Source organism: Phodopus roborovskii, unplaced genomic scaffold, assembly GCF_943737965.1.
Source record: "Phodopus roborovskii unplaced genomic scaffold, PHOROB, whole genome shotgun sequence".
NCBI classification, from domain to species: Eukaryota; Metazoa; Chordata; class Mammalia; order Rodentia; family Cricetidae; genus Phodopus; species Phodopus roborovskii.
The window spans coordinates 10,268,329-10,412,507 of NW_026126599.1; the positions used below are offsets into that span (position 1 = coordinate 10,268,329).

General features: G+C 45.4%; 1 protein-coding gene across 3 annotated transcripts; it reads right to left on the reverse strand.

Moving 5' to 3' along the window:
• Positions 1-4,896: 4,896 nt before the first annotated feature.
• Mtus2 (microtubule associated scaffold protein 2) lies at positions 4,897-109,116 on the reverse strand. 3 transcript variants are annotated; one of them, XM_051205169.1, is made up of 11 exons: positions 109,007-109,116; positions 89,892-89,990; positions 83,949-84,160; positions 37,682-37,748; positions 20,216-20,430; positions 18,243-18,348; positions 15,723-15,796; positions 12,708-12,806; positions 11,255-11,374; positions 7,672-7,769; positions 4,897-5,664 (listed from the first exon to the last, which is right to left on the reverse strand). In XM_051205169.1, exons 1-11 carry the CDS (start codon positions 109,014-109,016, stop codon positions 5,451-5,453), a joined length of 1,314 nt encoding a protein of 437 aa, XP_051061126.1. In that variant the 5' UTR covers positions 109,017-109,116; the 3' UTR covers positions 4,897-5,450. The 3 variants fall into 3 exon arrangements, with proteins under 3 accessions (XP_051061126.1, XP_051061127.1, XP_051061128.1); XM_051205170.1 differs by lacking the exons at positions 83,949-84,160; positions 89,892-89,990; positions 109,007-109,116 and adding an exon at positions 50,514-50,837; XM_051205171.1 differs by lacking the exons at positions 83,949-84,160; positions 89,892-89,990; positions 109,007-109,116 and adding an exon at positions 50,568-50,835.
• Between the last annotated feature and the right edge of the window lie 35,063 nt (positions 109,117-144,179).

The window sequence follows — 144,179 nt, forward strand, 5'->3', positions numbered from 1 at the left end:
ATCTCATGCTTCTGCAGATGCTAATAAATCCTGTCTGGTTTCCACATACACTGTGTGATGTCAGGTGTGCTAGCAGCTCTTGGCTGGTGGCTATATTACTATGACCTCTTTTGTTCTAGAAGCCATTTGGGAAAGGCTTTAGGCCTGTCCTTCTATATCCTTGCTGTCTCCCCACTTCAGACCTCCAAACTCACCTGGGTTCATGGCTGCAGAGTTCACCAGCCAACGATCTTAAACTAGAGAATTTCATCTCGTCAAACCCCTCAAGTCCACAGACGTAAGAGGTTTGCTTGCCCTGCCTGCCACATGCACCAGACTGGAGGAAACAGGTTTTATGCAGAACCCAGGCTGGGGATAGGATTGTAACTCATCTAAGGATGAGTGATATCTCACTCCCTGGCACTCTAGGGAAGGACACATTCATTCATAGCACAGGAGACAAGTTCAGCCAGTTGGGCTTTGAGGCTCTACATGGAGAACAGCAATTCATAGGCTGGAATGGAGCTGGAGGCTAAGCTTTAAGCTTTGTGTTTTCCCAGGTGATAGTGGTGGTGGCAGGCACCCAGGGGTGTAATTTTGGCACCAGGTGCCAGAAATAAGTGTCAGAAATCTCCAAGGGTTCAGGTCACACATCCAGTGTTCCTCCATTGAAAGGAAAAGTATTGGCCTGGGACCCCCAAAATCAAGTTCTCAGTACAGTACAGGTGAGATTTATTTATCCCAGAGGAAGGAAGGATCTGCCTGTGGATACAGGGCAGACAGCTGTGGCCCACAGGCAAATGGCAGTTTATAAAGGTAAAATGGGAAACCCTGTGTCAGGATGAGGTATGTAATTTTAATTGGATGTGTTAATAAGTAGGTGAGACAGAGGGGGCTTTTGATAATGGGTTTCAATACTGGACCTTGGTAGTCAGCCTCAGGAGGGATTGGTTGGCCAAATAAGGGGATGGACCTTGGGGGCTAGCTTTAGGGATGCAATCTAATGGTTTTTAGCAAGCCACAGGGGATTGGGAGAAAGGGCAAGATCTGAGAGAGCCATGCTGCGTCCCTTCATGTATCACCTGGGGGAAGCAGACGCCTGTGCTTGGAGAGTGTGAAAACAATGATGTGCAGTGTTGCGGATACAGGGCCCCTCTACTGTGGTGCAGTTACTGTTGGATACAGCTTATGGCAGGATGCAAGAATCAGTCCAGTCCTATCTCATAGAAGTCACCCAGGGAATACCCCATGTATGCCTTGGTAAGGAAGTTGCTAGCCAAGTGTGGAGATGCACACCTTTAATCCCAGCACTTGGGAGGCAGAGGCAGGTGGATCTTTATGAGTTCAAGGCCAGCCTGGTCTATAAAGAGAATTCCAGGACATCCGGGGCCACACAGAGAATCCCTGTCTCAAAGCCCCCCACCCCTGGAAAAAAGCTAGTTGGGCTAAATGCATATGGACCCTGGGTTCCTGCAGCTCCCCAGTACCATCTAGTGGGTGACATTGGGTGCTACACTCATAGCCTTTAAAACCATGCAAAAGCAATGCTCAGAAAATCCCTTCTATTGTGGGGTCCTGGTGGGACATCTCGTGAAGCAAACTTCCCCTCACCCTGTTTGGTTATGAAGCACTTCCAGTGAGTCCTATCTGTCCCCTTGTGGCTCATTATTCTAGAATTTGAAGAATCTATATAGCCCCATAGCCCAGGGAGCTGCCTTATCTTTCAATTGTGTCTGCCATCTGCCAACTACACAGATCTGGGCAGAATATAAGGCTGCATGTGTGTGTGTGTGTGTGTGTGTGTGTGTGTGTGTGTGTGTGTGTTTGTGTGTAACCTCTCAGCCCCTGATCAAAGGGAGTCCTTTCATGTCCCTGAGTTAAGCTTGTCTAGCAGGCTAGAAATATAGTCTACATGTGCACACATGCACAGTTAATGCAGACCCCAGAGTAGGCAGGCTCTGGACCTAATCACCATGTGTGAGGGCCCAGGGAGTCAGGAAACCAGAGTCATTTATTGGTACCATTCACTAATATAGCACTTGCTTTGAGAACGTCCTAAAAAGCTAACCATTGGAAGGGTGCCATCGGATGCCTGGGTTCCTACTTGACATGATATAGATCTCCCACACAGGTGAGCCAGGACTGACAAGGCTCCTTGGTTCAAAAAGGTGACAAGTAGTTGGATTCCCAGGTTTCCTATGTCTGCAGAGAATCAGGATGGAACACAGTTTCCTACAGCTGGTGTCAATCTTATTTCCTGAACCTGTCATGGGCTGAGTCGCCACTCTTTATAAATGTAGATGCTGGGATTGCCATACAGGTGGGGATGAGGACAATGGATAGTGGCTACTAGGATGTGGGGGACACTCTATGTCCCTGGAGAAACCAAGAGTGTAGAACACAGTGACACGTTGTACATTAATCAGTAGCTTTCTATTGATAGTTTAGGAAGTTTGGCTGACTGCAGGGGATCCTGGGAGCTTCGTTATGAGGCCAGGAAGTGCCATGAACACAGGGGTCACTAGTCAGCTACTGTTGAAAAGAGCAGACTAGTGGTCTCCCCGCCATTCCCATGCACTCCACCAAAATGAATAGAGAGAACTGGGAAATTCAGATCTCCCTTGTGATCCTCAAGCTAGGCCAGGTACCTGTGAGACTCTCTAGGGCCGGGCTAGGTTGAGCAAACTGACCGCAATCCACAAAATGGAAGGCTGGGGGTGGTGGTGGCTGATTTTGGATTGGAATAGGCAAATGTGTGTGTTAGCTACTTGTGGTTTGACTAAGACTAAGCACACATAACCATATACTTGAGTGCTTGGTTCCCAGTTGGTGGACTGTTGGGAAGGCACACAGATGAGTCCGGGAGCAGAGGGGTCTCTAGACTTTTCTTGGGGTATAAAAACACCTTGCTTCCTTGCTGGCATCCGAAGCCTGAATGCGGCATGTCTGTAGCTCCACACATCACATGAGTATCATGGAAAATCTCTCAGGTTTGTTTTAATAAGCTTTAGAGTGCAACACAAATATAAACACAGAAACCGGAGGGGCAGGAAAGAGAATGTTGTGCCCCTTCAACTAATCCCAGAGTACTCCGGACCCCAAGCCCCACCCCCATCCTGACATCACCATGACCTGTCCCCAGCCCGTGGCAAGAGAGTGGGAACAGGCCAACAGAACCTCCTGAGTCCGTAAAGACCCTAGATGTGTTTGACAGGTTCGTCTGTGGCAGGACGGGAGGATGCAGTGTCCCAGCGTAGGGATGAGGACAGACACTGATTCCCACGCTGAGAGGTCCGGATCATAGCAGCATGGAGACAGAAGGATCATGGAAGAGGCACAGCAGCTCTGGCCACCTGGATCTCAGGACTCAGTTCAAGTGGGGCACCATACATGAGAGGTGTCTGTGACAGAGAACAAAGCCAGGGCCATGGGGAAATTTGTTCAAGTGCCCAAGGTCGAGGCTGATTAGGGCAAAGCTCTAGTCCACCTAATGAGGGTACATAGTTCTAACATTGCTACCACTTGGACCACGACAGCCTAACATACTGTACCACATTCTATACTCACATCAAAGTCTGTATTGCTGAGAACCCGCCATCAGCAGGTACAGCTGTGGAGACGGGTCCTAATTCGGAGAGCTAAGCAGCCACCCAATTTATGTCTGCAGGTTTTGCCTGCTAAAATAAAGAACTGTGTACTGAACTGACGGGCATGAGCTACACTTATGGAATGCCCAACTCAGTATCCCAATATCATGCAGAGCCAAAGAAAGAAGACCTATTTCTTTGATGTGTATCTACTGTGTGCATCTCCAGAATGGACAAAAGACCCATGGAGGTTGGCTACAGTCCGATGCACCTAAGACCAGGAAGCCCAACTTGGAGCCACAGGAGGGATGTAGACCACATTTGCCTCAGTGTCCTTGGACACGCTGACACCATCCCCAAGCTGTTTTTTCCTGGTTCAATGGTTCTTCTCATCTAGGGCATGCTCAGACTGGCCCATGCTTAGGAAGTGAAGGGTCTTTGTCACATAAGGAAACAAAGGTATCATTATCACCACTGTATTGACTGATACAACTACTTCTCTTCTGTGGGTCATGCTTCTAATCTCCCATAGCACTACATGAATACCTTTCATGTTCTAATTCTACCGTCTTAGAGACAAAGACCAGTCCAGGAGCTCCTGGCTGCTGGCTGGCTGTTATACTGGTCTCCCTTATTTGGGAGGGCCTTCTGGGGCTAAGATGGCACACAGGTAGGTGTAGTGCTGGTGACCCTCCATCAGAAAGGACATGATCTAGCACCTTTAGAACTGGCTCCTCCCCCCTCCCCACCCCCAGACAGAAAGGTTGGTTTCTGGAAGCCCTGACTAGAACCCCTGAGCCATCTTGAAGTGTGGTGATGGGGCTGAGTCAAAGAACCAAATTGAAAATGGGGGGTGTTGCCTGAGAAAGGCAATGACTGGAAGACACGTCCTTATCCTGCACCTGGTCAAACATGGCTCCTATCAACGTGCTTCCTTCATGAGGATGGGCCATTCATGGTCTTGCCTTTCTCTAAGTTCATTCTCATCCTCACTACAAAGGTCACACTCCTCCGTGTCTTCCTGAGGGTGCAAAATAGCTTGATGATAAACTCCAAAATGCTGTTTAGGGGGTGGGAGGAAGCTAAACTGGTGTTTTCAAAACTATAATGAATCACTAAGGGGGAAAAAATCGGCCAAACCGCTAGACCCCTCAGTATTTCCCCTGCTACATTTCATCCTCTCAGGATGGGAAGGGTCATAATTAAATCCTGCAGTGGGGTAACAGAGACCCCATCTTATGTGGACTAAGAAGCTAATTGCTCCAGAGGCAAATACAAATCGCTGGTGTTTTTGCTAAGCAGGGTACCACTCGCGACAGATAGACGTGCTTCTCTCTCCTTCTCTCTCTCTCTTTTTTTTTTTTTCCATTTTTTTCTTCTCTATTTTGGGTAGAAATATTTCCAGGAAACTAGATAGAAATGCATTTTCATTTCCCAATAATTCTTAGGCACAACTTAGAAAACTGCTGACGTCACTAAAATATGTCAGCACATCATGTTATAAAAAAATGCAATTCAGAATTGCTACATGTGTATACCCACATGTCTGAATTATACCCACACAGTAGTACAAGGAGAGTTTTGTGTATTCAAAACGGAGCTGTTTACAACTGACCTACACTTCTGTGGAAGTTCATCCCTCAAGAACAATTGGAGTTGTTTCTCTTTTGCCTCTAACTACACTAAAACATTTTTGGACACCGGACTTCGCTGCCTACACCTTTCTAAGTGCCAGTACCAGGACGGTCTCACACAGGGGTCAGAGAGGATGCTGCTAAGATGTATATGCAGCTACTGAGCATGCGCACAGGGCAGCCACCAGCACCTGGCCAGCACTCCCTCCGATGGACAGAAGCCTGAGCTCCTGTGGGTGGCAAAGCGATGTCATCTAGGTGTGGTGCTGACTCTGGCTGGAGATGAGGGTCCAGAGGAAGAGCCTCTGTACACTGGGGATGTCGGGGACAATTTAATCGGGCTGGTTGGGTCCCCGGTTTGGAGCTTCCAAAGTAATTCTTCATTGGTTCTGCTCAGTCTCTTCTTTTCTTGGGTCTCTTTCTCCACGTATTCCTGGAGATTAGCATTTTCCTCTGACAGTTGTCTGCATGGGGGAGAATGATGGTCAGGCAGCAGGCCTACCAGTGACACTCAAAGCAGGCTGTTGGACAGAGCACAAGGGCCATACCTCACAGCTCACAGCTCTCTGCTGGGTCAGGGGAGGTAGTGCTTGTGCTCAGAGCAAAGGCTAGGTAGGGGCTGGAGTAGAAAGGAAGGAGATGGTAGGCAGTATGGGCATGCTGCTAGAAGCCCATAGGAGAGGCTGCCTTATAGAGATGGAGATTGCTCATGGCTATGGTCAGGGCACTGACAGACAGCTGCCAATCAACTGGGGATATCTTCCCGTTATCTCCTGCCCTGGATCCATGCTTCTGTGACCAAAGTCTTTAGTTCTTCTGTAGAGTGACCTGTCTGCTGGACCACAAGCCCTAGCGAGCAGGGTCAAGGCTGTTATGTTCTTGTCTGCCATTCAGCATGGAACCCATGCCTGCTCACTGTTTGCTGATAAAGGGGGAAGAAAAGCCAATCCTGTGCCCAAGTGTGTGTGTGTGTGTGTGTGTGTGTGTGTGTGTGTGTGTGTGTGTGTAGTTTCATGATGCTTAAGTTGCTGACTTTATTTCATGTTTTTAATACTTTTTAAAACTTTATATGTATAGGTGGTTTGCCTGCATGTTTGTCTGAGAGCCACTTATATACAGTGCCTTTGGGGGCCATAAGAGGTCATTGGATCCCCTGGAATGAGACTGATAGAGGGCTGTGAACAGCTATCTGGGTGCCAGGAATTAGACTTGGGCCCTTTTGAAGAGCAGCCAGTGCTATTAACCAATGAGTCACCTGCCTAGCTCATTTTGTATATTTAAAAATGACAGCCTCTTCAAGGAATTAGCAGGAAGTACAAATACATTTATAACTGGATAGGCTAAAGTCCAGAAACGGTACTCTGGATCAACACCTGCACTTGCTGTCTGAGGAAGGTGGCTGGGTATATGTGGGCATGTGAGTAATTGGTATGTAAGTAAATGTATATGAATGAGAGTCTGAGTATGAATATGAGTGAAGGTGTGTGCATGTGTACAAAGGAGCATGTGTGCATATGCTTGTGTGTGTATACACAGGAAGCTATGTAATGGCTGCATGGAGGAGACTGGTCCAGCTGAGGGGAAAAGGGTTCAGGCCTGAATCTCACTAGTGTTGTAGAATAATCTTTTAATACACTGTGAAAATGTGCTTTTGCCAAGGCACCTTCTGATTGGCTTAACAAAGAGCTGAATGGCCAATAGCTAGGCAGGAGAGGATAGGCAGGACTTCAGGGCAGAGAGAAGGAGGGAAGGAGGGAGGGAGGAAGGGAGGGAGAGAGGAAGGGAGGGAAGGAGCAAGTGAGAGAGAGAGAGAGGGAGGGAGAGAGGGAAAGAGGGAGAAAGAGAGAGGAGATCAATGTAGGTGCCAGAGAGATGCCAGAGGACACGAAGAGGGAAGAGAGGTAAAAAGGCACAAGGCAAGACGTAGAATAATATAAATGAGTTAATTAAGTTCTAAGAGCTTATGGGCCAGGCTTTCATAATTAATAAGCTGGCGGGACAGAAAGTGACTGGTTACACACTAGGGTGACTTAGCCTTGCTGAGCAAAGTAAGCTGCAGCTGGCCTCCAAGCTCTGTTTTCACTCCACTCTGAGCCGAGGTCAAGGGGGATTCCTGATCCTTCCTTGGAATCAGGGCTTCCGAGAGAAGACCCTGCAGGGATAAGCTGACCTGAGCTCCGGAAATCTACCTAGCTATGGTTTTAGCCCCGGGACACCCTGCTGATGCCCCTCTTCCAATCTCCAGGAAGCAATCGCAGCCCCTGCTGTGGGGCCCCTGCTGCCCTTGCTTGTGGTCTGTACTGTCTTGTCCAGGGGGACAGGGCAGATCTGATGCACAGTCAGGATGTGCACTGAGGGGACACAGCCATGTGCCCTTCTTCTGCTTGCTTGAGAGGTGCCAGCTTATTCAGGCTGGACATGGGGACATGCAGATGTTCAAGGACATGGAATCAGCAGCCAGGCCTACTCACCTGGTGACAACAGTGTTCTGGTCAATCCTGGCTTTGAGGTCTTCATTCTGCTGCTGGAGAACTTGGATCTTTTCTTCCAGGATGATATTCTTCTCCACCTAGGAGAGGGACACCACTGAAGGAATTCCCACAGGCCAGCAGGAAGCCAGCGGCCCTGCCTTCTGCACTTGGGAGGATTGCTAGGAACAGTAAGTACTTCACTAACTGCTCTCCACAATGGCCTCATGGGCTGGAAAGTCACATGAGATGGATAAGACTAGATAGCATTTCGCTTAAAAAAAAAAAATGAAGAGAAAATGCCAGACTGCACTGTAGGTAGTAAAAAGCACTGTGGTAAACATTTTAGGAGTGTGTGTGTGTGTGTGTGTGTGTGTGTGTGTGTGTGTGTGAGAGAGAGAGAGAGAGAGAGAGAGAGAGAGAGAGAATAAAAGAGGGAGCTGTTATAGGTTATAGGGAGAGCTAGTTCTGAGTTCCAGGCACACAACTTGTTTGTTTTTGTTGTTGCTTTTTAAATTGAATGTTCTAGGTCACTGTCATGGTCAGAGACAAGTGGTGGACACCACTAGGGCCTAGTCTGACAAGTAGGCGTGGTTATATATTATTTATGATTTAATAAAGGTTGCCTGAGGGTGTAGAAAGCAAAGCCAGCCACACTAGTTAGCTATAGAAGCCAGATGGAGGTGGTATATACATAGAATCCAACCACTTGGGAGGTAGAGTTAGATGGATCTCTGTTAGTTCAAGGCCACACTGAGCTACACAAAATTGACCCAGTCCTAAAGAGAAACAGCTCACACAAAGATGATCTCAGCACTTGGGATCACACGCCTTTCATCCCAGCACTGCAGAGGTATAAAGAGCAAAGGGTCTCATATGGAGATTGATTCTCAAATCACATTGAGGGCAGGCAACAGTCTAAGAGGCTTGGTAAGGGCTCAGGGAAACAGGACAGCCCTTTCAGCTGAGGCAGAGGTGAGAGCTAGTGACCAGCTGCTTTGCTTATCTTATCTTCAGCTTGAACCCCAATATCTGTCTCTGGGATTTTGTGATTCATGCTATAATTGGTCCTGTGTTCATCTGTAGAGTATCATTGTCCCTTGCCAGATGCTACACTCAGGGCTTCTGAATTAGCAGGGCTAGAGAGCCAAGTTCTGTGGGGACATTTTTTCCTTTCCAGCCAGAAACACAAAACAAATAAACCCAGAAGCCTAGGGACTCTTCTTATTTTGAAAGATACAGAAGCAATGGTCAATTTTAAAAACCTAGGGAGAAAGCCTTGGCACCGTGTTTGGAAATCCTGTTATGGCTGCTGTGTCCCCGGTTTATGCCATCCATCTGTCACTGTGGGATCTTGCTGATGTGTGCTTTCCTTCTAAGTTTAGATTTTTTTTTTTTTAAAGTAGGGTTCACTCTGTAGCCATGTTGGCTGGAACTTGCCATGTGACTTAGGCTTCCCTAGAACACATGACAATCTTCCTGCACTAGCTTCCCAGCTGCTGCAATGACTGGGGTGAGCCACTAGGCCTGGACTGTCTTGTGAAAGAGGGAATCACATTGATAGTTAGCTAATCTTTAAAGAAAACTGCCACTTGCCAACAAATAGGACTTGAGGATCCTTGCCAAGGACTGGAGCAAGGCACCCTATCTGGGCCTTCATTTATTCCCAGGAAGCAGAAAATAACAGATTTCTGGGACACGAAGTCCTGGAGGCCGCCTGAAAGCCAGATCGTGACTGAGCACAGCCAGATCAGCCCAGGGGCTTGTGGGTGGCCCTATGCAGACAGTCCAGTCACCAAGAGGAAGATGGATGGCTGCTTTGAGAATCACCCTAGACAGAATATGTGGCAAAATCAGGTCAGTGCATCCCCTGTGGTCCGTGGTAGATGCTGGGCTGCTGGAATGAGCCACATGACCCCCATTGGCCAGGACTGTGGTAACAGACACACCTGTCTTCCCATTGCCTAGTATGTACCTGTGTGACAAGAGATACGTGCAGCTGGAGGGCAACACATGCAAATGCAGCAGCTGCTGCCCAGTTAACGCCTGGCTTGGCTAAACCAGTTGCAAAGAATGTTCTAGAGACAAATGGGGATGAGATGTCCAGTAACTAACTCCTCTAAGTTATTTGTATGACACACACCTGTGATCTCAGAACTCAGGTAGTGGAGGCAGGAGGATTGTAAGTTTCAGACCAGCATAGACTACACAGCAAGACCCTAGCTAGTAAAAAAAACAAACAAACAAAAAAACCTGTTCATTGGAAGTGAGCTATAAAATATTGTACAAGACAAAATATGGTGGGGGGGCCCACATGTTTGCATGGGGGGTATCAAGATATACCTCTAAGAAGTGTTAATAGTAGAAGGAATGTGATTTTTTTTGTTGTTGTTGTTTTGTTTTCTTGAGACAGACTCTCTGCGTATCCCTGGCTGTCCTGGAACTCAACTCTGTAGACCAGGCTGGCCTTGAACTCACAAAGAACCTCTGCCTCTGCTTCTGGAATGATGGGATTAAATGTAGGGCTAGAATATGATATCTTAATTTTCATATTTTTGTTTATTTTATAATTTTCTACAATATACATGTTCTCTCTTCCTCTTTTATAGTAGCAAATAATTATTTTAAAATAATAAACAAAGGGGGCTGGAGAGATGGCTCAGCCACTAAAAACATGTATGGCTCTTGTGGACCCAGCACACATGTCAGGCAGGTCATGACTACCTGCAACTCCAGCTCCAGGGGATCTGATGCCCTCTTCTGGCCTCAGTAGGCACTACACTCACATGCACACATAGCACATAGCACATAGACATAATTTTTAAAAACTTTAAAATTAATAAAAAAAAAAGAAAAAAGTTAATAAACTATTTAGGGCTTTGGGCCCTGCAGAGGTCACTATCTCTGCACTGTGAATTCCTTTCAGGAACCCTAACCCTTACCTGGGTCTTGGGCCTCTAGGAGAAGGCAGAACAGGGCCCTGTCCTCCTAGGGGTTTCCCTTGGCTAGTTCCCAGGAACCAAGCTGAGGACTGAGGTACAAAGTCTTTGCTATGATAGGATGCTCCTATCCTTCCTCCGCAGCTATGAAGTAATAGTACCAGGATGTGGAGGTGACTGGCTCATGATGGTGGCCCCCCCATGACTGAGATCTCTGCTCCTTCTGCCTCATGAAGATTTGGGGACATTCTGCCCAGGCTGCCATGTGGGCTCACAGTCTGGATGTAACTGTCCCTTTCTGAGGCTTCTCCCTTGTGCTCATAGCAGCACAGGTGAGCTACTGGAAAGGAAGGACAGAGCTTTGCCCAGGCCTGATGCACGCACAGCAGTGATGGACGGTTCCTGTGCCGCCTCGGTGTTGGAAGGGACATGGCAAAGACCGGTGAAGTAACACAAGGAGGCACTGGGGCTCCTTGTCAGAAGTTCTGCTGTGTGACAAGGGCTTCCAGGCTCAGCTATGTGTCCTGTTCAGCTGCAAACAACAGAACAACAGGCAGGGGGCACATGCCTCCTGGGCACTGTCATCTGTCGTCCATGAGCACACTGAGTCACAGGGGTCAGGCTCTGCAGCAAGCAGACCAACTCACCAGCTTTTCCAGCTCTATGATCTTCTTCTCCTGCAGGTGGATTTGCTGGTTCTTCATCTCCAACACCTGCTTCAGGCTCTGCATATCTTCTTCCAGGTGCTGGTATGGAGCCAATGCAATCTACGAGGGCAGAGAGGGTGCGCTTTATGCCAGGTTCCTGGCACAGCCCACTGTGACCCACGGCTATGAATTGGCTTAGTGTGGTGTTGTCATGCTCCTCCAGTGTGTGGCCACAGCATGTGAGGGAGCAGATAGCAGCAACTCTGATGGGGAATCCCTGGGGTAACACAAGCTCTGAACATCCTTCCAGAGGACTTGAGCGTCTGGAGCCTCACCTGCTCCATCTGAGTCCCCATAAACTCATGCATAGGAAATAAGCCAAGTGGTTTAAAAAGCACTGTGGATGGGGCGTGGCGGGGGGAATCTCACAAGGCCACATCTCTGAATGAAGAGCTATGGGCAACCAATGGCTACTGAGAGAGGGAAAGTCAGTCTTCTCCAGGAATGAGCCCCCTGACAGGTTATCCAGTCTCAAGTGATTAGCACATGTATATATGAGCATCACTAGATGGGCTTAGCAGGTTCTATCTGTCTTTTTGTCATCATCATCATCATCATCATAATAATAATCAAAGTTGAAGAGGGCAGGGAGGAGTTGGAGGGGGACGAGTGTGAAGTAGAAATGACGTAAATGTAGTATTCACAGATGACATTCTAACAATAATAAATGTTAAAGAAAGTTAAACATGTTCATTGTATTTAAGATACTGGTCCCTATTTTTTTTTAAAGCCATTTATGAGAATGACATGTTAGGGTTGGTGGATTTAAGTAGGCAGTAAAAGGCGGGACATCAATTAGAACTGGAATTTCAGGTAGACAACACTGAAAAAATTCAAGCTAGCTGTGGCAGTTTAGGCTTGTCAGAGAGGCAGAGGCAGAAGGGTGGGATGTTCAAAACCAACCTAGGCAATTTCATGGGACTCTGTCTCAAAATGAGGAGGGGGGAGGGGGCTAGAGATTTGGCTCAGTGGTAGAGCACTTGCCCAGCACACATGAAGCCCTAGGTTCAATCCACAACACCACGGGGTAAAAACAGTATAATAGTTCAATAGGAGATGTTCATTCTTAACTTTCACCTCTCTCCAGTATGCACTGGATGGTAGGAGGTTTTCCAGTCTCAGTTGCCCTGTCCTGTGCCAGCCTAAAGTGCAGTTGGAGAGGAGTTCACATCATAAGCACCCAAGGACCTTGCCTGAGGAGTGCTGTGGGATTTGGCAGAAATGGCAGGTTGCTGGAGAGACCCGTGGTTATGTCTATCTCAGGAAGAGATACCCACAGGCACTATGTACACCTCCCAACGAAGTTGGGACCGGCTTTCTCTGCAATAGCAGGACTGCAGAGGAAGCCAGCTCATGTCGCCACCCAATGGGCAGCCAAACCAGTCATGACTACCTCCAGCTGCTCCTCCGTGGTCTTCCTTAGCGCTTCCTCAAAGCGCTGGGCTCTGTCCCGCAGAGACCGGCTCTGAAAAGTCAGCGTGTCCACCTGGTCCTGCAAGTGACAAAAAGAAGTGTTTCCCCAGGGACCAAATGGATGGACACTGTGGGCTGGTCAGCTCGGGGAGGGTGTGCCAGTTGGTTTTCATCAACTTGACATAAGCCGGGAAGGGAGAATTTCAATTGAATTGCCTCCATCGGAGGTAATTTTCTCCAGTAATAATTAATGTGGGTATTTTCTCCAGTAATGATTAATGTGGGCGGACCCAGCCCATTGTGGGCGGAGCCATCCCTTAGCAGATGGTCCTGGGCTATATAATAAAGGTCAGTACTGCTGTACTCCCTGGTCTCTTCATCAGTTCCCACCTCCATGTCTCTGCCTTGCATTCCTGTCTTGGCTCCCCTCAGTGATAAGCTGTAACCTATCAGCCAAATAAACCCTTTCCTTCCCAAGTCGCTTTGGGTCAGTGTTTTATCACAGCAACAGAGAGAGTCGCAAACTAGGACATGGGAGAGAGGACCAGCTGTCCTTCACCAGGATCCTCGAAATTACAGGTTCACTGATGACCCCCTAATGATCTTTCTGACCTCAAGCAGGGCTGGGCTGCTCTGTGAGTGGAGCCACCCATTCTGATCCAGTTTAATTCTCTCCCCAATAGCCCAGCAGCCCTGCCTTCTGGCAGTGGACTGTGTGTGCTGAAGGAATGATGGCATGCCTATGGTACATTCGGCTTTGGTTCGGATCAAATGTGACTAAGGACACCTTTTCACCCAATCTCAGCCATGGCGACAGTGATGTCATCACACCACAAGAAGGATGCTTGCCAGCGCCTCTGGACTCTCCATGACTCTGAAGATCACTCACTGAGGAGCCCACACGTCTCCCCACTGGCTCCATTTCTGCTGGATTAAAACACAGGTGCCAGGAGCTTTCATGAACTCTTCCAGCAAGAGCGTCCATCAGTGATCAGAAGGAGCTGGGGCTTGCAAATGAGGTGACTTTGCACACCAGCCCCATGCGTGTGCCAGCCCCCAGGGCTACTTTCTCAGTTTTCACGCTTCCCTGGGCAGGTTCATTTCCCTCTCCTCTTCTGCAAGTCACTTGCCTTTCATTTTTAAGAAACAGAAGTCCCCATGTTGCCATTAGATGCACATGGGGACAATATAGCTGCCAGTGGGAGTTTGTGCTCACATGCGCTGAGGAGCAGAAATGTCAGTTTTGAAGAACTTCCTCTGGGCCAGCACTGGGCTATGTCACCATTGCCTTCACCTTCCAGAATGGACTATAAAATTCCTCCCATATCATTGCCTTCACCTTCCAGAATGGACTATAAAATTCCTCCCATATCATTGCCTTCACCTTCCAGAATGGACTATAAAATGCCTCCCATATCATACTTCTCAGTTATTTGAGGACCTCTCTCTCTCTCTCTCTCTCTCTCTCTCTCCTCTCCTCTCCTCTCCTCTCCTCTCCTCTCCTTCTCCTCTCCTCTCCCCTCCCTCTGGTTTTTCAAGACAGGGTTTCTCTGTGTAGCCCTGGCTGTTCTGGACCTCACTTTGTAGATCAGTCTGGCCTTGAACTCACAGAGCTCCATGTGCCTCTGCCTCCAAGGGCTGGTCTGGGGGGGGGGTGCCCCAGCAGGAAGTATCTCTTGTAAGCCTCTTTCCCACCATTAAAAACAATCACTCCCCAGGATGGGTCTAAACCATCCAACCCGCATCTTTCTGCCTTGTTCAGTATTCTAAACAGACCTGCAGGGATGGAAGGACCCTGCAGCAGTCAAGACACAATGGAATGTTTTTCAGCCCACAGCCCATGTTGCTACTTTGTATCATTCTAGCGGTGTGACCCAGCACCAGCCTTTCAGAAGTCAACAAATAGCATGCAATTAATAAATAACCGTGGCACCTGTTGGGGCTGCTTATAGCAGCTGTTTCTCCTTGGCTCTCATTACAAACCAGCATCTTGCTTTCCTTCATCTGCTTGAGAATGCTACTGTTATCCCCATTTCACAGGTAAATAACTGAGGCTGGTAGAGGGTGCATCATTATCCCAGATCTAGAACCAGTAAGAATTGGCAGAGTGGAGATTTGAATCTCTAACTGCCAAACCTAGCAGTTTCTCTAGCTGTTTAGTGGTCTATCTTCCACACCCCAATATGTGGCTCAAAAAGTTTCTGCTGGGTGGAGTTACAGAATTGCATGGCCTTTGAGTGCCAGGGTAGAAAGGACATGCTAGACAAGCACCCCAGAACACGTTTTCTGCAGTGTTCTCTCTGTGACCCTGGAGTCTTTCCTTGTGGGATGGGTTTATTGTGACAGAGATGTCACCAAAAAAGCAAGATTCTTATACACATTACAGTCACGGGAACAGTCTTCCTGACTTCTACACGAGTGACCCTGACATTGAAAAAGCCGTCATCTCTAGTCAGGATCTCCCCAGCTGGGATCAAGGCTGGCCTGTCCCATCGCCATGCCTTCCCAGGCAACGTGCTCTAAGGCTGGGGCTGCTGCTGGCCTTTCAAAGGCAGCTGGCTGGCCTCTAGTTGGCAGGAGGGAGGTGAACTCTCCCTCTGAAGACCAGGAGGTCTCAGCTGCCATGAGATCAACACCCCCCCACCCCCCACCCCCGACAGTGAGAGGCAGCAAGGGTGCTTTTCATTTGTTGTCTCCAGATAACCCAAGTTCATCTTTGCAACATCATTCTTGTCTAGACTTTCTCTTCCCACCTCCACCCCACTTTTCAGGCACCTCTGACACAGTAAATGCCCATTAACTTCATTAGTGTTCTCTGGCTGCATTATTCCTGAGGCATAAGGGGCTTCTTGGTGCTTTTATAGTTTCCCCACAGTTCTGTGAGGAGAGAACCAACTTCTAAAGGATGGGGGATGTGTTTTCCTTGTCTCCATATTCCAGTACACAGCAGGTGTCAGATAAAAGTTTGCAAGTGAGCTGTTAAGGCGACACTAACCTGTAACGAGAGCCGCAGTTTTTCAAAGTTTTCTTCCAATTCCTTCTTCTCAAATTCATGGGTAGCTATCAGTTCTGGAAAGAAGAAAGAAAAAAAATCAAATCACTAAATGGGCCTTTCTTTTGGTAAGCATGGAACAAGGCTGTTTGGGTAGATGAGGATACGTGACTCGGGGGACACAAATGGTGGACAGCTACAGCAGATTCAAGGTTTCCTCTGCTCATTTGAAGTTGACTGTGGTGATCCGAATGTGACTTACAAGATAAGGGGAGAAGTGAGTGGGAGAAAAAGAGATGAGGGAGGAAAAGGCAGGAAAGAGGGAGAGAAAGCACACACGTGTGTGCGCCAGGGCATTCACACACACACAAAAACACACACACACACACACTTGTGTCTGATGCACCATGTTGGCCATGTGAGAGTCTTTGTCAACAGCACCAGCTGAATGCCCCACCTTTGCTAATGGTGAAACTGGTGATTTCTTCCGTTTCTGGGATTTGGCCTCCCAGCTTCAAAGCATCCATGTCGGGCTGAGGAAGGAGCTTTCCAAGCTGGGCGCAACCGGAAGAGACCTCTTGCCAACTATGCTTGATGCCAAGTTCATGTGAGGGATCAGTGCTTCGTCAACAAGGATATCTGGTGGCCTCTGGGCCACACTTTGTGGACTAGGGGTTCCCAGGATTTGCTTGAACAAAGACTGGTTATTAGACACACGGCCTGAAGGAAAGGTTGACTGCTCTGTCTCTCCTAGGGGCGTTGGGATAACCCTGTTCTGTGTAAAGCCAAATCCAAGCAGTAACTTACAGGTTATGCAGGTGAAGGTGATGTAGGTGATGAAGGTGATGTAGGTGTTTAGCAAATGTATTCTGTTTCCTCCAGATAGGAAGAGTCTTATCAGCTGGGTAAGGTTCGTCTCACCCTGGCTAGACCACCAATTTGTTTTCCTGGTATGATAGACTGTTGATGGTCTCCTTAATCTGCCTGGATCCTGTTCTTGGAACAAGAGAGTCTTGGATACTAACAATTACCATTTAGGCCACTGAGAGCTGTAATTAGGAAAATGTGTGTGGTTTCCATCAGCTCAGATCTTTAGCTATAGTTTCGAGGGCTGTTAAGAATTTAGTTTTCATAGCCAAAGTTTTCATCTCTGGAAAAGTAGAGTTTGTGTGGATTTCACTGACTTTATTTTTTATATTTATTGTATGTGTACCATGTGTATGCCTGGTGCCCAGGGAGGTTCAAAGGTCAGTTCCAGTGTTCACTCTGGAGTGAAGGTCTTGTATTACTACAGTTGGATTTTGTGTGTCCCCCCCCCCCAAGATCTACCTGTGAAAGAGGCCATGGTGGTGAAAACATTAAAGAGTGGCATCTCATAGGAGTTCTGCCCACTCTGCCCCTCTCCTTGATCTCTTTTGCCTGTTAAGTGGCTCAGCCTCAGGACCGGTTTTCTATGGTGTACTGCCTCACTGCTATCCATGGCAACAGGGCTAACCAATCACAGATCAGAATGTCAGAAGCAGTTTACAAGTGGTTTCAAGTGTATTCTTACAGTAAAGTAAGGTGGGCTAACGTGAAGTATGTGCCAGAGAGTGGTCACAGCACACACAAGAGGCCAAAGAGACTGGCGTCCCCATCCCTTTTGAGGCCACATCCCTAATGACCTAAAGATTTCTTGCTAGGTGTTCTATCTCTCTCTCTCTCTCTCTCTCTCTCTCTCTCTCTCTCTCTCTCTCTCTCTCTCTCTCTCTCATTCCATGGCTTCTCATTTTGTCACAATGGGGAACAAGCCTCTGGCACACAAGCCCATCGGGGGTCACAAGTCACAATGAAACCATTGTACAAAGATAATTAAGTTCCCAAATGAGTACAGTAAGAATCTATAGACTTAAATTTGCTTCATGCTGAGTGTAAACAAGGGGTAAGAACTCTAGAGATGCTACCATTGCTAAGAGCATCACACAGGCACTTAGTCTCATCAGGAGATATGCAGGACAAGGCCCAAGTTATCTGTGCCTACTAAAAGGATGGTCCCTTATGTTTACTCCACCTTGAGTTACCCTAGAAACTGTAAAAAAAAATCTCATACCTGCTGGGCAGTGGGGTCTCATGTCTTTAATCCCAGCACTCGGGAGGCAGTGGTAGACAGATCTATGTTAGTTAAAGGCCATCCTAGTCTACAGAGTTCCAGGATAGGCTCCAAAGCTATACAGAGAAGCTCTGCTCAAAAAAAAAAAAAAAAAAAGAATCCTTTGGAGGAGGGAAATAGCAAATAATAGTTGTCTGGATTCATAAAGTTTTAGACATGGGCCTGGAGATAGAACCCAGGGTCTACTGCATGCTTCCCCAGTCCCGAATGAAGCCTTGCTTTCTAATTTTTCTTCTCTCAGGAATGAACACACAGGCTGCAGCAGAAAGATAAAAGGACAGAAAAGGAGAGGAGGGATCCCTTGTTCTGTCCCCAGAGGAGTTCAGAGGGGTTCAGCTTGCCCATTGACCCGCTGCGCACAGGTTCATAGATACCTTGAACTTTGTGGTCGTGGTCATCCTGCAGGATGGTGATGGCAACTGTGTGGTTGTTTTCCATTTCCAGCAGAGCAGCCTCATGACTGGCAGTGATTTCTTCCACCTAAAGGAAAGGCATGGTTACTGGTTATCCAGGGAGCTGTGTTGGCTGTCAGGATTATCTTCACTGTTTGGAAAACATAGATGCAACTCAATAAAAAGAAAAAGTCAGTTGTCCTGCCAAAGACAGTTACTCCACTGGGATGACTGACACTCCCGGTCTACAACCAAAGTGAATTCAGGATTTGTGGTGAGGTGACATTTCCTCATTACAGAAATAGATGCTCAACTCCTCTGGGCAGTGGTGGTACACATCTCTAACCCCAGTACTTGGGAAGCAGAGTCAGGCAGCTCTCTATGAATTCAAGGCCAGCCTGGTGCACAGAGCTAGTTCTAGGACAGCCAGAGCTACACAAAGAAACCCTGTCTTGGAAAACCAAAGAAAACCAAACCAACCAAACAAAACAACAAAGTTCCACTCAGGAAGGACTGTCCTGGCCACCTCTGTAGAGTCCTGGACCAATCCATCACATGCTCTTCCTTCACCCTTCAAGGAAGTGCTGGGGTAGGAAAAGCAGTCTTCCACCCTCTTCTCAAGTTTTCCTAGTGTTAGGTGAGTGGGGACTATTCTTTCCAAAGTTCTCAGAGTCTACCTCACTCCACCCTTACGAGGTAGGTATTCTATACCCATTTTGCAGATGAGGAAACCAAGGCTTAGGTTTAACATGTTTCATCTAAGAACTAGTAAGTGGCAGAGATAAGCAGGTATCTCCAGCTCTGTCTGACTCAAGTGGTGCTCTTTTCTCAAACACACACAGTGACAGCTTCCTCTCTAGGTACCACCGGCAAGTGACATGCTAGGACCTCCTCCCCAGTTCCCAGGTGAGGCCAGTAGGCTCACACGCATCCTCTTCACCAAGGTCCTAAGCCTAAGCTTGCCTTCAGGTTGCCACTTGCTGGGCCTCTCTGCTGACCAGACAGACAACTCAGAGCTGCTCCCATGAAGGGTTTCCCACTCTCTGTTTGCAGGTATATTTCCAGGAGTTTAATCACAAGTGTGCCACCCATCCCATATGTTTTTGTTTTCACTTTTGTTTTTCAGTGCTGGTGACTTAACCCAGGGCACAGGGCCTTGCACATGCTAGGCAACCACTCTGTCAATGACTGACACAGCCAGCCTCATTTTCATACTTTCTGATTCCCTATCCAAAGACTGTACTGCCTACAGTGTTTACTCTTTTGTTTGTTTATTTGGTTTGCTTTTCACACCCTTATTGGGGGTCAACAAATTCTATCAGTGGGAATATTCATAGGTTCTTCAGCCATTCCAAGCTTGGGTCCTAAGAGTCCTGGGAGCACATCCAGCTTGTTCCCATTATTCTGCATAGGCCCTGAGCAGTTGTAGGGTATGATTAGGTTGATCATAGTGGCATACTTGGTTTAGGGACTAAACTGAAGAATAATTATATCTTATACTGGATTAGAAGACGAGTGACTTCTGCTCAAGCTTCAGGCAATGGAATTCTGGTGGCTTATTTATCCCTGGGACTGTCTTCTTACCTCTAAAATGGAGATAGGAAGGGTCATCCCGTAGGATGATGGAGTCAGTGTACATCAAGTGTTGAAAGTAGTGGCTGGCGCAGAACCAGTTCTAAGTACATGTTTGCATAGCACCTCTGCCCACAAAGAATACGCGAAGAACAGATGACCAATAAGAGACAAGTGTAAAACTGCAGTCTTAGATAAGTTCTCACTCAGAAGCTAACTTTAGACCTAGAAAGAGGAGAGGGAGCCATGGTGCTTGCAGGGCCAACATTCTCTGGGTTCAGAGAGAGCCAGAATGAGGCTGGAGAGTGAACTTGACCTGTTTCCTCAAGTGGTCCAGGCTCTTCTCCTCCCATGACTGGTGCTGAGCCGCCTAGCCAACTCACCTGCTCCTGGTGCTGGCAGCGCATGCGCAGCAGCTGGTCCTGGTGCTCTGCCTGCAGGTGCGCACTCTCCGCCTGGAACTGTTGCTGTAGTCGCTCCTGCAGCTCCTGCACCTCAGCCTGCTGCTGCCAGCCCAGCCTCCTCAGCTCCTCCTCGAACCGCCTCTCCAGTGCCTCCTTCTCCTTCTGCAGTTTCTCACACTTGGCGGTGTTGAAGGCTGTGGGGGAAGCACGGAGTTCTTTAGCACAGTGGGGAGCAGCTGAGGGGATGACCCACCACAAGCCCACCTGAGGCTTTCAGAAATAAAACTGAAACAGGAACCACAGTAGGGTGCTTGGCTCCGCACGTGCTCTGAGCACCAAAAACTGATTAAAGACGTAAACAAATAAAAAAAAATGTGCCATAGCCGGGGTTGGTGGCACACGCATTTAATCCTAGCGCCCTGGAGGCAGAGGCAGGGGATCTCTGTCAGTTCGAGGTCAGCCTGGCCATCCAGGGCTACACAGTGAGGCTCTGTCTCAAAAATAAGTAAATAGAGAAACAAATAAACCACAAACACCTCAAAACCTAGTTTAGCACAGTATATTATCACATAAGACTCCCTTCCCCTGAACCGTTTGAGAATAAGATGCCGATTGGCTGTCCCACTATGCCCCAATTCCCTAGCAAGTATGCCCTACTTACACACAAGGCCAGCACACTCAGGAGATTGAAATTTTCTCAATCAAGGCTCAAAGTTTTCCTATTGATACTGCTTGCTTCCCGGTATTGTTAGACAATTGTTTTCAAGACTTGCTGGTACAGATATTACAGAAAATATAACAAACGTGTTCTCCCATGTCACTTTTCATTAGGATGAGCTTTCAGGAGTGGAAGTTACAAGGCTTTAAAGACTATAGGTGTATTTAAAGACTAAGGTTGCCCTTTCCCTAAATTTCATAGTTATCCAGTAATAAACTTGTGACCACGAGGGGGCGGTATAGCACCTGAAAAACGTGCCCTGGGGGGGAACACATTACCCGGAACGACTTTCTTTCTTAATTCTTCTTTTTGGTGAAAATGCTAAGAGGATAAATAAAAGAAGTGGCTAGAAATGAACTCTGAGGTATTCACTAAGGGAGAATAAGTCAGAGAGTCACCAGCCCACCTGTTGTGTGTGTAGAGACATGTTACTCCCAGGGCATGGTGGCTGCATCAAAGCTAGCTCAGACTAAATAGGAGCTGCCATCTGTAGCTTTGTCTTACCTAGACAGGGACTCCTGCTCCCAACAGCCCTACTATATGTCTAGTAGGCAGCCTACATCCCATCTGCAAAGAGCAGAAAGTGGAACTAACTAGTTCAAGGTCAAGGCAAGGTGTACAGTAGAGCCAGGAGCATGGACAGTCTTCATGATGAACCAGCACAGCATTGTAATGTCTCCAGGATATTGACCTGTAGTTAAGTGGTAGAGTATGTGCAAGATGTTGGGGGTCCATTCCCAGCATCTAAAAGATAACTACTGATTGAATTTAAGGAGCCCCTGCTGAGTGCCAAGCACAGTTCTAGGCACAGTGGCAGGAAGGCAGGCTATCACAGAATGAGTAGTGGCTTGAATGAGAAAGGTCCCCTTAGTCTCAGACATTTGATCATTTGGTCCCCAGTGGGTGGCCGTTTGGGGAAGTTTAGGAGGCACAGGCAGCCTTTCTGTAGGAAGTATGTTGCTGTGGGCAGATGGACTTTAAGCTTAAAAGAAAGAGCAAGTACATTGTGAGATGGGAGTTCAGGTAGAGAGAGATGCAAGTTCGGTCCTCATGTGGGCATTAGTTAGTCTGAGTCCAGTGATAATGTGTGTAGTGCTTGGTCAACAATGGACTCCCTGCCTTCCATCTGAACATGCAAAGGCCCTGGGGCAGGCAAGGTTCTGGTCTAACTAAGGAACAGAAAGGCCACTGATGGACCAACATCCTCAGAGGAGGGAGGTCGAGTTACCTGGGGTTACACTATGGCTTTGTGGTTATGTTCCTGAGACAGCTTCATGTTCCCAGAGTCTCAAAGAGGGGGAGAAAATAATGATTTTCATCCAGATAGCTGTATGGAAAACAATTTGTGAGACAAGGAGAAGAGTTCAGGTGACTTGGATGACTCGGATGAGGGATGATGCATGCAGAGGGAAGGGTAGATGAGGGGTGCATGAGGAAGTGAGGGAGACCTGATTTACAGAGATGAGGGCTAGGCAAGAGTCTAGAAAGACCCAGTGGTTGGTCTGAGCAGTGAGACATGGTGGCACTCTTCAGGGAGATGGGAACACTGAAGGAATCCCACTAGGGACACTTAGGAGCCTTTGTGGAACTAATAGGCCTATTGTTAAACAGTTGGGGATATTCTGTGGCCCACTGGCCTCAGGAAATCCCCTCTGGCTTTCAGGGCATAGATATTGTCAATTGGTATAAAAAAAAAAAAAAAAAACAAAAAAAAAAAAAAAAAAAAAAAAACAAAAACTGAGGCCTGCTGGGTCTTGAGAAGTTCCATGACATCGTATTGAGTGTCTATATGTCAAGTTCACACCAAGTAGCCTTTTAATGGTGTCAGTTCTTCAGAGATTGAGGCCTTGGGGCAGACTAGAATTAGCGAGTCTCCTCCAGATAACACCCCACTCTGAGGGTCTGTAAATGGTTCGTGCAAAGACACAAAAGGTGTGTCCATCTTAGAGTGGAGAGCACTCCCTAGCTCCCATGAATCTTTGCAATACTGTGACTCTTCAAGAGCAAACTCTGGATAGCAGGAGATGAGGAAGAGTGGAGGCAGGAGTGGAAGGACAGGTGGACAGAGGCACTGAGAGCAGACAGGCAGAGGCCAGGCCACAGCAGAAAGTCTGTCCCAGCTGACCTAGGCATTAAATGGGATCAACACCAGATACTGGGTTTCTCAAAGTCATCTGGCCTCTCCGAGCTTCATATCAAAGCAGGACATTGGTTGCATTGCGCCCTCGCTATGGTTTGAATCTGAAACCTCTCCCATGGGCTCAGGTTTTGCATAGTATTCTGTCTAGTGATGTTGTTTTGGGAGGTGGTAGAGTCTTTAAGAGGAAACTGGTCACCAGGTGTCTTTGAAGGTTACATCTGACCTTCAAGTCTTGTCCCACTCTCTGCCTCCTGTTTTAGCATCACAGGCCTATCATAGTGAGCCAGGTCCCCAGAGGGTTCCATTGTGTTCTCTGCAAAGACAGATGTGTGTGTCATTTTGTTTCATTGATTCACTTCCACTGGAAACATTTATTCCGGTGTTTTGCCTGCGTGTATGTCTGTGTTCCTGGTGCCTGCAGAGGCCAGAAGAGGCACCAGATCTCCTAGAGATGGCGTTCCAGATGGTTGTGAGCTGCCGTGTGGGTGCTGGGAACTGAACCTAGGTCCTCTGCAAGAGTAGCTAGTGCTCTTAACTGCTGAACTGTCTTTCCTGCCCTGGGTGTATTATTTTGTGTTTGAATTTCCTACAAAACATACTCCCTAAAGAGAGGAGCTTCAATCCCAGAGAAAAATGTGCTTTTACACAGAATTACTTGTTTCTCAGCGATGCAAGAAATGAGAAGTACCAACAGAGGCTGGTGTCTGTGTGTGCTTTGTAGTTTATGCAGTGGTTTTGATGGGGGCGTCTCATCATTTGATGAGCCTCAGGCATTTGAGCACTTGATCCCCAGCTGGTGGTGCTGCTGTCTGAGGAAGTGTTGTGGGACCTTTAGAAGGTACAGTCCCTGGAGGAAATAGGCCACTGGAGGAATTTTGAGAGGGCACAGTTTTGCCCCACTTCAAGTTTGCTCTCTTTATAATTGTGGTTAGAGATGTGATCTCTCAACTCCCTGCTCCTGCTGCCATGCCTCCCCATCATAATGGACGCTTATCCTGGAATTCCACTTATGTGACCTGCATCTCAGGAATGCCCTATGGAGCAGTAAGACCCTGTTACAAAGTGATATGAGAAACAGCAGACATTAAAAATCCCAATTGATTCAAAGTCTCTCCATAGTCATTCATGTATTCTTTAAGATGAACAGTCAATGAACTGATGGTGATTGGTCCCATGTGGGACAGTAACTGCAATGTGTCTAAGTTCCATCTTGGAGGGAGGGGATGGTTATAGGCATGATTTACAGGCAAAGGGGGAAAGAGGAAATTGATGTGAGATGGTTTAAAGATTTTGACAAGAGAGATTATGCTGTCCAGATGAGAACTGGTAACACACCACTCATAGACAGGGAATGGCCTTCTGAAGACATCTCTGCCTGGAGCCTGTTCCTTTGTTTTGCCCATTTAATTTGGGTATCTAGACCTTTAAGGGCATCTCTACAGCATTGACTTCCACAGCTCACTATGTACATAAATAACTCACTAGCTTGGGTTTTCTGTGACCAGACCAGGGAAGGGTAGCTAATGGCTCTGAATGGCCAAAGTGTTTGCTTATTTACTATTCTATTTGTTTCCCTGTGTAAAGTGACATCAAAGAGTGAACCGTTTCATTTGACTCCAAAGGTCTGAGAAGTCTGTAAGTGACCCAGGTTATATCTATCTCCATAGTGAGCATGTCTTTTAGGAAGAGCTTTTGATACAGGACTGAAAACTTTAAACATTGGTGAATGTTCACTTCAGACTCCTTTCACCAAGGAGAATGGATCCCACAGAAAACAACCTCCCTGGACCCAATCATTTCCAAAGCCTTGAATTTTACAGAAGCCTTATTCCACAATACATCAACATTTAGTCTTCTACTCCATGGCTCAGGGGGGTCTCATTCCTGATTTATTCAAGATGGGCGAGGAGACCAAGTGGCTGCTAGAGAGTAAACTAGTGTGTGTGGAAGTTAACAGGCTCCCATTTTTATTCCTTTTTTCAGGCTGTTCAAATCAGTGTATGTCATGGGGCTTGGGAGACTGCTCTCTGATATAAGGTTTGCTCAAATATATGGTGTGTGTGTGTGTGTGTGTGTGTGATGCACACATGCATGCATGCATATTTACTGTCTTAATTTTGCATGGGATGAAGGATTAACATTTTACAATCTTCAAAACCTAATCTCACCCAAGAGGCATGAATTTCCCCTCTTCAAACACATCAAAGGACAAAGCAGGCCACATAGAACTGTTCCCACTGATCCACTGACCAACATTACACACACACACACCAAGCAAGGAAGGAATTCAGGCAATTGACAGTAGCCTGTGTGTGCATGTGTTCACACACATATGTTGTGTGTAGGTATATATAATTGATTCCTTGTGTGTATATATGATTGAATACGTATTATTGATTTTTAGAGATTACTTTTATTTCTAATCATGTATGTGTGTGTCTGTGTGTGAGCATGGGCATGTGAGTGTGTCAGATCCCCCTGGAGCTAGAGCTACAGCTGGTTGTAAGGCAGCACATGGGTGCTGGAGATCTGCAAGCATAGTGTGTGTTCTAACAGCTGAGCCATCTCTCCAGCTCTCTGTGTGTATTGTTTAAGAACCAGCAGCCTGCCCAGTGTTCCCATTAACCATCCGAACAGAAATGTCCATTCAGTGCCCTGTCCGGACACTGGCTGGGCCGCCAGTGTCCCTTCCCTTAGAACAACACAGCACAGACTTGAAATGAAGCCAGGATACTCCTTCCTACAGAGTGCTAGGCGAGCTGCCTGAAAAAACAGGTTTCTCCTCCAGGGTCATCTGAGGCAAAGGTGTGTGAAAGCTACCTCTCTCCCAGTATGCCTGGAGCACTCCTACCTTGAGGTGGTGATTGTCCAGGCCAATGGACACACCCACACTGCAAGGGCACAGCCCACTGACTAGGACAGCCCCCTCCTGCTTTCATCCTTCTGAGCTTTCTCTAGGAACCCACTTTCTGCCAACATGCAAATGGCTCAACTTCCATGACAGAGTGGACACTGAGAAGTAAGAAATAAGTTCAATTGTCAAATGAAGGTCACATTTCACAGAGATGAGGCCAGGGTTTGTGTGCTTTTTTTTGTTTTGTTTTTGTTTTTAGTTTTTTTCCTTCAAGTTGACACAAACTAGAGTCATCTGGGAAGAAAGAGCCTCAACTGAAGGACACCCCATCAAATTGGCAGGCAGGAAAGTCTTGGGGGCATTATCTTGCTTCATGATTGACATGGGAGAGACTCAGACCACTGTGGGTAGTGCCACCCCTGGGCAGCGGGACCTGGGCTGTATGAAGAAGCAAACTGAGCAAGCCGTGGATATCAAGGCAGTGAGGACCATCCAGACCCTTCCTCCAGGTTCCTGCTTCAGCTTCTGCCCTGACATCCCTAAATGATGGGTTGTGATCAGTTCATGTAAGCCAAATAAACCCTCTCCTTCCCAAATTGTTTTAGGTCAGTCTTTAATCACATCAACCAAAAAGTATCTGGGGCAAATGGATTCATGTCCCTGAAGCATCCAGCATGGAGTCTGGGTGGATCAAAGCCACCTCTCACTGGGTCACTGATGGTCAAGTGCAAGGTGGCACTAAAGAGCTGTAGAGTGTGAGGCTAGGAGAGGAATGGTGCCTTAGTCAGCTGTGAAGAGACACCGTGACCATGGCAACTCTTAGGAAGGAAAACATTTAACTGGGTCTGGTTTACAGTTTCAGAGATTTGGTTGATTATTATCATCATGGCAGGAAGCATGGCCATGAGAAGGAGCTGGGAGTTCTACATCCTGATTCACAGGCAGCATAAGGATGTGGTGATATATTATTTATGATTTATTAAAGCTTGCCAAGGGTACAGAAAGCAAAGCTAGTCACAAGCCATATAGCCAGGAAATGGTGATACGCTCCTTTAATCCCAACAGCCATACTAGGTAGCCATAAAGCCAGGCAGTGGTGGCACACACCTTTACTCCCAGGGCCAAGAGACAAGCAGATAGATCTCTGTTAGTTCAAGGCCACACTGAGCTACACAAAACTGACCCAGTCCTAAAGAGAAACAGCTCACACAAAGGTGACCTCAGCTTGGGATCACAGGCCTTTCATCCCAGGATTTGAGAGGTATAAAAGAAGAAGCAAAATGAGTCTTGAAGATTTAGTCTCCAGCCACATTGAGGAAATGCAGTCTGAGGATTTATGGAGCTAGCCAGATCGCCCTTTCAGTCTGAGGTAGAGGTAAGAGCTAGTGGCTGGCTGCTTTGCTTACCTAGCCTTCATCTTGAACCCCAATATCAATCTCTGTGTCTTTATTATTCTTATTGCAGAAGTAGACTGTGTCCCACAAAGGGCATGGCTGGAGTATAGGAGACCTCAAAGCCCACCCCCACAGTGACACACTTCCTCCAGCAAGGCCACACCTCCTAACAGTGCCACTCCTAATGGGCTAAGTGTTCAAACACAAGAGTCCATGGAGACCATTCCTATTCAAACCATCACAAATTTCAACTAAGGAGAAAAGCAAAACCATGGGGAACCCAGGTGACAAGTCACAATGAACCCTTTCATGCAACCCTGAGCAGGGCCAGAGTAATAGCACCCAAAAGTTGTGACTGCAGGCTTCTATGATGAGCAGGTGACACCTTCAGATACAGCACTGCTTTGTGGTGGCACTGAACAAGGCCACTAGCTCTGCAGCACACGGGCTGGCTAGCCTTAAGTCCTGCTGACTACTGTTGGAGGGTTTTCCTGTGTTGGGGATTAACCCCTCCAAGTCTCGTTCTCTCCTCTGAAAAATGGGATTTACACCAGACTACCCACCCTCCTAGGCTAGTGTGTGGCTTAAATGGCAAAACTCGGTCTGGACTTGACACCATGCTGGTCTCCATAGATGGCACAATGACTTGCAGCTGGGATAATCCCCGCTGATGAGATCGTGGCAAGTGAGTACCAAGTGCTTGCTGAATGCTGGGTACTTTACTGAATACTCTGGGGAATGTGTCACTGAGCCCACAGCTCCAGGAGAAAGCAAGACTGACTTCATGCTCCTGTTTTCTAGATGGACCTGGGAGGATGGTTACCATCCGAGTGGTAAGTGCCCCTCACCCCCAAGGCTCTAGATACTGAAGCCTTGGACGCCAGTGAATGAGTTTTAGGGAAGTGATTGGATCCCAAGGGTTCTGGTCTCACCCATGGATTACTCCTCTGATGGACTCACATCACAAAGGCATTCCTGGGAGATACTGTAAATGCAGGCTGTGGGGCCAGCTGGAAGCCCCTTCTCTGCTGTCTCTATCCTGGTTACCATGAGATGAGCAACAGTTCTCTGCCACATCCCTTCTGTCACTATGATCTTTTTGCTAGCCATGTGCCCCATAACTATGGAGCCAGCCAATCATGGACTGGAGTCTCTGAGATCATGACTCAGAGACTTGCCTCTGGTGCCATTTTCTTGGGTATCTTGAGTGTGATAAAGGCTGATCACACAGTCAGCACAGATCTGTGTTCATCTCAAACCTTTGCTTGCTATTGCCACACTGTTCCGTCTTAAGCCAGGGGTTTTCACAACTTGAGCACAAGTAGAACCACAATCAAGTGGGTGGTGTGTGTGTGTCTGTGGGGTTGGGGGGAAGATGGATGGGTGAGGGTGTGGTCTAAAACAAACTGGCTGCTCCCATAGTCAGCAGCTTTGTGGTTGGTTTCTGATTCAGTAGGTTTGAAGCAAGGCGTGAGAATCTGCATTTCTAGCTATTTCCATGTGCTTCAAGTTCCAGAACACTCTCACATTCACTGTGGAGTCTGTGGCAATCCCACCATGAACTCATCTAACCTCTTAAGCTAAGCAGGGCCAGGCCTGGTTAGTATTTGGGTGAGAGATTTATTGTTGTAAAGAAGACACTAGAACAACTTGCTCCACGGACCCTGTGAAGGGCAGACATTAGTTAATTAGGTTTGTGGACTAGGTGGGCTGCTCCCTGAGATTCTTCATCTCAGACAAGTCTTCGGGCAGGGCTGCTATTGCTTTGAGCAGTGGGTCATCATCCTTCCTCCTGTGGCATGCACCAGGAAGGCTGCTTAAACAGAGGAGAACTGGCTGGGTCCTGACTAGTTGGATCCCGTTATGGTTGGGAACTGGTCTGTGTTTCTCTCACTCTGGTGAGCTAGAAGTTTGTTCCTGAGTTTGACAACAGCAAGATGGTGAAGCCTTTCCAAATGAGATTATGTAATAGGGTCAGTGTGGGAATCACGCTCAGAAAGGGTTCATATTGGTGTCAAGAAGCAGATTTGCTTTCTCAGGAAAGTGTGTGTGTGTGTGTGTGTGTGTGTTAGAACACATGTGTGCATGTATGCATGCATGTTCATGTGTATGTGTGTGTGTGTGTGTGTGTGTGTGTGTACGTGCATGTGTGTGCTCACCTGTGCCAATGTGTACCTGGGGATCAGAGGACATAGTGTCTTTCTTCAGGTGCTGGCTATCTTTTTCTTTGGGACATTTTCTTGTAACTTGTCAAGCAGGCTAGGCTGGCTGCCACTGAGCCAGAGATCTGCCTGTTTCAGCCAGTGCTGGGATCACATTTACACCACTGTACCCAGCTTGCATTTTTTTAAAGCTTAGGTTTTGAGGCTTGAACTCCAGTTTCTTACTTGTAAGGCAAATATTATCACTGACCAAGCTGTTTCCCCATGCCCCAGAATGGGTTGTTATAAAGCAACTGGCTAAAATTTTCAATCACTTTGCCAGGCAAAGAAGTACCAAGTTAGAGGCTCTCTCTCAGCACTTAGTGTGGTGGCAGCGCCCCCTGCAGGCCTCTCTGCCCATGTGCTGTTAAGAAATGGAGCTCTCGGGCAGGCAGAGGCAGGTGGATCTCTGTGAGTTCAAGACCAGCCTGGTCTACAAGAGCTAGTTCCAGAACTAGCTAGGCTCCAAAACTACTGAGAAACCCCGTCTCAAAAAACCAAAAGAAAAGGAAAGGAAAGGAGCTCTCTGCTCAGCACATGGCTCCCCAGTACCTGCCCCACCCTTTCTAACCACTTCCATCTCTCAGAAGTCTGACTTCTGTTTCTTCAGCCCAGTGAGATGGCGGCCACTGTCCATTGTACCTATAAGTGACCACATCTGAAGATAGGCCCTTAGCAGAGAGCTGGGACTAAGGCAGGGCTCGCTGTGTACCTTTTCTGTCCAATTCTTGGAAGCAGATTTTGTCTATTTCATAACTGTGTACCACAGCCTTCTAGGTGGCAGTTGCTGTATCATGGCTGGAAATTTGGAAGGCACCGCATGGGCAGTGTGTGAGAGAGTCCGATGATTTTGACATGCTTACACCATCCCATCAAGGTTCCTGGCTAAGAACTGAGGGCCTAGAAAGAAAGGGTCATGCAGATGGTTGTCTGAGGACATCTCAGCATGGTGCCATTTGTGCTTAAAATGCATAAAGCATCTAGTCCCTGCCCAGCCTCTGAAGATTGGCTCAGCTCTCTAGGTAGACTTGCCTATAAAGAGATGTTTTGCTCATTACAAGTTAAACTATCCATTTGAATTGATGTCAGGCTACAACCAATGTGGTTAAGATGTTTCCCTGGAACACAGAGAGTTGGTACACTACAAAGCAGGCTTAAAAATCTTGAGCACAGTGAATTTGCTAAATCAGCTCCCACATTTCTCTCTCAGCCTGGTCTCTCTGGACGATGCTTTACTGGAGCCATTATTCTAATGGGTTATGCTCTAGCCACTGTCATCAACAGAAGTCATTAAAATGTATAATTGTTATTATATTTTAATTATGTGTATAGATGTGTCTGTGTGTAGGTATATGCCTGTGAGTGCAGTTGCTTAAGGAGGCCAGAAGAGGGCATCAATTCCTCTGGAGCTGGAGTTACCTGTGGTTGTGAGCCACCTAATGTGGGAGCTGGGAACTGAACTCAGGTCCTCTGCAAGAGCAGTGTGTGCTCTTAACCACTGGGCCACCTCTCCAGCCCCAGCAGGTGTGTTTCAAAGAGAGAATTACATGAAAGAAACTTGAGGATTTTCTCCTCTCTCTCTCTCTTTCCATACTCCCTCCCTCTCTGCCTGTTGCCTGAGGATCAGTACGCAAAGCTCTCAGCTACTGTCCCAGTGCCATGCCTGTTTGCTTCCTGCCACAGTGCACATGTAACTGAACTGAAGCTGTAAGAAAGTCCCCAACTAATTAACTTTATTTTCTAAGAGTTGCCTTGGTCATGGTGTCTCCTCACAGCAATAGAGCAGTGACTAAAATGCCAGGTCCTCCTACATGTGCTACATCTTATCCTTAACACTGCATGTAGCACAAGTTCTAATAGGTCTTAATAAAATAATAAAATAAATAAATAAAACCCAGAGTCAGATATCAGGCTAAATGCTGAAAGGTCAGAGAAGTAAAGGAGCCAGACACAAGAGTGACCTTTTTCCTCTGTTGAATCCTTGGACCAAAGGGACCATCCTGTCCCTATGAATGCCCAGGGTGAAATGCCCTGAGCTCCTGGCTCCTCCTGCCCATATTCCTCTCTCTGCCCAGCCATATCACTTCTGTCTCTACCTCCCTAGTGCTAGGATCAAAAACATGAGCTCTGTTTCTCTTTTAGACTGGATCAGTCTCTTGATCCCAGGGTGGCCTTGAACTCGCTCTGTAGACAGGCTGCCCTCGAACTCACAAAGATCTGCTTGCCTCTGTCTTCTGAGTGCTGGAATTAAAGGTGTGTGCCACCATTGCCTAGCCTCTATGGCTAACTAGTGGCTAGCTCTGCACTCTAATCTTCAGGCAAGCTTTATTTGTTAAAGCACAAACAAAATATGAGACTTCATTATCATGAATGGGAAAGCAAAAATAGCTTTAAAAGACTCAATATTTCATAAGATTGTAACACAAAAATCACCACAGAAAATAACTAGAATATGCTAAGCATATAGAGCAATAGAATTTTAAAAGTATCAAAAATGTATGTAGCTGCCACATGGAATAAATCAGTATCTAAAAAAAATGTCTAGCTTTGTGTGTGTGTGTGTGTGTGTGTGTGTGTGTGTGTGTGTGTGTGTGTGTGTGTAATTGTAGCTGTAATGTATTTTCCATGGCAACCAACCCAATTTCTGGGAATTGGCAGGTTTAATATTCCTGTGCATGGGTAAGCACCTGTTTGGGAGAGAAACCAAAATGGCTTTGTAAAATGACATTTACTAGACTCAAATTTAATCAGAGTGGCTGAGATCATTGCTTTGAATTTTTCCCATCTCATTTTCCTGCAAGAGGGGCAGGATTCCCAGACCTTGTCATGCTGGGCCATGTAGCCTGCAAGGAGATTAGTTTTCCTGAAACTCTATCAACAAGTTTGAATTGCTGACAGGAGACAAGACCTTTGGGAGCAAAAATTTCTGTTTTCAAAAAGCAACCCCACCTCACTATCTGATCACCTATGGAGTAGTTAGTATATTTTGGGTGTCTTCCTAAATTCTGTGGAGCAAATTGAATGGGAAGATTCATCTCTGCTGGCCAGAGAATTTTTTGATGTGTTCTATTTTTTTTATTTTCATATATATTCAAAATTAATTTTCCATTCCCTTGTTGACCAATGTGTTCTCTAGAAGTATTTTAAATGACTGATAAGGTGGCTTGCAAAGGCCATGAATTCAGCTTCTAGCATCTGTGTTGGGTGGCTCACAATTACCTGTAACTCCACCTCCAGAGGGAACTAGATCAATGCCTTTGGCATCTATGGGCATCTTCACACACATGCACATACCCTCACCCAGGCACACATCTTGAGATTCTTCATGTGAGTGGAGGCCCCTAAGTGAGGGAGCTCCTCAGGCTACAGTCAGGGGGGACCCAACTACATCTCCCTACTGCCCCTAACTTCCCCTACCTGGTTTGGATGCCAATCAAAACCCACTTCTTCAGAGAGCTCATCGACTGTCAAAGTTCACTGTCTGTAATAAACATCTGGAAGATTAAAAATCGACCCAAGACTCACTCTTCAGTGTTTTGTTTCTGCTGCCCACAGTGGCACTCCACAGAACAGAGAAGCACCCAGAAGCACCCATTTCAGACTGGGTGATAGACACCACCATTGTATTTATTCCAGCCAAGAGTGAGGATAATGGATGGAAGCTTATTGACAGTTATTGGCAGAATTTGGCGTAGCAATTTTATGAGTTGTGAAAAAGGTTAAGCAGTCACCATTAGACTGGAGATGGCCAATTCTACCCTAAAATCTGCAACACCTGAGTTATTCCTACTTTTGTCAACTTCTCTACCCTGTCTGAATTCACAGTTATTTCAGAAATTCTATCTCCCCAGCCCCCCCCTTTCCTTCTGATCCCCACCTCCCATGACTTCTGTGGGAATCAACTGCTACAGGGAGTGTAAAGAACGACAGGGCAGCTACTGAGGGGGCGTCTTTCCCTGTGGACCCTTCAGAAGTCAGTGCTGAAGGCTTTGCTCTGGAATTTATGGGCTGACAATGGATCCCCATATGCCCCCTGTGTCTTCGTTCTGTGCCAATGCAATCTCCAGAGTGGAGTGAGAATTGGTTCTCAGAGCAGAGCGCCCCCTGGGATGAATGGACTAGCCATGGTGCTGCCAGGGACTTCTGTTTTGTCTCTGCTGTTCCTCCCCCTCAGATGGGGGCAGATGAGCTGTTTCTATTCTTAGTGCTAATGCAGAAATCAAAAGACTTAAACTCAAACTCAGTACAGATCCAGCTGCATTTAAAAGTTTCCAGACATTGCTAAAGGCAGTGTCACTGAGCTTGGCATGCCCAACTCGAGCACCATCCTCTGATCCAAAGCTTTCTCGTGGGAGGGCAGACATCTCTCCAGGGAGAAATTCAGCCTGGAGAGAACCCTGTTTCCTATCTTTGTATGCTAGCTGCTGCACCTCAGCCTAGCACTCCACCAGTAGCTTCTTCCGGAATTGCTTTTCAGTGTATGAAGAGGAACCCGAGGGTCTAAGAGGTCAAGCCAATTCACTCTATGAGACTCTGGAGCCCTAAAGCCTGGAACCAGCTACAAGCATCCTGATACTGGGGGAAACACATTCAGAGGCCAGCTTCTACATCTCAGAGCACTGGCTTGATATCTTTGGCATGAAAACTTCATAGAGACTAAGTCCCTCTGTGCTTCCCTGACACCCATTAAGGACAGCATGTCTGTTCATAGTGTGTCCTAAGAGCTTGCTAACTAGGCAGGTTGGTCTCATACATTTGATATCATCTGGGAAGAGGGAACCTTGACTGAGAAAACACATCAGACTGGCCGGTGGGCAAGCCTGTGGGGCAGGCATTCTCTTGATTCGTGATTGACATAGGAAGTCCCAGCCCACTGTGGGTGGTACCACCCCCAAGCAGGTTGGGCCTAAGCTGTATGAGAAGGCCTAGCATGAACCTGGAAGGAAGCACTAAGCAATATTCCTCCTTGGTCTCTGCTTAAGGAAGCCAAGAGGCATGATGCACACTGGTCAGGTTCACTCTGAATGAAGAAGGGTTTATGAGTAACTTCAGTTCCTGGGCCCCCAAAGAGCCACTCATCTTCACACCCCACCCTCTTAGCCAGTGCCAGTAGTGTTTGTAAGTCCAACAGTGTGTTACTGCAGACAACACACAGGGCCCTGCAGGGTGTCTGAAACCCCAAGGTCACCACACTGTTGGAACTCCTTGTTCCTTGATGTTTGCCCCACACCAGTCACACTTCGTTCCTTTCTGTGATACAGTATCTTAGGATGCTGTGATAAAAAGCACAGAGTGACAATCCCTGTGAAACGGGACCCAAGGAGGGACAACATCCAACCTGATTCTAAGGTTTGAGCAGTACCAGCCAACAGCTCAAACATCTCTCTAGCATGTAACCGTGATGTTTACATGAGACGAAGAGCACCCCACCTCCAATTTCAGCTATTTTTTCCCTTTCCAAATGGCCACTGGGTTGATAGGATACACAGTTTAAGTCCTATCTACTTCCCAAGTGTCACTGTGAAGTATCTATTTGACCATGAGGCAGCTGTCACTATGAATCAGGACTTTGGGGGAATTTCTCTTTACCTGAAATCCCCTGAATTGCCTCCACAGTACTATCAGGGGTCATCTGGGGAGACTGGGTTGTGACTGAAGCAGGGACAAGACCTGAGGTTCATAGCTGTGCTCAGTCCCTGTCACCTGGGAATTAACCTGTAGGACAATGTCTGCCACAATCAGTTTTGTAGCTTTTTTTGGAAAGAGATGTCTCACAACTTTAACCCTCAGAGGGCAGGGACTGAGTTGGAGGAGGGGGATCTTTGCAATTAGAGTTGGAGAAGAAGAAATGTCTTTCTGATAATGCAGGCTCAGTGGAAGAATATTCTCTTAGTGACTCCCATGGGGAGTCACCTGCAGGCAGGTCTCTCGGATGTATCAGTGTAACAGCACATCATCGGGGGACCCCAGGGATCCTTCAGTGAATGGATGGCAAGATCCCCTCAAAGGGGAATAAAAACAGCTCTTGACCCCAGCAAGGGTGCCCTCAGCCAATCACACCGGGCCTGCAGACGGTCTGTATGGTAAGACCCCAAAGTAGCAAATTAGGAGACATGGTGAAGACTTCAAGAAAAGAGACTCAATCTCCATGGAAACAGTGACAACAAAATGAGAGGGTGACACTTTCCCAGGAGGGAGCCTGAAGGGAACAGGGAGATGTCACTTCTCCCTCTCGGGTGGCTGCTTTTCCAAAAGCTCCAGCACCCATCTCATGAGCCTCGGATTCCTGGGAGTGTCCCGACAAGCTCCACCATGGCTTGCCTAGCTGGCCTTTCTCAGCTAAACCTATGTCTGGGTTAGTCCTCCAACTCCTTCTTGGGTCAGGGAGTCCGTGGGGACGGGGACCCTGTTGCTATGAATCCCATGCAGGTGGGGCAGGCATAGATTATTACTATTTGTTGTGTTCCCACAGGTCCTGGCTATCCTGGGAGAGGAGAGATAACCTCTTCTGAGTCATTGCTATGAGAAAGAAATCACAAAGCTCACAGAGGAGAAATAGTAAGACACAAAGGAGAATGGGAGAAGCCACAGGTGAAGCCTACTACCTTGTCTGTCCACTGCTCAGCTGAGAACCCATGGCCACTAGAGGAAGCTGGACTGCTGGTAATTTCATAGCCAGACACCTGCCAAGGGTGGCCTGGATGGGACAAGTTCCTTTACTTAATGGAGGAGATCACACCTGCAAAGGTAGGCTGCTCCCAAGGTCACATTAGGTAGAGGGGAGATGTGTACTTGTGACTAGAACAGCAGGCCAATGGGAAGAGGCCATAGTTCCTGGCGACACAGGGTAGTGATTAGACAAGAGAGAAAATGACATCAAGAAGGGAGGACCTCATGACACAGGCCTGTAAATCTAGCTACTCAAGAGACAGGGGTAAAAGAGTCACACATTTTACCTGTCTAGGCAGCAGAGTGAGTTCAAGGTCAGCTGTGTAACTTAATGAGATCCTGTTTCAAATAAAACATTTTTACAATGTGGGTAGCTCAGTGGTCTAGTGGCTGCTCAATATAAACAAAGCACTGAGTTTAATCTCTAGTCCTAGAGAAAAAGGAAGAAAGAGGAACGGGGTGGGGTGGGGGTATGGGACAGGGCAAACCCCTTCACCAGTCCCTCACCTGGAGAGGAAGCCTGCCTTCTGTTACATTATCATCACTCACTTTGACAAAGTCTCTGAATATACTAGACCATTCCTAAAGAGTACACACTCCAATATGCCCCCTCATGATTTTGTTCCAGCCAGACAGGCGTTTTTTTAACCCCTTTTGAGGTGACAGTGCTTTCATGACAAGGTGCTTACAGCTGCAGGAAGCCAGGAGACACTCATTTCACACAATCCAGAATGCCTAGAGGGAGGGACGCTTGTCAAAGCCTGTGACAGAGACTGATGTGTGTGCTGTCATCTGTGAAGAACAGTTAAGGCCTGACTAGTCCTGTCGCCAGCTGTGAGAAACTGTCTCTGTCATGACAGACCTGTGAGATTTATGGTTCCCTGTGAGACTCCAGCAGACCGCCACTATGCTGGCAAAGACGCTTCACTGGTCCAGGCATGTCTGATTTGGCTTATGACAGAGAGATACCATGGCCTTTGTAACACATTTCAGGCATCAGTTAAAGATATTCTTCTTGGTCTTTGCTAGAACACAATCCAAGAATGGCATCCCACTAGGGGAATCTGTGTGCCTGTGAGCAAACTCCAGGAAAACAAGACTAGAGTCTTGTGACCACAGTTTCTTCAAAGACAAGAATTATTCTTGGAATATGTTTTTGTGTTCCTGCCAGGCATAGCAGATAGGAGTGAGTTCACTTTAGATTATTTATTACAACTGGCTGTTGGTTTTTGTTTGCCTCTATGGAAAAATATTTTTTTTTCATGTACAGCTATCCTCGTAATTGTGTACAGCTTGAACTCATGAGAACTTCACTCATGTGACCTTTCTTAACCCTCAGAGTATAAATTGTCTGATGCTCTGAATAAAGTCAGCTATTGCATGAGACCACCTCATTTTTAGGCCCCATTCTCCCACGTCCCACCACCTGTAGAGTGGTAAACAGTCCTCATGCCAGATGACCAACTTACCAACTTCATCCCTGATGTTTGCAAGTTCAATTGACAGCTCTTTTTCCTTTGCAAGGGCACTTTCACTCTGAAAAAAAAAAAAAAAAAACCAAAACAGATACTGAGAGTTCCCTCATGTGATGTAAGCATAGTCACATGTCCAACACATAAATCATATTAAACAAGTAGGACTAGCCCTGAAGGTGAGAAACAGTCTCCCTATATAAAAACCAATAGAACCAAATCATACTCATTTGTTTGCAGTATTAATACACAAATACATCCACAGCCATCCCCTCTCTGTTATATCATGGTTACACAGTTACATCACCCTGGAATAATTCTACAAATATCTCTGTTCTACACATGAATATAGTAGCATATATTATTATATTCTACAAATTCTCATTTGATTTTTTTGTAATAAGTGATTCTTGACCGTGAAAAAGCTCATAGCTCATAGTAACACACACACACACACACATATATATTTGCTTTTTAAAGAAAACCAATTATTCCCTTAAGCTTATTCCTTTGCCCATAGCTAGTTAGTTATCTGATGAATAATGACAATCATAGCAGACACCTAGCATGCACCATTTCTCTCATAAGACCTGACAGCAAGGCTTCCTTGAGTTTTGACTCAGTCTGGACATTACTATAAGGCATAGGAAGCACTGCACATTTGAAGTATTATTTGGGGGAAAAGGCCATTTATAACTCACTGGTCTCGTCTTCACATCAATTACACTCTGTGACATAAAATACTTAAGCACCCGAAGACACACTCCATATTCAGTCTGCATTTATGAGTCACCACAGATGGATTCTTAAGATTTTACTGCTAATAATAAGGAAATACTACTCATTAGTCAGAGAACCAGCTCTTCAGCCAATTCCCTGTCAGTCAACCGAATGTGCTCTTAATGAAAACTGACATCCAGAGGGATTTCCTTGGACCAAACACATAGCATGAGTTATCTTCAAGGCCTTGTGATCATTGTCTATGGTCTGCATGTTCAATGCCCCCAATGGTCTGTGTTAGAGGCTGGATCCCCAGGGGCATGACCAGGAGGTACTGTGACTCTTTAAGGGGTGGGGTCTAACGGGAGATCTTTAAGTCATTGGGAATGTGCTCTTTAGGAAGATTGTGAGACACTGGCCTCTTTTTCTTCCTAGCCACAAGTAGCAGCTTGTTCTGCCTCAGTCCCCCAAATGGTTCCATCCAGTATTCCTCCTGAGGCTCAAAGTAACGGTTCATCTAATCAAAGATGAGGACTTCTGAAACAGCACTAACTACCCCTTTCTGTTTATAAGTTAATTGTGTCAGGTATTTTATTTTAGGGTTGGAAGAGTAACTACTACAATGCCCCTTAATTACTGACTGACTACCTTTTCCCTTCTTGACTGTGCTGGCTAATTTTATTTATTTATTTATTTATTTATTTATTTATTTATTTATTGTCAACTTGACACAGACTAGAGTCTCCTGGCAAGAGGGAACCTCAAAACCTCAACAGAGGAATTGACTCCATCAGGTTGGTCTGTGGGTGTGTCTGCAGAGCATTTTCCTGATTAACAATTGATGGGGAAGGGCCTAGTCCACTGTGGGTGGTGCCATTCCTGGGCATAATGTCCTGAATTGTACAAGAAAGCAAACTGAGCAAGTCATGGGGAGCAAGCCAGTTAGCAGTATTCTTCCATGGTTCTGGCCTTAACTTTGCTCAATAATGGGTCAGGTGTTGGTGGTGGATGCCTTTAATCCCATCGCTCAGGAGGCAGAGGTAGGCTGATCTCTGTGAGTTTGAGGCTAGCCTGGTCCAAAGAGTGAGTTCCAGGACAGGCTCCAAAACAATACAGAGAAACCCTGTCCCAACCCCCCCCAAAACAACAACAACAAAAACTTTGCTCAATAATGGACTATGATTGGGACTTGTAAGCCAAATAAATCTTGTCTTCCCCAAGTTACTTCTGGTCATGGTTTTTATCACAACAGCAGAAAGCCAACTAGGACAGTGACTACTTGAAAAGTTAGCAGAAATAGAGAAAACAGCATTTTACTCCATTTAAGGTACCATGAAGTGTAATAATGCACACAGATCATGTTGGCCCACTCTCTAAATGAGGAAGGGCTTATAAGCAATTTCAGTCCATGGGCCCCCAAGGATTTACTCATCTTCATGCTCAAAGATGGGCCATGATGAGAACATGTAAGCCAAATAAAACCTTTTCCTCTCCAAGCTATTTTTGGTCAGTGTTTTAGCACAGCAACAAAAAACCAAACCAGGACAGTGCCTCTCATATGGGACTAGCGACAGTTCTCAAGATTGTGTTTGTGAGTCAGCTCCATTTAGACCAGTGGGTTGAGACCCTTTGGGGGGTCGAATGACACTTTTACAGGGGTCAATTGAGACCATCAGAAAACACAGATATTTATATAATGATTCATAATAGTAGCAAAATTACAGTTATGAAGTAACAATGAAAATGATTTTATGATTGGGGTTACCACAGCATAAGGAGCTATATTAAAGAGTCACAGCCATTAGGAAGGTTGAGAACCACACTGAAGGTAGTTTAATGTGGGTGGGCTCCTGGGAGAAGCTCAGGTCATCACATTCATAAAGCCAGGATAAAACTTTGTTGCCACAGTAAATAGCTCGAGAAGCAACTTAGATACTTAGCATGCACAAACTCATGGCATGGGTTGGCTAACTAGTTTTTAAGAGTGTCCACCTAAAGATCTAATTGTTAAGAGCAGCAGATCCTGCGAAGTCGCAGGTCTAGGTCTCCATCACATCCATATGTTTAAACTCTTGACTCTGAAGCTAATGCCATTAGATGAGGGCTGTGGGAGGTGATCAGGTCACGAGAGTGGAACTTTCATGAGTGGGATTAGCATCTTTGTGATGGAAGCACCAGGTATGGCTCACCTCTTCCACAATGCAAACAAGAGAATCAAGAAGGAGCCATCTTGGAGTGCATTGGGCCCTCATTAGAAACTGACTCTGCCTTGGCATAGGATTGCCCAGCCTCACAGCTCTGAGCCATAAACTTCTGTGGTTCATGCAGCAAAGTTGGAAACATTTTGCTACAGGAGCACTAGTCAGCTAAGACTCACTCCCTTGCCATTCATGAAGCTCTGCTGTCCCTTCAGCCCACAGCAGTTCTGATTTCCCTGAAGTCAGGCAGTAATTATACCACGGAGTGCTGTCTTCCCAAGTCTCATAAGACGCCACTTCAAATGTCATGGTTGCTGCATGGGGTCATTATGGGGTTAAATGAATGAGTAGATGTAAATACAAACACAGTAGTGCCTGCATATGTGGTAGGTGGTAGAGATGCATGGTTTCCTTTGACTTTATTTGTAGCTAGATAACATCCATAGTAATAGGAACTCTTCTGTATTAATTACCATGTTCAGATAGCATCTGGTTCTATCTATCATCTCTCTCTCTCTCTCTCTCTCTCTCTCTCTCTCTCTCTCATCTATCTACCATCTATCTGTCTATCTATCATCTATAAACTATCTATCTTCTCTCATGGGATATTTTGATCACACCCTGACACTCCCTAGACTGCCAATAAAGTTAAACCTTGAATGAGAGGGTGGAGTCAAATTCAGTTGGCCAGAATTAACCATAGAGTTTTTGGTGGACCCAGATTAGGATAGAGAGACACAGGAAAGAATAGGGAGGTGCCTAAAAGATTATCTGGTTTTCTTGATCTGGGAAGGTGTAGAGGTAAGGTCAGCTTATTGTTTCCCCATTATTCTTTAATCTATCAGGTTTTTACCTCAATATCTGACTACTGGGTTTTATTTAATAATAGAATAATATAAGTAATCACTCCATCTGGTACTTTCTATCATCTATCTATCTGTCATCTATCTATCTATCCATACATCTGATTTACCTATTTATTTATTTTTGCAGTGCAGAGACAAAATCCCAAACGGTACATATGCCAGGAAGAGATTCTGACATCAAGTGGTATCCCTAACCCTGTGCTTTGATTTCTTTAATATTTCTCTTGGTTCTGCACTGACTATAGTGTCTGTGTACATGCGTATGAGTGTGTGTGTGTGTGTGTGTGTATGTGCTGGGATTAAACCTAGGGCTTCACACATGCCAGGCCTGTGTTCTGTGACTGAGTCATATCCCCAGCCCTCTTAATTTTGACACAGTTCAAAGGATGTGGAGACTAGAATAGGGAAGTGTTCTTATCAAATTGACCCCAGGACTTTTACACTGGTTCTAATGGTAGCCTCCAATGGATACCTGACAACTATCTTGTACTAATTAAGTGCTTTGGAGAAGGGTCATTTTACTATTTATATTTCAATAAACCAGTAAGAAAACTTACTTCTACATTGAGGACAATTTGAAAAAGTCATGTCCTATGCTTCACAAACACCAGCAGAGAACTAAAATCTTGAGTGTATTACTCAACAAATAGCATAAAAATGGCTCCTGCCAGCATTATAAAGACTTAGATAGCATCTGGTAATTAATCATCAAAACCTAACAAAAACAGCAGATTCACTCCAACTTCAACCCCCAAACCAATGGTCCTTTCAGCTTCCCACTGCAGCCAGCATCTGATGGGTACAGCACCATCCCACTGCAGCCAGCATCTGATGGGTACAGCACCATCCCACTGCAGCCAGCATCTGATGGGTACAGCACCATCCCACTGCAGCCAGCATCTGATGGGTACGGCACCATCCCACTGCAGCCAGCATCTGATGGGTACGGCACCATCCCACTGCAGCCAGCATCTGATGGGTACGGCACCATCCCACTGCAGCCAGCATCTGATGGGTACAGCACCATCCCACTGCAGCCAGCATCTGATGGTATAGCACTGTCCCTCAGTGGGATCCCCGCACCATTGCAAACAACCCTGAACCTTCCAGGTGAGTGGCAGGAAGGAAATGGACTCCAGAGGGAAAGTGACTAAGCTCTAGAACATTCTAGGTAGAGATTATTTACTATTTAACAAAGGTTATAATGCTAAGTTCTACCAAATGCTTTCTTTAGCCATACAAAGAGTAACTGTCTCCTTTCCCCACTTTTTCAAACACAACCACTGCTTGGTATCCATGGGGCTGACCTCAGGACTCCTCCTAACCAGGATACCCACGTCCACACAGACTCAAGCCCTATACATAAAATTATGCCATGTGTACAGAGAACTCATTCCTATTCTCCTAGGGCAGTGGTTCTCAACCTTCCTAATGCTGCGACCCTTTAATACAGTTCCTCATGTTGTGGTGACCCCAACCATGAGCTTTTCCTTGCCACTTTTTAACTGTAATTTTGATACTGCTATAAATTGTAATGTAAACATCTGTGTTTTCTGGTGGCCTTAGGCGACCCCTGTGAAAGGGTCATTTCATCCCTCCAAGGGGGTTTTGATACATGTATTGAGAATCTGCTGTCCTAGAGAGTTAAAACCACCTCCCTATTGCTGACAATACTGAAGATGGTGCAAATAACTTATGAACAGTCATTTCTCTTAGGGAACGATTGTGACCAAAAAACCCAAAAATGCCTGTGTGTTCTCAGTACCAATACGTTTTCCCTCAGTATTTTGGGTCCATGGTCAATTTACTGAAGCTATGGTTACAGAAATGACAGATTCAGAGGACCACTAGTACTGTTAGGGAGCGCTGGGCTTTCTTTCCATTCATCGAGAGGTAATAGGGACTACGTCATGAAGGAACCTGTTGGCTTAGAAATGGAAAATGCAGGCATTTCAACCCAGGCCCAAGTACCACCAAACACCGAGGACACCCAGATCCTCCCTCCCCCTCTCACGTGCATAGGTGTAGCCTCAAGAGCCAAAGTGGAAAGGGATCGGATCTAGCATCCTGGTCACGCAGCTTTCACACCTGACTGGAGGAGAGGCAATCAGCTGTCACCTCATCTGATTGTGGAAAGTTCTCTAGCTGTAAGCCCTTCTGGTCCCCCAACCTTCCCCTCTACATCTCACACTACCCAGGTTTGTCCTTGAAATTGATTTGTGGCTTGTATGTGGGGATATTTCAAGTGTGTGATGCCTCTTCAGCACAGCCTTCTGGGGTTGTCACTCCAGATAGGGCAGCTGTTTGGTTACCCCATCAGTTCTAGATGAATCCTTCTGATGTCCCTGGATGAATTCCTGTGGAAGGGGCTGGCTCAGCTCCACCTTAGCTTGCCAAGGCCCGCTGCCTGTTCTGCCTGTTCCGGTGAGAACCTTTCTTCCTTAAGTGCTTCTTGTCTTTGAAATGATCTCAGACTTCTAATTTACGCATCAAGTCAGTTGTTTTGTGTTTCCTGAAAGCCAAACCAGAATGACGTCAGGACACCTGCAATGGAGTCAACAGCTATGACTGCAGGACCTGCATTTTCTAGATGAACACCAAGGACACCTTCCTTTTGTTTTGTCCTTGCTGCACATGTCCCGTGCCCATCGTGGAACCACAGAATCCAGCAGAAGTCTTGGTCTTGATGTGCTCGTAGGCTCTGGAGACTCTTAAGATGCCCCCTACAAGGATCTCAAGTCACTTTTCCCACTGTCCCTTGCACGATGACAAGATGGGGGCATTAGGGTAGGAATAAGGCATCCTCTGATGCAGGGGTCAGATCAGCATTTCCCTAAATGGGGAATGTGTGGAAAATTCCTAACTGGTGCCAAGCACATGAGCTCCTGTGTTCACTCAAGAGGGCTAAATATAGACACCCCAGCATCAACTATCCAAACTGTTCTGGTGACAAAGTCCAGACACTGCAGAGACCAAGAAAGCCATTCCTCTCTGGGGACTGTTTAGTCTAAGACAGGCTTAACTTCAAATGGGTACTGAGGGATCACTCATGCCCTCTCCAAGTCAGCAGCTGCAGCTTCTTGCACCCCCATTTCCATTTGCTCATGCACCCCTCCTTCACAGCACTGGCATAGGAATCTGAAATGTGAAAGCCATGACAGGCAGGTACCAGGAAACATGCCACTCATCCTTTCTCTCCAGTCCCTAATGTAGGTGCCAGAGAAGGTCTGCTCCTTAGAGTCTGCCTGTCTTTGATGACCTGGCTGTCCATGCCACAGTCTTCCACAGACTCCAGAGAATTCTGTTGTCCCTCTTTCCTAGCTAGACACACTTGGAAGAGCACAGAACCCACTCATTCCTGTGACACCAAGCAACCAGATGTGTGGCCAAGCCCCAAGTCAATCTGCCACACTCTGTTACCTTTACCTGCTTAGTCACCAGGAGTTATTTGTCTAGATGGCTGACACTGTCTCATGGGCCTGGTGGGAACAGGAAGCGAAACTGTCTCTCTTGGTTAACATCACCTGGGTGACCACACTTGGGCATCAGGCATCCATGCCCCTCCTTGAATGAGCAATCAATCAATAAAACTGGGATTGCACCCCAGTGTCTCTGGATAGCTGCTCCCCTAGGGGCTCCAAAAATGGAAAGCTTATATGCTACCACACACTGACTGAGTGCCTACTATGTGCCAGGAAAATGGCATTTTAGCCTCCAAGAAGCCAGTGTCTCAAAGTGAGGTGATGTACTAGCAATTACAGAATAGTGAGACAGCCCAGGAGGCTAGGACCAGAGGAGGGACAGTGTCTGTGAAGGGTTTCCCAGGCAAAGTCCAGGAGAACCAGTGCTACAAAACAGTACCAGGGCGCTTCTGGGAACCCTTGGCACCCCACTAGATGGGCCCATACATTTTTTATTTCTTTGTAACTTCTGACACTGGTGTACAATATTCACTGGAAAGTCTGTTGTTTGTCTGCAAGAAGTACCAAGGACAATTTATGAAATTCATTGTAGTCTCAGCATGCTTCTAAGATGTGTTTCCCTTGCCTGAAGAGAGAGTCCAAAAACTCTTAAATAGTCTTTGCTATCTTTTTTAAAATGTCATATTTATGTTGTATTTATTATGTGCATGTGACTGCAAGTGCCTATGGAAGCCACATGAGTCAGATCCCCTGGAGCTGGAGTCACAGGCAGTTGTGAGTCACCTGAAGTGGGTGCTGGGAAGTAAGACTAGGTCTTCTGCAAGAGCAGCCTTTTAAAGTGCTTTCAACTGCAGAGCTAGCTCCTCAGGCCCCTTCCAATGGTTTTAGCCAGTTCTGTGTAAGACCTAATCATAGGCATCAAGCCTGCTGTGGGCCATGCTGTTCCCGAGATAAACAAAAGACCACACAATAAGAAGTGGGAAGGCTTGGGATGTGGTGGTGCATAATCGCAGTCCCAGAACTTGGGAGGGAGAGGCAGATGGTTGCAGCTTCCAGGACAGTGTGTACAGTAGGACCCTCCCTCAGAGAACAAAGGAGGGTGGGATCTTTCTGGTGCTTGAGGAAATAGTTGGGTCCCTTCAACTGTGAACTGAAATTCACACATGGCACACTTAAACACGATGGTGCAAAGAAGTTAGGAGCTTCTCATTCTTCTCTGAACCAGCGCTGCCTCTTACCCATGAATGTGGGTAATGAATTAATTTGTTAGTTAATTTGACTTGGCAAAATGTGTCATAGTGGGGAAATACTGTCTTTAGTACCTTCAGGTGAACCAGTCTCAGAATACACACACATCTCCACAGTAATTTCCATGGCTTTCTGTGCATAGACCATTCATTTTTCAGCATGAAAATTAAAAAAAAAATGTGGTCGGACTTATAACAAAGCTTTTGGGGGTAAATCCCTTGAGATGTGGGGTGACCTTTTAGTTTTTGTTCTGTTCCGGCTTTAAAATAGTGCTGACACTATGTTTGAGTTAATCAATAACTATTATTTCTCTCCCAAATAATTAACTGTGAATATATAATGATCCACTTTTCAATTCTGAAATGAAATTTAATATAAACCCACTCAACACAAAGGGCCACTCATACTTAATATTCTTCCATATATTTCAATGTCTAATTGTGTGAACAGTATACTCAAACCATGTAGTAAAAGGAACCAGAGTGACTGAACTTAAAAGGTTCCTTCAGTCTTTGCCCCTGTGTATGCTGGGAGAATCACTAGTTAAAAGAAAACATCCTGTTTACCCTGGGGACAGTGGCTAATGAGGAAGCATCATCCTGGCAGGGAGATAACGAGGGTATCCACATCTGGATGGCTAACGAGCAATTGGAAAGGACAGAGACCAACGGGGCCAAGGAGATGGAACACTAAACATGCAAGGTAGGAACTTTCTAGAGTGAAAGCAGGAGAAAAGGGAATGAGCCAGCATGGAGAGTTTTAACTTCTTGGCTTTTTGTGGGTTCTCCCTTCCTTTAGTCACCTTCCCAAAACCATGACCATCAAGCACCCCCACAGCCAGACTGCATCTCTGCTAAAAGAAAAAACAACGAAACAAAACCCCCAGGCAGAGCTGCACTTTTTCATTACTACAAGTTCGGAAATGCAAGTCTGGCTTCCAGGCTGGGAAATTCTACTCTGCATTCCCTATGCATTGTATTTTCTGCTGAGTTTATTGTGAGAACCATCCTCTTGTGTTTCATCACATTGAGCAAAAGCACTCGTTGCTTGTAGTTACACCCTCATTCCTTGTCAGTTTAATAAAACTCCACCCCATTCCTACAAGTGTAATTCAAAAATTCCACCCCATCTTCAAGAACCTTGTCTATGATTCTCCAACCAACTTGTGTTGGAGTTGGGGAGTGGCCAGAACCTTCATTTAATTATCCTCTAGTCTGTAACTAGTGTTTAATTGCTCTGTATGTGTACAATCTGCAATTTCCCTGGAAAATGTGAAAGCACAAGGGAATTAGTAACTGATAAAAGGCTGCCCATGTCTATAAATAGCTCTTTGATATTCTGCAGCAATGAGGCTTGGAGGAAAGCAGTGATAAATATGGTAAGTTGGATAGCTTTGGGTAAGCCAGAAGATACCAGGCATGGGCAGCTTTTAAAGACTTATTTATTTTTATCTTATGTGTATAGGTAGTTTGTCTGCAGGTATGTATGTGCAGCACCTGAACTCAGTACCCAAGCTGGCCAGAAGAGGGCACTGTATCCCTTGGAACTGGAGTTACAGATGGTTGGGAGTCACCACATGGGTGCTAGGAATTGAATCCAAGTCTTCTGCAAGAGCAGCCAGTGCACTGAACCTCAGAACCACCTTTCCTAGCCTCTGCACAGATAGGTTTTAAAAAACCACTTTCTCGCTTAGCAGGTTTGTTTTCATTATGTTTTTTTTTTTTTTTTTTTTTTTTTTTTTTTTTAAGAAAGACTGTACAGTTTCTCCTGGTGCATCACAGGAGAGAACCATTCCCAGGCACTGCTTTCTCAGTCTCATTTCTGAAATGACTTAAAACATTACTTTCACAGCTCACTGTTTTTATAAACAGTGTAATCAAACTTCAAAAAAAATGTTATTGTTTAAGATCAAATATCCTCTCTCATAGTTATGTGATGTAGTAGGAAAAGTTTATTTATTTTTAAAGATTTATTTCTTTATTGTGTATACATTGTTCCTCCTGCATATATTACTGCAGGTCAGACGAGGGCACCAGATCTCATTACAGATGGTTGTGAGTCACCATGAGGGTGTTAGGAACTGAATTCAGGACCTCTGGATGTGCAGCCAGTGTTCTTAACCTCTGAGCTATCTCTTCAGCCCCAGAAAGGTTTATTTTTGGAGGGATGATAAGCTGGGCTACAGCAATCAGGAAAACTTTCTGATGATCTTTACTACACATTAACGTTTTTCTAACTGTGTTGATGCTCAGCTGTGAGGGCTAACAGAGAGTAGGGCTTACCGGGATCTACAGCCTAATAGGCCCAAAGGCAGAGGAAATCCTATCATAGTACCTGGGCAACAGGTAGCTATGGAGCAAAGGAAGGATTCAGGCATACTTCCTGTAAAGTTATCCTGAAAAGCAAGCAATAACAAAATGCCTGTTTTTATTTTAAAAGAGGAAGTCCCCGACTCCTTCAAAGAGCACCTGCAAATATTTTTCCATTAAGCCTGGTGCAGGAATACTATTCTGAAGCAGGGCAAAGAAAAAAAAATGAGTGTGAGCATATTGAAAATGTTTATTAATGCAATTCAATGTTATATGTTTTTAATGCAGAGAATTTAAGTACTAAATTTGGGGTTTCAAAGCTAAAACAAATGACAGCTACTTAAACGGCAAACTTCTCAAGAGATGATGCTCATCATTGAATTACTTTCCAAAATCCTTAAATGCAAGAATGATATAAGGAAGATTATTTTTAGCAATTTGATTTAAGAGAAAACAGTGGTGCAAGCTCACTTTAGCATATATTTTCTCAAACAGAAAAGCTGACCCCCCCCAATCACACAGAGAGAAAGAGATGAATACATAAACATTAAACCAAGAGTCTCACTGTGTAGTCCAGGCTGACCTGGAGCTGGTTCTGTAGACCAGGATGACCTCAAAACCAGAGATCCTCCTGCCTCTGCCTCTCAAGTGCTGGGATTAAAGGTGTGCACCACCCCTGGACAATCTATTCTAAGAGATAAGAAAAAAAATTTGTTGTTGTTGTTGTTGTTTTTGGATATGGAGTCTTATTATGCTGCCCTTAGCAGCTCAGACTTCTCAGCCCAGGAGCTGAGATGACAGACTGAATCTCTGTGTCTGCCTTTATTTCTGGAACTTTTTGGCCTGAGTTCAGGAGTACAAACTTGATGCTATTGCTGGGCATGTGGCTTATCTTTCCCTTCAGCAAACTCATGTTATAAAGCACCCCTTTCTGCAGCTACACCTCTTGAACAAGTTGCTACAGTGGTGGCTTTTACAGACCCTGCCTGTGTATCTGTTTCTTAACACATACACATACACATACACATACACATACACATACACATACACATACACATACACAGCTTAAGTTCTGACTCTGGCAGACAGAAGCCAAATTCACTGGAATGTCTGTACCCAAACAGAAGTCCTGGGTGAGTTTTAGGGGACAGTTTAGTGTTCTGAGATGGTGTGTGAGCGGCAGGTCAGGGTTCATGAGAAATGACAGAAGATGATCCCCAGTGACGGCACTGTAATGAGTTTTAAATTAAGCCATACATTTCCCATCTCCTGGCCACATACTATACCCCAAGATATCTACTGCTTGATGCCACGTGGGTAGAAAAGAGGCAATTTCAGGTGCCTTGTCCCCCATGAGATTCCATTTCATGCATCTTGGATGAAATATATTGCCCAAGAAGAGTTAGTAGTTATCTCAAGATGGAATTAAAATCACCCACACCCCTCTGTAAGCACCCAGTCCAGACAAGCATCCAAAGCAAAGCCTGGCTTTGTGCTGAATTGCCGGACAGTGTTTGCTCTGATTTGATTTCGGTTCTCTGGCTGTGGGTTTTCTTTCTGAAGAACCCCCCCAGACTCCCTGACTCACCAAGGGTTGGCTCCCACTCCCATGCTACCACTTTGTGACAGGAGATCCTTGTACCTTCCTCTCTGACAGGGACAATGAATCCCAAGAGGAGATACTCTTTAAATTCTGAGTGATAAACTTCCAAAGTTCCAGTCTGGCTTAGTGAAAACATTGTGCCTAGCTGACCCACATCCCTCCCGCACTAGAGCATCTTAGGTTTCCCAGGTACCTAAAATGCACTAGGAACCTTCCCAGGATTCCCCTGGCAGTTTGGATTTCAAAACCTTCCCACTATGTCTTCAAAACGCAACAGTTTTATCTGAGCCTGAAGGAACACAACATTATGTAAGGCCCTGCAGAGCCCGGGAGAGCAAATGCTTTTCTATGAGCACCACTCACGATCCAGCACCCTGGAAGGAGAAGCCGGAGCTTCCTGCTCACCAACAAAGCACACAGACATGCGAGGGAGGCGGGGGAGGCCAGAGGTGGATGCTTGCACCTTCTCTGCCCAGACCAAGGAGGAGGGGAAGAGAGGACAGGGAAGGCCAGGTACCGTCTTGTCCAGGCACTGAAGGCAGTTATAAAGCTTGCAGCAGTTGTGGCCCATCCCGGCGGGCTGGCTCCGCAGCACCTGCATTCAACGTGTCAGCGGCGTTCCCTAAACCGAGGTGCTGGCCCCCAAAGGGACGCTCCGTGGAGCTGTCACAACTTCCATGTGGGCCCCCGGCTACCTTATTTCTCCCAATAACTTCAGCAATTGCGGAGAGGAGGATCTGGGAGGAGAGGGCGGGGCGGCTGGCAAATCCTCCTGCGAGGGAGGGGCGAGAGCCGCGCTGGCGCTGGCAGCTCAGCAGCTCAGCGGCAGCAGTAGTAGCAGCCCCAGCAGCAGCAGCGAGGGCCACCTCCTCTCTGGGAATCCTCAGAGCTGGGCGGATGAACTGTGTCGCCTGACAACGCAGCCTTTGACAGAGGCATCTCCCTGAGTAGACAGCCCGGCTGTTCTGGGTGCGGCACCGTCTCTGTACCGCGCAGACACGCCTAGAGAGAACGCAGGGCACACACAAAAGGAGACCCGCGGGGACCCAGGGTGGGGGGTGGGTGTGGACCGAGGGGAGGCATGCTGGCTTCTGATCCAGCCCTGGATGCCTGTCTGGCTAAGGAGTAAACATATTTATAAACACAACCCATGACAAGGTCTCTCGGCCCAGGACTCCACTGCCAACAGGAGGGCTCGTGGGTACATCTTTATGCCCCGAACAATTGCTTGGCCTCATTTGATGACATCTTTACACGTAAAATATAATCGCTAGAACTGTAAGATCGCTGCCCTACGCAAACCATTTAAGAACCCAAAGTACTGAAGATAAAATTGGGATGGGAGGCAGCTATTTCCCCCAAAGCAAATGGCCTAGAAGTCTTCTGCGGGATCTGAACTTTCTAGTCAGCTTGTAATTTCTCAAAATGAAGAAGAGAAGGGGCAAGAGCCAAGTTTTCTTTAAAGGAAAAACAAAAGAAGAGGCCTTGTGTTTTAAAATGTATTTATGCAACCCTGGAAGTAAAAATACGCAAATATTTACAAAATTAATTTTTTAGTAGAAAACTCCTAAAACTTATCAACAAAAATGTAAGATTACAGATTTGGAGAGATGGCTCAGTCATAAGAGCACTTGAAGGTCTTCCAGAGGACCTGGGTTCTGTTCCCAGCACCCTCATGGGTCAGCTCACAACCACCTGTAACTCCAGGTCCAAGGGGTCACATGTCCTCTTCCGACATTTGACATAAACATTCTCCTCCTGGGTCTTCCTCTCTGAAACTGCTGAAGTTATCAGGAGAAATCAGGAGACCACACAGAAGCTTTGACAGCTCCCAGGGGTGTCCCCTTGGGAGTGGGCACCTCGGTTTAGGGACACCAATAACACACTGAATGCAGGTGCTGTGGAGCCAGCCTGCTGGGATGGGCCACCACTGCTTCAAGCTTTATAACTGTCTGGACAAGACTGTACCGGGCCTGGTCTCTCTCTCTCTCTCTCTCTCTCTCTCTCTCTCTCTCTCTCTCTCTCTCTCACGCACACACACACACACACACACACACACTCACACACATGCTCACACACAAACACACACATGCTCACAAACACACACATGCTCACAAACACACTCACAGGCTCACACACTAAAATAAATCTAAAAGGATACACAACCACTTTTTAAAGAAATTTACCTAAGGCTATAAGCAGACAATGCATGCTGAAGTCAAATAAACTCATTAACCTAACAGATTTTCCCACTGATTTTAATTAAGTAGTAGAAGCCATGTGGATGTAGTTTAGAGAGGACTATTTAGTGATCAAAAGAACAAATTGGAATGTTTACCTCAACGGTGAAATAATAAACACAAGCATTTCTTGACAGATAAATCAGGAGACTGTTAGGATAGCAAATTATTAAATATCTATGCTCCTTGGGCTGACACTTCCTCTTCTATCCCACAGGGCTCAAACCAACAAGCAAGGACACATATGTGCATGGGGTATTAAATTCAGCATCATTTGCAAGCATGGAAATAGCACTCCTGCTCCTTATTTCCAAGGCATCCTACTACACAGAAAGGGGATATGCTGTTGAATGAGCAAGTAAACATTTACCCCAAACACAAAGCAAATGTTTACAGGATATGGAGGCATACACATATAAACTCAGCATTCTAGAGGTGGAGACAGAGGGATTGCTAGCCTGGGTTACACAGTAAGACTCTTTCTCAAAAGCAAAACTCCAACCCCTCCCCCCCCCAACACACAATCTCTCACACAAATGCCACACATGCGCACATACTTGGATAGTTTTGGAACCATGCTTTAGAGATACAATCTGTCTCAGCAAACAGCCCCCATGGAGTGGGAGGCAGGAGGATGAGGTAATTTCCATGCTTAAGTCTCTTCCTCTATGCTTTATTATTAGGAACATGTTTTGGTTTGCTTTCAAATGAAATGCATTGGGGGAAAGCAGGGAACATCTACCATTAAGGCTCTGTGGAGTGGGGAGCTAGGTGTGGTGGTTTCAACAAGAATGGCCCCCATGGCCTTATATATTTGAATGCTTGCTCTCCAGGTGGTGGAGCTTTTTGGGAAGGATTAACAGGCATGGCCCTGTTGGAAAAGGTGTGTCATCAGGAGTGGGCTTTGTGGTTTCAAAAGCCTACACCAGGCCTAGTATCATGCTCTTTCTGTCTCCTGCTTGTGGATCAGATGGGAGCTCTCAGCTACTGCTCCAGCACCATGACAGTCCTGGACTCATCCCCTGAAACTGTGAGCAAACACTCAATTAAATGCTTTCTTTTATAAGTTGCCTTGGTATTGGTGATTCTTCATAGCAATAGAAAACTGTGAAGGTAAGATCAGACCAGCCCCTCAGAAGGAAGAATGCTCACTCAGACCAGCCCCTCAGAGGAAAGAATGCTCACTCAGACCAGTCCCTCAGAGGGAAGAATGCTCATTCAGACCAGCCTCTCAGAGGGAAGGATGCTCACTCAGACCAGCCCCTCAGAGGGAAGGATGCTCATGCACCTGGACCTCAAACCTGGGCTGACACTTCTGGAACTTTGAAACCACAGGAGAAAAGTCATTGTGTACAAAACGGTGGTTTTACAACTATATTCAGAGCAGCATGAACAGTAGTCAAAAGGCAAACCAGCCTGAGTGTCCACGGGTGGACAAAGGTTAAAAGAAAATATAGAATATATGTGCAACGGAATATTACTCAGCTTAATAAAAAGAAGGAAAAAATTGTTGACAAACCCACTGCTGTTGCCATTTGACCACTGGATCACACACTGCCAACATCAGAAGGGAGACTGAACACACACTACTACATTATGGCTGAACTTTGAGTACAGTGTACCATGAATAAAACATACTTTAAAAGAAGCCATAACCAAGTGAGAGATTATCTAATGTTAATTGGCTGATTAAAGCATCGTGAGTATGTTGAATCAGAATGTTGTATATCCAAAGTCAAATTGTTGAGCTATTTTTAGCCATCCACTGTCAATCTCTGTGGCCGACCTCACAACCTTTTGACTGTCATGTGGAACTTTCTGGAAAGTGCTAACCAACACAAAAGTTAAGGATGTCACCAGGTCACATCTGAGACCTAGAGCAGGGATCTCCCTACTTAGCTATGAACTCTTGATGCTTCCAATTTGAAAAGCACCTTGAATTATGGCTTTCTTTTGTTCTGTAACACTTAAGACTTTCTTGGAACCATTTCCATATCAGAACAAATTATTTGGGGCAAGCTAAATCTGTGTTCGCGGGCTGGGGAGAAGCAGGGGGACATGGTGGAGAGTGAGGCCCAGGAGAACCCATAATTAGCATATGGAAGAAACAAGCTGACCTAGAGGAAGGCTGGAAATGTCCCCTCAAGGCTGAGACACGTGCACAGCAGAAGGCACTGGTGTGTTCACGGCTATTACAAAACTAAAGCCCACACCCTGGGGTAAAGATTTAAGACATTAATGGGACATGGAGTTGTATGAAGAACTACATATATGGAGAACTACATGTAAGAGCATGAGCAAAGAAAGCCCACACCATGCAAATAAGTCCCCAAAGGCTCAGAGAGTAACAGAACCATCCCCAGGTCTGTGAGAGGGATTGTTTGAGCTGTTGGAAGTACCCTGAGCTAGCAAATTCAGAGACAGAATGGTCTGGGAGAGGGAGGGGAAGGGGAAGGTCTGTTCAGCAGGCATAGGGCTTCAATGTTTCACAAGATCACAAGACACTGCAGACGCTGGACAGACAGCTGCCTAAAATGCTTGCTGTGAAAGCATGAGTTGGGATCTTCAGTGCCTACATTAAAAAAAGAAAAAAGAAAAGAAAAAGAAAAAAAAAGAAAAATAGAAAAAAAAAAAAAAAAAGAAAAGAGAGGGGAGGGAGCGAGGGGTGAGGGAGAAGGGAGGCAGAGAGAAAGAAAAGCAGGAGGGGCCAAGCAGGAGGATCCCTGAGGCTTCGACACACCAGGTTCAGAGACAGACCCTATCTCAAAAAAGAAGGTGGAGAATGAATGAACTCAGGCCTCTTCAGGCGTAAGTGCACACACACACACACACACACACACACACACACACACACACAGAGAGAGAGAGAGAGAGAGAGAGAGAGAGAGAGATACATGTACTTGACAATACTGAACTATGTATTTAAAAATAGTTAATGCACTTAAAGCCAAGAATGGTGGCACACACCTGTAACCCTAGCTCTCAGAAAGATGAGGCAGGAGGATTGCCACGAGTTTCCTGCTAATTCAAGCTACACAGTGAGTTTTAGGTCAACCTGGGCTACATTGTGAGACTGTCTCAAAAGAACCAGCACTTTCCTCCCCAAAATAGTTAACGATAGTAAAATATATATTTTTTAAAAGTACAATAAAAATGTCAGCTTGTATTCTCTCGGCGGCAATAGTCCCTGCGCCACAAACTTGGATGCACTCAAGCTTGAGGGGGCTGAAGGGTCACAGGAGGCTCCAAGGGCCAATATGCCCCATCCTGAAGGAAATGGCTTCTTTCTGAGCCAGGTGCTACCTGCTCCAAGAAGACACTGCACAGGGCACAGCCCTCAGGGATGCCCCGTCCATCCGTCCGGGAAGTGCAGACGGAGAATCTGCATAAGGAAGGGGAAAGGGCTTAGGTTCTTCCACACCCCATTCTGAAATCTCACCTGTGATATGAGTCCAGCATAAACTGCTCAGTCTCCAGAAATGTACTGCTCTAGAATAGCTTCCTTCTCATCAGTCAAAATTAGAAACACACTCAAAAATAGCCATAAAAACAGCCATCAGAGACTCACTTCCGGTCTCAACGGTTTACAAAACTTTGGCACATTTGTTTCATCCATCCACCCATCCATCCATCCATCCATCCATCCATCCATCCCTTTCTTTCTTTCTTTCTTCCTTTTCTTTTTTTTTTTTTTTTTTTTTTTTTTTTGGTTTTTGACACATGGTTTCTCGTGTAGCCCAGGCTGTCCTGAAACTAAACTAGGGCAGGCTGGCCTGGAACTCACAGAGATCCTCCTGCCTCTGCCTCCACAACTGCATGGCTTCATTCAGATTTTGTATTCATCAGAACTTTGGCTGGGCTTGGTAGCAAGGGACTGTGACAGCAGGTGCATGGGAGGCTGAGGTAGGAGGAGTACAAGCTCCATGTGGCCTGGCTAATAGAGCAGACTGAAGTACAGCCTGGCGGATTCAATAAGAACCCTTTTTAGAATGAAGAGTGAAAAAGGCTCCTGGGCTAGGGTTAGGAGTAGGGTTAGGAGTAGAGATAGGGGCAGAGGTAGGGTAAGGGTAGGTAGGGGCAGCTCTGCTTCCATTTTCAGAAACTAAAATGTCAACTTATTTTCCTTCTCTCTTTAAAACTTTCTTTTTATCCTTTCCATAAGTGTTCTACAGTGACGACTTGCTTCCTTCATCATATATTGATAAAAATTATGGATGCTTTCTTACCTAATTACAATGCTACCAAACATTTAATAAAATGGACACTGTATCTTTTGCCTCTAATACCCAACTCCTGACAAAACTTTGCTGACCTCCATTTTTTCCTTCTTTACTCATGGGTTCCATCAACATCAAGTCTCCTGTCCCCTCTGATAGCAATCCCCACTCTTCCTCTCTCCCTCAAGTCACCCACCGACTTGTTCAGACCTTTAGAGCTGCCTCACTGAATTGAATGCCCCACAGGTGGGCCTGACTCTTGCTTTCTCTCTAAACTTGATTTGTTTGTTCTCAGTTCTGGGGTTAACAATCTCAACTATGAAGGGCGTAGGCTTGCAAACGATGGCTGGGTACTCCTTCTACAGTTATTAGCTGGGTTCTGTATATAAATTATTTGCCCAGTTGGACATTCAGTACAGTAGTGCACTTGCCCAGCATGCCTGAAAGCCTGGGTTTGATCCTCAGCTAGACAATATTAACTTGTTCATTATTTCAATTCCCTGCAATTGACTTTGCCCAGGAAAGACAACCTGGAGGCTGATTCCTTTGCTTTGGAGTGCTGCTTTTGAATAAAATCATGGTACTGCAGTAAAAGCCAGGGATGCGGCTGCAGATGTCGATGTTTGCTTTCTCAGATTTCTTTCCACACTTTATTATTATAATTATGAACTTGTGTTTGTCTTAACATGCACAAGTGTTCTGGTTAGTTCCATTTAGCCTTTGCAGATACTTAGCATACTGAAGCTTCACCTATGGGGCAATCTTTCGGTGGCCCCTCCATCCTCTGACACAGCTCATCTGTCTTTCTTGCTTGCTATCTGGCTGAAGACAGCAGCATTCGGGTATGTTCCCTGCCACAGACTTGAATTCATTCCACTGTGCTAGATAGGAGCAAGACTTCCTTCTGGGTGGAGATGGCAATTAGATTCCACCTGCCTGAGTGCCTTCATCATCACCCGAGGACCACTGGGTGGAAGGAGGTGCCCTTTACAGGAAGTGATCCTTCCCGCTGAAAGATATCCTTTGAGGAAGAAATCTGGATGTGGCAGGGGTAAGGGGTGGAAGGAGTGGGGGACGGGGGTTAGAGAAGATAAGAGAAGGCAAGAGGCAGCTCTGGCCTGTGGGCATTTGGTGAGGCATGCAATGGAGCAGCTCGAAGATCTGAACAAGCCAGTGACTTGAGGGAGAGAGGAAGAGTGAGGATGGCTGTCCAGAGGGGACTGGAGACTTAAACTTGATGGAATCCATGAGCAAAGAAGGAAAAAAAAAAAAAAAAAAAAAAAAAACTCCAGATGTGGTGGGGTGAGGGTGGAGGGGAGTGGGGGGTGAGGGTTAGGGGGTGGACTGGGTGGGGTGGGGGTGAGGGGGTTGAGTGGAGTAGATGGGATAGGAGTGAGGGGTGGGGTGGAGTAGGGTAGGGTGGGGGTGAGGGGGTGGGGAGGAGGATGGGGCACATGGGTTCTGGTGAGGAGGATACAGCTTCTCCTTTGGGGACCTTTGAAGCTGGAGCTGAACTCTGGATGGAGGAACAATGGCAGTGAAATTTACCCAGGGAAGAGAAAGTGTTCCAACAGTGGCCAAGGGGAGAGGGGCATGAAAGGTTCTACATTCTGAACAAGAGTTCTCCAGGGATAGAAATCTAGCTCAGCACTAGAGTATGCACTTAGCTTATGTGAGGTCCAAATTCAATCCTCCCATACCACAAACAAAATAAACAAATCTCCAGAGACCCCCCCTCCCCATGTATTCCCATACCCGAAGAGGCTTAATCTCTCAAAGCCAAACAGAAAGGGCTTAGCCTGCTGGCATTTGGCACAATTGTAGCTGTGGTTTCAGAGGCTCCTGGAAGCAGCATCATGGCGGCTTTTAGTTCTTTAAAAAGCATAAGATGTTTGAGCTGGAGAGATAGTTCAGTGGTTAAGACACTGGCTGCTCTCTTGTTAGGGACCGGAGAGACAGGTATCACTGTGTATCCCTGGCTAGTCTGGAACTAGAGACCAAGCTGGCTTTGTAACTCAGACTGGAGTTAAGATAATTGTAAGATGCCACACAAGAGCTGGGAATCCAACCTGGATTTTCTGGAAGAACAGCAAGTGTTCTTAATCCTTGAACCGTCTCTCTGGCTCCAGGATAAACTATCCCTCTAGAAATGGAAGCTAAAATGAATGCTTTCAAGTCTCCCTGGTTCTGGAATCTTAACACAGCAACAGAAAAGTAATTAATACAACATCTGAATGATGTCCCTCACGGCAGCTGGGGGGCACCCACACAAATTCACGAGGGTTTTAGTCTGCAAACAACTCCAATTTGTTTCTTGATGCATGTAAAGCAAGATCCTGAATCATGTCAGTATAGAAGCAAAAACTGGACTATTTATTTCATTTAAAATCTGACAGAATGAGATGTCAACAGAGATATTTTCACTCTCTTTCCTGATGTATTAGTGATAAATTTTGCAAGGTACCAATTTTTCCCAAGACCAGAAAGTCATGGTTCTTTGCAAACATGACATGACAACATTCCCCCAACATAATGAATATATCTATATATTCTGTCAAAAAGAGTTATGTTCCTGTCTTCTTAAAACAGCCATTTAAGCAAAACAGGGTAGGGGGGGGGCATTCCCAAAGGGGCTGTTGAGTTGCTGCACAGAGTAGCTGGTTGCCTCATTAAAAACACAGATTTCAGGTAACCTGCTTAATAAGCCCAGCCCTCCTGTATGTTTGTTTAATATGGCAAAGCTTGTCTGTGGCTCACATTGTACGCTCTGTGGAGGATGGGCCCAGTTTCTCCATCAGTAACTGTCTTGGTTTTCTTCATTCTACATCATAGTGCCTCAGTTCACTCACCATGAACCAACAACTATGGAAGTACCCCTGCCTTGTATTTTTCCTTTAACTATCTCTGCCAAGTATTGCCTAACAACTCTTCCCTGATTTGCAATGCCTCTGCTTACAATATTTGACTTTATAAATGATATGAAAGCAATACACACTCAGCAGAAACTACACTACAAAATTTGAATTTGGATATTTCTTGGGTAGGCAATACGCAGCTCAGTCCTCTAGTACAATGTTATCTACTGGCAATGATTCCAGCTCCCAGTTAGCCCTGAGACCACATGTACAGTAAGCTACGGTGGCCTGTATGTTAGACACTTTGAATGCACTGTTGATTTATAATATTATTTAACATCATGTTTACAGGGTGGATTTGAACCCAGAGCCCCAGGCATAACAAACACCTCCAGCCTGATATTCTCACCTTACACTGTGTTTGTCAGGCATAACCCCACTGTAAGTATCTGTCAATCTGTCATAGTTAGCTTCAGCGTATCAATCTGAAATGAACCTAGAGTCATCTGAGAAGAGGGAACCTCAGCTGAAGAACTGGCATGAAGACTTGTCCAGAGCAAATATCTTTTTGTCTTTGGAGCATTTTCTTAATTGCTAATTGGTGGAGGAGGACTCAGCCCACTGTGGGCGGTGCCATACCTAGGCAGGTAGGCTCAGAATATATAAGAAAAAAGCTACACAAGCCAGAGAAAGCAGGCCAGCATACAGCACTCCTCCATGGTTGGTCTCTGTTTCAGTTCCTGCCTTGGCTTTCCTCAATGATGGACTGTAACTCATCAGGCAAATACACCCTTCCCTCTCCCAGTAACCTTCTGTCAGTGTGTTATTACAGCAACAACAACACTATCCGGCACTCCTTTCAGAGTTACCTTGTCTAGGTCTTGTCAACATCCAAACTGACCTCTCATTCCCTTGGACCTCTCCCTCTCTTTGCCTAGTTGCCAGGGAGATCTTCTAAACATGGACTGGGTGCTGTACTAGCATCATTAAATGGCATTTATGGTAGCTAAGATGGCATCCCATGAATGGTGATCGAGCACAATTCTTGAATTTTCCTTCCTTTTCTTCCCCTTATTTATTGCCTTAATTTTCCCCTTCCCATTCCCTTGCCATCTCCCCAGCTAGACTTCTCCTTTCCCCCAGTTTCCCCTCAGCTTGCATATCATAGATGCAAGTGTATGGTATGGGCATGCATAGAAACACACAAAAACTTTCGTGTCTCTATAGAAAATCTAGGGTCTGCAAATCGTGAAAACACACTTGGTTTGTCCTTCTGAGTTTAACTTATTGTGCTCAATACAATGATCTCCAGTTTTATCTATTCTTCCATGAAATGATATTTTATTCTTTTTTGGGGGGTGGGAGGGTTTGAGACAGGGTCTCACTATGTAGCCTGGGATGTTCTGGAACTCCCTATGTAGACTGTAGATCAGGCTGGCCTCCAGCTCACAGACATCTGCCTGCTTTTTCCTCCTGGGTGCTGGGATTAAAGGTGTTCACAGCTAAACCTGGTTAATTTTATCCTTCCCAATGGCTGAATAAAGCTTCATTGTGAGACCAGCAAGATGTGCATGCTGGAGTGAGGCACATTTGATGTGTGGTGGTGGATGATTTTGATGTGAGTTGAATTCAGTTTGCAAGTATGTTATTGATAATTGTTGCATCTTTGTATATCAGGAAGATTGGCCTATAATTTTATTTTCCTTCCTTTCCTTCTCCCCTCTTTATTTATTGTGTTATTATCTTCTTTTAAAAACTTTTTATTGATTCTATGTGGACGTCACATCATGCATCCAGATCCAATTCATCTCCCTTTCCTTTTGCCTCCACCCTCTGCCCCTGCAACTTCCCCCCCAAAACAAAATACAATAAAATTTAAAAGAAAAGAAAAAACAACAACAACAACAAAAAACCTCATCATGGAAGCTGCAGTGTGACACAGTAATTCACACAGTGTACCCCTCAGCCCATACATCTTTACTTGCAAGTGTTCACTGCAATGAGTCCTTGCCTTTGGCTTCTGCTGGGCCCTCTTGAATATCCTGTTCTTGCCCTGTGTCATGGAGATCCTGCAGACTTGGAGCTGCAGGACTGGCCCCTTCACGTGCTCCAGCAGATAACAGATAGGGGTGGATGTTGGGGTGGATCAACTCATAGCCATGATTCTGAGCCTGGGTGGTAGCTGGGTTGGTCATCCCACCAGCTCTCCCTCATCCCTGCCACCAGGGGAGCTCTCAGCCCCACCCCAGACAGCTCACCCTATGCAGCAAGCAGCAGGGGGTAAAGCTAGTTCTCCTGCTCTCACACACTGGTGGCTGGCTCACCCTCCTCTCCACCAACAGAGTTAGCCCTACTGTGCTGCCCAGTTGAGGTGCAGCTCTCCCACTCTCACAACCTCAGGGCCAGCTCTCCCATCTGCCATGGGCAGTGAGAGGTGGTGGGGGGGAAGAGCATCTCTCCTTTGCCCATGCTACCATGTGGCAGATGAGGGTCAGAGCCAGGTCTCCAACACTTGCTTACATCCTTGGGGCCAGCTCATCAGCACCCCTGTCAACAGGGTCAGCTCTATCGTGCTGTTTAGGTGAGGTGCAGATCCTGGATTGCTTCAGTTGGTAAAGGGCAGGGTTAGCTCTGGCACCTGCCACAGGTGGTGAGGGGTGAATGGGAGAGGCGTTAATCTGGTTTTAACATCAGGAAAATGCTGGCCTCATAGAATTAATTTAGAAGTGTGCCTTTGTTTTTATTCTTTTTTATTGTATGAATCAGTTCAAGGAACACTGATATCAGCTGTTTAAACATCTGGTAGAATTTAGCTGTGAATTCATCTGGACCATAAACCACAGCTCTTTTTTTTTTTTTTTTTTTTTTTTGAAGACTTTCAATTATTGCTACAGTCTCACTGCATGTTACCAATCTGTTTAAATTGCTTATAACTCTTTATTTTCAATGTAGAAATTTATCCATTTCTTTTATCAGATTTCTGGAATAGATTTCCAAAAGCATACTTTAATGATCTTGAGTGTGCGTGGTGTCTGTTGTAATGCCTCCTTTTCCATCAGAACCTTAGTTATTTTAATCTTTCCTTTTCTTTTTTCTTCCTTCCTTCCTTCCTTTCTTTCCTTCGTTCTTTCTTCCTTCCTTTCTAGCTACTTTGACTAAGGTTATATCAACCTCATTTATCTTACCAAAAAGCCTATTCTTTGTATAGCTCTTTTTACTTCTATTTCATTAATCTCTGCTTTCATCCATTGTTATTATTCATTTTCATTTACTGATTGTGGGTTTGGCTTGTTCTTAATTCTGAGGGGCTTGAGAAGCATGAAGTTTTCATTGGAGATTTCTGAATTTTGAAAAATATTTACTCATTTCTTTATTTTTATGGCTTTAAGTGCCTTGCTTGTATGTCTGTGTATCACATGTGTGTAGGGTGTTAGGAATCCAGAGAGGGCATTAGGACCCATGAAACTGTGGTTGTGAGCCACCCACATAGGTGCTGGGAACTGAACCTGGGTCCTCTGCAGGAGCAGTCAGTGGTCCTAGTTAATAAGCTGTCTTTCCAGCCATTATTTTCTTGTATTTATGTAAGACTTGGCTTGTGTTTTCAAATGTGCACTACTTCAGGGAAAGTGTTGTGGGCTGCTGGGAAGAATGTGTGTTCTTCAGTGGCTGTGTCAAATACTCTGTAGATGTCTGCCAAGCCCATCTGAACTACAATGCCACTTAACTCTGGCTGTTTGCTGCTGAGTTTTGGGGGGGTTTAGTTGATCTTTCTAGTCACTGCATTATTAATGTGTAGAGATCAATCTATAACATAATGAATGGAAGTCCTTGTCTAGTCTTGTTTGATATTAAAAATGTATCTTGCACAGCTATCTTCTTTCCTAGATTTAGAGACTTTTCTGCTATGATTTTATTGAATAATTTTCAATGATTTATGCCCAAGAATCATATATTTGGTTTTTAAGTGAAGTTCCACTGATCTTATAGGTCATATTTGTTTTATTTTTGTCATTGTCTGAACAGCCTCCAGGGCCTTGACCTGACTGGGGGCAGCAGGGAATGAAGAAAAGACAGACATACAGACACACACACACACAGTTGAGGGGATGCAGAGAGTAGAGAGAGGGCAGGGAGGTGAAAGGAGAGAGAGGGACGGAGGATCGAGAGAAGAGAAAGGGGGGAGAGGGAGAGGGACCCAGAGAGACAGAGACCAGGTGGGGGTGGTCTGGGTGCTCTTCTGGAGAAACTGCATCATCTGTTAGTTCATCAAGTGTATTTTAGAGTTGAACATTATTAGGCTGTGACAATTGTAACTTGGAATCAAACTGAACTTTAACTGGGCTTCTATGAGCTGGAGCCCTCTTTTTTGTCTGGGCCTGGTCAATGAATGGGTCTTGTCTTGGGCTGACAGCTATAGCGAGGGCCCCTCATAACTTTTCACACTGTCCTGTCTTCTCTTGAAGTCCCAGAAGTCTGTATAGGAACCCCACTACCATGGTTCTCTCTTCCTAGTGACTTACTACCCCTAACTCTGCTCATTTCCTATTAATCCTGCTGTCTGCTGTCATGGAGGAAGCTAATTCCTATTGTAAAGGACCTGATGCTGACCATAGTGGTCCTGAATGGCCTACCCTATCATGTCAGTGTCAGGATGATTTTCCTTCAACAGAGGGACAGATTGTACCTGGCAGAAGCCCAACACCTCCGCATGTTCTTTTCTGCTTTGTTCATTTTTCTCACATGACTCAAACTGAATTTTAAATTTGCTCAATCAATTCATATATTCAAAGCCTCCTCCATGTGCAATCCCTTCTTCCCTCTTGCATTTACCAAGGACCTCTGTGCTATGCTAGATGCCATGGCGTTTCTTCTTCACTGAGATGGGTTCCCTGTTTAAGGCAGAGAGGGATGGCATTTACCTGGCTTGATGGGTCAGGGTGCTAGGAAGGGTTTGATAAAAAAGTTCAGATGATGGTCACGTCTTTATCCAGAGGGCTACAGACCTTTCTAAACTTCAGGGTGGCTTTGTGATCCCGATGCTTCTGTGTGCATTCACTTAGCATGAAGTAATCGTTCTCTAAAACACAAGTGTTCCTAAGCCTGGGAGGAGGACAAACAGCCATCAACAGCAGGGGCAGGGACGCCTAGCACAGGGGCAGGGGCGCCTAGCAACAGTGCCTGCGCTATGACTTCAGTGATGGAGAATACAGGGACCACTGCTATGTGGGAATGGGGTGGGACTGGAGAGAGGCTAAAAGAATTCTCAAGAGCTGCCTTCTAAGGAAAAAGAAATGAGAAAATGCCAAAGAAGAAAGCAGTAAGGACTCTCTTAATTATTTCTGCCATGTCTGTTTTCTGACCACTTCCTCTGTCTAGGCAATTAGGCCCCAGAACCAGTGCCTGCTATGAGCGCTATCATTCACAAAGCCACAGAAGCAGTGAGATCAGATGTGGTCTTCTGTGTGCCCCCCACCCCGAGAACATGCGTTGAATGAGAGAACTCACCTGGTATGTCTCTCACTGGCTCGCACATCTGCAACCTGTCCTAGGATGCACCTGAGATTGCCTCATAGTGACAAGTAGTGACCTTGAAGTCCATGTTGATCTTGTTTCCTGTTGGACCCTGGAACCCAGAGAAGTGTCCCTGCCACCAGGGATCCCTGAAGAAAACTAAGAATTGGATGACTGCAACTGGGAGAGGGATCTCAACACCAGCATTACAGCCCGACAGCACAGCCCCCAACTGTATTGTTAAGCTGGATATTTTAAGGTTACCAACATTAACAGAGCTAGAAGGAACTGTTGTAGGTAAAGGGATAAAATGAAGCCAGCACAAATGTCTGGGGCTGTAGACTGGGAGCTGCCATTGTTGATCTCCCAGCTGCTGGAAGCTCTGGCTGTCTGCAAGATGCCCCCGGCAAGATGGCAGCTCCTTCACAGGGTTCTCATGTCAAGTGTCAGGACTGAAGATAAGAGGGACAAACCACAGAACACAATGCTTGGGAGGAGTGAGGTGTGGGGAAGGGGTTTATTTAACTAGGCTTCCATGGGACCCAGACAGTTTGTAAGGGACTTGAGATATCACACGTGACCCCTTCTTACCAGCCTTGATTTGTGGTATGTTCTAAAATAGCATGCGGAGCGTGAAAACACACATCAGGTTCTCTACTCAAAGCAGGTCAGATTCTGGGTCACAGAAAGCAGTGTGTTTTAACTGACTGGGAGGCATGCATGATGATTTATGAGAAGTTCAGACGGTGTGGGCCGCGCCAAGGGAGTGGATTCCCCTTCGAGCTTGAGCAAGAAAATGTAACTCAGCGTTGCTCCACTTTGTTATGAGAACTTTTTTCCCCACTGGAAGAAAAGACCTCCCTTCTCCCAGAACACCCTCTCACAGAATTTACCCACACAAGGGAGATGTTTTGTTCATACACCTGCCAATTTCCCCCCTTTACTCTGGCGATTTCCTGTGATGTAATGACAAATAAATAAATAAAAACAAAACAAAACCCCCGAACAATAACAACAACAACAAAACACCAAAAAATATTCATTATCATAAAAGCATTTTTAAAACTCTATCCCCTTTCCAGGCTTAATTATATTCAATATAGGTCATAAAGATGAACCTCCAATGGCCACCCCTGAACCACTGGTGTGGTTTCCATCAGTAATATGCCCCAAAGCAAGGACATTAAAGATGAATGTTTCCTCTGAGTGTGCTAATGGTTCTAAGGACAGTGACTGAATGCTGCTGGGCCTCCGGAGGGGGGCGGGGGCTGCAGCTTTTCCTTCTCGAATACTGAGAAGTTGGAGCCCCTTCATCAGCATAACCCTTGCAGGGTGTGGCAGGGGAGGGCACTCGTGTACCACTCTGTCCTGGTGCAAGCACCTTCGGCTCGACTTACAACACCTTGCATGTCTCTGTCACCTAAAAGAGAAGGAAGTAAGATGGTGGAGCTAATGTTGCAGGGACACAAAGTGAAAGACTAGGATGGAAATTCCCATCCCGAGAGTTACAGTGTGAAGACATGGACCTCAAAGGCCCTTTATCCATGTGTCGATTGCCTCACCTCTAGCTCATGGTGTTTGTCCTGATTTGGCTTCTGTTGTCAGTAAACTGACCCAAAAGCAGCTTGAGGGGTAGGCTTATTTCAGCATTAAGCTTCCAGCCCATTATGGAGGAAGTCAAGACAGGAACTCCAGGCAGGAACCTGAAGGCAGGAACTGATGCAGAGGCCATGAGGGAACACTGCTTACTGGCTTGCTCTCCCTGGCTTGCTCAGCCTGCTTTCTTAGACAACACAGGGCCACCTGTCCAGGAGTGGCATCACCCACAGTGAGCTGGACCCTCCCACATCAGTCATCAAATGTCACAGCCATGCCCATGGGTCCATTTGAGGGAGGAAAGTCCTCAAGTGAGGTTCCCTCTTCTTAAACTCTACTTGGTGTCAAGTTGACATAAATGAACCAGCAGAGTGCTATTGCGGAGGTAGTAGAAAATTTAAGAGGTTGAGCCAGCCTTGGTGAGAAGCCATCCAGATACTGGGGTCCAGCCCCTTGTCTCTGTTTTGCTTTCTGGCCTTCCTGAGCTGAGTCACTGGCTTCATAGGGCCCTCTCTACCAAGATGCATTCCCTTGCCACAGGCCCTAAAGCAATACTCAATGGCTTGAGACATCTACAGCTGTCAATCAAAATAAACCTTTCCTATTTTCAGTTGATTAGTTCAAGTGTTTTGTTACAGGCATGGAAAGCCATCCCAGAGATGTGGTTACAGAAGCCCATAGGCTTCTTCTTTGTTTCCCCTTTGCAGCATCCCTACCCACATCTTGTCTAAGTGAAGCCATCCATTCTCTCTTGCAGCAGGACATCTGGATGTGCTTACAGGGTATCTCCTGGCTACTCTGGCACCTCAAATTATGAAAAAGCCTACTCTGGTTTGAATGTGATCCCCCAAATTCAAATATTGCAAACTTAATCTACAACTCAGCAATATTGGGAAGTGGGGCCTAGTGGGTTGTGTTTAGGCTACAGTGGGTTAATGTTTCAATAAAAGGGTTTCTCTGGGCCTCCCCATGTTCTGCAATAAAAATGCCTGTGTGAGACATCAGTACCATCACCCTGACTTCCCAGCCTTCAAAACTGTAAGAAGATTTATCTTCATTGTATATTATCCAGACTCAAGTATTCTGTAGCAGTATCACCAACAGATTGAATCAAATTAGACATTGTGTTTTCTCCTTTTCCTTTAGGTCCCCTCATCTATTTAACAATATTGCTTTGACTGGAAAGCCTTCCATGGGGTGAGACATAGATAAATGTACACAACATTCATGTCACTTGCACATAGGATTGTCATCTGCCAATAAACAGGCAGCCAACAAGTCAAAGACATATAGTCTTTTTATTTTTAGACTTACTTTCTTTGATGTGCATGAGTGTTTTGCCTGCACATATGCATCATGCCTGGTGCCCATGGAGGTCAGAAGAGGTATTAGATTTGCCAGAACTGGAGTATATGTGAGCCACCATGTGGGTGCTGAGAACTGAATCCAGGTCTTCTGTAAGAGCAGCACGTGCTCTTAACCACAGTCATCTCTTCAGGCCAAGAACAAATGTCTGTATTCATGGCTGGACTCAGAGAGCAAACATTATCCACAGACACACTACAGCAAGCAGTCTATCATTCCACTGCCTCCTAGCACAGCAGAGTGCTCCAAAGGTTCTCTTGCTCGGGATATTGGGTAGAGGCCTTCCCTTCCAGGCTTTGGGGCTGGCTTTTTCTAGGAGGCTCCACCATTCATTTAGAGCACAGTCTCATTTGGAGAAATGATGGGGGATGTTCTTCTGTATATATATTTCTCTTATTGGTTGATGAATAAAACACTGATTGGCCAGTAGTCAGGCAGGTGGGGCTACTAAATCAGAAGAATTCTAGGGAGAGGAGAGGTTACAAGGGAGAAGCCCGTTAGCTGCTGAAGGAGTAACATGCCGGATTACAGGTAAGCCACAGCCTGTAGGCAATACATATTTTAATAGAAATTTGTTACTAATTATGAGAGAGCTAGTCAGTAAGGAGCCTGAGCCATCCGTCTCTGTGTGTTTATTTGGGGCTGAATGGCTGTGGGACCAGGCAGGAAAGAAACTCTGTCTATAGGGAAATTTACTTACTGCTGGTGTGCCATGTCTTCAACTGATCTCAAGAAGGAGGTCAATTCCATAAGGGAAAGAATTGTGTTTAATGACCCAAGTTGTATGGGGCCACAGCAAGTCCTCAGTCCTTATATTCCATGTCAGGTGGAACGTGCTGGCTGGGTGGCTTTAAGGGCGTTGTTCACACTTCATGTCTCCACCTGCATCTCAGAGTACACTGGGAGCCCAAATCACCATGCTCCAGAATTCCCATCTCCCACTGAGGGGCATGACTCTGATGGAGGTCCCCAAGCAGAGATTAACCTTCCTCCTTTTCCTCCCTCCCCCCCAGCATACTCCCACTCCTACCAAGCTTACTTCCCAAACATCTCTCCATCCACCCACCAACGTTCGCCATGTCCATGTCCTACTTAGGTCCAGGGCCTGTTGCCTGCTGCCATGCAGTCTGCTGCTGTGGATCTCTTCTGGGCTCTGTACCTATCTGCTGTACAGATGCATGCGGGCTCGGGTCACCCTCCACTCAGAGGCTTCTCTTTTGCTCTTAGTGACCACAGTCCCCATCACAGCTCAGGCCCCACAGAGCCTGCTCTTCCCCCACCCAGGGCTCCACCTAGTCTCCTTAGGCTCTCTCCCACTCCACGGAGCTGCCATGACCCCTCCCACCTGTGTGCTTTTCACATGTAGACCTTCGCCTCGCCTTCTGCAACGTTTCTCCAGGAACACTTTCTTCTGCATTTGCATACATGCAGAGCCACACTCCCCAACATTGCTTTTCCTATTGGCACCTGTCACTTGATCACTCCCCTCACCAGACGGCACAAAGTGTGGCCTGCTGGCCCTGTGCTATGTCCCCAACCCTGAATAGTTTCAGCCCAGAGCAGGAAACTAGATGGTTCTTGGGTCATCTACATGGAGCGATGGTATTTCAAATCATTTCCTTGTGTGTGGTCTCGAGTTTCCCTCCTAAGGGACTCAGTTGACAGATGAGGGCATTGGAACAGAAGAAGTTGTGTGCTAGTGGCCAGGGCTGAGCCTGGCTTCTGCTCTTCAATCCTGCGCTTTCTCTACTGTGTGTCCTTTTACTTTCCCCGATTAAGTTTCAGTCCCAGCACGGTTCACTAGGTGGCTGCAGAATGTCACCGAGAACACAGGCTACACTGTTAGTGCTCCTGCCTCACATCCTAGCCCTGGTTTGCTTTAGCCAAAGGAACCCATTTGTCTAAGCCAATAGCAGCACTCAGTGCAGGGTTAACCCAAAGCGGGATGTAGTTAGCACCTACCCAAAGGCTGGGGTGGACATCACAAACAAGCATGAGTAAATGCTAATGTTTTCTGCTCTTTACTCCACTGAGTCGTGGTATGTGCTGTAAGCACTGAAGCTGGTGTACACGATGACAAGTCCTTCCCCTTCACTGAGTTACGATTAGCTCTCTGCTTCCTTGTCACAACCACAAACTTCACTCTCCTTGTGCCCAGGCTCCTTTGTCTGCCCCATTTATTCCTGCTGCCCCTTGGCACTGCCCCCCCCAAATCTGGACAAAATCCCAGATGTCTGTCCTTTTAGGACTTAAGCTGCATTTCACCGGCTGCAGAAAGGATTCTATCCAGCTGCAGAAGATAGTCCAGGTTGTTTTACTCCCTTCTTCTCTAATTCTCTTGAAATCAATGTCAGTTTCTTGGAAGAGCCTGCAGACATGGAGAGTCACAGTTCTTCCCCACTGTGGGAAGCTCTCTGTTGACATGTTTCTGTACTTATTTCTCCCATGCTTGTGAAGGAGGAGTGCCCTTGAACTAATCTCCCCAAATGTATTCTTTCTAGAATAAGTATCCTGTTCAAAAGAGAAGTTAATGGGGAAGTCAACAAAGCACAACTCACTGGATTTGTCAGAGCACCCCCTAGAGGAATGAATGGGGGTGCAAGAGTCCCTTTCCTTTTGGGGAGTCTACACTTTGAAACTGCTTTCTACAAACATGAAGCAAGTGTAACACACGCCACATCAGGTAATGAGATAAATTCAAGACAGCACGAGTGCGTTCATACCTCCAAAACCATCCTCTATTGCCAACTGAGAGTCATGAATGTCCTATGTCAGGGAATGTTTGTCATTCTGATGCTAACATGCCAGAAGCCAGAGACTGCCCCTCCAAATGGGTGCCATGAGAGAGGCTCATATACTGCTGCTACTCTTTCCTTATGTGGATGGGGCTGGGAAGATGGCTCAGAGGTTAAGAGCACCGGTCACTTTTGCAGAGGACCCAGGTTCAGTTTCCAGCACCCACGTGGCTCTTTGCAATTGTCTTTAGTTTTAGTTGCAGGGATTCTGATGCCCTCTTCTGGCCTCCTCAAGCATTACATGTACACAGTACACATAAATACATGCAGGCAAACACTTCTAAACATAAGGTAAACAGTGGAGCAGGGGGAACAAGCAGAGGGGAGTTGGATGCCTTCTGGCCTTGGAGCTGTCACTTCCAACTGTGTATCCACAGTTATGACAGCCTCTTTGAGCACTGGCTTTTTCTCGGGCCATCTGGAAGACCCTCTCATGTACTTAGTTGCTGTCACAGCTCTGAAGCCTCATGTACTCTGTATCCAGTTCTGCAAGTTCAACACAACAGACACTATGTCAAATGCAGAGATGTGGCCTATTAAAAATATTTCTAACACACAGAGTCAAAAATGTCCTACAGGCATTTGGGGTCAACCACTGTTTTTAGCAAAGTTAGATCAGTGGTTCTCAACATTCCTAAAACTGTGACCCTTTAATACCTCATGTGGTGACCCCAAAACCATAAAATTATTTTCATTTCTACTTCATAACTGTAATCATAATATAAATGCCTGATGCACAGGATATCTGATATGTGACCCTTGTGAAAGGGTCATTTGACCCTCAAAGATGGTCGCAACCCACACATTGAGAGATACTGGCTTAGATCATGATTCCACTCATTTGAACCACACACCATACCACTCTAAGAAATAAGCCATGGCAAATTCCCTAGCCAAACTAGGTGGGCTGAAGTAGACACTGTCTCCTGTCCCTTTTACAAGCTTTTCTCCATCAGAAGGCAAATCTTTGGGCTTCCTACCAAGCATGGGACTGCCTCTCCTTTCTTTTCCAAGTGATTCTTCTCCTGCACATTCTTCACCATAGACATGGGCTTCCTTACCATTCTGGTGTCTGTGAGCCAGGAAATATCCCAGGACTTCACATGGAGTGACTGTGTCTGGCCATAGAGGGCAAGCGGCATCAACACTCCTTACTCCTTGGAACACTGGCCTGTTTTGTGAGCCAGTCACCCATGTCCACACCAAGACGACAAATCTCATTTTCCAAAACACCTGTTGAGTCTTCTCATCTGCTCCCAGTATCCTGTGTCCCCAGGTACTTTGTTCTTTACTTTAGAGAAACTTCAATGTTCTCCCTCTCTAACCTGTTTGTTGTTATTTTTGTTTTGAGGACTTGATTCTTCACTAATTCCCATTTTCACTTTCAAATCCACGTTCACGTTCTGCACAGCTGTGTGTGTGTATGCGTGTGTGTGTGTGTGTGTGTGTGTGTGTGTGTGTGTGTGTGTGTGTGTTGCTAGGGATCTTATGGGCTTGCATACATCCACAAAGTCTCTCCCACTGATCTCTACCCAGTCTCTCTTACTATAGTTTTCCTAAAATTTTAGTTTCTCCACGAGCAGGATCAATACAGCAAACTGCACCATGACCATCACCTTTCTAAAATCTTAAGATTTCATGATTTTTTCCCTAGAAGAATTCATTAAATCTCAATGATTTTGTAGACTCTAAAGTAGAACAGCTTCCTGTTCCTGCTCAGATTTCATTCCTCCTTACCCTTGGGTATCTCAATTCCTTTTCTTCAGGGATGGAGGTTCTCTTTGGTACCTCTCTCTTTTCTTTAAAAGTTAAAACATATTTTAAATGCTCTCTCTCTCTCTCTCTCTCTCTCTCTCTGTGTGTGTGTGTGTGTGTGTGTGTGTGTGTACTCGCGTGTGCACATTTGAGTGCAATGCCCATGGAGGCCAGAAGAAGGTGTCAAGTTTCCCTTGAACTGGAGGAGCTGTGAGCTGGAAAATGAGCTCAGGTTCTGTACAAGAGCAGTATGTGCTTTTAACTGCTGAGCCATCTTCCCAGTCCCTAGCATCTCTCTTGCTTAGCACAGAAAATGCAGTCTCTTCAAGTCCTCCTATCTTCCTTCATTCTGGTTTCCACTCTGAGAGCCAGAACTCTTATCACAAGTCACAGTGCTAGTGTGTGTTTGCACAGGGAGTTTGTCAGTCATCCTGCAAATCCAGGAGTCACACTGCTGGTGCTGGTGTGTGTGGTGTGTGTGGAGGGAGTCTGTCACCCTGAAAATCCAGGAGTCACACTGCTGGTGTGTGCACTGGGAGTCAATGGCCCTGAAAATCCACTAGTACTTTCTGTTATCTTCAAGAGATTCACTATTCTTACCAAAGCACAGTCATTCACCTCAATCGCAGGGCCCAATGTTCTGCAAGCATGCTAGTAGCTTCCACATACTGGGCTCACAAACCTTCATTCACATCTAGAACTGTGCCAGGGTAGGGAAGCTACACGGACAGTGTCCTGACCTTCTCAAAGGAGACTCAAAATCCCTGCAGTACAACTTGCCAGCGTAGACACATGAAATACGTGCATCCAACAATTACAGTCACCAATGCATGAGGCTGGGATCCACATCTTCCCTCAGCATATGGCTTATGAAATGGAATTCTTGGCACATAGTTACCCATGCAGAAGTAGATTCCTTGTATTTGATCACTGTTTGACAAACGCGATAAAGACTGATCAACTTTTTCTAAGTATTTAAAACCATACCTCTACTTTCTCTAATTCTTTAGACAGAGTCTCACAATGTAGCTTAGGCTGGCCTAGAATTTACAACATAGCCCAGGCTGGCCTGAATGTGAGCCTCTTGATGCAGGCTCCTGAGAGCTGAGATAAAAAAGGCTTAAGACATCACGCCTGCCCTTCATCTTTTGCTAACTCTCCTGGGAATGGCAAGCATTATCTTGCATCAACAAAGATAATTTGCATATTCATAAGCTTTGTTGATGCCTCAAACACATTGGCCACCTGATTTGGAACAATATTAGTGTCTATTATGGTAGTTCTGCTAAGTCAGTTTGACTGTTATGAAAAGATGTTTAAGACAATGATTTTTATGTGTGCATATAATCATGGGAGAATCTTGTTGAGTGATAACACTGGGCCTAAAAGGTCCAGAGAAAATGATTACATTACAATGTGTTTAGTGACATCAGCAATTCCTCCTCCAAATGTGAGTGGAGAGATGGTGCAGGGATTAAGGGTGCTGGCTGGTTCTCAGCCCTCACCCACAGCATCTGTACTTCCAGTTCCAAGGGATCCAGTGCCCTCTCCTGGCCTCTGGATGCACTGTCTCACAAATGTATGTGCAGGTAAAACATGCATATACATTGAATAACTAACCTTTTCAGATCATGCCCTCTGCAGAGCTCATGGCTGCTGCTCAGTGGCCATCTGGACTATGCTACCATAGCTGATGGAGAGTCAGCATGGTGGGTAGAATTGCTACCTCAGTTTACACATAAGATCTCTCCTTCAGTTTACATGTGGGATAGCTACTTCAGCTTACACATGGGATTGTTACCTCAGCTTACACATCCCTGCTTTCTTCTGTGTTAAACTTTTTTTTTTTAAAAGGAGTATTCCATTTTTATTTATCCCTTATTTTTTTTTCTGTTATACCTCACATTTTCAGGTTTTGGCCTAAGACTTATAACATGAGAATTTAATCTTTCCCCATGTCATTAGAATCAGTGTCTGGCCACTGTGAGTGAGGCATGGAAAGTATACAGCCATTCTCCCCTGTATTGCTTTTTTTGACAGATTTTTGTATTTTATCTTCTATTTTTATAGTTTGCTTGGCCATCTCTTGGCACAGATCTCTATAAGCTCTCTGAGGCTTATAGAACTTGAATCTGTAGGTTTTCTTTAAAAAAAAAAGATTTATTTTATTTATGTGAACATTTCTATGTGTGTATACCACATGAGTGCAGGTTCACTCAGATGCCAGAGACAGTGGTTGTAAGCCTCTGACTGGGACCCAAACTCCAGTTCTCTGGAAGAATAGCAAGCACTCTTGATCTCTTCCAAGGCATCTCTGTAACTCCATCCGAGAAGTTTTCAATCATTCTTTCTTTTCTGTTTGTTTGGAGACAGGGTCTAACTATGTAGCTGTGACTGTCCTAGAACTCACTATGTAAACAAGGCTGACTTTGAACTCACAGAGATCCACCTACCTTTGCCTCCCACTTGCTGGGATTAAAGATGTGAGCCCCCATGTTCAGATCACTCATATTAAAAAATATTTTTAGAGACCTATTGTCTCTAAAAGGTCAGAAGTGGAGATATGTAATCAATAACTCACATATTACAGTGACAGCAGAATGCCCCTGTTTACTATTTTGACCACTGGCAAGTTTCACGTGACCCATCAGTCAATAAAATACCAGTTAGAATAGCAGAGGGTACAGACCATATTTGGAGGCAGGTGCTTTGCATGATATCTTTCTCCCAGCTTTACTATTAGTGACAAATAAAAACTGTATACTAACCTGCAATCTAACATCCTGGAATGTGCACACGTGGTGAAATCACTAGCACCCAGCTAACTAAGATGACCACCACTTCACATGGCTCCCTTTTTGGTGTGTGCTCAGTGTGTACTTATCATCTATCTTGGCAAGTGTAAACTATGCAATTCAGAGCTATGAACTACACCCACCATCATAGCAGGTCTCCAGAACTTATCCTCGTGGTTTGGAGTTTACTGTTTACTGACCTCTCTCCCTCTCTTGGGCTGTCACATGGCAGCACCTGTGGCTTCCTGCCTACCTCCTGGCAATGCTAGGAGGGTCAGATGAGGAACTTTGCTGAGTGCTGCGTGGGGTTGTGCTCTTCTAAGAGACCCCGGACTATCTCCATTTTATTATTCTGTGATCTAGCAGGCATTTGATAAATACATGATGACAAAAATAATACACAAGGCATGATTTGATTAAAGGGTACCCACGTTATCTGTGAAATGGGTTGAAATACCTTCATGAAGATTAAATGAAATAGTGTTCATAAACATACAAAGGGCAGAGTCATGCCCATTACACACTGAAGCTTATTATTACCTCCCCCTAAATTGTATACTTTTTAAAGCAGTTTCTCATTTGAAGCAATAGGACTCTTGGGTCATGCCCATGTCACTGGACTTCAGTAACCTACATGCCCACAGCCAAATTCACACCTTCTCTGGATTTTCATGAACAGATACTTCCTCCCTGCAATACTGTATTTCCTCCTGATAGTCTTCCTGGTTTCAAGGCAGCTGATCTAGTTAGGTTTCTGTTGCTGTAATAATCATCCACCCAAACCAGCATGGAGATGGGAAGGGTTTATTTGGCTTACGCTTCCGCATCACAGTGCATGGTGAAAGCTAAGACAGGAATTGAAGCAGAAACCACCGAGGAACACTGCTCACTAGCTTGCTTTTTCTCGCTCGATCAGCTACCTTCCTTATAGAGCTCCAGCCTGCCTGCCTAGGGTTTGTATAGCCCTCAGTGGGCTGGGCCCTCTTGCATCAATTAGCAATTATGAAAATGCTCCACAGACATGCCCACAGGCCAGTCTGATGGAGGCAATTCCTCAGTTGTGATTCTCTCCTCCCAGGTTTGTCTAGGCTTGTATCAAGTTGACAAAAAAAAAAAAAAAAAAAAAAAAAAAACTATGACATCAGCTTAGTGTTAAATTAGTATAGCCATCTTATATGATCAAATGACAATGTATGAAATTTGCAAAGAATTAATAAAATATTAAATTATATATCCATTCTGCCTCTCTGCTTTTATATTTATATTTTTATATTTAACATTTTTAAATTTTATTTTTATATTTAAATTGAGAGTCTTGTAGACAGAATATAGTTAGATTCATTAAGTAACTTCAGACTGCCTCTGCCTTTTAGTGTGTTTAATCAAGTCACTCACATTCAAAGCAGTTATTGATAGGGTTGAACTAACCTCTTTCAACCGTTTTCCATGGCTGGCCTTTATTCTCTTCAGGGACCAGACCATGGGTGTGGGTCACTGTTCAGGGGGTTGCGTGATACACAATTGCATTCATGACATGACTCCTAGGCCAACTGCCCACAATGTCACACCACATAGCTTCTCCCTGTCGTCATGATTTGATGGTCGGGAATGAAATGCAAGACGAAGGAAGCTGTGTATTTTCAGCTTCAAATGATCTGCAATTAAGTTTGAGGGATGAGGTGCTCTGTGTCCCACACGGGGAAAAAAGAGGAGGAGACACTCTTGGCTCCCCCTCCAGCCACCCCCAAAGGTGGAGCACTGTGACTTTTCTGAGCGCAGATTTTCATTTCTAGTCAGTGCCCTCTAGGTGGCACCACTGCCACTTCTCTCAGGCAGGCTCTGCCACCTAATCACAAGCAGCCAGGGACACTTAGTAACGCTTTTACTAAGTAGCTCTTTGTTCACACTCCTCTCAAACACTAAACTCTAGCTACATGTTACTTCTGTATCCTTTTACCCAGGGCCTGGAACCTGGCCTGGAACCACTCTCTCATTTGACTCTCCAGGGGTGCTTCCTCAGCCTTTCCCACATCACCTGTCTCCTGGGGGCCTTCCTCACACCCTGGCTCCTGCATGAGGAGCAGGGATGCTCTTAACACACTGTCCTGTCTTCTCCTGAGTCTTCCATGAACACTCTGCTGCCCATCACCCACTTCTTATGTCGTTTCTAGGTAAGCAGGCCCATAGGACTTCTTGGCTGGGTTCCTAAAGCATCCAACAAAAACCACTATTCTACCTACACAGTGTCTACCTGTGATAAAAGGATACCATTTCATTGGAAGGATAAACAGATGCACAAAATAGAAAAAGGTAAACAAATGCACAAAGCAAGGGAGATGAACTGATAAGGCAAAGGGTTTTCACCTTGTACTGCACCTGATTATGAAGTTTACACTATCATCAATAAAGTTGAGGTACATCAGGCATTGGGACTGAGGGTCTTCATAAACAGGGAGATGACTCAACTCTCTTGACTTATTTTCTAGTTGTTCTGTGAACATCCCAGAGCAGGGGTCTTTTGGGGGGATTTTTACCTCTTGATTTGAGGAACATTTTAGTATCTGAAGATTGTGCTGTGAAATCCCTCTGGCTAGAGTCCTACAAGGAAAAGCAGGGACCTCACTGCAGGGGTTGTTTCCATGACACACAGCTTTCCTGTACTGTCACTTCAGGGAGTGATCAATTTGCTTCACACATACCACTCCACTAGCATCTCCCACCACACTCCCTGCCGACTGACTGTCCTCACGGCTTCTTTAAGGCTTTCTTTAGCAATTTCACACAGAAGATACAGGCTGGAAGGCACACAGTGCTATGGTGACTAAGGGGGCTCCAAGGATCAGACTGCTTCTGCTTCTGGTTAAGTGTCCCTACTGATCAAGAACGTACTTAGGGGTGAGGGGAGTAGGAGGAAGGGGTGCCTGGAAGTGAAAAGTCCTTCAGCTGGTGGAATATGGCTTCTCTCTTGCTTACAAGGCAGGTATCTACCCAAAATTTAAAACTGGACTTGATGGTGACAGCAAACTGAAGATGGGAGTTTCTGTCCCACCTGGTCCCACATTCACTTTGCCCCAAAATAAACACACGGACGCTATATTAATTATAAAACTGTTGGCTGATGGCTAGGGCTTCTTACCTGCTATCTCTGCCTTAATTATTAGCCCACAACTATTAATCTATGCATTTTCATGTGGTCTTGGCTTACCAGAGAATGCCCGGACCTGTTACTCCTTTGGTGGCTACATGGCATCTCTTTGAGGTCCTTTCTCTCCTTCCTCTTGTAGCCCTGTTTATGCTTCCTGCCTGGCCAATCAGTGTTTTATTCATCAACCAATAAGAGAAACATATATACAGAAGGACATTTGCTCTAAGAAAAATTCTCCTTCCATCTTCTCTCTTCTGCTTCATCAGGTACCCTACCTGACTGAATGGGAGAAGAGAGCAGGTACTATGGGGCATTAATGAAGACACTGGAGATGCTCCACCATGAGGAGCGGCATCTTCACAGAGGAATGCTGTACTCTCAAACAGAGCCAGGGCTTAAAACTGTATTCAGATGTTAGCAACGGTGCACTAAGAACTAAGAGAGAGGGAGAGAACTCCTCCACCAGGGAGGCAGACACATATGCTCTGCTTTTCTCTCTGCTCACCTCAGATCTGCCGGCTCTCCCTACCCTTACACACACACACACACACACACACACACACACACACACACACATATTCCCAATGACTGGTCCTCCTCAGAATTCCTCTTTTCACTTGGTGTGTTGTAAGGGCAACAGGCCAAAGATGGCCTCAAGGCATTTGCTAGGAGCAGTATGCATAGCTATCCAGTTTTTACCATGTTCCAGCATTTGTAATTATGCTTCCCCCTCCCCCACATCTCACACAGAGCAGCAGTGTGGAGGCTGGGAGGGATTGGAGGAGGATTAATATATGGTACAAAGATACAGCTGTTGGCCCCATCGTGTTCTATATTGCCATCCAAGACCTGCAGATCTCCCTCCATGTCCCCAAATGTCAAAGATGACAGCTGTACCAGCTGGAAGAATTCAGTGAGAGCTAGAATGTCTCCAGGACCCCAGGCATGATAGTCAGCTGGATCAGAGCTAGGCTGTTATTTGGGAACCACACTCACTTTCAAGCTTTTCAAGCATTAGGGTTAGGGTTAGGGTTAGGGCTTCCTCAGGTCCTTTCACATGGCAGAAGCAGTCAAGCAAGAAAGAGCTTCTGCTATTGCAGGTGAAATATATTTAAAAAATTATATAGCTCTAAGTATTAACAACACACACACACACACACACACAAAGCTAGAAGAGTAGAATGCTGATACATTTTAAGTACAATGATGAAAATTTGGGTTTGTATTCCTTCCATACTTTTGTATTAAGAGCTTGTTTAATGCAAAACATTGCTTGTGATAAGGATCACTGTCTGGGCTGTTAAATGGAGTGACCATTAGAGGGTGCTACAGGGTAGCATTTGGAGGAACAACAAAAATGAAAGATTCCAGCTTGTCAGCGGGACCCTGGGAAGTGAGCCCGGGAGGGTCATATTCATTAGCACATCCCTGGAGGTTTGCAAGCATGTTTTCGGCAGGTCTGCTTGGCCTGCTGAGGAATATGACCGGCTGCAGGGGCAGAGCTGTTAAGAGTAGGCAGGTGCGAGGTTATGTTGGCACCTAAGTGTGACATCTTAGAATCCCTGGGCACCAGGTGAAGCTGTCAGAGCTGACAGCTTCCATAGCCATTCTGCCAGAACTGGGAGTCCATCTGAGCTTCCATGCTGTTCCCAGTGCTGAGAAGAATTTTCAATACGTCCTTTGAGACATATTCAGCACTTTCAGGAAAATTTTACTATAGCAACTGATTGGGATAGACCAGGCAAAACACTGTCTCTTATTCAAAATGCTTGGGGATGGACATGCTTCTGATTTTTTTCTTTACAATTCGGGATGTTTTTACAGAGTACATAATGAGTTGTCTCAGGGATCCAAGTCTGAACACAGAGTTCATTTAAGTTTTGTATGCACTCTTGAAGCATAGGGTAGAGGTAATTTTATGCAGTATTTTAAAAGTGCAACCCATCTTAGGAGCTCCAGTGTGGAATGTCACACTTGTGCCCTGTCAGTCCTCAAACGGTTTCAGGTGTTGGAACAGTTCAGATTTCAAACCAGAGATATGCGACCTGTATAATGACATCAAAGTACTCATCTCATGCACTCTAATCCTCTCCTGAGAGCAGAGCCCCTACGGCGGGCTTTGTAGATTTCCTTGCACTCACAGAAGATGGCTCTCAAGAATTTCCACAAGGTGCTTCTCGACATTAACTCTCTACATTTTCACAACGACCTTACAAAGAAGTAGCATTTGTCATTCCGAAGTGGAGAGAGCCAAGACTCAGGACAAAGAACCAAAGCATGTAGGCAGGGGACAGCACACACAACGAGGTTGCTGTTGCCATCACAGACAACGGCAGACATATGGAAAGAGAGGGCAGGGACCTGGTTAGGTTCCCAGAGGTACAGGTGGTATTTCTGCTGGCCAGCAATCTTCATTCCACCATACTTTGCCATGCAATACACTATGGCAGGGGTTCTCAACCTGTGGGTCGAACCCGCCCCAACAGGGGTCACACATCAGATATCTTGAATATCAGATATTTATTTACATTATGATTCATAACAATAGCAAAATCACAGTTACGAAGTAGCAGTGAAATGATGCTATGGTTGGGGGTCACCACAACATGAAGGCCTGTATTAAAGTGTCACAACATTAGGAAGGTTGAGAACTGCACTAGGGACTGCAAGAGTTGTGTGCTCTTATTATAATTGAATGCACAAAAATAGACTCTGTTTGTGGCTGGCTGCAGTTAGCATGCTTTCTTGTGGCTGCCCTCCTCCCACATAGGGACATTTTCCCCGTGGGAACAGTATGTCTAATTTCCCACAGGAGTGACATGGGTGCCACTGCTCCTTAGTCCCTGAATCTTGAGATAGCCCCGCCATTGGAGGCTATCAGGCATTTGCCTCTGCCTTTCCAGTGACCACCCCATCCATGTCTGACCAATAGGTTCCATATGCTAACGGCAAACCACACACAACACCGATGAGCTGTGGAAGCCAACAATGACATCAGAAGATTCTGCTTGTGTACTTCCCAACCATGCCACCCCACCACACCTTTTCTCCTGGAGCTTATTTAGAGGAAGATGGGTGATCAGAAATGGCCACACATGTGGCATGGATGGTGAAATCCCACGGATTGTTTTAGAGGCCTGTCTGGAGTTGATAGTTATGATTTATGGAAAAATCAATGAAAATCATGTTCACTGTCTGTCTTGTTGACTGACATGTCAGGCCTGGGCAGCCCCAGCGGTGGCGGTGGGGTCTGATGGAGACGCCTACACATCACATGCTACCCCTGCCGAGCTTGTAACTGAAGAGCCCTGTGCATGCTATGGAGGAATACAACTGGCAGTCAGCAAGGAGGTTTTCTGGGGCAGGGAGCTATAAAACTATGTAAGTGGACCCTTACTTGCTATGGTACTGTAAGGTTCAACTTGTAAAACACAAGACAAAATTTCAAAGGATCTCTTGGGACCCTGGGATGTGTTTACCCATAGGAAATGAACATTAAGACTTTAGTGTGACTCTGAGGAGGCCATGTGGAAAGATGACTCATAAGCTGGCAGTGTCACAGTGTAACTGTGGTCACCCAGCTCAGCAAACACCCTACTTCCTTTTTTTTTCTAACGAAGACTTGACAGTCCACGAAAAATCTGCATCCTACCAAAGGCAAACCACTCCTGTGAAACAAATGCCCCATGCTCACCATGGTGAGGCATGCCTCCCAGACACATCAAAAATGCATTTGTAACTTTTCTAGTTCGTGCAGGGATGGACTGTAGATACATGTCACTCTTCATTGACACCAATATGACCAGTCCAGAAAGATGGGAAATCTAAATTGGTCATTCATTGCTAGGGTGAAAGTTTTTAGCTGGAGAGGAGGCTGGGGTTATTTTGTAAAAAATGAATGTTTTTCAGTTATCTATGCATCATGTTGTTGCTTAAAACAATGGGTCACTAAGTGACTCTGTGCGAAAGCTTAAGCAAAAAAGAAAAAAGATGAGTGGGTTGATCCACTAGAGGTCAGGGAGGGGATAGAAGGGCAAAGAATTGCCCTACAATGCAGCTCAGGTGATTAAGGAAGAAGTCCATGGGCCTTGAGCAATTTAACGTCCTGCTGTTTTGTCTTCTAAACTAGCTAGAGTTTTAGGCACTATACTCTCCTATTTGGGAGGCGTTGATACCATGTTACCACTTGCTATATACACATGCCAGAGGACCCTGGTGTGGAGTGCAGAACGCTCACCCCTCCTTAGGACCTGGGTGTGGCTGATCCTCCTAAACCTCCTACTGACAAAGTGGGGCCTTGAGGAAGAATCTGTCTGTCTTACGGGAATGGATTAGCTCCTGAGAGAGCAGGTGGGCATTAGACATTTCAGTTGTTTGCCCTGCCCCTCCCTTCCTCTTGCTTGCTTGACCTGTGTGGTAGTTTGAATGTCCTTGGCTCCTGTAAGCTCACAGGGATGGCACTATTAGAAGATGTGGCTTTGTTGGAGTGGATTTGGCCTTGTTGGAGGACATGTGTCATTTTGGGAGCAGGGTTTGAGGTTTCCTATGCTCAGGATACTGTTCAGTGTCCAGTGGACTTCCTGTGCCTGCAAGGCAAGATGTAGCCAACACACTGGCCTGCATACCGCCATGTTCCCTGCCATGATGAAAATGGCTAAACCTCTGAAACTGTAAGTGAGCCACCACAATGGAATGTTTTCTTTGTAAGAGTTGCTGTGGCCATGGCGTCTTTTCATAGCAGTAGAAACCCAAGACACTCTGCTCCCTCTCTTCCTCTCCTCTGCATGTATGCTTGCCCTGCTGCTGTACACCATGAGGTGAAGCAGTCTGAGGCCCGCACCAGAAGCCCAGCAGGTGCTAGAGCCATGCTCTCAGGCATTCAGCCTCTAGAACTGTGAGGTAAAATAAACTTATTTTTTCTAAATAAACTACCCATTCTTAGACATTTTATTACAGCAGCAGCAGCAAAAAAAAAAAAAAAAAAAAAAAAAACAAAAACAAAAAACAAAAAAACAAAACAACAACAACAACAACAACAACAAAAAAAAAACAATGGGCATCATATTCAAATCTCTAAAATAAATGCTCATTTTCACCCTTAAGCACATCTTGGCATCCGGATGACCCCAGACATCTGGTGACAAGAAATGGGCATTCTGCATTTCTAGAGAAACAGTGTTCAGCGGAGATCCTTCTCTAGCCCATGCTGTTGGGCTTAGAGGAGCGTGACCCTCAGGCCTGCCCAGTGCATTTATCACCAGCAGCCAAGGGAGATGACCCCGAGGTCCTGTCTCCTTGTGGCCTCAGTCAAAACACCAGAATGTGCCCATGTCCTTTTGGAAATGCAAAGAAGCAGCATACACTTTCTTTTTCAAACATTTCCTCTTTGGGCCCTTTGTATGTATCCTTTTCTTTCTTTGTTGCCCACTTTTCTCTTTTGTAACTAAGGTTGTTTAGTTTCTTTGACCAGTTTTGGGCTCCTAGAATATTCTAGAATGCTGCAGGAGATTTCATATGACAACTCTATCCCCACACCCTAACAATTCACACACTTCCAATGATCATTGTTTTAGCTCCAGCACCCAAGTAGGTAAGAACTTTAGCATTCACAGCCATGGTCTCACCTTTGCAAAGAAATGCTGAGTGGACACAGCCAGGACGTCGAAGCCACGGATGGCCCTCTTCAGCTCCCCTCGAGCCAGGCCCAGCTGCCTGGCCTGCCACTCACACCTGTCCCTTAGTCGCTGGGCCAGCTGCCGCTCTGCCTCTCGGGCCTGTAGGTCAGGCTTGGGTGTGATCCCATTTCGAGAAGCAGTGGTCCTCTGTTTTGGGTACCCTACGAAGACAGAAAACAGTCACTTGTGCTATTCCATTCAACTGCAGCCTCTCACAGGAGCTCCCCAGACCCACGAGGAGAGGAAGGAACTCCCCTTGGGTTGTCATTTCAAGTATTAAACAGACAAAACAGGCTGGGACTCATATCATTTAGTCTGTTTACTGGTTTTAAATGTCAAGTTCATGCTTAGAAAACAGTAACTAACACACCACCAAATTTCTTTTGGCTTTCATTTCTTTAGGCCTACTTGGAGAGAATGAAGCAGGAAATCTATCTATGTATCTATGTATCTATCTATCTATGTAGCTATCTATCTATGTATCTATCATCTATCTATCTTTTTTCTTCTTCCTTCCTTTCTTGTTTCTTAGAGTGGATTTTTAATAACTTTATAAACTTTATTAGAAAAGCCTTGCAAATAAATAAAAGCATCAAACAGCAAAACCAGCCAGATCCACAGTCTATAACACATAATGAACTTAGAATTGGCATTCTGAGACAGGAGCTATGGGGCTTCACATTACATTTTACATTGTCTGTATTGAATCTATTTTATGTACCTACTGCCCTTAGACAAATGTCTACTGGGAAATGAATCCAGCATCAATTCGGGTAGAAGGCAGGATTCTGAGAATGTAGCGGCTCCTTCATTAGGACCAGAGAGTAAAGCTGCAAGTCCCTTTCTTCCCTGTACATGGCCCCTCTAGTGACCCTATTCTTCAATGTCAAGGTCGGGTGATAACATCTATTCAGGGGTGGAGTGGGAGCTTAGTTCCTACTGTGCTAATGTTTTAGGAGTCCCCCCAGTAACGCGGTTAAATAAGGATCAGGATAAACAAATAGTCCGAATAGATGTTTATTCAGGGAGAAATAACTTACAACCTAGACAGATGAACACCAGGAAATTCAACCCGATCCTCTCCTGTCCGAGTCACGCCAAAAAGAGAGCGCCTTTCCTAGCCCCCTCCGACCTCCTTCCACAGGTCACTCCGCCCATGGCTCCACCCCCAATGGGCGTGGTCAGTGCCACAGACGGACCATCTCACTACACCCCAGGGTTTCTCTGTGTAACAACTTTGGTTGTCCTGGAACTCCAGGCTGGCCTTGAACTCACAGAGATCCACCTGTCCCTGCACAACTGGCACCCACATAAATCTTTTAAAAACCTATATCATGTGTATGGCTGTTTTGCTCGCATGTATATATGTGCACCCCATGTTTGCAGTGCTCATACAGGCTAGAGAGGACATCTAACCCTCTGGAACTGAAATTACAGATGGCTGTGAGCCACCATGTGGGTGCTGGAAGTCCAATCCAGGTCTTCTGCAAGGGCAACAAGTGCTCTTAAGTTCTGAGCCATTTCTCCAACCCCAGCACCTACCATATTTAAAAGTATTATTATTATTATTATTATTATTATTATTATTATTATTGTCTTAGTTGGGGTTACTATTGCTGTGATGAAACATCATAGCTAAAAAGCAAGTTGGGGAGGAAAGGGTTTATTTGACTTATACTTCTCTAACACAGTTCATCATTAGAGGAAGTCAGGATAGGAACTCAAGGCAGGAACCTGGGGGCAAATGCTAATGCAGAGGCCATGGAGGGATGCTACCTACTGGCTTGCTCCTCATGGCTTGCTCAAGCCACCTTTTTATAGAACACAGGACCACCAAGCCAGGGATGGCACCAACCATCATGGACTGGGCCTTCCCCCATCAATCATTAATTAAGAAAATGTTTTACAGCTGGATCTTATGGAGACATTCTCTCAAGTGAGGCTCCCTCCTCTCCAGTGACTATAGCTTGTGTCAAGTTGACATAAAACTAGCCAGCGCTGCTATCATTACGTTAAAAAAGTTAATGCTACCATTGAAAGTTACTTTTAAACTGTTACTATTACTACATTGCTTTAATTCCTGTACTCACATTCCTTGTATTCAATTGAATGCATGCAGTCAGCTCATATTTCTCCTCTAGGGGTCACCCAGCGACTGACATCTTTGGCCAAGTCAGAGCTCTCCTGAGAACTTTACCTTTTGGAACCAACACAGTAAGCTTAACTGCTTTGTGACACTAAGTGACCCAGTGAAACAGCCCTTGTTTAGAACTCCTTGTTGGCTGTACCATAATTCTCAATCACTGTCAAGGCCTGACTGAAGCCCAGTCCCCAGAGTTTCCCCATCAGAAGGGAAACACTGAGAATTGAGGCTGGCTACAGCATTCTCTGTGTTTTCCTTTGGAAAGGGTTTGTGATCAAGAATCTCAATGGTGACCATGTCCAGAGAAATTTACAATTTCATCAATATTGAGCAAGGGTCCTTACCTCTAAATACAAACACTGACTTGCCGTGTTCTACACATATATGATTTTATATGCTAGGATTTTTAAGGTCCCAAAGACTTAATTCTTGTTATTGAATGTTTTCTCTGTGTATCCTGCAAGGTCCAATGGGTGATCAAGGAATCAGGCTCACCCTTGGCCTTCAGCCAACCACTTGTCCCAGAGGGACCAATCCAGGGAAGCATCCCAGGTCTTCTGGCTCCTCTCTGCCCAGGGTGCTTCCCATTTCCTCATACATGGAGCTAGTCTGTGTCTCCAGCACATCTCACAGGGTTAGCAGCTTGCCCTAAATCTAGACTACATTCCCATCATCCAAATCCCACCCCAGCCACAGTTTCTTTCAAGCTATCCTACCAGCTGCATAAATCAGGTTAGGGCAGAAGGAATCTGTGCTGACCACAATGACATGTGACAGCTTGGCCCCAGGGGAAGCCAGTAACTGGACATCAACATAAAGGTGAATGTCAACAGCTGCTTGCGTGCAAAGGCTGGGCTTCCAACAGTTTGCGTGCAAAGGCTAAGCACTGGGGAGGACACGGCGTTTGAAAATGGAAAACAAATATTAAAAATTCATTTGCAGCATCCAGTCACTACCCGGAGGAGAGACATAGTCCAAACAGGGTGATTTAATTGAATCTGGAAAGCTTATCAGACATAGCAACAGAGCTGTGCTGGCATCTGCACATTGATAATATGACAGAGGGCCAGGACCTTCACACTCGTAAACAAGGTGGAAGCAAGGACTGGACACAGCTTTGATAGCTTCTCAGCTGAAGGGAAAGTCCTCCGTGAACTTGGTCATTGTTCTAGCAGAGCTATATCCCAAGGACATGTGAGGAGTTCTTTGTGGACTTAAGAAGAGCTTTATTTTCATGAACTTTAACACAGTTCAGAAGGCTTTTCAAGATAGAACACTATTTTCCTACTTAGCATTGTTAGTTGTTTACCAGGAGTTGTCTAGTGTGCTGGGTTTTGGTCATCTTGACCCAAACTAGAGTAACCTGGGAGCAAGGGAAGCTTGTTTGAGGAATTGCCTTCATCTGATTGACCTGTGGTGATCACGCCTGTGGGTTATTTTACTGTCATTTTGCCTGAATTTAATTATAATCACCCTTGACTTCTGAGGAAGAGCGAGGGGCTGGGGTTGAGAGAATAATCAATTATACCTATATGTTGAAGTTTCTAGGCATCCCTAAACTGCGGGGCCTAGAGAGTTTCTTGCCTGGTCAGACAAAATTATAGAGCATTCTCTAAAGCCACGGGGACAGATGTTGTCACAGGGGGAACTTTCTGGCTTCGGTTCTAAGGACACTTCACCAGGATGCTCATCTGTGTCCTGTGTCTGATCCTTTGTAACTCACTGGTAAGTGGAAGGAGGAGCTTCCCTGAGAGCCATGAGTAGGCCCAGTGAGCATTGGCGAGGAGGTGGGGCTAAAACCCTGACACATTGCCTCTGGAAATGCAAATGGAAAATTCCTTTAGCAAACAACTCAGCACAGTTTAAAGAAGTGTAGTCAGATTTTTTCTTTGGACTGACAGCTCACAAAAAAACATGAAAGCCTGGCCTAGCTTAGGTTTGTTCTTACCTAGCTCTCATAACTTAAATTAACCCATATCTTTTAATCTCAATTTTTTAAATGTGGCTCAGTTACATTTACTCTGTGCTACAATCCTGCTTCCTCTCTATCTAGTGACCCCACCTTCTGCCCAGTGGTCTCTCCTTGCCTGGAAGTCCCGCCTATCTCTCCTGCTAGCTATTGGACATTCAGTTTTTTATTACGCAGTCGCAGCAATACATCTTCGCAGGGTACAGATATCTCACAACAGTTAAGCATATCATTACTACATGAACCATACACCCAGTGTCTTAGAGTTTCTACTGCTGTGAAGAGACACCAAGACCACGGCAACTCTTAGAAAGGCAAACATTTAATTGGATGTCATATAGTTTCAGAGGTTCAGTCCATTATCATCATGGTGGGATATGACTGCACAAAGGCAGACAAGGTGCCAGAGAAGGGGCAGACAGGTCTACAACTTGATCCACAGGCTGCAGAAAGTGAAGACTGTCACACTGGGCATGGCTTGAACATATGAGACCTCAAAGCCTGCTCCCACAGTGGCACACTTCCTCCAACAAGGCCACACCTCCTATAGTTCTATTCTCTATGGTCTACTGCTGCTGCTGCTGTTGGGCAGGTTTAGGAGGTGTGGCCTTGCTGGATGATGTCTTCACTGGGGGTTGGCTTGAGGTTTTAAAACCTCCCACCCTTCCCAGTGAGTCTTCTCTAAGCTTCCTGCTTACAGTAGAGCTTGTGAGCTCCTGGCTTTGTGCTGAAGCCACCATGCTGGCTGCTTGCTGTCCTTAAGCCCTGATAAATTCCTTCTACTAGAAATTGGCTTGGTTACCACCAAGTCCTTGCACAACCTCCAAGGATTTGGACCTGATTTGGGTGGCAAGGAAATGAAGAACAGACAGAAAGATGAATACACAGACAAAGAGTTGGGATTGGGTGGTCTAGGCTCATGGCTGGAGAAAACCGAAGTATCCCACAAGTACATTGTGTTTATTATATAGAGAGGTGGGGGTTATTACATCATCTGAACAAGGAGGTAGAGTTATTACATCATCTGAAGGCAGGGTTAGCTAATCCCAGCAAGAGCAATCTCAGTAGCGGAGCAGTCTTCAGGCTGTGAACGTCTAGAGGGAGAAAACTACGGTGGCAATTTCTTTACACAATCTCCCTCTGAGACTGAGGCACTGGGCCTTTGATACTCTGTGCCCATGTCAAAAGAACACACTTACACAGGACTTCACACCCTCAGGGCTTCCTCTGCTGCCTACAGGTCATGCTGTTTTATCACAGCATTGGAAAAGTAACTAAAACATTAGGGAAGCGGTTATTAAAGAAGACAGTAAAATGGTAATGTATTACATGATTCCACATATATGAAACTTTAGAAAACACAAAACTACTGTGACTGAATAGACCAGAGATAGAGTGTGGTAGGCTGGGCACATGCACCTGACAAGATCACCAAGCCATTTTGGGAGATATCATCCAAAGCTAGATATCATTACTTTCAACTTCTGTTTTACTTCCTTTTATGAAACACAACTTGAAGTCTAACTTCAAAATGTAGTCGTTTTTCCCAACTGAATCAATTTTACATGTTCTCATAAGAACACATATTCCTTTGCAAAGAAATCCTCCCATATATACGTGGCATAACATTTTGTTTTTATAAACAAAATTTGTGTCTGGTCTCAAATGAGGAAAACCGAGCCTGTATGTCAGGCTGACATGCGCACATTGATGGCCATTTGAACGAACTCAGGAGCAAACTCAGACCTCTCAAAACACCCCCGACCATGTGTGTAAGTACCTGGTGAGTGAAGCTTGGTGGAGGAAGCTGCTGTTCTCTTGGGAGATGACACAGAAGGTTTGTTAGCATCTGGGTCTTTCTGTGATTCTTTCTTCGTCCCTACACAGTTTGTAAAGAGGAACAGAAAGAGAGAGGAGTGGTTATGTGAGGCGCCATAACACAAGCTGCTGTGGAAAAGGCAGCGCAATAAAAGGCAAACGGAACAACAAGCAAGTCGTTGGATAATTTGTTACAGCCAATGCCCCTGCCCCTTAGTCTGGGAGAATGACACACTTATTTATAACAAAGGGAATTTAGTTCTAAGTGTCACCTGAAATGCGTCCAGTTGTCCCTGGTTTGATAAGAACACCTTTTACTCTGGTGGGCCCAGTACCCAATGACCTCACAAGACATCTAGAAAATGAAATTTTATTGTACTTAGGCACCAAGTTGGTATCCTGGAGACAGGGAAGGACAGAGTAGACAAAAATACCTACTGAGCCACGGGGGACCTCATCTGGCTCTAATTCATTTCCAGAGGTGACCTAGAGATCACTGACCCCCTCGATTGTAGCTGAGCCTTCCTGGAACTATCCAGCTCTTCTGGCAGGATGGATGGCCTGGGCATGGGTGTGATCTAGCGGCATGTGTAGACACCCCAGGAGATGACTGGGGGTCAGAGTGCCTTCTCTCCGCAAGCTGAAGTCTGCTCATGCTCAGTGTTGCTGGGTAGACAGCCATTGTCCACTACATGTCCACTCATTCCTGCTCCCTTGGGACAGTATATGTGTCACTTTCTCCAGGCCCATGCCCTGCTGGTGCAGGTGTGCAATTACTGACAGACACCTAAGGTCTTTGCACAGCAATCATTGTGTGTCTTTGTTTAACAGTGATCTAATTGCAAGCATGTGCATGGACAGGTACTGTGCCCATTTTTCTCCCCAGTGCGTACTCTTCATTTACTTTGCAGAGCAGCCCTTCCCCTGATATTTAAATTATGTTTTGCTGATTCTCCCTCTTCAAACACTTTAATGCCATCTTTCATTGCCTGTAGATATAGGTTTTAACATGTCTAAATATATCTACTCCCCCACCCCTTTTCAGCTCTGAAGTCTTGAGAACCTTATGAAAGGTTTATATAATGTGTGCCTACACTATGAAGATCTACTATGGCTGCAGGGGGCTGTGTCTCAGAGTCCTTAAAAGCCCACCCACTATCCGTTCTCCTGAACTCACAGGCAACAAACACAGGGTTAACCTCACCCTTCCATCCCTACCCTCTGCTTTTATTCTAGATCAACAAACAGGGAAAGAGACCAAGACTCCTGGGAATTAAGCAGGGAAACAGTAGTTGCCTCCAAAGTCACCTAACATGTTTCCTGCTTTATAGTCACAGTATTCATGAATATTTAGTTAGCCTGAACAGCGATTTCCATTGGACTCTCATGGAGCACAGTCTACAGGGCCAACTGGAAATTTAAGGACTGATAATGTTGACTCTTGAAATTCCACTCCTACAAACCTCACTGTGGATGGTGGTACTCCAGGCGTGCCAAATATGTGCTCAAAGACAGTACATAATTTACAACAAAAAGATATGTGCATATAAGCAAAATTCTCATTGACGAATACCTAAACAAAGATATATATGTTCAAGCCATGGAGTACCATGCTGTTATTAAAAAGAATGAACTGGCTCCATATGGTACTGACATATGTAAATTAAGTTACTGACACAGTAAATTAAAATGTTAGTTGTTGAATAGGATTCAATGTATTGTCTCATGTAATCACAAAAAGTAGCATGTGTATTAGGCAATTAGACGCTGAGTTATAAGCGGTAGGATTGAATGGCTTGACTATTTTTTGATGAATTTGTACTGTTTCCATTTCAAGGCAATAGTAAAATTAGAGAGATCAACCTCAAGTCTGTGTGGTGCGTGGAACGACAGGAGGGCCTGGCGACCTGGCCCCAGACTGTGCTAGACTGAGGCTCCACCTGTCCCAGGTCTGCCTGACTGTCCTGTAGTCAGTTCTTTTCTCCTTTCCTAGGCCTCTGTTTCCATTGCCTCTATAACAAACAACCTCCCCCAGGCCTCTCTCAGCAGAGTGACGTGGGTGAGGGCCCACATTCCCTCTATGCTGTAGTTTGGGTATGAAGTGGCCCCCGGAGGCTCCTGGTGCCTGAACACTAGATCTTCAGCTGGTGTCATTGTTTTGGAAGGCTCTGTCACTTTTAGGAGGCAGGGCCAGGCTGAAGGAGGCTGGCTGCTAAGGGTGGACCTCACAGGTTCCAGCCTGGCCCTCTGCTGGTCCCAACTTTTGTATGCAAGGCTCGTGTGTGTGTTCTAGGTTTCCGTGGCTTCTTGTTTCGTGGCCAGTTTCTTTAATGGCTTCGTTTTGTGGCCAGCTTCTCTACTTCGGCAGAAGACTAAATTTTTTTTTTCTGTTTTAATTCGCATTGCTCAAAATTTCTTCCAGTCAAACATTTGCTTTAATTCAAAATTTTAATGTGGTAATCATTTGACTCTGAAATGCAAAGGGATTTCTCTTTTGGATTCCTGAGCTGCTAACAACAGCATGATGCTATGATAAATCTCAGGCTTTTGTGGGCAATCCATTTTAGTCTCTAGCAAAACTCTTAGTACCTCTTATTCTCACTCTAGTGAGTCTGGTTTCCTTTTTAAAAAAATTATATTTGGTATCTGGTAGACAACTTTAATCCACATCTCATGGTTCTGAGGCATTTTCTTGATATGGATATGTTGGTTTCTTTCCCTCTGATTTCTCATTTTATAGATGTCCTACTATTTGGGCTCTGACACGTAGATAATGTCTTACTTCGGATAGCGTCCATGTGCCCAGGCACACCCAATATTGCCCCGTTAAACTCAGTGTCACTTAAACCTTCTCCCTTTCCCCCTCCCTGCTCAGTGGGTGTTCCCTTTGCCTTCACCAGAGACACGGAACCCAGCTCTCTCTTCTCCTTTCTCATTTCTTCACACTCAGTAGAACACTATCCCTAAGATACACACATTTCCTGTCTCTCTACAGCTAGTCCACTCACTGTCATTTCCAAACTCAGACTACAGCAGCCTCCCCTCTCTGCTTGCCTCTGGCTGAATCCTGCCTCAAACCCCAGCATGGGGGACTCACGGTACTCCCACCAACCTCTGGTCCTCTTCCACATTGTATGACAGTTGAGGGTGTTGCTTACCCACCCATAGGTCCCATTAGACAACACGTTCCCTATGAATCACCTACTCACTAAGTATTTATAAGTAAAATGAGTTGGTTATCTTTGCTAAATAACCATGTTTCTTCTCTCTGTAGAAAATAAAACCAACCTTGAGATGGGGTGATCCCTGGCTTTTGGAGACCTTCTTGAGTTAGTTAGCATTTTGTCAACTTGACACACACTAGGGTCATTAGGAAGTGGGAACCCATTGGAGAAATTGCCTCCATCAGATTTGCCCCACCCCAGGCAGGTGGTCCTGGAAGCTGTGGGAAAGCAGGCTGCGCGAGACATGGGGCACAAGCTTACAACATTCATCTATGGTCCCTGCTTCAGTTCCTGCCTCCAGGTTCCTGCCTTGACTTCCTGCCCTGACTTCCCCCAGTGATGGTGCGTGGCCTGCAGGCTGCATTCAACCTTTGCTCTCCAAGCTGCTTTTGGTCATGGAGCTTTATCACGGCAGCAGAAGCCCAAGACACCATTCTTATTCTCTCCTTTTCATTCCCTGTCCATCCTCTCTCTCCGATTCATAATGAACAGGACTTTTCTGAGTGGGTACTGAGAAATCATTGTACACTCTCAAACCAAATGGAGAGCATGGCTTTGTGGGAAGAAAATACACCAGCTCCCCTGGGGATTCAAGACACTGCCTGGTCTATTAAGTCCAAGAAAATGTGTTTAAACGAGCAGGGGTGGGGAAATTACGTGCATTTTTTACACCAACACAAATAGTTATTGGTGCTTAGCTTCTTGGGGCTGGTTTTAGTGAGGCAAGCCCAGGATTTATCTGGCCATTTGCCTCATTTTACTTGGCAATTTACCTTTGGCATGAGTTCAAGAGCATAAGAAAATAAATGTTTTTTGGAGACACAGGTTTCTCCTCTCCAGGGGAAGAGCCCCTTCGTGGCCAACTTAAAGTGAATTAAGGATGCCCATGGTGATTCACTGAGGTGTCACTGTAATGGCTGTCTAGTAGAATTCTGCACTTCTGAAAGATCCCCTCCCACAATGGCTTCACTCATTGTCCGTCACATGATTCATCAGGCATCTCTGAACATCTCCCAAGTTAAGAGACAAAGTGAGACATCAATGAGACAGACACATCAGCAATGGCAAACTAACACAACAAGCATCAGCCGGAGATGATGTGAAGGAAGATTTCTCTCTGGGAAAGAGATGAAACAAAGGGAGCTTCACTGGGGAAGGTACTGACTGCTTGAGCTGGGCGGTAAGGAGGATGGGAGACTGGCGAAGAAGAGAGCCTGAGCCAGAGAGTGAATGGGTGAGTGTATGTATGCCATGGTCTGCAGTCAAAGAAAATGTGCGGTGAGGGGACCAGAGAGCCTGTCTGTGCATCCAGCCCTCATCTCCTCAGATGATGCTCAGGGTAAGTGGATCAATGGAAATGCCCTTCCTCTGTTTCCTTTAACAAAGCTGAACCTCCTCCCTGAAAATCCAGCCTGAGGCAAAATAGGGCTGTTTTATAAAACAGTAATTGTGATACCATACCTTTTAGTAAATGGAAAACTATGACTGACACTGCTAATGGATGAGATAATGATAAATGAAAACTAGAGAGCCAACAGGAAGCTAAATTGTTCTTTGTCCCCTGGTTTTTTTTTTTTTTTTTTTTTTTATTTAAACTGAGTTTACCAGGGAAGATTACAGATCAAGCCTCAGCTGCCCAAAGTGCACACACATTTAAATAAATCCTACATCTTCCCCAAACCATCGCAGACCACAGGAGAACAGGAAAAATACACCTTTTCTTCATTTTCATTACAACCTCTCCAGGCATAACCACATCAGGCCCACCACCAGATGGTACTGTGGGAGACTTTTCATATGGACTTATATCGATTTTCTTAATAAAACACAGTTATTTAAAACACTATGATAGTGACTTGTGAATAAACTCACAGAATGGCTGCCCAGGTGGAGGAGTGGCCCCCTGAATGCTCCCGGCAGCCAGGAGCAATATAGCTGTCTCTTTCTTCTCCAGTCAGGGCAAGATGGGTTTGCCATGTGTTCCTTTGTCTTCAGTTTTTGTTGCTCTCATACACAATATCACTGAGTTTATAAAGTTAGACCAGTGAAATCACACTGCATAGTCTGGCATGTTTTACAAAACACTGCAAGTGGTTTTCATCTCTATTGTGTTCCATGGTCCTGGTTCACTACCAAATAACTGCCCATTGCCGACTTACAATGTATGCATTTAGTCTATCGTCAATGGAAGTTCAAGTTGTTTCTACTAATGGTTCTTAGCTATTCCGAGCAGCATGGCTTCAGATAGATGCATACATATCTCTGGTACACATGTCTGAATTTCCCACACTGCCCTAGTTTGCTCTCTGGTGATGTGATAAACACTATGGCTAAAACCAGCTTGGGAACAAAAGGGTTTATTTGGCTGACAGATCACAATCCATTATTGAGGACCCAACATCAAGTCAAGAACTCAACTAAGTACTGTGGGCATTGCCACGAATTACATGTGTGAAATAAAAAGATACTTGTTACTAATATTATATTAGTTACTGACAATATTTTTGTTTGTACATGTGTGTACACATCCATGTGTGTGCAGGTGCACATGTGTGGGGGTACACGTGCTTGTATGCATACAGAGGCCAGAGGACAAGCTCAGATGTCATTCTGCAGGAGCCATCCACTTTGCCTTTTGAGACAGTGTGCCTCACTGGGACTTGGGACTGGCTGATTAGGCTAGGGTGGGCAGCTAGTGACATTCAGGGATCTGTCTGTAGCTAGTGACATTCAGGGATCTGCTTGTCTCTGCCTTCTCAGTGCTGGGATTACACACATGCACCACCATGCCTGGATTTCTCATGTTTTGAAGATAAAACTAAGGTCCTCACAAGGCAAACACTTAACTCTCAGAGTCATATCCTCAGCAGGTTTTCAGAACCTGCATCTCATCAATCTGTATATTGAAATCCAATCTCCAATATGATGGCTTCAGGAAGGGCAGGGTTTGAGGAATCATATTGCCTTCTGTTGACAAAGCACTCACCTTGCATTTTACAATAGCAGGCTGAATGGGACTAACACAGAACTGAAGGTGGGGTTTAATCGAGTTCACCAGACCCAAGATAAATGATGAGTAGGTGTTTATTAGGGTACAGATAGGAGTAAATAACTGCTGCGGTTTTCCTGCTCCAGAAGATGCGGTCTCTGCCCTTCAGATGCTCTCCACAACCCAAGAGAGCTCGAGCCAGCCCCTCCTCTACTTTATAATGGGTCGTGTCTGCACCTGAAACCAGGTCCTAAGAGTGGCCACCACTACAAGTCCACTGGCAAGACAAGATGGCACTACACAGAACTGTGGCTTGTAGGCACTGAGCTAGCCTGACATATTCAATCACAACTTAGTGAGGCTGGTACTCGTCTCTTCTTTCTAATGCAAGGCTATGAGTGTTAAGTCACTCAGTCAAGGTCACAGAGCTATTCTTGGTGACCACAATGGGAATCTGCTTCTAATTTTAAGCTCATCCCCAATCCCCAACCCCCACCATGCGAATTCTACATGGCTGAAATTACCAACTCGTCAAGGCTCATTAATAATTTTGTTCCCACTTTTTATCACAGTCACGTGGAGACAGATATGGCTTTTCAAAAGCCAAAAGGTGTGTGCAATTACAAAGAAATAAGGTCTTGGAATGAGCACAGACCAGCTGCTTGCTGGCCTGTGCTCTTTTGGGTAACTTCTCATGTGTGACACAGGCCATTGATGCCAGATTCACCTTATGACAGCTCCAAGGACAGGGCTCTGGGTACAAGTGTGAGCTTTGCACTCAAATGCATGGGTTTAATCCAAGCTTACAGTCTTCTGGTTTTGTTACTTTGGGAAACTTACCAGATCTCCCTAACATATTTATCAAGGGGCTACAGGTCAGTCTGGCCTGTTGGTGTTGATGTTGCCCTGGTACTTAACGGTGCATATATGGGCTAACTGGACAGTTCATTCTCATTCCCTTTCTGTGTCCTCCCTCATATGTTGACAGCTCAAAAGTCAGAATCACTGCTAGGCTGGGTCCTGTGTTCTGTACCCCTATGCTGACTTCTGGTTCTCAGTACAGTTCCTCAGCAATCAAGATAGAGCTGGACAATGTGTCTTTATGGGACACATTCATATTTGCCTTGAATGGAATCTGCCCTAGCCATTTTACAAAATTCAGGAAGTTTTAATTATCTCATGAAAATACATATCAATGTCCTAGTTGGGAACGTAAGTCAGAATCATTGTCCTGTATAGCCAGCCTTTTAATAGATTAATAAAAGTGCTACATTAGAAAGAGGAGCAACTTTAGCAAGGACAGACCTCACCCCAAGTCTTAGTCAGCTGCCCAGCTACTGTGACTCTGGGAAAGCCAGATTCCCCATCTATAAGCACAGGAAAAACAGAGTCCTGCTATACTACTCGGTGTTTAGGAAGATAGGCAAGAGCCTTTAGGTGAAGTCTGGCATGGATCATGTTTATGTTGTTGGAGGTCATCAAGATGGCCACGTGCCTACGCCATCATCATTACATGGCCAGCATATGTGGGCATGTGGAAAAAGTATCAGGTGGGTAGCAAGGGGCTGGGAGTCAAACCCCAAAAGAAAGGGATAAGAGATGGAATGAACACTGGGAAAGAAATTATAGGGACACAATATGGCTTGGCTTAGCGGTGTAGCTGCAGGTGCAAGAAGGCAGCATGGCAGGGGAGAGGAGAGAGGCGGGGGAGGAGGTGGGGTGGGAAGAGGCGGGGGGGGAGGTGGGAGGTGGGGAGGAGGTGGGAGGTGGGGGAGGAGGTGGGAGGTGGGGGAGGAGATGAGAAGCAGGGGGAGGAGGTGGGAGGTAGGGGAGGGAGGGGGGGGAGGAGGGGGGAGGTGGGGGGAGGAGGCAGGGGGGAGGAGGTGGGAGGCAGGGGAGGAGGGGGGAGGTGGGGGGGAGGAGGCAGGGGGGAGGAGGTGGGAGGCAGGGGAGGAGGGGGGAGGTGGGGGGGAGGAGGCAGGGGGAGGAGGTGGGAGGCAGGGGAGGAGGTGGGAGGTGGGGGAGAAGGGGGGAGGAGGGGGGAGGCGGGGGGAGGAGGTGGGAGGTGGGGGAGGAGATGAGAGGCAGGGGAGGAGATGGGAGGTAGGGGAGGAGGGGGGGGAGGAGGGGGGAGGAGGGGGGAGGCGGGGGAGGAGGCAGGGGGGGAGGAGGTGGGAGGCAGGGGAGGAGGTGGGAGGTAGGGGAGGAGGGGGGAGGGAGGGGGGAGGCGGGGGGGAGGGAGGCAGGGGGGAGGGAGGTGGGAGGCAGGGGAGGAGGTGGGAGGTGGGGGAGGGAGGGGGGAGGGAGGGGGAGGCGGGGGAGGAGGCAGGGGGGAGGAGGTGGGAGGCAGGGGAGGAGGTGGGAGGTGGGGGAGGAGGGGGGAGGAGGGGGGAGGCGGGGGAGGAGGCAGGGGGGGAGGAGGTGGGAGGCAGGGGAGGAGGTGGGAGGTAGGGGGAGGAGGGGGGGGAGGGAGGGGGGAGGCGGGGGGGGAGGAGGCAGGGGGAGGAGGTGGGAGGCAGGGGAGGAGGTGGGAGGTGGGGGGAGGAGGGGGGGGAGGAGGGGGAGGAGGGGGGAGGCGGGGGGAGGAGGCAGGGGGAGGAGGTGGGAGGCAGGGGGAGGAGGTGGGAGGTAGGGGAGGAGGGGGGAGGCAGGGGAGGAGGTGGGAGGTAGGGGAGGAGGGGGGGGAGGAGGGGGAGGCGGGGGGGAGGAGGCAGGGGGGAGGAGGTGGGAGGCAGGGGAGGAGGTGGGAGGTGGGGGAGGAGGGGGGAGGTGGGGGGAGGAGGCAGGGGGGAGGAGGTGGGAGGCAGGGGAGGAGGTGGGAGGTGGGGGAGGAGGGGGGAGGAGGGGGGAGGAGGGGGGAGGCGGGGGGAGGAGGCAGGGGGGGAGGAGGTGGGAGGCAGGGGAGGAGGTGGGAGGTAGGGGAGGAGGGGGGGAGGAGGGGGGAGGCGGGGGGAGGAGGCAGGGGGGAGGAGGTGGGAGGCAGGGGAGGAGGGGGAGGTGGGGGAGGAGGGGGAGGCGGGGGAGGAGGTGGGAGGTGGGGGAGGAGGTGGGAGGTGGGGGAGGAGGTGGGAGAAGAGGCGAGGGGAGTGGCCGGCATTCTCACTAAGGGGTTTGGATTCACAGGCAGCTGGGACTGTTAAAGGGTCCTAAGCAAGGGAGCAGCAGGACCAGATGTGGAGAGAGGTAAAGGCCTCCTGCAGGGGTGCATGGGCTTGAACTGCAGGTGCTCAGCACTTGTGTTCCTTAGGCTGGGGACAGGCTCATTATTGATCAGTCAAGACTATATGCATGAATTACTGCAGGATTCCCACACTTTCTTAGGGCTGACAGGCCAAGCAGGCAAGTGACAGGGTGTGTAAGCTTTAGCCACAATCCTCCCCCCACCACACGCACAAGCTCTCAAGTAAGAATCAGGATGTTGGTGCCCTGCTTTGGAAGAACTACTTGACCAGCCTGCAGGTCAAGGTGGGTCAGTGTTGCGTACAGCCAGGCACTGTGGGATTGCTCAAATTCTCAAAAACTATTCTTGCAGAGCCTTCAAGGAAGGCATTGGAGAGAAAGCAGAGGAAAAAGACTGTCCCTTCCCATTTCTCATGTCTCCCTGTGACCACACAAACCTCTAGCCCAGCAAACTGGCAGGAGAGGGTTGTTGGTCTTTTGGCCATTTTTCAGCTTCCATATTCCTGTCAGGATATAGGAAGAAGGGGAGTGTGTGTGTGAACATATATACATATTCAACTTTGCAAGGCAACCCCAGACTGTGATTTTAAGAGGATATGATTTTATTTCCCCATATTGGCCAACTTCTCTCAAACTTCAGGCTTCTACCTTGTGTCTTGGCTCAGCTTCAGCCCTCAGCCCTCCATACCACATGCCTTCCCATTTGTTCATTTCCCCTTCACAGCACTTAGCATAACTGTAATAAAGCAATTAAATGTGTAATTGCGTGACACATGGGTTGTCTTTTCTTATCCATCAAGACCTCCCCAAGTAACCAGTCCAATGCTTAGAGAAGGCTCTTGGTCCATGCCTGTTTATAGATGGAGTGGATGTCCTCGAACATCCCAACAGGCCCTGCTTCTGGGATGTCTTAAAGAATGTCATACTTCTGGCTACAGTGTCTTTTGACCTTTCTTCTGGCTGGCTGGGCAGCACAGCACACAGGTCATTTTGGAATAGCTCTCACATGGCTCTCTTGATGACGTGGGCAGCTCCCCTTAGCAGACACAGTATACATCATCCAAATCCCATGTTCTGGGCTCATAGACCCCACACCACACAAAGGGCTCTCACATATATTGCCTTCATTTTTCTTCTCCAAACATTCTGAATTATTCTGGTCTCCTCCAACCTGCTCTATTCCCCACACTACTGCCGGCCCTGCCCTTGGCTTTACAATGACAAATCAGTTGAGTCTGTGATAGCAACTCAAACTTGGCCTCAGGGAGGCCACTCAACACCAAGCAATAACAAGAGCATCTAGACTGAACTGCTGATATACCGCTTCTATGCCAAACTGTGGTCTCATTTCTTCCCCATCTTCCTCCTGGGATGTTGGTGAACACCCCTGAGTCAACACCCTTGACCCCATCATCAGCACTATGATAATTTCCTCACCATCCCAGGTGACCTTGCTCTTGGAGTTAAGCACAAGAAGTTATGGGAATCAGGGGGAGCTGTAAAGAACAGCCCCCCCCATTATCTTCAACGAACATTCTAGCAGTAGCCTTTCTTCCAGCACTTTCCCAATTTCTTTCTTTAACATGTGGGCTTCAGGAAGGGTGGGCAGGCAGTGTGTGAGCAGCATGGAAGAAGCAGGGAGAGCCAGTGGCAGCATCTTCCTGGGACAGGAGCATCAACCTTCCCGCTGAAGACAGGCAGATGGCTTTGATCAGCGACTTGAATTTTGAAAATTACTGTATGCCCAGAAATCTCACCATGTGTGAAGTTTAATTCAACATGCCTCTAAAGAGGTAACAGTCATTTTTATGCCACGCGGGGTTTATAGTCTGTAGATTGGCAGCTTTGTGAGTCTTAGGGAATATTTCTATTAGGTAGGAAGAAACCTGAATGCTAAGGCATTTTCTATATAAACACAGGAAATCTTTCTACAGCTTAGCATGGAAAGAGTTGGGTTTTACATGCTCTGTCATATGCGCTTGACAGAATCAGAGGCATGTTGACCACAAAGTAATCTATATTCAGAGCAATAGTTCCAACTGAAAACACTTCTGGATTTATCAGACTAGTGCAACCCGTTACCAAGTCAATGGGTGAAGCCCAGCTATTTCCATAACATTATATGGTTCAATGCACCACAGAAAGATTTTGTATTTGACATGTGAATGACACAAAAGCTTTTTCGTGAGGATAAAGACCTATCAAAAGACTGGGGCCAAGGTCCTGAAATACTTGGGGATCCTCCACTGACAACTTGAGCAACAGAACATATGTGGCAGGGTCAGAAGACGACTTAAAGGCTTGGGTTATGGCTTCTGGGGATGAAGCCTAGGTTGCCAGGCATGGCAACAAGCACCTTTACTCAGGGAGCCATCTCCCTGGCCACATGGAATATCATGAGAAGAAGCTTCAGAGTGTGGTAAGGCCTTGCCAGTCCTTGCTGTAGTTGCCAATTCTCAATCTTCCGATCTTCAGCATTTGTGATAGGGAGAAAGATGAGTGACTCTTTTTGGTTTGCTTTGGGGCCAGGAAGTACCTAGCCTAGTGTTTTTATTTTTCTGTTTTTGCTCCTTTGATGTTTAGTCTTGTGCCTGTGTCACACTGTCCTTGCCAATGCTTGTGTCACACTGCCCTTGCCTGAAAACCCTGGACCATTTCAGCACTAAAGAAGCAGGCAAATGATAAATACTTGGCAACTGAACAAGCAACATACAAAAATGATTAAAGAAACTATCAATAAAGGGCAAGCCATTTTGTCTTACCTCTGCCTCATTATGACTTTCTGGCTGGCTAGAATTAACTAGATTCCAGATATAAGATTATGAACCTCTTGCTTTCACCCTAATTATTAAGTTATAAATCAATTTTCCTTGCTGTGAGTTCCTAAGGGAAAGGGTGTTCTAATTATTCTTGCACCTAAATCATGGGTACAGCAAGCGATTAGACTCTTGTTGAGGAATGAGCCAGGAAAAAAATATTCGGAGGTCTTTTCTGTTGCTGGTAGATGAGAATCATTAAGCAGGTGGTACTGGGGCATGAAGGCTCAACCACCATTGGTTCGGCACCATCAAGTTCAGAAATGCTAGAGCTGGTACATGGCTCAATGGGAAAAGACTCAGAGTTTGATGGTCTGTGTTGTGTAAAGCAAAGATAAAAAAAAAGACAAGGAGGAAAGGGGAGGAAGAGGAGGAGGTGAAGAGAAGAAAAAGGGGAAAAGAAAGAAGATGAGGAGAGGAAGAAGGGGAGGATGGGGAAAAGGAGAAGAGGAGAAGGAGGAAAAGAAAGAGGAGAAAGCATTCTCTGGAGAAGACTTAAAACAATAAGGATGCATGCTATCTATGAACTCATGCCCAACCCAAGAGCCCAAGCCATGCAATTGCCCGGCACGTGACCACTCTGCCAGCCAGCCTTGCATGGCTCAATTAATGTGACAACAAACAGCAGCAGAAAGCTTGATTTTAATTCACTTAGAAATGCATAGCCATGCAGTGAGTGCTGTGAGAAATTCTGTATTACAATTCATCTTTTATCTACAGTCACTGTGAAATCTGCAAAGGTCTATTGGGCAGGAAATGAGAGTTATGAACATATTTAAGCCACACTTTGGCTTTTTGGCTAACCCACATCTTATTTTGATGGCCAAGTTGCATTTCTCACCCCCTCTATTTTTGCAATGTGTATGACCTTCTCCTAATGGGTGTCTACATAAACAAAGCCACTGCTCATGCCCCTTAGCCTCTTGGTAGTGGAGACAGGATGGCAGCAGTTTGCCCTGAGCCTGGGTAAAGCAGCTATCTTGCCCAGTCAGTGAAACTGGCAGGCTAGAAGCCGATGGCTAGGGTCAACTGTGTGTTAGTTTTGTGACTAGAAATGAGGGCAGCAGGCAACAGGAAGGTTCCCAAAGACCACCATCAGGGGTCTACATGGTGAGTGGTGTGGTGTCTTTGGCTTAGTTCATAGTAGTAGGGTTTGAGTAATGTTTAAAGTACCTAGCCCCTCTCTTGTGTCAATGATGGGAGAATGTCTAAACAGTGTTTTCTATTTTCTTTTGGCTTGTACTTCAAGACAGGGTCCCCCTATGTAGCTCAGACTGTACTACAATCTAAAAACCTTCTGCCTGGCCTCTTGAGTGCAGGCATGCCCTGCTATACTTGAGTCTAAAAAATGTTATATCCCAGGGCTGGAGAGATGGCTCAGCAGTTAAGAGCACTTGTTGCTCTTACAGAGGATCTGGGTTCAGTTCCAAGCAACTACACAGCAGCTCACAACCATCTATAACTCCAGTTCCAGAGGATTCAACACCTGTTTTGGGCCTCTGGGAGTCTTGCATGTTCACATGCATAGGGTACACAGATATGCATGCTGGCAAAGCACCCTACATAAACCAAACCATCTTTAACAAAAAAAAAAAAAAACAAACAAAAAAAAAAAACATGTCTCTTGAAAATCAAATGCAGTGCTTACTAGCTCCATTGAGGATATTTCTGAGTAGATGTGGTTAGTACTTGCAAATTATGCTAGCAGTTTGCTAAGTGTTTTATGGCTGGGGCTGCCAGTTGCTGGCCCTGGAGGAGGACACAGGACTCACAGAGCAAGACTGAAATAGTTGCCAGCTGCAGAGAAAGGGAACACTGTAGAGGGAACACTGGAGGCTCCTGTCTGCTGTGTCTGCCACAGGGGCCTCTGGTTATATTTGATGTGGGATGTCCTTCTGTATATATGTTTCTCTTTTTGGTTGATGGATAAAATACTGTTTGGGCAACGAGGCAGGAGGATAGGCGGGACCAGGAGATGAGGAGAATTCTGGGAAAGGCAGCAGAGGGAGCCTGTCAGAAGGACATCATGTAGGCTGCCAAAGGAGTAACAGGTCCTGACCTTCTCTGGTAAGATAAGACCATGTGGAAATTCTTAATAGAAATGAGTTTAATAATTAAGACTGAACTGGCCATTAAGAAGCCCTAGCCATCAGTTTAATAATATAAGTCTCTGTGTGTTCATTTGGGGCTAATGCGGCAGGACCTGGCAGAACTAGAGAAAATCCAGCAACATTTATTGGTTCAGAAGAAATATACTTCAGCTTCCTCATGGTGCTTCTATACTAGTGCTTATAACACTAAAGAGTTGGAACATCGGCTCCCACTGACCAGGAAAGGGCAAGTGATACCTCTTGCTTCCTCTAGGGAGCTGGTATGCCTTGTTGAGCACTCACAGAAAGTCTCAGGTAATTTCAACTTCTCATTGTCTCCGTGTCCCAGAGTCATCAGTGGAGAGAATGAGCAGGAAGTATTTTCAACGAGTATTTGCTAGTAGCCTGGGGTACTCTGGGTTCCCTGTTGGTGGCAAAGGATTTAGGATAAAAAAAAAGAGGGGTGTCTGGACATAGGTGTGGCTGCCTTTAATTCTAGTACTTGAGAGGTCAGATCTGTGAGTTCAAGTCCAGCCTGGTCCACATAGCAAGTTCTAGGTCAGCTAGTGAAAAAATAGTCAGAGATTATGGCAGTCACAGGATCCATAGATAAGAGCTTGGGTGAGAAGAGCTATTAATGGAAAAGTCCTGAAGAGGCCACACTATGTTAAGACCTGAGGGAAGTCATGTTGGCTCAGACAGGGGAGAGACTTATGTAAAGAGGAAAAGAAATGGCACTAAAGATATCCTATGTAGCAGAAATACTCAGAAAACAAAATGAACGTTTTGTAAACCTACTTTCCCTTTATTGGCAACACTTAAAATGTCCCACTTTCATTTAACTATGCCTCCACTAAAGCCATCAGCCTGTCTATATGTTTAACCCAGAACGTATCCTATTCCATTGTTCTGGGATCTAAAATTTGCTGTCTTAAACCTGGAACCATTTATTTATTCAGAGTCTCTGTTTCTCTCTCTCTCTCTCTCTCTCTCTCTCTCTCTCTCTCTCTCTCTCTCTGTTTGTCTCTGTCTCTCTCTGTATGCATATGGAGACTAGAGGCCAACTCCAGGTATCTTTCTAAATGTCACCTACCTTCTCTTTTAAGACAGTCTGGCCTTGGCCTGGAACTCACACATCAGGCTGGCTGGCCACCACAGCCCCTGAGATCTGTCCATCTACTCCTTGGTGCTGGGATTACAAGCAGGTACCACCATGCCCAGCTGTTTTACTTGGTTTCCAGGGATAAAACTCAGGTTCTCATGCATATATGGCAAAAAATACAAACCGAGTTTCCTTGCTAGCTCACTCCTGCCTATTTTGAATGGTAGATTTTGATAGAGTCTGGGCTCACTACTGTTGCTTTTGTTATTTAAAACTTTCCAGTGGACCCAGCTGAGATCTCTTCTTATAGACCCATGGTGGATGAGTTCATGTGTTACCCACAATGCTCTTATACTGTCTTGTCCTGTGGCACACAGACTTGGATTATTGGGACATGTGGAGTCATGATACAGCAGCACCACCAACAGGATAGATTGCCAACAACAAGTTTAAGCATCCCTGTTGGAATCTTTCCGAATCTAGGGACTATCCAAGCAGGGAAGCATGCCAGAATCACCAGGCTGAGGTAAGTCACCTGGACACCTGGAATTGTTCATTTCCATGGTTCTGCCACAACAGGCTCCACAATTTATTTATTTGCTTATGTCTTTATGGATTCATTGGTTAATTGAGACAGGGTCTCATTTTGCCCTGGCTGGCCTGGAACTTGCTAAGTAGGCCATGCTGGTTTCAAATTCAGAGATCCATTTACCTCTGCAGCATGAGCACTGGGATAAAAGTTGTACATCCCGCCCAGCTTCTGCAGGACTGTTCAGATTTGCTCTTTCCAAACTTGGCATCCCTAAACAACTGTGCTCAATATTCAGATGATTTTTAGGTCACACACAAAAAACAAGTGTCCAAATACCAAACACTGCCTTCAATCTATTCTTCCTCCTAAACCTCCCTTTTCCCTTTTCCCCTTTGGATAATCTTTTAAAAAAGTTATAGCCTATTTTTCTATTTCTTCTCTTAGTAACAGCACATAAATAGTATACCACGTCCCTGTGTAGACAGAACCCTGCATCTTAGGACATCCATACTGCAGTGCATCCTGGGAATACAGCTATCCTATGAATAGGCAGGTGAGGTGTTTACAGTGTTCCTCAATGCTAAACACTAATGCAGTGAATCCCCTCAAGTGTACTGGATTTTTGTTATTCTTCTTTTGGGGAAGATTCCTAGAACCAACACTCAAACATGAAACAATACATGCATTTATAGTTCTGTAGACTGCTGACTAAGTCCTCTTGAGAGCAGTGGAATATTTTATATTCTTGCCAGGAATGCCTGAGGAAGGCTGTCATTGGTAGATGGCATGTGCCACACTTGTGGATTTTTGTGTCAAATGGGTGTGGTATTTTAGTCCCCTCTAGGTTTACTGTATGTTTTCTTCTTGTAACTTGAGTGGATCACCCTTTCTTATGACCAAAAGCTATTTTTAGTTGTTTTCCTAAGGAATGCCCTGTCCATATTCCTGCCTATCTTTCTATTATGAGTGGTTCAAAGGTTCAGCTCCAGAAAAATGCAAATTCTCATACCCCAAGCCAAGCCCAGTGAAGCAGGAATTCTGGGGCCAGGGCTTAGTGATCACAGTTTTCTAAGCACTACTGATGGCTGTGGTACACTCAAGATTAAGAAGTCTTTGTCTATAGGGTTGATGCAATAGCCATAGTCAAGATGTTAAGACCACTGGCTGCTCTTCCAGGAGACACAGGTTCAATTCCCAACACAAGGTGGCTCAAGGCCATCTTGTAACTACAACAACAAGGAAACATCAACCATATTATTGTCTAATTGCCTTCTAGTTTGAGTAAGGCCAAGCTTCGAATACTGCATATTCTTTCACTGATCAACCATTAACTAAAGGATGTTAGGTGCCTACAATGACCCAGGCATGGAGCCAGGCAATAGAGACACTGTATTTAACACATACCTTACTCTCACCCAAAGAACAAGACTAAAGGATGCAACTTAAATCCCATCAAAGGGAACCATGAGGTGCTGTTACAGCACAGAGATTCATCTAGGAGAGGTCAGGGAGATAAAATTGAAATGATCTTGACAAAACACTCTTTCCCCTTCCTTGGGAACCAAAGGTTTAGAATACAACACTGTATTCCCACCCAAGTGGACCAAAGGTTTAGAATGGTCTGGACTTTGGGAGAGCTGAATAGACATAATGGGGTACATTGGAGATGACACCCAAGTCTAAACACCAAGTTCACACATGTGTGACACAGACTGAATGCACATAGTCTTGAGGTAATTTTACACAATAGTTGTTAGTATGCCCATATGTGGAATATCACCTACAAGATGAGGGCAACTGTGTAATTCTTCTACTTTTGCAATGGTATTCATAGTCAAATACCTTCAGATTTTGCAATAGTTTTAACTTTCAGTATCTAGATAAGGGCTATTCAGTGTCTTTGTTTGCTTTCTATGACTAAAAGCAACTTGGAGAGGAAAGGGTTTACTTCATCTTGCAGACTGTAGCTCTTCATTGAAGAGAAGTCAAGGCAGGAACTGAAGCAGAGGCCACAGAAGAATGCTGCCTACTGGCTTGCTTCCCATGCTTGTTAAGCCTGCTTTCTTATGTAATCTGCGACCACAGGCCCAGAGCTGGGCACTGTCCATGTGGGCCAGACCCTCTCACATCAACCGTTAACCAAGAAAACGCCCCAAGGCCTGTCTATAAGCAATCTGGTGAGGACATTTTCTCAATCAGCATTCTTCTTCCCAGGTGACTCTAGCTTGTGTCAAGGTGGCAAAAGAATAACACCAACAAAAGCCTAACCAGGTCTCTCAGCTTGTGATGCCATCCCGCTTTTAAGAACTCATAACCCCGTATGTGTTTATGTGTGTACAATGGTAGATATATGGCTATAATCACAGAAGAAAAACAGGGAGGAAAAAAGCACTGATCCGAATGGGCCCTCTGCAGTGGATCCGGGCTCAGCATCCATTCTGTCCTCCACAGTGCCAACAACGGAAAACTAAGAACCACATACACAGATATTGCCGGAGGGGAACTGGTTCCTTGTGTGAGACATGGAGGAGGAAAGCAAGATGGAGCCAAACACGGGCCACCTGGGCAGTGTCTGGCCACATATGGCGTCTCTAGAATCCCTGCACACACGTGGGGACATGGCCAGACAGGTTGTCTGCACTGCCCTAATGGAGCCAGTCACAGACACAACTCAGGCTCCGGAGCCACCACTGTGGCTTTAAACTGCCAATCTGCTGGGGCCCGCCCACTTCTGTGGGTTTAAGTGGACAGCCAACAGAGGGCAGCAGTGCCCCATTGAGTTCCGAGGCCCAGCCTGAGCTAGCCCCAAAGCCCTTCAAATGGGTTCCAGAGCAAAGATTTCCTTCCCCTTAGCCAAGTGTCAGTCTTCTTAAAAATAGCTTGGCTGTTGCTTTCTGAAACCAAGATGGCGTCATTCAGAGGCTTACCAGACAGGGCGAGGAGTGAGAGGTTTTTGTGAGAGTTTAAACACGTGACTATGTTGAAGGGCTTTGAAAACAGATGTATTATCATTAACTTGGAATGACCTTAACACCCATCCGTCATCTCTTCTAAGCGGCTGGTGTACATGGGGCTTTCAAAGACTTCGTATTTATGCACAAAGGGCACTCTACTGTGATGCCCATGGGAAGCAGAAGGTCTTACCAGCAGGCATAGAAGTGGATTTTGGTGCCGGAAGTAAACTCCTACGTGGTGTTGCTACATTGGAGGAAGGTGCAGGGGCAGCCCGGCCTGCTCCCTTGGGTGTGTCCTTAGAAGGCAGAGCTGGCTTCAGAGGTGGCTGCTCTTCATTCCCAAAGGCTGAACCTGTGGGAGGCAGATAGCGTGTTAATTATAACTTCATGAAAAATGGATGGACCCACTTGCCATCCAGGCTCGCCAGCCAATCCTTAGGCTGCCATCTGCGTTAGACAAGACTTTCAACGGGTGACCTTGAAAAGCAACCACCTGGAAATGGATGTGGAAAAGCTATCCCTTTAGTCGGGACTTACATATCTGTCATTCAGAGCCTCCCCCCCCCCCACTGGCAACGAAGGGAGCTACACCAACTGTACGCCCATGTGCACAATACATGCTTTGCTTACATGTATGTATAACAGTATGCCACTATAAGCATCAACGGGGGAGCTTGTGGGGGGGCAGTGCTCTTCTGAAATAGAGTGTGATGGAGGAGAACAGAGAAAAAACCCCACACACACACAGAGGCATCCGTGGTTCCCAGACCCCTTGTGGACATCAACACCTGGTGAGAGACGGTCAAGTTCTTTGAGTAAAATGACATAGTGTTTGCATACATCCTATAGAAGCTCCTGTGTTCTTTAAATCATGCCCAGAACTTTGGTAATACCTACATATTAATAATACGACATAAATGCTATTCAGAGGGTCGTCACAGCCAAGGTCTGGAGAGTAATGACAAGGGCTGTTTGGGGGGATTTGACACAGATACAGTTTTTAGCCGATGTAGTTTTGCTCTGCATTTGGTTAATCCACGGATGTAGAACCTATGGAGATACCCAGTGATGGGTGTTACAGACATGTCTCCCTGACCAAGGAAACCTTTCCAGGACCTGGGGGAGAGGAGGCCTGGGGTGGATGTGGGGAGAAGAGAGGAGGCCTGGGATGGGGAGAGGAGGAGGGAGGAGCAGAAACAGAAATCTTTGGGATGTGTAGGGGCATTTGGTCTAAAGATTAAGAGCTCCTTGAATTGCTGCTTCCTTTATTTATTTTTATTGAAAACATTTAAATTTTATGGGTGTTTTGTTGCTTGTACATTTGCATACCACATGTATGCGGTACACATAGGGAAAGGGCATCAGAACCCTCTGAGATTGGAATTACAGATGGATTTGTGAGCCACCAGTGAGTGCTGGGAATTAAACTTCCGTCCTCTAGAAGAGCAGCCAGGGCTCTTAACCACTGAGCCATCTGTCCAGCCCTGGCTTTACTTGTTTAGAAGGCAGAAGAGATGGGTGGGGAGCTGCAGTTTACTGCTCTGAACAGGAACAGTCTCTCTGCTCCTAGGACAGTTGACCACAATAGATTGCTCTGATGCTCTGAGGATGCAGGAAACTGGATTGTCAGCTTTCATCAGAGTTCAATAGAAAGAGTGTGGCCTGAACGTTCCTCTTGCATCTTCTGAAACTTTGGGAGGTTTATGTATGTGACCTCTAAAGACAACAATGGAGTTTCCTTACTAGAGAAGTCTCCCAGATACCCCTCTGGAAGGAGGTCTGGGGTGTCATCTGCTAACTGCCAGAGGCTGATCAGCACGCCAGGGGACACACCCACCCCTTTGTAGGATCAGAACTGTGGACTGTGAGACTCAAGCGATGACAGCTGGAAGAAGCACAAGGCACTGGAGAGAGAGGCTAAATTTGTTTCCCCCACTTCGATAGGAGGGTCACAATATCTCATTTCTATTGGCCTGCAGAAAAATGACGGCATTGTTAAAATGGCCTCAACATTCACGCTATTTTTCATTCAACTACGTGGAGTATGAGATTGTTGCTTTTCTCCCCAGGGAGACACGAGGGTCTCCTCAAAGTTGGTGAGACTTGTGTTGTTCTCCCGGGGGAAAAAAAGCTGCTTTAAGAACAACAAATAAAAGAACTCGCTATTGCTCGAAGCAGCTGGTATCACACAATTCTCTTTGGTCACTGTACATGGCTGTAAATAGTACTAAACGCAGCTTGTGGGACCCCACAAGCCCAGAAGAAGCACCCAAACGCCACAGAACAGGGTCTGTGGAGCTGGTATCAGACAAAGAAGCAGGCAGAGCATGACGTCCAGGTGGGGTTTGGGGGAGCAGCATGGAGAGTCAGCAGGAGGAAAAGACAGAGTGGGCCCAGAATTAAAGAGCAACCGGCCCATCAGTCAGCGCCTGAATTCAGAGACATTCTAAGCATTTGTGGGGCTGTTTCCAAGGTAAGAGGAGGCTCAGCCGCCAGAAATGCTTCACAGGGAATCAGCTGACGTGTAGCCTGCTGCAACGATCATCTTCTATTCAATGAAACGTGCGGCTGAAACTGAATTGAGTGCACTTGTCATCACACAGTCTTTTATTTAACAATTTATCAAACGTTTCTTAAGACCAGAAATATTTTTTGGTAGCATTTGCAGAGTTCAAAAGCCCTGTTATCAAATCCTCTAGCATCTGGCATCATGCTGTTACATGCAATTTATTCAGTGAACATGTCAATTTAGCGACTTGGCTGCCTTCCAGGATGGGAAGGACTTGCTCTGCACATCAGGAAGCTATCCACACATCTCCCTCTGAAACCAGGCCCCTAGCACCCCAAAAAGAAGAAAAGTATAAAAATGTAATTCCATCCACCATTGGTATGATACAGCTGGCAACAAACAGGCCCACTCTTTGAAAACTGGCTTCCGTTGGCCATTCATTAAAGATGTACATTCAGGAAGAGAAAAGCATTCTGAATTTGGAGGCAGTCACTGAAGCCTCTGAATGCCTGAGCATCAAGTTCTTGCTAGGGAAGAGTAAAACAAAACAAAGAAAACAAACTACAAATGTGCAGGAGAATTCAGGCAGCTAGCAGTGACAGGTCCCTTTAGTCATCTCATTCCTGGCAAACTCCCACCTGCTCTGGCCTGGACTTTGCAGGCAGTTTAACCCCCTTTTCCCCTCACCACAGGACAACAAGATCACCAGCCAGGTGCAGATATGGGAGATGTCCAAGGCCAAGGCATCACCACTCACACCTGCTCCATCCTTGCACGGGCTTCTTCATTCATAAGGGGCACGAGAAAATGGACTTTATAGACTACTGTGAGAATTGAAAGTGAATGCCAGGGGAGTTTTAAGTTGGTGCAGGGGTCTGGAAAGATGTGTCGGTAGTTAAGAGCTCTTGCAGAAGCCCAGGGTTCAGTTTCCAGCACCCGTATGGGCACTCTCAACTGCTGGTAATTCTAGTTCCAGGAGAACAGATGCCCTCTTCTGGCATTCTTGGGTACTAGGTACCCACATGGTATATGTACACAGATGCAGACAAACCCTCACACATAAAATAAGAAAATTACAAATTAAAGTTCTTGCAGGAGTTAGTGCAAGACAACACATTTCTGCCTGGCACACTGTATGCTCCTATGTGTTAGTTATTAGCTTGCATGCTGGCTTTAATTTCTACAGCTGGTCATTTAAATAAATCCACTTATCCAAGGAACTTGAGAAGTCTTCAAAGATTAATACCACATGGCTTTCAGTACATGGAAAGAAAAACGGGTAACAGTGAGGGAAATCCAATAATGCTGTCAGGATGAAAGGCTAAAGAGAAAATGGGATACAATTACTTTAATAAAATATGATAAACCATTTTACACAGAAAATGGGGGGGAATAATAACAAAGTGGACCGCCAGTTCTGAGGAAGACGAGACAGTATAGACCTCATTACTAGTGAAATGCACTGGGCAGAAGGTGCCATGCTCAGCTGCCCTAAGCACCCACACATGCTTTCCACATTACTCTTAGGGGTTCACCTCCCAGGCAGCTTACCCCAGTTCTCTGTATGTGGCAGGGGACAATCTTTTGTTGGCTACATATTTTCAATATTAATTGGTTTCTCATGAAAAGCTGACACATTTTTTCATAGAGCTTCACAAGCAGAGTCTGTGAAAAAAAAAAATGATGGTCCAAGCCTAGGCAAGACACATTTTTAAAAGATCGTATTTAATTTTCCTTTTTCGTGGATGGGTGTTTTGCCTGCAAGTATATTCATGCAGTGCTCCTGGAGGCCAGGAGAGGGCACTGGATCCTCTGGAACTGGGGTTGCAGATGTTTGAAAGCTGCCATGTGGGTGCTGGGAATGGAATCAGATCCTCTGCAAGAGCAGCCAGTGCTCTAACTGCCGACCTGTCCCTCCAGGCCCAGCAAGACAAATTTTAAAGTAAGAATATCAAAGGTGTGTGTGTGTGGGGGGCTCATCTTGTATCTTACACAGGAGTGAACACCTGTGGCTTCAAGATAAGAAAACCACAAAATAGAACAGCTCAGTGACAAAACTTAAGATAGCAGAGAGTAGATAGTCAGGCCTTTCCCTTTAGTCCTGGACATAAACTAAACTGCATTCTCCATCCTCTTTGCTGGCCCCTGTGGTTGAATTCTAGCAAATGGGCTGAAGGCCATAAATGATGACACTCTGCCTCAGGCATGGTTCATATATTCCTCCCATGAACAATTTGTTATGCCCCATCTACCAGCTGAATGTCTTTTGAGCATTCACAAGCCTTTTGTTAGATGACTCAGAATTCAAGTAGTCAACCCCAGGCCTTGATGTGCATGTGTGCCCACACACATGCAAACATGCATATATAGACATGCCCATCAAACACATGGGAAAGAAGAAAAATATAGACGAATTAGGCATAATAAAACTTCTGTGTTTTAAAAACATTAATACTAACAAAATAAAAAGACAACCTATAGAATTGAAGGTCAGCTGAAGGTCTAGTATACATAATATACACTTATAAACTGAGCCATAAAAGACATTCAATTTAATTTAAAAATGAGCACAGATTTTAAACAGACATGTCTCCAAAGAAGACATGTAAACAGGCAACCATCACACAAAAGAGGACACAATAGCCACTGGGGAAAGGCAGGGCCAGTCACAACAAGGCATCAGTGTTCATTATTAGCATGGGGGCAATGGCTCAGTCAGCAAAAAGCTGGCAAAAAGTTGAGTTCAGATCCAGTGTAGCATGTGTCTGTAATCCAAGGAAGGGAAGTTGGGGGACACAGACATATGGATCAGGAAGGATGGCTGGTCCCAAGCTGAACCTGTGAGCATCAAGGTTGGTAACAATGCTATTTTTCTAAAACTAAAGTGGAGAGGGTTATAGTGAGATATCCAATAACAGCCTCTGGCCTTGACACATGTGTATGTACACACACCCACATGCACCCACACATGCACCCACACATGCACCCACACACACATGCACACTAATATACACCCACACAACACACTAGAATAGTTATAATAAAAAGAATAGACAGATGTTGCGATTGGATTATAAAGCAAAACTTTGGGAAATAGATGGGTATCCTCTCAAATAAAATGTTATCTGTACAGTTACCATATGACCAACAATTCTGCTTGAGGTATATGCCCAAGAGACATGAAATCACAAATCTACACTAAAGTCTACTATATAAATGTTGATGGAGACAGAGACATACACAGTTCATGATTGAGTGGAAACATCCAAATTCTCATCGATGAATGAACAGAAGAAAAACCTGGTCTATCTAGACAATAGAATATCAGTCAGCAGCCATAGCAAGGAACGAAAGAGCTTTGAAAATGCCATGTTAAATGAAAGAACCCAGATATAAAGGGTTAGATGGTATATGGTTGCATTTATTTGAAATGTCCAGAGTAGGTCACATTAGGAGGTAGGGAATGGGAAATGGGGAGTGGTTACTGATAGCCATGGAGTTTTGTTTTGGGAGAAATGTACCAGTTTGTTGTTGTTGCTGTTTTGTTTTTGTTTCGAAGATAAGGGTTCTGTGTAGCCTTGGAACCACTCCTAGAACTCTCTCTGTAGACCAGGCTGGCCTCAAACTCACAGAGTTCCACCTGCCTCTGCCTCCCTAGTGCTTGGATGAAAGGTGTGTGCCACCACTACCTGGTTGAGCTTTTGTTTTATATCTTCGTGAATATACTAAATCCATTGTGTTGTTCATTTTGAAGGGCAAAATTTAAGGTGTTTGAACTATATCTCAATAAAAATATCTTATTCTGGTGTTCCTCACACAGGCATTAACCCAGTTCCACGTCCTATATGCAGCACGAAAGCTTCAGTGGATCCCAACGAGTTTGCCTTGGGTTCTTCTGTCCCCTGGTGCTACAGAGCACAAAAGAAGACTGATCCGCAAAACCACTGCACATTCCCTCATTCCTCCTGGCAATGAGGGTGATACCTTCCTCCTGGATCCTGTCACCCTCCTCATTCACCCCTACCATACACAGGAGTATGAGCCACTATGCTTTACCATGACTGCTGTTGCCTGGATGAGCTGCCCATGGAAAGAGACCTTTGGGCGACTGAGTTTGAGGTCATGAATGGGGTTAGGAGCATTACAAGACAGTCCCCATGCTGCCTCGGCTCATTACCCTTCCATGGTCTGCGGTGTGAGGATGTAGTGCATGCCCAACTCTGGAAAGTGAGTCAAGACAGCCCAATCGCTGGCTGCTGGACATACACCTTCCTGGGATCCAGCATTTCTGTTCCTTAAGATCTCCAGTTTGTGGTATTTGCTTATAGCAGCACAGAGCAAGGCATTCAGGCTTAGATCAGAAAATTCTACATCAAAGAAAGACTCTTGTAGACTGCTGGGCCCCTGGAAGAGTAAGAGAAGACTCATGGGATATTCACTATCACCCAAGGGAATACAGAGTGATGCCTTGTCAACTAATGTCAGGTTGAAACTTTAGGGCCTCCCATCCATACTCAATGCTCTTTTCCATTCTTCACTCACTGGGAAGGCCAATAACTAAGACTAAATTTTAAAAAGAAGACTGATTGTACATGAGGGGGGCAGAAAAAGTGTAAGAGCCCAAGGACCAGAAAGTCCTGAGCTCATGTCTCCTAGAAATGGAAGGGAAGCCACAGCCACAATACCTCAACAATATGGCTGCCTCAATAATATCGGAGCAATGACATCATGCTAACATGGAAGGGGCAAATTTCACAGGGTCCTATCCTGGACAAAGAACTTCTGAGTGACTTCTGAGAGAAGGAGAATTAGCCCTTACAGGAGATGAGTGCCCTAACTTGACTACCAAGTGACTCAGCAGATTGTATTTATATACGTGTATGTGTGTGTGTGTGTGTTCAAGTACATGTGTGTATGTGCCTGTGTCTGTGTGTGTAACAACAGCAGTTAAGGAAAAGGAGGCCATGAGTTTTAGAGGGTGTGAGGGACGCATGGGAGGGGTTGGAGGAGAGAAATGATATAATTATATTTTAATATTTAAAAATTTCAACAAAAGAAGATTTAACAGCAAAGAGGGTCAAAACTAACTGGAGCAAAATGAGCTTCCCCTAGAAAGGGGAAGTTGTAGAAAAAGGCAAAAAGCTGTTAATAATGTAAGCATACTATAGCAAACTCCAAGAAACGTGCTTCACTGATTTTAAGTATTTATCCCAAGTAGGATGATTACGCTACTCTCTTGGCTCTTTAAGGACTATTCCCAGGCAATCATGCTGCATAATGTTCTGGGTGCATGATTAACCAGCTGATGCATATTTCATTCCTTTAATGGCATTTATAACTTGGTGACAAAATTCAGCTTAATTATTAAAGTTCTAACTGAATGTTTCATATCCTGCCTTCTGCATATTTTAACTGATGTGCTGTGGCTGGTGTGTGGAATCTCCCACACAGGATATGATAAAACCTAGGTCTCCAGCTGGTGGAGCTCTTCTGAGAGGTTCTAAAGCTTCAGGAGGTGGGACTTAGCCACAAGAAGGTCACAGGGGTGTATCCTTGTATGTTATCCTTGGAGTCTTCTTATCACACTGCCTGCTTCCCATGGAAGGATATCCTCTGCCATATACTCCCACTACCAACATGTTCTTCCAAAGGATATGGGTCCAAGTAACTGTGTAATAAAACCATCTGAAACCATTAGCCAAAATAAAACCTTCCCTATATTATGGCAGGTAGACAACTAACACACAGTCTGAGAGAGAGAGAGAGAGAGAGAGAGAGAGAGAGAGAGAGAGAGAGAGAGAGAGAGAGAGAGAGAACATACATGGACATATATATATAATGAATATATGAAGATATCTGTCTCATACCAACTGGAGATGCTATTGGACAAACTCCAACAGCTGTTATTATTAGTATTACAGCTACTTTTCCTGTGGTTGTGACAGAATACCCTGCCTGAAGCAACCTAAGGAATGAGATATATTCTCATGGTGGGGAAGGCATGGAGGCTGAAATGGCTGAGTCCATGGCTTCTTCATGTCTTTGTGGATTGGACTCAGAGTACCCAGGCCAAGACCAGAAGCAGCTATTACATTCAAGACTACGCTCCAGAAGCCTACACCTGCTAGCTGAGTCACAGTTCCAAAGGTGCCCAGATAGTTCCTCTAGTTGAAAACTAAGGTTCAAATTCATGAGCTTGCAATGGACATATCACAGTCATCTCACCATTGACCTCTGTAAGTTCATAGCTATTTTGTCATGCAAAATGCACTCCGTCCACCTTTAGGGGTTCTCACAGCTTGGTTTTAAAGATTTGTTTGTTTATTTATTTAATGTGTATTGTAAATAATAATAGTCTTAATACCTAAAATGTTTACATTCAAAAAGAAAGATGAAGCAGGGCAAAGACAGACTTTTGCAGCTATTTGCGCAGTGCCCAGGGGTCAGGGCGACATCACATGAGCTTGCATGACATTGGTCAGCCTCACACTTATTGCCTCTACTGCTTGTCTCCTCATATCATCAGGCACAGCAGAAACCTTAGACAACAGGACTTGACCCCATGGCTTCTGGTCTTACCATACACAAGAAGGTATTGAAGGAATATCTGCAGTCTATATGAGTCAAGTACTGGATGCAAATCTGTCCCATGGGACCACTGTGTCCTGTTATAGCCATGTCTCTTCCTCTGATCTTGAACTCACAGAATGCTAAAAGCTTCATGCTTTGCCAGCACTTCCCATGGGCTCAGGCTTTCCCAGCACTTCCCATGGACTCATGCAGTCATGGATAAGTCATGAGCACTGATGTACATTATAGCATGCTGGTTTTTGAAGTATTTTCAAAAGACTAAAGCTACTCCACCCAAAGATAAGAACCAGAGCTAGGACTGGGGCTGTAGCTCAGTGGTAGAACACTTGCCTGGCATGTAGAGGACCTCAGGTTTGCTCTCCCCAGTACATAAAAATAATCTTTTAAAGGAGGAAAACCACAGAGCTTATCAAAACGCAGTGGGTTTTGTTGGCACCCGTGTGTTTCCTATTCAGGTGAAGAACTGTGTACTGGATTCTTTTCCCATATGCTAGACTTACTTATAGTTCTTACTATAGGCTCATCACATGTATTAATGTCTGTGGGCTTGACAGGCTCAGAAGCTAAGTGCTAACATCGACTCGGCCTCATCCCACACACGTTGAAGTTAAAGTGTTTCATTAAGAGGGATTAAACACCAAGACCTGCCTGGATGTATTCAACAAATGTGACACAAGAGGACTTAAGGACAAGCTGCAGGATTCATCTCAACAGATGCAGAGAAGGCCTGGAACAAAAGTCAATATTCCTTCACAATAAGAGTCCTGAAAAGGTAGGATGGAGGGAATTACCTCGTCATACTACAGGCTGTATATGACATGCATTACACAAAGCATTACACATAGTAACTTTTCTATATTCCAACAAGAAACTTGCTAGAAAGAAACCAGGATGAAAATAGTGTCAAAAATGAAACACCCAGAAATGAACCTAAAACTTTCACAATGAAAACTTTAAGATGCAGAATAAAGAAGCCGAAGAAAACAATAAAAGATGTTCATGGATTGGTACAGTTAATTTGGTGAAAATGTTACCAAAAGTAGTATAGACATCAAGGGCCATTCCTTTCGAAATTTCAATGAAATTTTTCACAGAAACAAACAACAATAACAAACAAGCTGAAAAAAAACAAACAAAAAACAATTCTACAATTCATATGGAAGTACAAAAGACTCAAATAGTTTCAGCAGAAAGGATAACACTAAAGGCCCTAAACACCTCATTTCAAATTATACTGTAGATCTATAGTCACAAAACCAGGATGGCACTGGCACAAGACAGACATACGGAGCAGTGGGACTATAACCACAGACCCAGATATAGTCCCACACAGGGGCAGCCGCCTGATTATTTACAAAGATGTCAAAGTCATAAATTGAAGGGGAAAAAAAGGCTCATTAACACGTAGTGCTGGGAAAATTGGATTTCCATACATAGAGAATGAAGCTAGCATTTGTACCCTCGCTCTCCCTCTTCCCCTCCCTCCCTCCCTTCATCCCTCCTCCCCTCTCTCCCTCCCTCCCTCTGTCCCTCACTTCCCCCTCTCTTTCCATCCTGAAGAAAACCATTCATTATGGATCAAAGACCTTATGTATGCCTGATACTCCTAGAAGAAAACACAGGTAAAATAGAGGCACAAGCCAGGTAATAACCTCCCAAGATTGACATTACATTAAAACAAAAACTTTCTTCACAGCAAAGAAGCAATCTTCATGCCAAAGAAAAAGCCACAGAGCAATAGGAAGTCTTGACCATCTCTACATCTTTCAGAGAATTAGGGCTTAGGATGTAGAAAGCACTCTAAAATTTCAACACCAGATAAAGGACTCAATCAATCAATGGGCAAATGAACCAGACAGACAGCTGTAAAAAAGAAGAAATTCAAGAGCAATGGGAGTGTCCAAGATTCTGAACCACTGCGGAAATGCAAATTCAAACTTTACTGAGGTCACATCTTACCAGGATAGGTATCACCAAGAAAACAAAACAACGACTGCTGATGTGGGGAAGGAAAGGTGAATCAGTATGCTGGTGATGGTATACATGTGTGTGCTCCCACTGTGGAAATCAGTATGAAGGTTCCCCACATGACTAAAAGCAGACACTTATCATATGACCCAGCAATACCACTCAGCACAGCTCAGAGACACTTGCATATCCACACTTACTGCACCATCTGAGATGGTCAAGACACACCCAGTCTATGTGTTCATGGACACATTAGTAGATGAAGACAATGTATTGTGTATACACAGTGAGCATTATTCAGCCATATGAAAAAAGCAAAATCTGTCACAAGCTGGAGAATAGACTGCAGTTAAGTGAAATAAGCCAACCTCAGAAAGACAAAAATCATGCTTTCTTTCACATTAAATCTAGATTTAAACCCGTGTGTGTGTGTGTGTGTGTGTGTGTGTGTGTGTGTGTGTGTGTGTGTGATATAGAATTGCCTGGCCATCCCATGAAGATGGGATAAAGATTTATTTATTATTCTGTATGTATATATGTGTTCTGGTATGACTTTATGTGTAACACATGCATGCAGTGCATGAAGAAGCCAAAATGGGGTCAGATGGACTTGCAGATGGTTGTGAGCCACCATGTGGGTGCTGGGAATGGATCCAGGTCCTCTGCAAGAGCAGCCAGTGCTCTTAACTGCTAAGCCATCTCTCCAGCCCAAAGGTGGTATTTCTTATAGATGCAAAAAGAACTATATTTAGCAGCCTTTTGGAACAACAACAAGCAGAAGATGGACTATTTGGGGTACAGAAGGTAACCATAGATGGTGGGAGAAGGAAGTAGTGGACGGGTGGATATGCATATGCTATGCCATAAGGAAACCAACTATTCTATATATTAATTAAAAATAATAATTGTAGGAGAAAAGACAAAGCAAAGGTACCCAGTGCACTTCCTGGTACACCAGCGTTGAGGAAGTGGCTGCTCAGGCTTTGATATACCCAGGAACACAACATAGAGCCTCATGCAAAGCCCATCAGACTATCTGTTCTGCCTGCTGGCCTTCATCTGCCTGATCTCCTGGCCTTCCTATTCTTTCCAAGAAACCATAGCATCCTTTGCAGGAGGCTGGTTATAAAGAGGTAGTACCAAGACCTGTGGTTCCCTCTCTGTCCATCTTTCCCCAATAAAATGCATCCCAACAAAGGGAAGAGGATCCCACTGCAGCCCAGATCTTCACTTAGCACGAACATTAACATCTTACCTAACTAGGAAGTGGCTCAGAGCTGTCTTACACATAGATGCTATTAACCCATCTATTCAAGATCCTCTTGAGGTGTAAGGCACACCTGCATCATCAGGTTAGGAAAAAAAACCCTCTGTGTCCACAAGAATGTGCTGGACTCCCCTGTAGAGTCCAGACATCCCAGTGCTCTGGACACACAGTGGCAGGAAGGCCTTTGATGATCATATCCTGAGTGCCGGGCAGTATCATTATAAAACCCACACTCTACCTCAAGGCAAAGCCTGAAAGTAGTGGCTTTTGAAAAAGCACTCTGCCACAAGGTGATGGGGTTATCCTTCTGTATATATGTTTCTCTTATTGGTTGATGGATAACACACTGATTGGCCAGTAGCCAGGCAGGAAGCATAGGTGGGGCTAGGAGATGAGGAGAATTTGGGGAAGAAGAGGCAGAGAGAAGCCGCAAAAGAGAGACACCATGTAGCTGCTGAGGGAGCAAGATTCTCCGGTAAGATAAGACCACATGGAAATACCTAGATTAATAGAAATGGGTTAATAATTAAGAGAGAGATAGCCAATAAGAAGCCTGAGTGATCCACCAAACAGTTTCTAATTAATGTAAGTCTTGGTGTGTTTATTTGGGGCTAAAGCAGCTGTAGGACCAGGCAGAACAGAAACTCCATCTACACAGGGTTAACCAGAGAGGTAAATGAAAAGATATGCAAAGCACTTCATGGAGGACCCAGTGCTCCATGACTGGTGACAATTCAGCTTTGCATGCTGGGCATTTCTCACTCTGTTCCTCTGTGGTGTAAGCATGGTGCTTACTTACCCAAACTCATGGTGAAGCTTAATTATTTGCTATAGCAATGTTGGGCGCAGGGCTGATGGGAGGTTTCTGGCTCACAGGGGCAGAGCCCTCACTAGGGGACCACTGGTTTTCTATCAGAGTGGCCTACCTGCTGCTGGAGTTTGGCCCCTTTTCTATCTTGTCCTTATCATATTTGTCCATTGGCTTTTCTGACACACACACACACACCAGCACTAAGCCCTCACTATGAGGTGAACAGGTGTAAGGCATGTCAAGATGCCCTTGGCTTTCCAAAGCACCAGCCCAGGCAAACCTCTTTTCTTCAGAAATTACTCAGCCCAGGTATTCTGTCATAATAGTAATGGGAAGACTAATGAAGTCCCTTTGTGGGGTATTAAACTGTGTAAAGATGGCTGGTTACTAAAGGAAGCAGAGATGAGGGGATGTTTATACAGGCTCCCTCTGTCATAGAGGCATCACCGAACCCTGGGCTTTTGGACTCTTGGCCCATAAATGACTCAAAGCTCTTTTCTGCTCTGGTAAATTCTCTTTAGTGTTTGCCAGGCTACTTTCACAAAGCCAAGAACATAGTCAAATATTGACGGAGGTTAGTTACTTAAGAGACTGAAGGCTAATAAGACACACCAGGAGATCTTTGTGTAATTAAAAGCAATTTCCTCTTTTATATCAGTTAGACTCTCTGCAGTAAATCCTCTTCCCTATCTTAGAGCTTAAGTCATTCATTATCCATGAACACCCCTACTCTGGTTCTTCATCGAGTGACTCCTGCAGAAGTATCTTGGGGAGATACTGAAACTGTAACATTTTAATTATATGCTTGATATGAGAGTTCTTAAAAGATAAGATCATATGATCTGAACTCAATTTAAATTCTGCTGAAGGTGTTAGCATGGTGTAAGAAATTACAGAAATGATCAAGGGGTCTTATTCAGCAGCTTTTACTAAAAGAGCTATGAGAGAGTTGGGCATCTGATTTCTGGTCTACATTTTTTTCCTTTGGTCACAGATCTATTTAATTAGCCATTTTGAGACATCTGAGGTATTCATGGATTTATTCCACATCAGACCCTTTTATTGAGTTCTAATTTGGCAGCCAACTCCATTGGGATCTTGAGAAATCAATCCAGTATTAAAAAGTAGGTCATTGTGACTAAACCCCAAGTCCTCCCCCATGTATGTTTAGAGCCTGGTTATTCTATCAAGGTGAGATTTTTTTTCATGACTTATTATTTTTATGTGTATGCCTGTGTGAGTTTATGTACACCATGTGCATGCAATGCCTGCAGAGACCAGAAGAGACCAGCAGATCCCCTGGAATTGGAGTTACAGGTAGTTGTGGGCCACTGGGTAGGTACTGGGAACCAAAGGCAGGTCCTTTACAAGAGCAGTAACCACTCTTAACTGCTGAGCCTTCTTTCCAGGCCAAGATGGAGTGCTTATAAATGACCTCTGGGAAAAGTGAAACCTTAAAAGAGAGAAGGGGAGAATTTGAACAGCCACCCAGGAAATGAACACCATATTGGTTTTAGGTCAGCACACTAGTTGTATCTCTCAATGCTAACTGCACCTTGGACCAACCAGGGCATGCTGTTCTGTGCACTTCGACGTGTTTATCAGCAGTCCTGGCCTCTGCCCAATGAGAGGCATTGGTTAAATGAAGAAATGCCCTTACATTAGTATAAAACGAGCCTGCTAGTGTAGGAAACCCTGCAGGGTTGGCTTTGTAGCTAAAATCCTTTGTACTGAGAGGAACTGGAGAAACACATCTTTTCAATATTAACACCTTGTAGTAGCCCCTCAGAAGTGGGGGCTCCCTGCTTTTCATATTTACGATTCTGCTCAGAGCAACCTGAAGCTAGAAAGCTGGATGGAAATATCCCAAGTCCCTGAGAGCTGAACCATGCTCGTATTAAAGGTATCTCACTAACATGAATAACAACTGTATCAGGGATCCAGCAGGAGCAAGAGGTTCATGCTACAGAAGAAGTTTACATAGAGGAGACTCACTCCTTCACTACAGAGTCCTAATGCTATCCAGAGAGCTAGGCTTTGTTTTAGATACATGTTTTCCCATATTCCAGGCTGGCTTAAAACTCTGTACATAGCTGACGATGTCCCTGAACTCCTGATTCTCCTGCCTCTATCTCACAAGTGCTGGGACTGCAGGTGTGGGTCACCACATCTGGTTTCAATAAACATATTTTTAAAAAATAAAATTCACGCTATTAAATTAACTCACATATAAAAACACCAGGCAGCTAGACCAAGGTAGCCATTCAAACTATAGTGAGATGTTGATTGAAAATTGTAGAGTCTGTGATAGGGCAAGTATTTGTTTGAGTGGCTACCATAACCTACTTAAGCTAGTGTCATAGTTAGGGTTTCTATTGCTGTCACAGCAATTTATGTAAAGGAAAACATTTCATTGTGATGGCTGCCTTACAGTTCAGAGGTTTAGTCCATTATCATCATGGTTGGAGGCAAGGGGGTCTGCAGGCAGACATGATGCTGAAGAAGGAGCTGAGAGCTCTTATGTCTTCACTCACATGCAACAGGAAGTGGTCTGAGACACTAGGTTTGGCTTGAGCATATATGAAACCTCAAAACCCACCTCCACAGTGACACACTTCCTCCAACAAAGCCATACCTCCTAATAGTGCTGCTTCCTTTGAGGGTCATCTTCTTTCAAACCACCTCATTCTTTTCCCTGCCCCCAAAGGCTTGTAGCCATATCATCATTCAAAAATGCATCCAGTTCAACTTCAAAAGTCCCCATAGTCTATTACAGTCTCATACGCATTTTAAAGTCCAAAGTTTCTTTTGAGATTCATGCCATGTCTTAACTGCAATCCTCTGTAAAATCAAAAGCAAAAAACAGACCACATACTTCTAACATATAATGGCATGGGATATACATTACCATTCCAAAACATAGGGAAGAGAGCACAGTGAGGAAGTATGGGACCAAAGAAAGACTGAGAGCAGCTGGGAAAACTCCAAACTCTGCATCTTCATGTCTGATGTCAAAATGCTCTCCAGATTTCCAACTACTTTCATCTTTGTTTACTGGAGCATCTTCTTCTTGGGCTGGTTCCACTCCCAGTTAGCGGCTCTCCTAGGCAGGTATGCCACTGTCTGGCATCTCCAACATCTTGGCTCTCCAAGGCAATCCAGACTTTACCTTCACAGCTTCATGCAATGGCCTCTCCAGGTCACCATTCAGGGACACACATACCTGGACCCAGAGACTTTCCTTAGTTGAAGAGGTAGGTTCCATAACCCATTTCTTCTATCCTTGAAGCCAGAATCACATGACCGAAGCTGACAAATTCTGTTGCTTGCTGGGGCTGGAACGTGGTCCCTCATTCAATTATATCTTCACCAACTTTCCATTTTCCATGGTTTCCTTCACTGCCTAAGTTTGCCTCTCCTGAGACTTTGTCTGTAGACTATGTGATTAAAGCATGATAAATAAGAATCTGGAAATGATAGGCTGATGGATATTTATTATGGAAGAAATCACTTACACCAGAAACAGATGACTGCCACAGGTTCCTGTCCCAAGAATGTCTCCAGATGCTCTGTCTCTGACCAGGAAGTAAGAGAGTGATCTGGAGTCTCAGATCCTAGACCTAGCTCCCCACCCACCCACCCAGGTTACAGGGCACTTGTCTCCACTCCCCAATGGGCGTGGCCAGTGCAACAGGTGTGGATTGGGTGGATATCTCACTACACAGGATGGCCTTGAATTCAGAGATCTTTCAATTACATATTCACCAGCTTTTTGTTTTCAATGACTTCCTTCGCTGCCCAAGCTTGGCTGTTCTGGAACTTGCCCTGTCGGACCAGGCTGGCTTCAAACTCAGAGATTCACCAGCCTCTGCCTTCTAAGTCTTGGGATTATAGGTGTGCATTACCACACCTAACTCTAAGCTTTTTCTTTATTTCCTTTTCACAAATTGGAAACTTAGCTGGGTGGAATCTTGCCCTGAGGTCACCCCTCCCTTTATTCCATTTCTTAATCTGTTTATCTCCTTGAAACCAAGATTTAGCTCCATTCCATTTCCTGGTGTTCCTTTCTCCTCAGATTTTACATTTTGTAGTTTACCCTGCTCAGCTTGTTCTTTTCCATTGGAAAATCTTCACTAGAGCTACCACTAAATAACAACACGGCAGAGTCTATATACTAGGTTGTTCTGAAATTTCCTCCGCCGATGGAATTAATCCCAAACTTTTCACTTTAACCTCGGACAGACTCTTTGGACAAGGGAAAAGGTGGCTTCATTCTTCACCAAAATATCACAAGAATGATTCCTAGTCAACATACTTCTTCACGTTCTCCTCTGAAACCTCTTGATCCAGATACCCACAGTTCAAGTCACACTCAGTACCACTGTCTTCCATCCTCTTATTGGTGTGGCCCATTAAGCTGCACTTAAAGCATCCACTGCTTTCCTAACACAAACTCTCAAAGTCCATATTACTCCAAACAAAAGCATGATCAGGCCTTTCACAGCAATGCCCTGGTCTCTGGTACCAATTTCTGTCTTAGTTAGGGTTTCTAGTGCTGTGAATAGACAACATGACCTTCACAACTCTTATAAAGGGAAACATTTAATTGTGGTGGCTCACTTACAGGTCAGTCTGTTATTGCCATGGTGGGAAGCAAGGCAGCATTCAAGCAGACCTGGTGCTAAAGAAGGAGCTGAATGTTCTTACATCTGACTCACAAGCAGCAGGAAGTGGTCTGAAACTTGTAGCTTGAGCATGTATGAGATATCAAAGCCTGCCTTCCTCCAACAAGACCACACCTATTCCAATGAGGCCATACCTCCTAATTGTGCCACTCCCTTTGAGGGCTATTTTCTTTCAAACCACCACATCTAGTACAGAGTTTTTAAGACATGAAGATTACTAGATTAATCATTCATTTTAAATGACGTTAATTCTGCCCTTCTCTTCTCCAGCTGGGTTCCCCTCTAATTAGAGGGTCTGTGGTCACCACATCCCATGGTAGATGTACCACAGCACCGAGTACAGACATGTCAGTGACAGCCATTAGCTCTTCCTCATCTACATGCTCTTCGGTAACCCCAAAGAGCAAACAACGTTAGGACTTAGAAATGAACTCACTTTGGATCCCAGTGACAGGAGAGCTTCATTCTCCCCTACCATACCCCAAAGGAGGGTAATTATCTATGGTGGTGACAGACGATGATGTTGGGGAAGAGGAGTGACTATGTCATGGGAACAAGATCGCTCCCCTCGAGTACCAACAGAGTTAACAACCTCTTGGGGCCACATGGAATAGAGCGGGTCATCAACTGGGCATGGGCTGACAGGTTGTTTAATTACTGTCACCTGCCCCAACACTTCCTGTACTTAAACCTAAAACCCCCATCAGTGTCCAGAAGACAGACTTGGGGGTTCATGAGGACCCTTCTTTCTACTCTAGCCCTCAACATGCCGTATTGGTTAAATCTCTTTTTTTCTGTTTGTCATGCAAAAAGAAAAACCATGTACCCATTTTCTGATCTATGGTAAGTACTAAAGTAATGGCAGACCCTTCAGCAAGCCACCAATCTCACAGCTTCGGTTTACAGATGCAATTGCTCCTTTGAGAGAGTCATTTCCAATAGCTGAAAGCCCTCCTCCACTTGCGTCTGTCAGTGAAGCTAGGACCGGGGTCTGGATTGCAACCATCACCAGTTTAGTCTAGCGCATGGAATCAAGCAGGATTTATGCCGTCTTTTTTTTTTTTTTTTTTTGCCAATTATCATACTGTGTAATGAGCTTTATAGTCCCCATACAGCCTTCAAACTTTATGAGAAGTAAGCAAAGGCTCATCATTTTCTATAAGGAAATCCCCCAAGGAAGGAGCCAGCTCCCTCAGCAGGAGCCTTAGGTCACCCATTGGCAGGTTCCCTGGGCTTCTCAGATTTCTGGCTCTGCCATGGAGGGGGCCTGGGGCGCCTCACTTCCTAGGCACCCTCCTCTCCTGGTTCAGCTGCTTTCCTCATGGGATCCTCCAACATGATCAAAGCGCTATGCTGGCTGAGGCCTTGGTCCTCAGGAAAGCTAAAGGCAGAACCCACATCAGTTTCCGCTCTCCAACTCTAACCCCAGGATTGAACAGCTTATGGCTTTTTTCTTTCATTTCCTTGTGTTTACTGTTAAAGAAAACTCTGAACAGAGGAGGAATGTTTGTCAATGTGAAATATTTATCATTCAGGACACAATACTCACAGATGAGAGTTCATCCACTGAAGCATTTTAATTAGTGCCGTTAGTCTGAATGCATGGCTGGAGTTGACACAAAAGCTTGCCTTGACTAAGGGACCGTCGCTCTGGGCCAGGCAAGTGGGAGGGGTAGCTGCTGTGTCCCAGCTGGACAGTAAGTTACAATAGCGAAGTGTGCAGGAATGACCAGCCTGCAGCCTGTGGGCTTAAGCGTAAATGGAATAAATTGTTCTCTAAAATATTTATGAAATGCAACATCTGCCAGGGTCTGCTTTCCTGAGGAAACTTCTGGTGGTGTGAGGCACCTGATAGGAATGAAAACCTGGCCTACTCCAAGGAAGGAAATGTTTGATATAATGGCAAAATTTGCACATCCTTATGAGCCCACACTGGCGCCCCCTGATGGACACACCTCACAATGTCCCAGTCCATGAATGAGATGGATTTTATTCCTGAATTACATTCTGTGGCCCAGTTGACTTAAGAAAGGAGAATGTTCCATAATTATATGATCCTTTTAAGGACAGATGAGAATGTCAGAGATTCAAATCTTAAAAGGAATTCAGCTAGCTTGAAAGTTAGGAGGTAAGGATGGGTGGGCAGCCTTTAGCTGCAGACTTCCAGCAAGCAACGGGCCCTCAGTCCTCCAACCCCAGGCAATGGATTTTGGCAGCAATAAGCTCATCAGTGGATTCTGTCCCAGATGCTGGAGCTGAGACATCAGACCAGCAAAGCATTCAGACTCAGGCAGAGAGCTGACCTCTGCCACATGTAAGCTAATGTGGAGGTGATGTAGGTCCTGAGGTATGTGGGGACCAGGAACTCCTGAAGTCTACACATACATCAATCATGGATGCACCACCAGTTCTGGTCAGGCATGGTGTGGAATGAGCTGGGTCTCCAGGGACAGGGAGCTGCCCAGCAGGAAGTACACTCTGAGCAACTCACCACTGTGCTTCAGATCATTCTGGTTTGTGTGCCAGCTCTGATACCTTGAAGCTCTATCCTTTAGTATATTTTCTACATTTCACTAAGATGGTCACAGAGAAATGTCAGAATCTTTCTGAGTAGAAAGTTCCAAATCTTTCAAATGGGTTCTGGCTCAAAATCAAGAGAAATGAACATGTCACAGGGGTTATGACACACAGTAGATGTTTGATGAATACCAGTGTAGTAGATTTGCATTACTATGACAAATACCTGAGGGCAAATCAACTTTAACTCATCTGGGCGGTTTCAGGCCATGGCTACACTGCTTTGAGTCCATGGCAGCAAAGCACATCACCGGAACATGAGGTGGAAACAGGTTCATCTCATGGTCTGGTGCAAAACAATAAAGAGAAGGAGGCTTCAGAGCCAAGGGCCACTGTCCCTTTTGAGGATATATGACCCCCTCCCTGACTCCAATGACCAGGAACTTTCACTATGCACCATCTTGTACAGCTTCCTCCAAAGAGAAGAAGGGCTTTTACTGAATGCTTGCCTCCAAAAATTCTAGCAGCCTGTGCAGTCCTCTGCTCCACTCCTAGAAGCAGAACTGAGGCTGAGTGAGTGACGTGGGTCTGATTGAAATCTGAGTCTGTCTGATTCTCAGTGAGAGCTTTCCACAGTTAGCAGAGGGGCTGGAGAGATGGTGCAGGTGTTAAGGGAACTGACTGCTCTAATAGAGGACCTAGATTCAGGTTCAGCCCAGTATGCATATCTCACTCACAAGTGCCCGTGACTCCAGTTACAGGGGGTTTCACGCCCTCTGCTGGCCCCCATGGGCATCTGTATGCAAGTGTTGCACATAAACTCATGTAGACACACACACACACACACACACACACACACACACACACACACACACACACAAACAGTTACTAGAGCTGGCCTAGAACCTGATGGTTTTTCCCACATCTGAACAGCCCAGCATTTGATTTTAGTTACTAGATTTCCATTCTAAAGATGGCTATCACCTCAGCATCACCACCAGGTCTGCCCCACTGACAGCAGCATGAACCCACAAACCACAGAGGAATGCTCCACATCCTATCATCTTCAATTTGATGTGCACATGTAATGTACATTTAAATCACAAAGAGAAAATCTTCGGATTTTTAGTGTGGTCCTTAGAGATGCTGCAAATCCAGTTGTTTTCCTAGGATGACTTGGTTTTACTTTTTTTCTTTTCTAATTTTGTTTCTCAGACAAATGTAATTCCAGCATGAATGGTGGTACTAATGAGCCAAGGAAATTTTCTTCTATACATTTTATAAGCTTACCCAGTCATCTGCTCCAACGTTTACCAGATTGTCTCCAATGAGTGAGGCACAATCCTGGGTTCCTCCCCAAAATTTGATAACTGATAAGGGAAGTCTCTTTAGTTTTGCATGGAGGTAGAGGGTAAGGGTGGGGCCCTGCTAATAGAAACTTGCTGGACTGTGAGGCCAGTCCTTACTTAATTTTGTCTGAAATGAGAAAGCTCCAGATTAATATCAACAACAAGGGCCAAGACTCATGAAAACCCTTCCTTGTCCTTCTCCCATCTGGACCCTTCTGTTTCCAGAAGGTTGCTCAGAACCCATCTTGGCTGGTTCTGCCTACACTTGCCTTCAGCCATGCGGGGTGTAACTAGAGACTGCATTTGGGGACTCCACCTTCACGCTCCACAGGGGAAGATCATTTTTCTGATATGTGGGGGAATACTCAGAATACAATTCACAGGGCACCTTGCATCCAAATAAGCAATTCCAGAAACAGTTCTTTGAATGGCAGTGGTGTGGCGTTATAGCTTTAAAGGCATGAAGAAGGTCTGGAGGAAATGAGAAGGACTCTGGCCATCCATGCTGGGGAGCAGTGTTGCTGGCTCCCTTCCAGATGTTAGGCATTTCTGGATCAGGCACACAGAAAGCTGTAACCCTGAAGGATGAGATGAGGCAGAGGTAATGTGAGCTGGCACTGTTTTCCTGTTTCTGTGAAGTGGCCCTTTATTTTCATGTCTCAGGCAGGAATCACTGATGCAAACACAAGGCTAAGTGGCTCGGAAGCTTGGTAGATGACAGGCACTTTCTTCCAAACTGTGAGAAGACTGGGAAATCCTCCCCTTGAGTATGGATGGGTGCATTTCGGGAAGGAAATCCCACTACTGTGTACATGAAACAGAGCAGATCAAGCAGATTCCTCATGCCTGGCTTTCCCAGAGCAGCAGTGGGTACCCCCTTTCCGAGTCCAAAAGCTTGATGCCAAAAGGACTGGCTGCTGTCCTGCACCGTGACATGTCAAGACAACTTGACTGTCAAATCACAGCAGCCGGCTCTGTGTAAAGCATGTCTACACTAGATCTTAGTCAAAATGTCAAAACGTGATGGCATAAAGTTTTTCTGAAGGCCATTCTCCTCTTCCATTTTACAGTTTGGGTCCAGCTGCCATCTTTATGTTCACTTATTGTTATTGTTGTTATTGTTTTTTGTTTTTTTTGAGACAGAATTCTCACTATGCAATTCTGGCTAGCCTGGAATTCACTTTGTAGAGTAGGCTGTTCTTGATTTCACAGAGATTTGTCTGCCTCTGCCTCCCCAGTGTTGATATCAAAGGTGCTCACCACCATGGCTTGATGTGGGATGTCCTTCTGTATGCTGCAAGTATACATACATACATACATGCATACACATATATATATATATATATATATATATATGTACATATATATATATATTATTGGTTGATGAATAAAGCTGCTTTGGCCTATGGCAGGGCAGAATATAGCTATGTGGGTGATGGACAGAGTTTCTGTTCTGCCAGGTCCCACAGCCCTTCAGTCCCAAATAAACACACAGAGGCTTCTATTAATTATAAACTGTTTGGTTGATGGCTCAGGCTTCTTAATGGCTAGCTCTCTCTTAATTATTAACCATTTCTATTTATCTGTGTATCTCCACATGGTATTGGCTTAGTAGTGATGCTTGGATCTCTTTCTTTCTCGGCAGCTACATGCATCTCTTTCAAGACTCACTCTCTGTTCCTCTTCCCAGCATTCCTCTAGTCTGGTATCCTTGCCTATACTTCCTGTCTGGCTACAACCTGCCTGTCCATTAACCAAAACAGCTTTATTCATCAACCAATAATATAAACATATATTTACAGCATGCAGAAGGACATCCCCCATCAGGTGGGAAATTCAGGCAGAGATAAAGGGAAAAATAAAGTATAGTTGGAAGATGACAGCAGCCGCTTAAGAAGCAAGACATATAGAAAATGAAGTAACACCACAGCCATGTGTCAGTCCATAGATTAACATAAATGGATTAATTTAATTGTTAAGAGCAAGCTGTAATAAGTCTGAACCATTGCCAAACAATCATAGTTAATGTTAAGCCTCTGAATGATTATTTTATAAAAAGCTGTAGGGATTGGTGGGCAGGAGAGAAACCAATCCAGTGGGACCAGACAGATGGGGCAGAGAGAAACCTCCAGTTACAATGCTTAGCTATGTTGGTTTATTTATTTATTTATGTATGTATGTATTTATTTATTTATTTTAGTCACTTATATATATTCACTCCTCCATGTATCCCAGTCAGTAAAACATGATCTGTGTCAAAGGAACATCACAGAATGGAAGTATTCAGGAACCTAAACATTTAAGAAGGAAGATATGAAATGTAATGGCATTAAAGTCATTCAGTTGGCCACAATCACCACCAACCCCCTTATCACTGCCTCATCACTGCCCAACTTGTTTACTACGCTTGCTCTTTCTATTCGCCAAATATACTATGTAGTGTTTAAATTTTCTATATTAATTCATTAGTTTTTCTCCAGTTAGAACATCAGCTCTGAGGGAATTTGTTTATTTTATTCGCTGATGAGTTCAAGTACCTGGGGTTATCCTTCATTCACTGGAGACATCTGGTAAACCATGGAGCAGGTAAATGAATGTGCTGATCAAACCTACAGAAGAAAGCTGAAGAAGGAAAAGTATGGCCTGTCTAACTTAATCTTCAGGCAGGAGGACCTGGAGAGACTCCTTAGAAGTCACATGGGAACCCTGAGTGTCAGTAGGGTGATATGACAAGGGAGGAGGATGAAATCCTAAGTTGTCCAAATGATAGTATGTCAAGGTTTGTGAATCAATAAAAGATCCAGGGAAGGAGATACCCAAGGCACCTAAGTCTACCAAGGGTCTGAAGACTGAGGTGCTGAGCCCAGCTTCTATATTAGAGCTATGGGAAGCCACTATCAGTTGTAGCACAGAAGTAATAAGTTATGGTGGGTATCTTTCAAAGATCTTGCTGGCTACAGAGAGGAAGTTGAAGGGGATGGTTACTGGAGGGGACGGAGAGAGCAGTACATTACAAAAATGCTATTTATTTGTTTTACAACCTTACCGTTCTTTCCCCTCTGTCTTCTCCTCCCAGTCCCCCTCACATCTTCCTTCTGCTCCCCACTCCTCCATTTCTATTCAGAGGAGGGTAGGCCTCCCATGGATATCAAGTCGAAAGCTGGACAAGGCAACCCAGTATGAGGAACAGGGTCCTAAAACCCTGCAAAAGAGTCAGAGTCAGTCCCTGCCTCCACTGTTAGGAGTCCCACAAGAAGATCAAGCCACACAGCTGTCCCATATATGCAGAGGGCATATGTTAGGCCCATGCAGGCTCCCTGATTGTCAGTTTAGTCTCTGTGAGCCCCTATGAGCCCAGGTTAGTTGATGTGTTTCCTTGTGTTGTCCTTGACCCCTCTGACTCCTACAATCCTTCCTCCTCCTCTTCCCCAGGATTCCTTGAGCTTGGTCTAATGTTTGGTTGAGAATAGCACATTTTAGTAGTGGTTCCAATGTGAGTTGGAGCAATAGCAATAGGGATAGACTGGGAGGGACAGATCCAGGACATACTCAGTAGACGAAAGCCACACAAATTGGTGGCCAAGCAGGTGTGGTGGGAGCAGAGGTTCCTGTTGACAGCTACCAGGTTTTTTGTTTTGTTTGTGTCTCAAACAGTGGGAGCCATGAAGTGGCTACTGAGAATGAGCTGGAACAGAGCCAGGTAGCAACAAATGAGGAGGCAATGAATGAGGGCAGACCATGAGCTCACACTAAGCTTGGTGTCACCCAGCGGCACAAAGGTAAATACTGAGTGTCCTCTTGAATGCTTCTCCTATAGAGGGGCTTCCTGGGCAAGCCTACCAACAGCGTGCCCAACCACACTACGAAGAGATAAAGAGGAGATTTCAGCAGAGAAACTGGGTTGGAGGTGGAGATGCAGGAGTGGACAGTAAAGTGACAAAAAATAGAAAGTCCTCAGAAGAACACACACACACACACACACACACACACACACACACGAATGCATGCACGCACACATAAACCTTATAGTCATTTCTATTTCTACCATCTGCCTTTCAACTTCAAATGACAAGCCTCCATGAGTCTCTTTCTTCTGTCTCCACACTTAGAACTGCCAGTGATGGCCAGAGGGCACCCATGTCATTCAAGGTGACTAAGCATTTGAGCACTATTAAATCCCAGGTGACACCTCTTCTGGGGGTTCTGGCCAAATCAGACAGCCCTGCTGAGCACTGGGGGTAACTTTCTTCCATAGGTGGGTATTAGTTGAAAATTTATGGCAATAAAAATAAATGAAAATTTCTCATGCAATTAAATTCTCCAGCATACTTTAAAACCATAAAGCACCTTAATCTAAGATAGGAGAGATGGATACATTTATCAATATTTACCACACTGAAAAGACATTTAAATTAGGATGAGTGAAAGGTGAAAATCAAAATTACTGATTCAGTGAAAGCCAGAGGGAAAAGAGAAGAGGAAAGAGAGGGAGAAAATGAGAATAGAATGGCTTTCACTTTTGCTATGATTTTTGGTAGCTGGCAGGCAGAGGACTTCACAGAAAGTGCACCGAGACCATCGAGATGAAAAAATCAGCTATGGAAGGGGATACAGAGTTTTCAAACATAAAAACAATAAGGATCGTGGGCTGGAGAGATGGTTCAGCAGTTAAGAGCACTGGCTGCTTCTTCAGAGGACCAGGGTTCAGTTCTCAGCATCCACATGGTGGCTCACAACTATCCATAATTCTAGTTCTATGGGACCCAATGCCCTCTTCTGGCCTTTACAGGAACTGCATACATGTGATGAACATATAGAGAACAGGCAGACATTTATATACATAAAATAAGTATTTATAAAGCAACAGGTCTTCACTTTTCAATGAGTATATTCACTGTCAGGTTGCAGACGGCACATTCAACCACTCCTTAAGAATGTGGCAATCAGTGAGATGTCCTCTGGATACAATCGGTCTGGAAGGGCTGATGCCAGCACCACGGTGTTGAAACATGTGTCTTTGACACTGTCATCTCCTTGGTCACTGCTTAGGTGACATGAGCCATCTATTTTTTTCAAACAACTTCTACAAAGGCCCCTTGCATTACCTCTGATTTTGCTGTTTAAACCCCAAACACCCTCAGCAGTGCTCAAGCAGAAGCTTGTTCTTAATAAAGTGAGAGCTGGGAAGAAGGGGGTCAAAGGGAGGCGATGCTCGGCCTTAGCTTGGGATGTCTGCCTCTCTTGTCATCATTTGAGAAAACAACAGAAAAGTGGCTTAGTCCAGGTCACATATAAAGTGATCAGGCCCCAAGCTGGCAACAACCTTGAGATGCATGAAACTAGGCCTGCACTCTTTCTGCCCCGTTGAAGGATTTTTCCATTTTCATAATTTCTTTTTAAGGTAACCTGTGTTTGATTTATATTGGCTGAAAGGCATACTGTAACTCCTCTCCTATGCCAACTATATTACAATACCAAGGAGTAATGCCCTCAGTATGGAAACTGAGAGGGAGGCTAGAGAGATACCTGAGTGTAAGGACCTGAGTTCAGATCCCAGCATTCAGGCAGAAGGCCAGGAGAGGCTGTGCTGACCTCTGGGTTTCCAGGCTGCCAGCCCTTGCTCTAGGTTTGAGAGACACACAGACATATGTGTATAACCATATATCTAATCATCTGTATCTACCTATAATACATATGATGTATAACATACATGAAGTGACAAATGGCTGAGGAGGGGAGGATAAACATTTTTGTTATTTATATTAGTTACATTCTTGGGGGCAGACAATAGATGCCTCAGCACTTAAGAGCCTGTACACCAAAGGCCAAGTGGCTCACAACCACCAGACACTCCAGTTTCAGGGGACCTACCGCCCTCTTCTGGCCTCTGAAGGCATGGCACAAACCCACAGACACACACATACAACACATGATTTTGTTTATTTTTCAAGACAGTTTCTCTGTGTAGTCTGGCTATCCTAGAACTCACTCTGTAGACCAGACTTGCTTCAAATTCACAGAGATCTGCCTTCGAGTTCTAGGATTAAAGGTGTGCACCACCACGCCCAGAGCAATTTTTAAACACATAATTTTTTTAAAGTTATATTTTAGTTTATAAGGCTGTACTTTATATATCATATTTTCCTAACACTGTCAAAGCAAATCAAAGGTAAATTGGTAGATATAAGATAAAACATTTTCTTCATAAATAAAATTTCAAGAAAGATGAAAACTGCTATTACTGGGCTGGAGTGTTGGCACAGTGGTTAAGAACATCCGGCTGCTCTTGCAGAGGACACAGGTTCAGTTCCCAGAAGCTCAGAACCTTCTGTAACTCCAGTTCCAGGTGGATACAATGCCCTCTTTCTGGCCCCTGTGTGTACTGCATGCATGAGGTACAAAGATGCTCATGCTAACACTCAACACACACTAAATCTTTAAGATTTCTTAAATTGATTTCCTCTATTGACAGTTCTCTCTTCAGTTCTGTACCCCCATTTTTAATAGGGTTATTTGGTGTTTTGTTGACTAGTTTCTTGAATTCTTTGTATATTTTAGAGATCAGCCCTCTGTCAAATGTAGGATTGGTGAAGTTCTTTTCCCAGTCTGTGGGCTGCCATTTGGTCTTGTTAACTGTGTCTTTTGCCTTACAGAAGTTTCTCAGTTTGAGGAGGTCCCATCCATTAATTGTCAATCTCAGTGTATGTGCTACTGGAGTTATGTTCAGGAAGCAGTCTCCTGTATCAATTTGTTCAAGGGTACCTCCCACTTTCTCTTCTAAGAGGTTCAGTGTGGCTGGATTGATGTTGAGGTCTTTGATCTATTTGGACTTGAGTTTTGTGCATGGTGATATATACATGGGTCTATCTGCAGTCTTCTACACACCATCATCCAGTTGTGCCAGCACCATTTGTTGAAGATGCTTCCCTCCTCCCATTGTATACTTTTAACTGTTTTGTCAAAAATGAGGTGTTCGTAAGTGTGTGGGTTAATGTCTGGATTTTCAATTTGATTCCATTGGTCTACTTGTCCATTTTTGTGACAATACCAGGCTGTTTTCAGGACTATAGCTTTGTAATAGAGCTTAAAGTTAGGAATGGTGGCTGAAAGACACTTAGGAAAGTGCTCAACATCCTTAGCTATCAGGGAAATGCAAATCAAAACAGCTTTGAGATACCATCTTACTCCTGCCAGAATGGCTAAAATTAGAAACACCAATGACAACTTATGCTGGAGAGGATGTGGAGAAAGGGGAACACTCGTCCACTGGTGGTGGGAGTGCAAACTTGTATAGTCATTTTGGAGATCAGTATGGCGGTTCCTCAGGAAAATGGTAATCAGTCTACCACAGGAACCGGCAATTCCACTCTTAGGCATATACCCAAATGATCCACATCCATGCAACAAAGACATGTGCTCAACTATGTTCATAGCAGCATTATTTGTAATAGCAAGAACCTGGAAGCAACCTGGATGCCCCTCAACTGAAGAATGGATAAAGAAGATGTGGAATACTACTCTGCGGGGTGGGGGGGCAATGGAATCTTGAAATTTGCAGGCAAGTGGATGGAACTTGAAGAAACCATTCTGAATGAGGTAACCCAGTCACAAAAAGAGGAACATGGTATGTACTCACTCATATAGGGATTTTAGACAAGAGCAAAGGATCACCAGCCTATAATTCACACCGCCAGAGAAAATAGGATACAAGGGGGATTCTAAGAGATTCATATAAGGTCCCTCACAGAAGGGGAAAGGGACAAGATCTCCTGAGCATATGGGGAGTGAGTGGGGTGGGGGCAATGAGTGGAGAGGGAGCTAGGAGTAAGAGAAGGGGAGGAAAGGAAAGCATGTGGGACTAGGAAGATTGAGTCAGGGGAGGAATAGACTGGAGGAGACAGAGAGAGAGAGAGAGAGAGAGAGAGAGAGAGAGAGAGAGAGAGAGAGAGAGAGAATAAAAGAGGAAGCCATTATAGGTTTGAAGAGAAAACTGAACCTAGAGAAATGTCCAGAGATTTACAAGACTGACCCCAACTAACAATTTGAGCAACAGTGGAAAGGCTACCATAAATGCACTTCTCTGATAATGAGATCGACGACTAACTTATCCACCATCATAGAGCCCTCATCTAGTAGCTGACGGAAACAGAAGCAGACACCCACAACTCAACACTGAGCTGAACTATAATCCAAATGCAGAGAGGGAGGACCAGACCAGGGTGCAGAAACACATAGAGACAGCTGAACAAGGAGGAACTAATGGACTCCTAGACTGATAGCTGGGAATCCATCATGGGACTGACTCAGACCCCCTGAACATGGGTCTCAGCTAGAAGGCCTGGACAGTCTAAGGGACTTCAGACAGTGGAACCAGGACATATCCCTGGTGCACAAAAGGACTTTGGGAGCACGTTCCCCATGGAGGAATACTCCCTTAACCTAGAGATAGGAGAGAAGGCCTAGTCCCTATTCCAAATGACTTAACAGATTAGATGACCCCACCTAGAAGGCATCACCCTACATGTGGAGTATGTGTGGGGGAATGGGAGGGGTGGGTAGTCAGGGGGCATAAGAGGGTGGGAGAGAGGAAAAGATGGAAGGTGGGAGGGAGGGAGAGAGGGAGAGGGAACTGGGATCGATATGTAAAATAAAAATTAAAAAAAGATTTCTTAAATTGTTATTGTTTGTTGAGAATGTTCATCCTACCACTTGGGGATTTTTAATTAAAAATTAATTTTATGCCAATGGGTGTTTTGCCGGCCCCCCCCCGTGTGTGTGTGTGTGTGTGTGTGTGTGTGTGTGTGTGCGTGTGCGTGTGCATGCACACACCTGGTATTCATGGAGGCCAGAGGAGGACATTAGATAGTTAAATACCTGGAACTGGAGTCACAGATGGTTGTGAATTGTCGTGTGCGTTCCAAGAACCCAACTTGGGTCCTCTGGAAGAGCAGCCAATACTCTTAACCACAGAGCCACCTCTCAGCACCTGACTTGGGGATTTTAATCAGACCAGATCACCTGGAACTAAAGCATCTACAGATGATAATGTACTGGCATTTTGGTGATCTTTAGAGAATCCAATTAAAGAAACATAATATGTTTTTCCTTGATGTCAGCAAAAAACCTGTTTTTCAGATTCCCATAGTATGAAAGCAACTAAAAACCAGCCAATAAAAAAGGGAGGAGGGTAGTGACTGCACTTGGTTTTGTAAGCAAAGATCAGAGCTGGAGTCTTCCCTTTGCTGTCTCAATGTCATTAAACTTGCAGAAGGCTCCCACAGCATCCCATCTGGTACCCAGAGAGGGTACTGGAATTCTTACAGCTATAGGATGGCTAAAGGAGTCAGACCTGTCTCCACACAAGAGGCTGAGTTACCAAATGCCACCAATGCTTGCTGGTGGCAATGCTTTGACTGGGGCTAATGATTAACGGCAGTGATAAGCTTTAGACAGAGCCAGGGATGCCAAGGCACATCCAATGGCCACTTAACTGATCCTGTTGGCACCTGGGGATCTGACTCCAGCAGCTATGCACCCTACAAGGTCTCATTCCTGGAGTCACAGGAAAACAGAAACATGAATTAATGACCCACTTGGGCTATTTCAATCCAAATTTTCACGGAAGTCTAGGAGGAACTACCCCAAATTTGAGAACAGGTTGGATGACACCCACATCTGTCCAGACTGCTGGTTCTACCTTCTAGAACCAAACTGTGGCTTCAGACATGCACCACGGCAGAAAACTGTGCTCTTTTTATTCTTTTGGGGACAGGGGGCACAGAACATGTGACTCGAGGGCAGAATGGAAGCAACATTAAAGGGCAGACAAAGGGCAGACAAAGCAGCCTACATTATGGCCCCCTAGTTTGCTTCTCTGTTGCTGTGACCAAGACAGGAACCTGGAGGCAGGAACTGAAGCAGGGAAAACAGAGGGATGTTGTGCACTGGCCTGCTCCTCATGGCTTGGTCGAATTGCTTCTGCTTTCTTAAACAACCCAGGGCCACCTGCTCAGGGGTGGCACCTCCCACAGTGGGCAGGATCACCACACATCAGTCACTAACCATGAAAATGTCCCACAGGCCAATTTGATCGAGGCAATACCTTAACCAGCATCCCATTTCCCAGGTGACTCTGGCTTGCATCAATCAGCTTGGTAAACACTCCCCAGCATGGGCTTCTCCTCCCTGCGTGATATTTATCATAAACGCCTCTGCCATGTGTGCAGCATGCTTCCGCCCTCACAGCCAGTCCTGTCCTTCCACCAGGCCACGGATGACTGGCAGTCAAGACAAAAATCTCTCTCAACACCCAACACACCATGACCCCGAAATGATTCCCCAAGTGCTTGTGCACTGAGCTGAACTGGCAAGAATCAATAGAAGGGCAGACATATGAGACTCATGTATGCCACAGACCGGGACTAAGTCACTGACCACTGTGCTGGTGCCACCGTCAGCTCCGACTCCAGGCAATGGTGCAGTTGGAGGTGGCACTCAGGTTCTTGTCTCACCTGTGCCCCCTTTGTCCTCACATGTGGAAAATCTGGATGAAACTGACTTCGTTAGGCTTCATCCATTTGTATGCTCTAGATTCCATGAGGTGTAACTGACGAGCCTGATTATATTTAAGGCGGGCCGCTTGGTGTTTTGATACACATGTACATAGTAAACTGCTGCAATCCCCTATCCATTACCTTATACTCTATGAGTGTGCATTGATGACATTTAAATCCTCTGTCTTTAGGGGCTGGAGAGATGGCTCAGTGGTTAAGAACATGTATTGTTCTTCCAGAGGACCTGGGTTCAATTCTTAGTACCCATGCTGGGTTGCTTACAACCCTTGGTAACTCCAGATCTGGAGATCCAAAGCCCTCTTCTGGATTCTGCTCACAATGGACTCATGTGTGCACTCGTGCATACACACACACACACACACACACACACTTAAAATTGTAAAATAAGTCTTTTAAAAACCTATTATCTTAGCTGGGTATCAGTGGCTTATGCCTTTAATCCCAGCACTCAGGAGGCAGAGGCAGACAGATCTCCGAGTTCCAGGACAACCTCTAAAGCTACAGAGAAACCCTGTCTCAGAAAACCAAAACCAACCCACCCCACCCCCTAAAATAACCTATTGTCTTAGCAAATGTTCAATACACAGCAAGGCCACCTTGTTACTGCCTGTTTCTTCAAGTACAATATTGAGATGGTTTCCATCTGACTGGAATCCATGACATTTTCTCTGTGTGCCTGGCTTACTTTATGTAGCATAATGTCTTCTAGCTCCATCGGTACTGTTGAAAATAGAAGATTTCCTTCAAGGCTACATAATCTTTCACAGCGTCTGCAATGTTTTCCTTGTCTATATACCTGACAACGAACACTTAGCTCTATATCGCAAGGCTGTGATGACCACTACTGAGGTCTCTCACATGGTGACTAATTCCTTTAGCCATGTACCCCGCACTGGGACTGCTGGATTGTACCCAGGGCTCTCTGCAGGAACAGAACTGATAGATCAAGTGCATATATGATATGAGTATATATGGGACTTATCAGATTGCCTCCCAGGGTGTATTCTGAGTGATCCAGTCACAGCTGTCTCACTCTTAAGAGGCTAAGAATTCTACAGGAGGCCTCCAGGACTCCTGGGGAGATGCTGGGCTTGAGCCTGCCTGAAGAAGCTGTTATAGTATCCTCAAGGGAACACCTCAGCCACAGAAGAGATGACCTTGCCAGGAAGAGTGGGGGCAGCAGGCGAAAGTCACGCGGTCTTTCTCCCAATTGCTTCTGTGAGGGACAAAACCAGATGGTGCTGCCTATACTAGGGGGTGATCTTCAAATACTTTGGCCCAGGAAATTCCCCACACGGGTACCCAGTGGTGTTTTAGTTGATTCCAGATGCAGTCAAGTGGGCAACCAAGATTAGCCATTGCAATAGGGTCCTTCTATTTCTAACTGTTGACACATTACACACTATTTACATAATAAATGTAAACAAATACTGCACTGGGGTCCCTCTCTCTCTCTTTTGTGCTGTGTGTGTGTTGTGTGTGTGTGTGTGTGTGTGTTCGTTCCCAAGAAAGTCCCAAATAAGTGAAATGTATTCACAAATGCTACTATTACTTCAGATCTTAAGTAAAATAAGAAAACAAGTGGACATTTTTTAGTGTTAGAAATGACAAAAAAATGATTCCTTGTAAATGATATACACCAAAAATCCAAAGCCATGCCATGAATATACTGAAAACAACAACCATTCAATTAAATAGCTGTAAAGATATAAATAGCCATCAAAGGGCTTGACTAGCTTATAAGTAAACATAGATTACCTCTTTACATTGAAAAATTAAATATCTAACGGAAAGTGTGTAATGCCCATTTTCAGAAGTGCTAACTCTCTTATGTTGTGGGGAAGTGACCTTGAAAAACTTCTTTGCAAAGACTGTCTTGCAGAATAAATCCTGGGATAGTAGGGGGTAGGAGGAATAGAAGGAGGGCAGGGAGAGGTCAGAACTCCAGAGAACAAATACCATGATATTACAGAGTGAGATAGTGAGATGCAGACAAATCCACCAATTGCAGAGGTCGAGGGAGGTCCCAGCAGGCAGCTGAGGTAGCATAGGAAGAAGCTGAAGAAAGAAACTATGATTAACTGCCCATGGGCTACCTATCAAGCTTGACCCCCATTATGCAGCTTTCCACCCAAAACAATTCCAGGGATTCCAAATATCTATTTTTTAAAGGTCAGAGGAAAACATGGGCATATAAAAGCCAAGTACAGAAAAACCCCAACAACTATCACAAGAATGAAGCAAATCATTATCAGCAATATTTAGGTAACCAAACAGGAGTCTGGAAAGATGGCTCAGCAGTTTAGATCACTGGCTGTTCTTGCAAAGGATCTGAACTTGGTTCCCAGCACCCAGGTTGAGTGGCTCATCACCAACCTTAACTGTACCTCTAGGGGATCTGATGCCCCTTTTTTGATCTCTGTGGGCATGCACACACAGGCAAGATACATTTATACATAAAATAAAAATAGACAAATATTTAAGAACCAAATAGGTAAAAGGAGATACAATATGCATACTAAAAACATAGTAAGAAAATACAATCCATGCAAAGATTGTTGGGAACCAGCAGTCTGCTGACCCCGCCACCTGACGATGGGTGGAGCACTTATGGACATGTCATCTCTACTTCAGGCTTTACCTGGATGCTCATGTTTACCTGGCTGCACAGGGGACTCAGTTACGCATGTGCAAGTTTCCCCTTTAAAGCAAGCACACCAAGAATGCCTCTCTCTCTCTCTCTCTCTCTCTCTCTCTCTTGCTCTCTTCCCTTTCTCTCTTTTTCTCCCTCTTTCTCTCTTGCTCCCCTCTCTTCTCTCTCTCTCTCTCTCTCCATCTCTCTCTCTCCCCCCTTTCTCTCCCCTCTACCAATAAACTCCTTGTGGGTGCTGAGTCTCATGTTTGTGTTTCATAGGCGGCAGTTGTATGAAAAGAACAACACTTGCTAATGCTAAACAAATGTTCTTGCAAATGAATAAGAAAAAGGATAACTGATTCAGCAGAGAAATAGGTGAAATACACAAGTAATGAATAAAACAAATGCAAAGGGACAGTAAAAGTGGGCTCTCAAAGACAGCTGGACCAAGGTTCAT

Excerpts from the sequence above, each read along its gene's own strand:
- Mtus2 (XM_051205169.1), bottom strand. Across the intron at positions 20,431-37,681 it reads AAACATCAGGGATGAAGTTG|CCTTCAACACCGCCAAGTGT; the intron begins GTAAGTTGGTCA and ends CTTCCCCCACAG. Across the intron at positions 15,797-18,242 it reads CCACGACCACAAAGTTCAAG|AACTGATAGCTACCCATGAA; the intron begins GTATCTATGAAC and ends TCTTCTTTCCAG.